The sequence below is a fragment of the Corythoichthys intestinalis genome, unplaced genomic scaffold, assembly GCF_030265065.1.
Source record: "Corythoichthys intestinalis isolate RoL2023-P3 unplaced genomic scaffold, ASM3026506v1 HiC_scaffold_24, whole genome shotgun sequence".
Lineage (NCBI taxonomy): Eukaryota > Metazoa > Chordata > Actinopteri > Syngnathiformes > Syngnathidae > Corythoichthys > Corythoichthys intestinalis.
This window is the reverse complement of record NW_026651593.1, coordinates 3,061,645-3,203,412: the sequence shown is the minus strand read 5'-3', so window position 1 is coordinate 3,203,412 and position 141,768 is coordinate 3,061,645. Positions and strand designations below refer to the sequence as shown.

The 141,768-nt window shown below is 42.2% G+C and overlaps 1 protein-coding gene across 1 annotated transcript; it reads left to right on the top strand.

The window, feature by feature from the left end:
- The first annotated feature begins 36,601 nt into the window (after nucleotides 1-36,601).
- Nucleotides 36,602-73,090, top strand: LOC130911290 (zinc finger protein ZFP2-like). The gene is made up of 3 exons (XM_057829156.1): nucleotides 36,602-37,003; nucleotides 49,749-50,147; nucleotides 65,971-73,090. The coding sequence occupies exons 1-3, from the start codon at nucleotides 36,868-36,870 to the stop codon at nucleotides 67,155-67,157; spliced, it is 1,722 nt and encodes a 573-aa protein (XP_057685139.1). The 5' UTR covers nucleotides 36,602-36,867; the 3' UTR covers nucleotides 67,158-73,090.
- Nucleotides 73,091-141,768: the final 68,678 nt, after the last annotated feature.

The window sequence follows — 141,768 nt, the reverse complement described above, 5'->3', positions numbered from 1 at the left end:
TGTCCCCCGATATACCAACTTGGCCCCGATCTTGCCCTCTTGCACTTATCTTGCCCTGGAAAAGACACACACGGAGATTTATTGGACCATCTTGTTTCCCCCTTTTCCCCCCATGCACCTCACGGACACGTCGTGCATGGTACGACACCCTTTTGGGTGGAACTGGAACCGTGTTGGGCATCTCTAACACAATTGACGTAGATGTCGCGAGGACTATGTTGTCCAATACCGGAAGAGACATTGCGCACGGTCTCTCGACCGTAGGACTGTGGTTGCCCACATCTGTCGTGCCTCATGAGGAGGCTGCGTCCCTATTCCTGGAACAATTCGCGTGGGACAAAACAATGTGAACTGAAACTCAAGAAGTATTAACGAATATTTCTAATGCATTGAATATGACTGCATGTAATTTACGGATTTTAGATATGAAACTACAGAAAGAAAGGTTCCTAAGGGTGGTGACATCGTTATCTGTAGACCAGTGGTGTAAAGTGTGGAACATCTCCACTGATTCATGGGTTAAGGTGTATCGAACATATGTAACGAACGATATGTAACAAGACTGCATGTCAAGGAATGTGGTTACAGATGAAGGTAACTAAACCTTTTATAGTTTGTAGGTATCATGTTTTGCCTGTAACTACGACTAATGCTTACTATTCTGTGAGACCACAAGGGGAATGGTTTAGCCCACAAACCAATCTTATGACTTAAGCGGATGCGATAGTCGGACAAAGGTATTGGATGTATGAAAGAAGTAATGTTTCATGAAGCATGTTTCAACGCGACACGGGCATTATGTGATTGGTATGTGGAAAAACCTTGAGACTTGCTATATCAAATAGGACCCCATTCTATTTGCGTAGCCACTACGACACCACATCCACAGTTGCCTAAAACACTGTTTTCGGGTTGTCTAGATAATGTGAACCTTTTCACTTGGGATAATCAGACCTACAAGTTGACTAATTTTACTTGGAGCCAACGCTTAACGTCGGCACAGTGGAAGGCCTTAAGTCTCCCTTGGACAGTAACGCTGGAGCGCTTTAGCAGCGCACTAAACCGTTCCACGTTGCTTCAAAAGATGATTGAGGACCACAGGTCTGACGTTTCCAAGCTCAAAGTGTCCACAGTGATAGCTCAAAATGAGGTGGTACATGCCGCCAAAGAAATCGTGCAGGAATCTGCTCATCATTGGTGGGATATATTTACTGGTGTGTCGACAACAGCAAGACAATAATTTGTGCCTCCGATGTTTATATTAATCATTGTATTAAGTGGACTTACTGCTCTGAATGTATGTATCTTTTGCTATATCCGAAAGGTGAAACGGTCGTTAGCTAGTAAAATGTATAATCTAAAATTCTGGTTCAAATAAGAAATTCCTGGTATGGTCGATATGTATGTGAATTGGCACTGTATCCAGAGGAGGCGGGGCATGTTTTTGAGTATGAACTTAGGATAAGGTGTGAATATACTCGACGTGAGACGTGCTTTCCTACACGAATTCAAATGTTGACCGCTGTGGTAAATTGTGTTTTACATGATCACCATTGGTTCGAGTTTTCTCGTTATTATGATGTGCCAAGGTTCCACTGGATATGTGAAAATTGGGAACAATGTGTTGAAGGATTAATTAATTAAGGGCATGTGACCCGAAGTGAATTAGCACATTATGCCTTATAATAAATTCAATCCGGGTCAAAGGGCGGAACGATGTGGGAAAATATTACGTGATGCCTTAACATTAGCACATTATGCCTTTATTATGTATGATTGCTTCTGTATGCTAGACTGTATCAACTTCTATTGTTTTTTTTACCTTGAGTCCCACAGTTAGGAGGAAATCTCATGGGATAACTTGTTTTGCCCATAGCTTGGAGAGAATCTCACGGGATAACTTGTTTTGGGGGGAATCTCACGGGATAACTTGTTAAAACGCGCCTGAGTTCCACAGCTAGGAGGGAATCCCACGAGATAACTTGAATAAACTTTACTTTAACCGCTGGGAGCCTCAATTGGGGGGGAATCTCATACCCTTGCAGGGGGGGGGGGGGGGGGCAGTTCGAGTGGTGCGTCTTCGTGGGGGTGGGGAGTGGCCACCCGCGCCCCCGCGTCAGACGTACCAATAAGAGTCGGGAGGTTCCCCCAACTCACTGGAAGTCTGCCAGTGGATTACGTTTCGGGTCGCCTGGTTTTGTTCCTTTTTTTCGCTTCACCGGAGTGTGTGGCTCCCCGCTCGTTTGTCACAGTAAGCGATTTTCATTTCTAAGGGACATTTTGTTTTGCTGTAGCGGTAACGCGGGGATTTTGGGATTGGCAAACTCAAATCTAGCATCATCGTTGCCATTGTTCTTGTTTTTTGATGTGTGTTTGCTTGCTCTTGTGGGATTTTAATCAATAAACATTGTCTATTGAGCAAAAGTGTGCCTGTTACAGATTCACCGCGAACCCGGAAGTTTCGGAAAACAAGGGTAAATATATGAAAATGAGAATCTCGACCACTCCTTGATGTCTGAGATTTCTGCATCACGACCCTTGTTATATTACCATGTTTCACCCATAAAATCCCGCAAAAATCCGGCTGTGGCCATTCACATCTGTGCCTTGACACTCGGTGATTCATGCTACATGGAGTTTTTGGATCGAAAAGAAGTACAGTGCCTTGCAAAAGTATTCGGCCCCCTTGAACCTTGCAACCTTTTGCCACATTTCAGGCTTCAAACATAAATATATAAAATTTTAATTTTTTGTCAAGAATCAACAACAAGTGGGACACAATCGTGAAGTGGAACAAAATGTATTGGATAATTTAAACTTTTTTTAACAAATAAAAAACTGAAAAGTGGGGCGTGCAATATTATTCGGCCCCCTTGCGTTAATACTTTGTAGCGCCACCTTTTGCTCCAATTACAGCTGCAAGTCGCTTGGGGTATGTTTCTATCAGTTTTGCACATCGAGAGACTGACATTCTTTCCCATTCTTCCTTGCAAAACAGCTCGAGCTCAGTGAGGTTGGATGGAGAGTGTTTGTGAACAGCAGTCTTCAGCTCTTTCCACATATTCTCGATTGGATTCAGGTCTGGACTTTGACTTGGCCATTCTAACACCTGGATACGTTTATTTTTGAACCATTCCATTGTAGATTTGGCTTTATGTTTTGGATCATTGTCCTGTTGGAAGATAAATCTCTGTCCCAGTCTCAGGTCTTGTGCAGATACCAACAGGTTTTCTTCCAGAATGTTCCTGTATTTGGCTGCATCCATCTTCCCGTCAATTTTAACCATCTTCCCTGTCCCTGCTGAAGAAAAGCAGGCCCAAACCATGATGCTGCCACCACCATGTTTGACAGTGGGGATGGTGTGTTCAGGGTGATGAGCTGTGTTGCTTTTACGCCAAACATATCGTTTTGCATTGTGGCCAAAAAGTCCAATTTTGGATTCATCTGACCAGAGCACTTTCTTCCACATATTTGGTGTGTCTCCCAGGTGGCTTGTGGCAAACTTTAAACGAGACTTTTTATGGATATCTTTGAGAAATGCCTTTCTTCTTGCCACTCTTCCATGGAGGCCAGATTTGTGCAGCGTACGACTGATTGTTGTCCTATGGACAGACTCTCCCACCTCAGCTGTAGATCTCTGCAGTTCATCCAGAGTGATCACAGGCGTCTTGGCTGCATCTCTGATCAGTTTTCTCCTTCTTTGAGAAGAAAGTTTGGAAGGACGGCCGGGTCTTGGTAGATTTGCAGTGGTCTGATGCTCCTTCCATTTCAATATGATGGCTTGCACAGTGCTCCTTGAGATGTTTAAAGCTTGGGAAATATTTTTGTATCTAAATCCGGCTTTAAACTTCTCAACAACAGTACCTCGGACCTGCCTGGTGTGTTCCTTGGTTTTCATAATGCTCTCTGCACTTTAAACAGAACCCTGAGACTATCACAGAGCAGGTGCATTTATACGGAGACTTGATTACACACAGGTGGATTCTAGTTATCATCATCTGTCATTTAGGACAACATTGGATCATTCAGAGATCCTCACTGAACTTCTGGAGTGAGTTTGCTGCACTGAAAGTAAAGGGGCCGAATAATATTGCACGCCCCACTTTTCAGTTTTTTATTTGTTAAAAAAGTTTAAATTATCCAATAAATGTTGTTTCACTTCACGATTGTGTCCCACTTGTTGTTGATTCTTGACAAAAAAATTAAATTTCATATCTTTATGTTTAAAGCCTGAAATGTGGCGAAAGGTTGCAAGATTCAAGGGGGCCGAATACTTTTGCAAGGCACTGTAAGTAAGCGATAATATCTTGTTAAAATCGTGGCGTCTTTAATTCTGCTCTTGCGTGCTCTCGCCTCCAGTTAGGGTTTTGCTGTTAAAAAAAAAAAAAATTAAATTAAATGCCCCCCTGTTCAAAATTTTTCTTACCCAGAAAATTGAGATTTTAAGCTTTCCAATGATGTATCACACATGCATATCGTAGTGACGGGATATGTCGTTCACTGTAGGAAACCAATCCATTCCAGTTCATTCAGTAAAAAGACTCGTTCAAACAAATCGTTCAGCAAATCGTTTGCCCACCTCATCCACCCACCCAAATGAATCGTTCGATTAGTGAACGGGAAGTGACATTGCCGAACGAATTTTCAAAGACCGCTTAGCAATATAACTGAACGGGAAGTGACATTGCTTGGTCCCTCCCCCTCTTGCACACAGGCTCCTATAGACCCTACTCACCTACGTCACAAAATGGGCGTGTCGCTGTTTCCGGCCGCCATATTGTACCTATTTTTTAGACCTATTCTCATTGTTTTCAATTAGTCGAGCAAGTTATAGAGCAATTCATGGAAGCCCCGGTGTTATCTGACGCTGTAAACTCATTGGATGCGTTGCATAAAAGGTGTTACGTGGAAAAGCTTCAGTTTATCCATTCGCCAGATCTGTATTTGATGCCTAAATCGATGTTTTTCGACCCGCTGGCTTCACCTGACATCTGCTATCCTGATATTTACAACTATCTTGTCCACACAAAATTAGCCTATTCTCACGAAAGTTTGAAAAACTTTAAGAGCTTGGAGGCTTATAAATGCTACGTTGCTGGTTGGGTGAAACAGGTCCTCGTACACGAAAATTCGGCAGGAATCTTGTGCTCGGAAGGTGAGTTACGAAATTTTCAATTCAAAATCTTTTGTTCTTGCTAACATCCACTGTCAAGTCTAATGTATTTCATATCATTTGTCAATGGAGCTAGGGCTTTTAATGTTTATATGGTTTAGCGATAGCACTCTCACTACATACATATATAATATGTAATAAATATGAAGTGCGATAGCACTACTCCAGATTGTCCCTAGTTGAATTTATTTTTTGGCTTTTGACCTCAATAGTGAAATTGTAAATTAATTGTATGACAATTGTCTGATCATCCCCTTATAATTATATATTTTCAGGTAGTTCATTCCCAACGTCTGAGTGTATGTTGTCGGCGATTAGCCTAGCAATGATCTTAATTGTGGTTGTCAGCCCAAAACCCTCTAAATATATATTAAATGCATCTTACCAGATATAAAATGACTACTACATAATCTGTGGTAGTTGTTTGGAGCCCAGTTTTCTCGTCGAATTGCAGCAGTCAATCTCGGTCTCCTCTTCGGGTCTCTCGGAATACGGTAAAAATTCAAGTCTCTCCGTCTATCTTCTCTGTTTTTGCAACCGACCGCCACACACGACTTCACCATTTTGATTATTAATGTTAACGAGCAGAAAAACACGCCATAATAGGAGGAATTTACGAAGCGCTAATGCATTAACATGACGAGTATACGGACACCATGGCGCGGGGGCGTGGCTGTGACGTCACGTGAGTAGGGTCTATTGGCCGCTCGTTGTAGATTCAGAAGTGGGTGACAGACTATATCATTCTGTTTTCGCAGCCTCGTCTCTACCCCGCCGTTGCAATAGCGAGGGAGAACTTTCGCGTCGTCTGTCGTATTTCTATGGAATCAAAGTCATGGCTCGTGCTTGCATTTTGATTTAGGACACTGTTAAACATTTTCCTTTTGTGGATTTGGGCTCGGGGGCGCACGGGCTTTCTCTAGCATGATCTTGATCACATGTACAATATTGCCGCTACCAGCCTACGTGACACGCTTGCTGTCACGCAAATAAAAAGAGAAATCGAAAGTTTAATTTCTAAATATGGAACAGCCAACACATATTTACCTCACGCTCTGTTGTGTTTTTGTTTTTATGCTCCTCACTATTATTTTTTGGTAACTATCGTTAAAACTAAAGCGTAAATACGTACAGTAGATGGTTATCAAATATATTGCTCTGAAATGAAAACAATACTACATTTTGATACAAAACAGTGTCATTGCAAATCATTATTAAGATGATTGTATTGAAATATCATTTTTGCACTGGTATTAATAAATAAATAATCCAGTCAATTCCCCCGTCGTCCCCTCATCTCAGATTGTCAAATGCTGTCGAGAAATAATTTAATAATTGCAACACATCTACTCAGCGAGCTACGAGACTCAACAACATCATCCGCTACAGTTTGCTCTTTACAATGTCGCCTTTCCACTCTCATTAGTCTGTTAAGAAAAATGGAGACATATTGCTACATGTTCCGTGCCTGCGTGTGTTGTTTTTGGGCGCTTGAGTAGCATATGATGGACGGATGGACATTAATTTGTCAAACCAACCAACACGCGACACGCTCTGACACCACAAAAAAAAAAAAAAACTCGGAAAAAAATTGACATGTACTGTATATACTGTTTCATTGCAAATCAGTATTATGGTGATCATACAAAATATTCATTTTTCTGTGCACATATGTGGTAAATATCGCTGCCATGAAGCCTCCAATTAGTGACAGTTCTACCCCCCCCCCCCCTCCCCCTGCACTGCCGTCACGCGACCGTAGCTCACCTTTTGCTTGCCTCGTAGCTACTGGCGAAAGAGTTTAAACTACTGTAAGTTTGATAGTATGCCGTCATATGTAGTCCCGAGTTTTTGGAGAAAAGTAGTACACTAAACCATGTTCACTAGGTTTGTGTGGTGTTTTGTGTGTTTGAGCAGCACATAATAGGCTCCACATTAACAAATATGCGACAAAGTCCTTTCCCTTTCTGACTCGTTCACTGCGTGACTGCAAAGTCAAGTAAGCAGCAAGCTCGGCCAGGAGGACCGAGTCACTGAACGGGAAGTGACATAACTCAGCTGTACCCCCCGCCTGCACGCTGGCTGCTTATTGGCCACACGTGGAAGTGAGTGACGGACGCTCTGATTCTGTTTCCGCTCCCTCCCCTGCCCGCGATGAGGCTGGCGTCTGATTGGTTGTTCGCGATGTCAAGAAACTGCTGCTTGCTCAACGCCCTCCCACGCAGCAAGCAAGCCCAAGCTTCCTAGAACTAATCAGTGCAGAAGGTGATTAGTTCGGTCTCGTTCACCCAAACAATTCATTCAAAAAGAACGAATCGTTCACGACCGATACAACACTAGCATATCGGACAATTCTGAAATCTGTCCAAATTGGGGGTCTCAGAGTGGAACTTCCAGTCACCTGAATGTTTTCCGCCACATACAGTGGGGAGAACAAGTATTTGATACACTACCAATGGGAAAACCCATTGGCAGTGTATCAAATACTTGTTCTCCCCACTGTATATGGCGGACAACATATTATCGCGTACTTAACTTATTTTGATCTAAAAACTCCATGTAGCATGTATCACCAAGTGTCAAGACACAGATGTGAATGGCCACACCTGGATTGTTTGGAGATTTTATGGGTGAAACATGGTAATGTAACAAGGTTCGCGTTGCAGAAATCACAGACATCAAGGAGTGGTCGAGATTTTCTTTTTCATATACAGTTGTGGTCAAAAGTTTACATACACTTGTGAAGAACATAATGTCATGGCTTTCTTGAGTTTCCAGTTATTTCTACAACTCTGATTTTTCTCTGATAGAGTGATTGGAACAGATACTTTTTTGTCACAAAAAACATTCATGAAGTTTGGTTCTTTTATGACTTTATTATGGGTGAACAGAAAAAAGTGATCAAATCTGCTGGGTCAAAAATATACATACAGCAGCGCTAATATTTGGTAACATGTCCCTTGGCCATTTTCACTTCAATTAGGCGCTTTTGGTAGCCATCCACAAGCTTCTGGTTGAATCTGTGACCACTCCTCTTGACAGAATTGGTGCAGTTCAGTTAAATTTGATGGCTTTCTGACATGGACTTGTTTCTTCAGCATTGTCCACAAGTTCTCAATGGGGTTTAAGTCAGGACTTTGGGAAGGCCATTCAAAAACCTTAATTCTAGCTTGATTTAGCCATTCCATTACCACTTTTGATGTGTGTTTGGGGTCATTGTCCTGTTGGAACACCCAACTGCGCCCAAGACCCAATCTTCGGGCTGATGGCGTTAGGTTATCATGAAGAATTTGAAGGTAATCCTCCTTCTTCATTATCCCATTTACTCTCTGTGAAGCACCAGTTCCATTGGCAGCAAAACAGCCCCACAGCATAATACTACCACCACCGTGCTTGATGGTAGGCATGGTGTACTTGGGGTTAAAGGCCTCACCTTTTCTCCTCAAAACATATTGCTGGGCATTGTGGCCAAACAGCTCGATTTTTGTTTCGTCTGACCACAGAACTTTCCTCCAGAAGGTCTTATCTTTGTCCATGTGATCAGCAGCAAACTTCAGTTGAGCCTTAAGGTGCCGCTTTTGGAGCAAGGGCTTCCTTCTTGCACGGCAGCCTCTCAGTCCATGGAGATGCAAAACACGCTTGACTGTGGACACTGACACCTGTGTTCCAGCAGCTTCTAATTCTTGGCAGATCTGCTTTTTGGTGATTCTCGGTTGAATCTTCACCCTCCTGACCAATTTTCTCTCAGCAGCAGGTGATAGCTTGCGTTTTCTTCCTGATCGTGGCAGTGACAAAACAGTGCCATGCACTTTATACTTACAAACAATTGTTTGCACTGTTGCTCTTGGGACCTGCAGCTGCTTTGAAATGGCTCCAAGTGACTTTCCTGACTTGTTCAAGTCAGTGATTCGCTTTTTCAGATCCACGTATGTATATTTTTGACCCAGCAGATTTGATCACTTTTTCTGTTAACCCATAATAAAGTCATAAAAGAACCAAATTTCATGAATGTTTTTTGTGAGAAAGAAGTATCTGTTCCAATCACTCTATCGGAGAAAAATCAGAGTTGTAGAAATAACTGGAAACCCAAGAGAGCCATGACATTATGTTCTTCACAAGTGTATGTAAAGTTTTGACCACAACTGTATTTACCCTTTTAAATGTTTTTTTCTCTCCAATTTCTCTTTGTTAGGATCGATTATTTATCATCTAACATCGGGGAAAATGTGACAGTAACACAAAAAAAAAAATACAATCAAGCGATAGTTATGAGGTAGATATATGTGACTTATTTACAGACACCTTTTTTTTTTTTGTTCATTTTGACGTTATTTGTTTAAAAGTTTAAAATATGTGAATGAATAATTTTTTAAAGTTGTTTTTTTCCCAAACGAAATATTAGACATCAATTAATTATTCAAAGCTAAAAATGACAGCCATTTTGAATAATAACTATAATTACTTACCTTCTTTTTATGACTGTGTTGAAACAAAAGCAGTTGGGCGGTGTCTGTAAACGGGAGTTTCCAGGGTAAAATGGACAAATTAAAAATAGTTCGGAGGCTTAATGCGCCATGAATCTGCTATGGCAGTATATAGCCATATTGTTCTATCGAACACAACAGTTCTTTTGGCTTAAATTACAGCAGTTTATTTTAAATAGGAGTGCAAGAGCAGAAACAGCTTTTTCAGCCTTGTCTGTGTTTTCTACCATTAAGATAAGTATTTTTTTTTGAAATTGTACTGTTGAAATAAATACAGAAGTACCTCGGTAACTTGTCTATACTGACTACAATCGTGCCTCTTCACAGACCCTTCCACTCTTGACGACCAGAAGCGAGAGGCAAGAGGGGAAGCCCCAAAGAAAAGGCAATATAAAGAAAATCATCAATACCAGTGCTAAAAATGTGGAAAGGCAAAAATGCCATAACATAACAATTCGGATGAGAGGCACAGTTTTTTTTTTGTTTTTTTTTTTTTTGGGGGGGGGGGGTGTTATATATTGTGCCCTGCTTTTGACTCGTTACAGGTAGATTTGCTTCAGCTTTTGACACCAATCTTTAGAAAAACAACAACAAAAAATTTCTCAGGATGCAATTTGAATTGGCTCTGGAAAATATGGCCATACTTTACAATAAGGGTCCCCCATCTAACATTAGTTAATGAATTTTTAGACAATAATATTTGAGTAAAATTATAAAAAATAAAAAAAAATTGTCATATTAACCCTTATCTTACAATAATTAATATATTAATTAACATTGGTTAATGCATAACCAGACAGTAGCTAATGGTTAAGTACCAAAGTGCATTTTTTGCATCTAACTGTTGAAGATGTCACATTGAATAATGTTTTGTTTTGAATAATGTTTTGTTTTCAATCAAAAATGCAGAAGTCTCTGGTTGTGATTGCTTCAACTTCATTCATTTGAACAATTAATGGTTCCATTTATTTGCTCCCCAGGGGTTACATGTGGTCCACTTTACAATTTGGGTAGAAAAAGCATTCAGTAATGGTTAATTATGGTTAAGGGGAGGCACATAAGCAAAGCCAAAAAATGGACACAAACGCGATCAGGGGTTCTTAGTAAAGGGACACATGTGACAAAAAGGGTTCAAAAAGTATTCATTAGTAGTTAACTATGGTGAAGCAATACTTATGAGGCACCTGTATGCATATTTTATCCATCCATCCATCCATTATCTTCCGCTTAGTCCGGGGTCGGGTCGCGGGGGCAGCAGCTTTAGCAGGGAAGCCCAGACTTCCCTCTCCCCAGCCACTTCAGCCAGCTCCTATGGCGGGTTTCCAAGGTGTTCCCAGGCCAGCCGAGCGACATAATCTCTCCAGCGTGTCCTGGGTCGACCCCGGGGCCTCCTGCCGGTGGGACATGCCCGGAACACCTCTCCAGGGAGGCGTCCAGGAGGCATCCGAACCAAATGCCCGAGCCACCTCAACTGGCTCCTCCCAACACGGAGGAGTAGCGGCTTGACACCAAGCCCCTCCCGGATGACCGAGCTTCTCACCCTATCTCTAAGGGAGTGCCCCGGACACCCTGCGGAGGAAACTCATTTCGGCCGCTTGTATCCGGGATCTTGTTCTTTCGGTCACAACCCACAGCTCGTGACCATAGGTGAGGGTAGGAACGTAGATCGACCGGTAAATCGAGAGCTTCGCCTTTTGGCTCAGCTCCTTCTTCACCACAACGGACCGGTGCAGAGTCTGCATCACTGCAGACGCTGCACCGATCCGCCTGTCAATCTCCCGCTCCCTCCTACCCTCACTCGTGAACAAGACCCCAAGATACTTGAACTCCTCCACTTGGGGCAGGATCTCATCCCCGACCCGGAGAGGGCACTCCACCCTTTTCCGGCTGAGGACCATGGTCTCGGACTTTGGAGGTGCTGATCTTCATCCCAACCGCTTCACACTCGGCCGCGAACCGCCCCAGTGAGAGTTGGAGGTCACGGCTTGATGAAGCCAACAGCACCACATCATCTGCAAAAAGCAGAGATGCAATGCTGAGGCCACCAAACCGGACACCCTCAACGCTTCAGCTGCGCCTAGAAATTCTGTCCATAAAAATTATGAACAGAATCGGTGACAAAGGGCAGCCTTGGCGGAGTCCAATCCTCACTTGGAACGAATTCGACTTACTGCCGGCAATGCGGACCAGACTCTGACACCGGTCGTACAGGGACCGAACAGCCCTTACCAGGGGCCTCGGTACCCCGTACTCCCGGAGCACCCTCCACAGGACTCCCCTAGGCACACGGTCGAACGCCTTCTCCAAATCCACAAAACACATGTGGACTGGTTGGGCGAACTCCCATGCACCCTCAAGGACCCTGCCGAGGGTGTAGAGCTGGTCCACTGTTCCACGGCCGGGACGAAAACCACACTGCTCCTCCTGAATCCGAGATTCGACTTCCCGACGGACCCTCCTCTCCAGCACCCCTGAATAGACTTTACCGGGGAGGCTGAGGAGTGTGATCCCTCTATAATTGGAACACACCCTCCGGTCCCCCTTTTTGGACCACCACCTCGGTCTGCCAATCCAGAGGCACTGTCACCACGCAATGTTGTAGAGGCGTGTCAGCCATGACAGCCCCACAACATCCAGAGCCTTTAGGAACTCCGGGCGGATCTCATCTACCCCTGGGGCCTTGCCACCGAGGAGCTTACAGACCGCCTCAGTGACTTCAACCCCAGAGATCGAAGAGCCCACCTCAGAGTCCCCAGACTCTGCTCCCTCAAAGGAAGGCGTGTTGGTGGAATTGAGGAGGGCTTCGAAGTATTCTCCCCACCTACTCACGACGTCCCGAGTCTAGGTCAGCAGTATACCATCTTCACTATACACAGTGTAAAATGATGCACTGCTTTCCTCTCCTCAGACGCCGGATGGTGGACCAGAATTTCCTCGAAGCTGTCCGGAAGTCGTTTTCCATGGCCTCGCCGAACTCCTCCCATGTCCGAGTTTTTGCCTCGGCGACCGCCGAAGCCGCAGTCCGCTTGGCCAGCCGGTACCTGTCAGCTGCCTCCGGAGTCCCACAGGCCAAAAAGGCCTGATAGGCCTCCTTCTTCAGCTTGACGGCATCCCTTACCGCTGGTGTCCACCAGCGGGTTCGGGGATTGCGCCACGACAGGCACCAACCACCTTACGGCCACAGCTCCGATCGGCCGCCTCAACAATGGAGGTGCAGAACATGGCCCACTCGGACTCAATGTCCCTCACCTCCCCCGGGACAAGGGAGAAGTTCTGCCGGAGGTGGGTGTTGAAACTCTTTCTGACAGGGGATTCTGCCTGACGTTCCCAGCAGACCCTCACAATACGTTTGGGCCTGCCAGGTCTGGCCAGCAACTTCCCCCACCATCGGAGCCAACACACCACCAGGTGGTGATCAGTTGACAGCTCCGCCCCTCTCTTCACCCGAATGTCCAAAACATGTGGCCGCAAGTCCGATGACACGATTACAAAGTCGATCATTGAACTGCGGCCTAGGGTGTCCTGGTGCCAAGTGCACATGTGGACACCCCTATGTTTGAACATGGTGTTTGTTATGGACAAACTGTGACGAGCACAGAAGTCCAATAACAGAACACCACTCGGGTTCTGATCGGGGGGGCCGTTCCTCCCAATCACGCCCCTCCAGGTCTCACTGTCATTGCCCACGTGAGTGTTGAAGTCCCCCAGTAGAACGAGGGAGTCCCCAGAGGGGGCGCTCTCCAGCACACCCTCCAAGGACTCCAGAAAGGGTGGGTATTCTGAGCTGTTGTTCGGTGCGTAAGCGCAAACAACAGTCAGAACCCGTCCCCCCACCCGAAGGCGGAGGGAGGCTACCCTCTCGTCTAATGGGGTAAACCCCAACGTACAGGCACCAAGCCGGGGGGCAATAAGTATGCCCACACCTGCTCGGCGCCTCTCACCGTGGGCAACTCCAGAATGGAAGAGAGTCCAACCCCTCTCGAGAGGATTGGTACCAGAACCCAAGCTGTGTGTGGAGGAGAGTCCGACTATATCTAGTCGGAACTTCTCTGCCTCACCCACCAGCTCAGGCACCTTCCCTGCCAGAGAGGTGACATTCCATGTCCCAAGAGTTAGCTTCTGCAGCTGGGGGTTGGACCGCCAAGGCCCCCGCCTTTGGCTGCCGCCCAACTCTCTACGCACCCGACCCCTTTGGCCCCTCCCATGGGAAGGGGAACCCATGTTGCCTTTTCGGGCTGTGCCCGGCCGGGCCCCATGGGGACAGGCCCGGCCACCAGACGCTTGCCTTCGAGCCCCACCTCCAGGCCTGGCTCCAGAGGGGGGCCCCGGTAACCCGCGTCCGGGCAAGGGAAACTGGAGTTCATTTCTTTTTCTCATCATAAGGGGTCAGTTTGAGCCATGCTTAGTCTGGCCCCTCACCTAGGACCTGTTTGCCATGGGTGACCCTGCCAGGGGCTTAAACCCCCTGACAACATAGCTCCTAGGATCATTGGGACACGCAAACCCCTCCACCACGATAAGGTGATGACTCACGGAGGAGTATGCATATTTTAAAAAATTAATAATCGGTAACTAACGTTAAATAATACTGTACTTAGTTAGGTTTGCAGCACCCAGTTACTCACAGAGCAATGTTTCCCAATTTGGTAGAACACAGCATATTCACTTACCCGGACCAGTACGCATCAATAATTGTGTATTAATGTACTAAAATACTGTATATGTGAATTATTGTTAAGTATTACATTGTTATCGTTGTTATAATAGTAGTTAACCATTAGTTTAGTTACTCTCTGGTTATGCATGAACTAATGTTCGATAAGGGATTGCATGAACTATTATAATGTTACTTAAACATTAGTTGTTGTGTAAAAATACATGAAGAAATGTTAATTAATGGACCCTGAAGGAGAAACGATATCGTCATCACACACACCATATAATTGTCTGCATTAGTCTAACACATATATAGTCTAACACATACATATGGTACAGGTTTTCGTAGGCACCGTCTAACTGTTTGCATTAGTCTAACACACGTAATATAATTAATCAGGAAATAGTATCATTTTCATATTTACGGTAGGACTACACTACTAATATAAAATAAATAGCACACCATAGTTTAATGAGAAGAAATAGAAGAGATACACAATGCCGTCTTATCACAAGAGTGACGCACCAACTCGGGTAATCTGCTCTCCCAGCAAACTCCAAGGACAAAGCACTTTGTCCTAAAACAAGTACAACCAGCCTGGGCAGCAAAGTTGATAGCGGGCGTCCCAATCCGCGCACGAACCTAAGCCGCCCAAAACCGGCTACAGCGGGAGTGGCCCAAAAGCAACGGCCAGAAACGCCTTCGACAAGACCCGCGTCAGCAAAGACTTCAAAAAGACTGGACACTGAGATAAGACAGATTTCTTCTGCTCGGAAACATGTAGCCTTGTTTTGGATCCAGGATTGTCCCGCCGTCGTCTGTTTTTGCCTTGTTTTTTACCATTGTCGACGAATAAATTGTCAACCTGTTTTCGGCGAGTGTTCTTCAAGCTTTTGAAACATGGTGTTATGTGCCAACGGCACCATAACGGAGAAAAAAACTTGGCCGGGCGTGGTACAAATGATGGCGCTGAGCGGGGGTTGTAGCAAACAGAAAAAAACAATTTTATTTCCAAAAACAAAAATCAAAATGTGCAAAAGCAAGTAGTTACAGAAAAATAATTGGCAACATAACGAACACAAACATAACTGAACCCAAATTGTTTAGCTGGCAGCAGGCAGTATCCAGCGCCCGTCAGGCTGGCCGGCCAGTCTTATATACAGGGCTGATGACAATTAGCAGCAGCTGGGCGACCTGGGGAGAGAAAATGAGGGAGAGTGACAGAACTACGGCCTAGTGCCGTAACACTCCCACCCATAAAACAAACGGTCCCAACACAACCCCATGAGCCCAGAACCCAGGAGCACCCCCTAAAGGCAGCCAAGCAGCCACCAGAGGCCGCAACAGGCACACCTAGGGGAAAAAAAATAAATAAATGAAATAAACCCACTTATCTCCCAAGTGCCAACTAGTCACCAGACCTGGACAAGGCATCGGCCACAACATTGTTCACACCCTTCTTGTGTTTAATCACAAGGTTATAGCCCTGTACTAACAATGCCCAGCGCATCAGCCGTTGGTTATGGTTGGACATCCTCGCCAAAAACACCAGGGGGTTGTGATCTGTATAAACATAAACAGGACAATGAGTAGAACACACATAAACATAGAAGTGCTGGAGGGCCAACAGCATAGCAAGGGTCTCCTTCTCAATGGTGGAATAATTTAGCTGATGCTTATTAAATTTAGCAGAGAAGTAGGACACAGGATGGAGAACTCCAGCACCGTCATCTTGAAGCAAAACCGCTCCAGCCCCGACAGAGCTAGCATCGACCTCGAGGCTAAAAGGTTTAGAAAAATCAGGAGCAGCCAGTACAGGAGCACTGCACAGAAGTGACTTTGCTGCTTGGAAAGAATATTCACAGCCTTCAGACCACAGGAAGGGCACTGACGGGCTACACAGAGCAGTAAGGGGAGCGACCACCACCAAGAAGTTCTTACAGAAACATCGGTAATAGCCCGCAAGCCCAAGGAAACGGCGCAACTCCCGCCGAGTGGTCGGAGTCGGATACGACAAAATTGCCTCCACCTTGGCATTTATGGGCCGAACCGTACCATGACCAACCACTTTCCCCAAGTACGTCACAGAGGCCTTTCCGAATTCACACTTTGCCAGATTTAGCGTGAGGTTCGCCGAGGCTAAATGTTGGAAAACCTCGGACAGTGTAATCAAGTGGTCAGTCCAGGTATCAGAGTAGACCACAACATCATCCAAATAAACACTGCATTTGGCAACATCACCAAGAACCAGCTGCATAAGACGTTGAAAGGTGGCAGGCGCATTCCTCATGCCAAATGCCATAACAGTAAACTGCAAAAAATGATCAGGAGTGACAAAGGCAGAGATATCAGATGCTCGGGGTGTTAAAGGCACCTGCCAGTAGCCCTTTAAGAGATCAAGTTTAGTAATATACACAGCAGGTCCAATGCCATCAATGCAGTCTTCCATACGCGGCAAGGGGAATGAATCCAGCACAGTAACAGCATTCACTTTTCTAAAATCAGTACAAAACCGGGACGTACCATCAGGCTTAGGAACTAAAAGGCACGGAGAGCTCCAGGGACTGCGGCTGGGCTTGGCCAACTCATTTTTTAACAAGTAGGTAGCCTCTTTCTTCATGGCTTCACGCTTCTCGAAAGGGCACCGATAAGCATGTTGTTTAATAGGAGCAGCAGAGCCCACATCAATGTCATGCTCAAGGACATTGGTCTGAGAAGGAGTGTCTTTAAACAGTGACGGGTATGACCGCAGCAGGGCCACAATGCCCTCACGCTGCTCAGCAGGCAGATAAGACAAATGAGACTCAATACTTAGCATATACTCCGAATTAGTTAGCCTGCCACACAGATGAGCAGCACATGGCACCTCCAAGCCCTCCTCCCCCGATGGGCATTCAAGGGTAACCGCTGGTCCAGATGACGCTGTTAAAGCCGCAACCATCGAACACCCTCGCTCACGGAACGGTTTAAGCATGTTAATATGACACATCCTAGTTTTTCTCCTACGCTCAGGAGTCAGGATAAGGTAATTTGTGTCAGAAACCCTTTTACCCACTACATATGGGCCAGAAAAACGGGCAGACAAGGCAGAGCCCGCTGCAGGAAGCAACAGCAAGACCTTATCCCCAGGTTGAAAGTGCCGCACCACAGCTTTGTGGTCAAACCGCGCCTTCATCTTCGCTTGCGTAGAAGCAAGGGCATCCTTAGCGAGTGACGTAGCCTGCTGTAGCCTTTCTTTGCACTTTTCCACAAAATTTGACACCCTAACCTTAGAAGAGGGCGGCGAGAGAAAATGTTCCTTAAGAACTTTTAAAGGACCACGGACGTTATGTCCAAATACCAATTCAGAGGGACTATACCCTAGGGACTCCTGAGTGGCATCCCTGATCGCAAACAGCACAAATGGTACTCCCTCGTCCCAGTCTTTTCCGGTAGCAAAGCAAAACTTGCTTAACATAGACTTTAACGTCTGATGCCAGCGCTCTAGGGCCCCTTGAGACTCCGGATGGTAGGCACTAGAAACAGAATGGGTCACCCCAAGGGACTGCAGTGTCTGCTTAAAAACCCTTGACAAAAAATTGGTGCCTTGATCAGTCTGCACCACTCTGGGAAGCCCAAAGAGAGTAAAGAATTTCAAAAGTGCCTTAGTAATCGCAGGGGCGGTGATTTGGCGCAAGGGCACAGCCTCAGGGAACCTAGTTGAAACACACATAACAGTTAGTAAAAATTGATTTCTGGACTTGGTCTTAGGCAGTGGGCCAACACAATCAACAATAACATGGTCAAAAGGCTCACCAACCGCAGGCACCGGGTGCAGGGGTACTGGTGGTACAACCTGGTTTGGTTTCCCCACAGCCTGGCAGGTTGAACAGGTGTTACAAAAACAGACCACATCCATCTTCAAACCTGGCCAAAAGAAGTGTTGTAAAACCCGATCGTATGTTTTAGCAATGCCAAGGTGCCCAGACCAGAGGTGCTCATGAGCCAGCGATAACACATGTGGTCGATAGTCTACAGGGACCACAATCTGAAAAACGGTCCGCCAGTCCTCTGACCCAGTCCGGTTACCGGCCCTAGGAACCCACTTGCGCATCAAGATGCCATCCTCAAGAAAGAACTGTCCTTTCCCCTCCTTTCCCAAAACGGAAAAACATTGAGACAAGGTTTTATCAGATTCCTGAGCTTTAATAAGGGCATCACTTGTCAGTGGGGGGGGCAGAAAGGAGACAGGCACCACACAAGGCTTCCCCACATTAGCATCCCCAATATGGCTACGAAAGGGGACCCCATCCTCCCTAAACATAGGGGCCAATATAGAATCACCCAAATCCACTTCGCCCCCCTCCGCCAGCTTTTTCGACTGCGCTCTTGTCAAAACACTGACCGTAAACACATCTGGGTGTCGTTCAGCTAACCAGTCGTGGTCAACGTCAATAGGGAAGCTGACCACTTCAGGAGAAACGTACACTTTTCCCCCAGCAACGTCATTTCCCATAATGACGTCTACCCCCCAACAGGAAACTCCTCACGAACAGCTAAGGGAAACACTCCACTCACCAACGGAGACTGAATACAGACCCTGTGTAAAGGAGCTGGCACATATCGCATCCCAATACCCCTCACCACAGCACTGGAATGACAGTCAGTGGCAGGGCCCAGAGGCAACACCCCGGAGAGAATGAAAGACTGAGACCCACCGGTATCACGCAAGACCCTAACACTGCGCCTGGCACCTCCAGGGACTGACACAACAGCCTCAAAAATAAAAGGCTGAAAACACTTGTCAGGCGCGGAACCAGACTGCACCACAGGAGGACTAAGTCCAGAAACTGGACCAGCCTGCATAAGTCCAACGCCCTTCGGACTCAATGATGGCTGCTTTCGTTTCAGCACCTCACAGTCAGCCACCAAGTGACTAGGCTTACGACAATAAAAACAATGATAAGGCCTCTCCGACCTAGAGGCAGAAGGCGAGTATGGCTGCGACGGGGTTTCAACAGGGACAACCTTAGCCCCAGAATCACATTTAAAAACAGCCTTATGTGTAAGAGTAAATTCGTCCGCCAAAACAGCAGCTTGTTGTAACGTGGGCACTTTCTGCTCATTCAAATAAACGTTAACACGTTCAGGAAGACAGTTCTTAAAATCCTCTAACAAGATGAGATCACGCAAAGAAGCTTACTGGCCGAGCACCACCGGTCGAACAGCAAGCCTTTTTCCTGGGCGAAATCCACATAAGTTTGTTCAGCTGCTTTCTTCAGCCCCCTAAAACATTGTCTGTAAGCCTCCGGAACTAGCTCATAGGCCCGCAATATTGCACTTTTCAACGCATCATAACTTAAACTATCAGCCACCGGAAGCGAAGCGCAAGCGTCCAAAGCTTTGCCACTAAGCTTGCACTGCAACAAAATGGCCCAAAAATCCTTTGGCCAATGCAGGGCGGACGCAATGCGCTCAAACGCAACGAAATACGTTTCCACTTCCGCCTCGCGAAAAACAGGCACGAGCTGAACGTGCTTAGTCACATCAAAAGAGTCCGATGACCCCACTGAAGCGGGTCTCCCCGGGCTCAAACTGCCGCGCGCCTGTAGTTCTAATCTACGCATCTGCAACGCCGTATCAGCCTCCAGCTTTTTTAACTCTAACTCGGCCTCCAAATGCACCCGCTTCAGCTCGACCTCACGTCGGAGCTGAAACTCCCTCTCCTTCTCCTCCTTTCGAACCCGTAATTCGAGCTCCGCGTCCAACTGGATCCGTCTCAGCTCAAGGTCACGTCTGAGCTGAAACTCTCTTTCCTTCCCCTCCTCCGGGGAGGAATCCACCGGCCCGGCAAACCTATGAGGCTTATCCTCCATGCTATCCGCAGTCCGATCACCCACAGGAGGTAGCTGCACCTCCGCGCTCGCCCCGCGATGCACCGGAGAAGTCACGGGATCGCCGGACACAACCGAACCCAAAATCCCCTCCCTCAACAACACAGCGCGCAGCGCTTCCCGATACTCGCTAACGCGCAACGCCGGCGAAACAGGAACACCAAAATGCTCAGCGATCGCAACCAAATCGCCCTTCCTACAGCCGTCAAACACCGCCACCGCAGGATCGGCAACAAACGCTTCCAAATCAAAAGAAGCCATCACCCACCACAAAAAAAACGCCGAACCAAGACAGCTGACGCACACCGGAATCAGCCGGCCCACAACTAACCACACAAAAAATACGACACAAAACCCGAACCAATCACACGCGCGAAGCCACGCAACTCGCCCACCCACAAGAAAAACAGCCAACCAACAACCGGCAGACGCACCACGCGGACCCCCCAGCAACCTATCACATCCCCCACTCGCCTATACTATCTTCTGAGGCTTGCCGGGCTCGAGGCGTGCAGCCCCCGCCAGAGAATCCACTCCGCCCAGGATTCGCCCTGAAAAAAACAAACTAAAACAATAAACGGATGCCCGAAGGAATGGCCGAGCAACTCGGCCAAGCAGAGCACCCCCCTACCTACGCTGGGAGACCCAAGCGAGCGTCATCCACACCAGAACAATCACAGCCGCAGCCGCGCACACACAACCCCACTAAAACACCACACCTCACCATACCACGACTCCAAAAAGGACGAGCCCCCAATTGTTATGTGCCAACGGCACCATAACGGAGAAAAAAACTTGGCCGGGCGTGGTACAAATGATGGCGCTGAGCGGGGGTTGTAGCAAACAGAAAAAAACAATTTCATTTCCAAACAAAAATCAAAATGTGCAAAAGCAAGTAGTTACAGAAAAATAATTGGCAACATAACTAACAAAAACATAACTGAACCCAAATTGTTTAGCTGGCAGCAGGCAGTATCCAGCGCCCGTCAGGCTGGCCGGCCAGTCTTATATACAGGGCTGATGACAATTAGAAGCAGCTGGGCGACCTGGGGAGAGAAAATGAGGGAGAGTGACAGAACTACGGCCTAGTGCCGTAACACATGGAGTCAGTGTGCAAAGGGTTAACACAGGAACGCGCAGAGTTTGGCTTCCTCCTGGCCTGGCTCTTCGGGGGCGTCGAGCGGCGGAGCACATTTCCGTTCTGTTGCCGGCCTCCCCGTGGGGTTTGGGCTGGGAGGACTAAATTCCTTCAGTTGGCGACCCTACGTGATGGTTTGACGACGTGATAGGCCCAGACGACGGAGGGGATGGACGAACGGCTGCGGAAGAGTCAACTGGAGCCCTTTTAGGTGCACCGCTAAAAGCCGAAAAGGTAAAAAGACGTTTTGTCATAATTTAAGGCGGGTGAAAGTTGACTTGAAGCGACCTTCGACCATTTTGTGTTTTGTCTAGCGGTGAATGTTGCATTCTGGCATATGGGGAATTAGTTTGGTAACAGTAGTCTTAACACTAGAGGGGTATTTCATAGATTTGTGCATGAAGTACAACATCCATTGCGTAGTTTAGGCTGGGCGAAAGATAGATAAAAAAAAGAAAATAAAAAAAACACACAAAAAAACTTAAAAAAAAAAACAAAAATAATTTTAAAAAAAAAGTAAAATAAAAGGACAAGTTAGGTTAGGAAGCGTGGTGTCCTCTGGAATCCGATTAAATTGCGAGAGACGGCAATAGAGAAGGGGTTGTGAGTCGCCCCCTCCCTCCCCAAACCCCAACCTTCCCTTCCTTATGCTGGTTGGCGTCTGGGCGACACAATCACCGGATTGTTGTTGTTTCCCGATTTGATTTGGTGGGACACACGTAATATAAGTTAGGTTAGGAAGCGTGGTGTCCTCTGGAAGCCGATTAAATTGCGAGAGACGGCAATTGAGAAGGGGTTGTGAGTCGCCCCCTCCCTCCCCAAACCCCAACCTTCCCTTCCTAATGCTGGTTGGCGTCTGGGCGACACAATCACCGGATTGTTGTTGTTTTCCCGATTTGATCTGGTGGGACACACGTAATATATACATGCGCATGTATGCATATACATATAAATATATGTGTATGGGATAGATATGGGCATATATATGGAATTGTAGATTAGATTGTAGATTAGTGCGTGAGAACCCCCTCCGAGTGTTAGTAGGATCGCGAGGGATCGGCAGTTGCAAGCTCATTGTGACTGTTGGTTTCCGATCTGACACGGGGGCTGTGGCCTGCAGTATGTGTATGCATATATATATATGTGATTAATTGCGCAAATATATTTATATGGATAGACATATACTTGTCCAAAGGAAGTGAATTGACTAGCGAGGCAGCGTCAGGCCGGGTCAAATTCGCCGGGACTGGAACGTGGCGGTTCCCCACCTCGCGTCTGACGAGGCGGAGGATTGTGAGCTGGGTGGCGGCGCCCTAGGGAGTGGTCCCTCCTTAAAAGGTGGGTGCAAGACCCGTCGGGAGGCACACTGTGGCATCTTGAGCCACCTTTTGTGGCTCACGAGGGCCCCAGGTTCCTACGACAAAACACGATAGGTTAAGGCCGCGCTTGGAGTGACGCCCAGCAGCAGAGAGAGCCTCGAGAGAATTTGCTGTGGTAGCAAAAACATGGCCATGAGTAGATTCGCCCAGCGGAAATATAGGTTAGGGACCCGGGATGGATGGTTGTACAAAGGCACTAAGATTGACCATGACAAAAAAAATGACAATTAAAATGGGGAAGCCGGGGTGGACTGCCACTGTTGTTGTTTCAATGTTAAGTTGCTATGGTGTCGTGTAGTCTCTTGTTAAAGTAAGTGGACGTTTTGTTTTGCTTAGTGTTGTTCGAAATGAAGCCGAAAAAATAGGAAGCGCCCCTGCTAACGTTCTGGGAGACAGCCGTTGGCATGGCGCCTGGAGTTGGGCAATCTGATTAGAAAAGAACACTGTGTTCAAGATAAGGAGTGCGGGCCGGCGGCGGCCCCTATTTGCAACATGGGGTCCTCGACGGCATCCGCTGGGTTTTTTGCCAAATTGATTTTAAGGGGAGGCTAGAATTGAAGCTGGGAATTTTCCAGTCCTTGTTTAACAATTTAAGATAAAATTGAGAGCCAAAGAGGGACAACATGTAAAAAATTCCCAAAAAAATCAGTAGATCTGATTAGAAAAGGAACACAGTGTTCAAAATGAGGTGCGCGGGCCGATGGGCGGGAGGCCCCTCTTGCTCTTGTTCAGGCCAAGCAGAGCAAGGAGGGCTGAAGTCCCTGGATGTTTGGTAAAGTTATAGATTAAAAAAAAAAAAAAAAAAAAAAAAAAAAAAAGCTTTTCCTAACAAGATGTTTTTTACTCACAAAAGAATGTAGAGAAACAAAAGAATATTAAAGTGATGCGTTCAACCACAAACTTACAATTATTAGAATAACAAACATGCAAACAGAACAAGCAAAGAACACCTTAAAGTTAGTAACGGGGAATTGATATCATGGCTCGCTTCTAGTATAACGAATAGTTTGAAATTTAATTTTTAGGGGATTCGAGCATGATGAATATGGGGAAAGTGTCACTGTTGGATCACATGTTGATAGAATTGGCTGTCGTGATTTCAGCTGGGATCCAAAGAACAACAGGATAACTTTATTGATTTTAGTTTTGATATAAGAAGACAATTAAAATTGAACTAATTTTTGCTGTTATGAAAATAGAGTAGGAAATAAGTGGCCAACTTTGTCGAGACAGGCCATGACCAAAGTTAATTGACAAATTATCAAATAGGGTGCGACTATAAAACCTGTAACAATGCAATATAAGAATTTTAAATATTTGAGCTAATTGACATTCATAACACCCCTTAAAGTAACTAGAACATCTTTGAAAAAAAAAAAAAAAAAAGCAAATGGTTCTTTCATAACACTTATCACGATTCCAAATTTACATCGGAGATAACGTTCCCAGAATGAGATAAATTGTAAGTCTTATTAGTTTTTATTTTTATTTTAACTTGGATATTTGCTTTTCATTGTTGACCCTTGAAGGAAATAATTTCATTTAGTATATTTTCTTTTCCTTTTGCACTTTCGTAAAACTGATTTTTGTGGTGGTCCTAGCCCACACTCCCCTCTACTGGCTTTTATTGTTGTTACACTTCCTGTTTTATGTGGCATGAGTTCAACCTTGGCAGACCTGGGAGCGCACCTGCAGCTCATCACAATCAACACTGCTTTTAAGGAGCGGCATGGGCAGCAAGCAGGACACCCACCCTCCAAGCCCTCACAGCCACAGCCTGAACATCAGCCACAGCCACAGCCTCAGCCACAGCCATTTACCATTCAACCCACCAGCCGCTCAACACCTTGCCCTTGTGCAATAAATATCACTTCACACTTCATGTGTTTCCGGCTCGCATTTTGGTCCACATCAACTTTGCCTACCTTGCCGTAACAGATTTTGGAGTTATTTTGTAGTTCCGTTTCATTTGGAGTCTATAGAAGCTAATTTAAGTTTGAGATGCCTTGCCTAAACGGTTAAAGTTTAGGAAAGAGCAACGTTTTAAAGTGGGTCATCTCAAGCTCAAGTCTCTGGTTGTTTTGGTAAAACAATAGATAAGACAGTCCTTCCCTAGCCACTATTGACTCCCAGAAGAATGCGGAGGGAGAATCTCCTACATGTGTTAATTTTGATATACGGGACAATGGAAAAGTGGATTTAGGTTTTTAAAAAAGACTTGAAAATGCCAGATTTCACGAAAGCATAATCTTTTGGGTCACCTGCGGATAGAATGGGGCTATCCTTGCAAAAAATAAATCAAGACATGAATAAAATAAAAAAGGGGACAAGACATTTTCACCAATTTCATGATCGGAGATGAAAGGACAAGACCCATGTAGGTAAATTTTGTTGCTTTGAAATTATAGGGGAAATTAGCAACCAATTTTTTTTTTTTTTTTTTTTAGGAGAAGGACCACAGTAGAAATCGAATTAACAAATTACATAAGAGGGGAGGAATTAAAAAAGGGAGAACGTAAACAAACACGGGCATTGTGCCAAATGCAATTTATTATGCTGGGGAAATTGCTTATGTTAAAAGTTAAGAATAATACTCGACCGATACAACGATAATTAGATAGAATCTAGAGATGAGTTAATTTAATTTCAGAATACCTAAGTCTACTGCCTATAAATACAATTTCCCCAGTATAAGACAATTTTTATGTTTTCATTTTTGATTTTTGTTTTTGAGCTTTTGATAAATTACGCTCATGTGATATTTTTCCATTCCTTTGGACACCTTTATGGAACTGATTTTTTATTTTTAAGGACTTGAATAATCTTTCAAAAAAAAAAAAAAAAAAAGGAGGAGTGGAGAAAGTGTTGTTTAGTTCCATGTCTTTGCTAACTGTATTTTTTCTTTTCTTTTTTTTTTTTTTAGAATTTTTCTAAAAATTCTATTTATCTATTTCTATTCTTTTTCCATTTTTTATATAAAGTCAAACTGGTTGGCTTGCATTTATTCTATTGATCCTATTCACTGGTTGGTTATTTTGCAATTATTTTCGGGGGACCTAATTGTTTCACAAAAGGCGAGAAAGATACATATTTTGAACGACATAAGAAACAAAGGAAAAGGCATCACTTTCCAAGACATAGATATTGTAATTATTGCTAAGTGGCTTTGTTTTGGATCTGAATTGGACATGAGGGGTTTGTAAACTGGAAATAATAAGACATATAAATGTTTTTGTGTTGATTGTTGCATTGGTAACCATTGAACAGTTTAAACGTGTAGTAGACAACCACACACCGTAGTAATGAATGTTTAACTCCCATCTTTCGACAAAATGATTCCTTGTGACTAGGGTTGTTGACGATCAATATTATTTATTAAGCTTATTGGTAAACAAAAAAAAAAAAAAAAAAAGAAGAGGTAGAATCTCAAATAATGGCATTTAGACCACCATAGGGGATAGTTTTTGATTTGGTCTAGATAATTGGGGTATCACACAAGTTGATGTAAATTGGGAATGATAACATGTACTGGGTATTCATAATGCACTTTGAGTAATAGCTATGAGTGACATAGCCATGCTTACAATTGCAATTGTGGGCATGGGTTAAGTGGGTCAAGATAACACCAACATTATTACTGAAAGTTAATATGGATGCGGACAACTGTAAATTTTTATTGACTTGTACAGTCTGTTCAACTCTAAACATACAGTTCTTAGGCCCAACAAACAGTAAATTATTATAAACATAATACTATTCATAATCTCATCTAGACATATGGAGTTTCACACATTGCTTTAATAGCACGACACATTTTAGGAGCACGCAGAGGCCATTACAACGATCTAAAGTTTTCCCTGACCACATTGTTTCCCAAAAGATTTCAAGGTTTAAGGACAATAATCTGTCACATCACATGTTGGAGTTTTGAGACGGGTGCTGTTGGGACGTTTCAGGCGGTAAGGTTACAAATAGGCCCAGTTATGATAAGTAAGTATGACAAATCGGCTATTCTTAAGTTTATCCTTATTTCTATTTATCGATCCCCTGAAACACCAGATGTGTATGTTGACAGGATGAGAGGACATTCACCCTGAACGCTAGCTGAGCTGGAGCTGGGTGTGACAAGCGGAGCCATCGCACCGGCACACGGACCACCGGTTGCGCGGGTGGGAGAAGGGATCGCCAATGGTTGGAGGATCAAAGGTTTGATTCCAGACCCCACCTATTCGCTCAGGGCTGTGACTGCGGTACCGCACGAGCCGTGAGCTGGTGGTTGTGTGAGAACAGGTGCTCACAAAATAATGGTTCATCGCCAAGGGACAGCCGTCACGACTGTCCCCACGGTTTTATACTCACCCTAGCTGACGATGCTGTGTTTCGTCGAGGTGAAAAAAAAAAAAAAACTAAAACATGTGAGTACGTGACATATTTTAGGTACACCACATAGTCCCAGATGTATTTGATTAAGATTCTTTACTTTTATTATTTTATTTTCACTTTCTAATGATTAACTTTCCTGTAGGTACCGCATTATATTTTAGACACCTTAAACTCATTGTTTGGGTTCTACACAAAGGCAAAGTCGTTCTATGCATTAATTAGGGAGTGTTTTAAAATATGTTGGAGGCTCTGTATTCTTTTGAGTTGAACAGATTACAGCTACACTAGGATCCACTCGGGGGGGGGGGCAACCACGACGGATCCGGACTGGGAGAAAATAAACAAATTCCCATTCGACCCATGTCCTAGGAAGCGACAATTGATTATGGAAATAAATAGGTTTAGTGTCATGGTCCCTGTCGCTATAATGCTCTTGTTTATTTGTTCTTTTTTAATATTATTTTTCGCTAAAAGGTTTGGATTTTCTTTCCTTTTTCCCTTTTATTGATTTCACATGCGGATGTTGCTGTTAGAAATGTGGTGTGGAAAGGTGCCCCTGACGTTGTTGGTAAGTGGTGGGAATACACATTGTTTATGTAGTGGGGTTTATTTTTTCCGTCACATTTTTTCGATCTTTTGCAGTCACATTTGGGTTTTGTAATTCCTCGACACATGTCATATAAGTTCACTGGGTTGTTTTATATTTCCACAATCACCATAGATTCATTTTTGTTCTTGGGATTTTTGTTCAACGACTACTATTTTTTCGTTAGGTTCTAAATCATAGTACTCGGTAGATTTGTGCCATTTTTAAGTCCCAGTTTTTATTCTTTAGCCTTTAGCCATATTTGTCATTTGGGGTGGAGAATATAACTTTTATTATTTTTATATATATACTTTTGATTAGGATATTTATTCATTTTTTGGTGAATGGGGCGGAATAAAGTTTTTCTTTAATTGGGGTGGAATAAAGTTTGCCTACAGGCGTCTGTGTCCATCATTTTCAACAACTGGTAAGGGGTGAAGACGTTTATTTCGAGTTTCAAGTTCATTGTGTCCAAGTTTTTCTGTATTGCAACATTCCGCTTTTGTACAGTTCCGCTTTTTCACCATTCTCTAGTCAATGGGGGAATGTTTTTGCTGTGTTATGTTTTTAGATGTAGTAGTTTGTCAGTGCTGTTCTTTTTCTTCATTTAAAAGCTGTTCTGAGATGTTTGACACACTGTTGCATTCCTTTTTCTTCAGGGCTGCGCACAGTTCCCTCTTACTACAGGTGGTGGTTGACCCTAACGTTACGGAAGTGAAAAGAGGGACACTTAAATTTTAATTTACTGGACCAAATTTAACTCAGCACGGTTCTCACTTTTCCTAATTTAAAGGTTTTTATTCAATGGACCAAATTTAGCTTAGTGTGTCTCTCATTTTTCCTAACTAAAAATTAACTTTATTTTTATTTATGGGGCCAAATTTAACTGAATGTATATCATTTTTCCTAGCGACAGGACTAACTTGATGGGTAGCCCGTCTAATTGATCATGAAAAATCGGTTTCAATGCACCTGTACAAAGAAGGCACTGTGAGCTGATGCCTATAGCCACGGGACCAAAGACAACCAAGGATTAACCCTTTGAGGCGGTATCATATTGTTTTAAAGAGTACTTAACAGGAGTCCTGAGGGTGACAAATTTCGCACATCCCTGTTTAAACTGTTCATCAATTGCTACATTTCTTCCACTACTTGATAAAGCTAAGTTCTAAGGCCACATCCATGTTTTTACGATCCCCTGTCGGGGCTCGTGAGGGGGATTGAAGGAGAAACGATATCGTCATCGCACACACCGTATAATTGTCTGCATTAGTCTAACACATATATAGTCTAACACATATATATGGTACAGGTTTACGTAGGCACCGTCTAACTGTTTGCATTAGTCTAACACACGTAATATAATTAATCAGGAAATAGTATCATTTTCATATTTACGGTAGGACTACACTACTAATATAAAATAAATAGCACACCATAGTTTAATGAGAAGAAATAGAAGAGATACACAATGCCGTCTTATCACAAGAGTGACGCACCAACTCGGGTAATCTGCTCTCCCAGCAAACTCCAAGGACAAAGCACTTTGTCCTAAAACAAGTACAACCAGCCTGGGCAGCAAAGTTGATAGCGGGCGTCCCAATCCGCACACGAACCTAAGCCGCCCAAAACCGGCCACAGCGGGGGCGGCCCAAAAGCAACGGCCAGAAACGCCTTCGACAAGACCCGCGTCAGCAAAGACTTCAAAAAGACTGGACACTGAGATAAGACAGATTTCTTCTGCTCGGAAACATGTAGCCTTGTTTTGGATCCAGAATTGTCCCTCCGTCGTCTGTTTTTGCCTTGTTTTTTACCATTGTCGACGAATAAATTGTCAACCTGTTTTCGGCGAGTGTTCTTCAAGCTTTTGAAACATGGAGTCAGTGTGCAAAGGGTTAACACAGGAACGCGCGGAGTTTGGCTTCCTCCTGGCCTGGCTCTTCGGGGGCGTCGAGCCGCGAAGCACATTTCCGTTCTGTTGCCGGCCTCCCCGTGGGGTTTGGGCTGGGAGGACTAAATTCCTTCAACCCTCATTGTAAAGTGTGACCAAAAATATTGTCTAAGTTGTACTTCTACAGTGATTCGTATTGAAAAACATGTCATTTGTGTGTTTCTTCATGAATAAATAGACTTAAATATGAATTATTGTGTTGCTTAAAATGAAAAGAACACAATTGTTCTATTTCATCCCTGCTGACCGCCAGAGGGCGATGATGAACTACACCTATGATCCTTATAGACCCCAATCACGTGACGTCACAACTCCGCCTCCCTGTCTCGTGCCGCCATATTGTCCGTCAGCTCATCGTGTTTACATATTACCGCTACATACATTCCTCCTACACTCAAAAAAATGGGGTGTTGAACTGACATAAAAAAATCATGGAAAGAATTTGCACCTGACAATATTGCTTTCCTTCAGCATTTAGCAGTTGTGTCCTTTTAACATAAAGCACACAGGTCTAACCAATATTAGGCACTCAGGTTGCGTGAACAAAAAGCACTCTTGTTGAGCCAACATAAGGCACTCATGTTCACCCCAAAATACATGTTGAACCGACATTAAAGAAATACATAATTTGCACCTGATTAAATTGCTTTCCTTCAGTATTTAGCAATTGTGTTCTTTTAACATAAAGCGCACATGTTGAGCCAACATAAGGCACAACTAGGGCTGTCAAATTTTTCGCGTTAACGGGCGGTAATTATTTTTTAAAATTAATCACGTTAAAATATTTAACGGATGTACGGAAAGACCCACTCACGCATTGCCGCAAACAGTGGTACAGAACAATGGTAACGTTCTATGTATATACAGAGCTAAGAGGCAGTGACAGGTGAGTGGAGTGGATACAGGCATTCATTTGGACCGTGCTTTTAATTGCGTAAAGCTTTGACATCTCTTCCACAACAATTATAACTAGTAATGTGCCCAACTGTGCCGAGGCGCCGATGCGTGTGCCGAGTAAACCGGGAAAAAAATCTGCAAAGCACGCATCGAGGCATGTGTTGATCACGCTTGTGGCCACGCCCGAAGCCTCGGAAGGCACGTTGCTACGTCCGAAGCCTCACAAGACGGGCTTCCTATGTCATCACCAACACATGGTTTCGCGGGTGATTCGAAATAAAATGGCGCACCGAGACGACAATGAGCTGACAGGTGACACTGACACACCCAACTCACATCTTCAAACCTCAATTCAATCGGATTCGTTTTGCAATGGACGCACCGTCCACAACGAAAAAGAAGAGAACATCCCCTGTCTGGGATCATTTTGAGCAGTTCTCTCCTAGGTTCAAATTATAATAACCAGTGTGACCAGTATTGTAAATTATTGGGACAACACAGTGTATTGTGCATTGTTTGCGCACATGAACCCTCTGGGGCTCTCCGTGAGTCTGCAACTCTGCATCCTTTCCTTTTCGAATTTCGATATGGATATGATGTTAGTCGAACATCTTTATTATCATTTGTTTCGAGGGCTGCACCTCTTCGTGCAAAGGTGGACATCGTAAAGTTCGTGGTGTTCCTTAAAATGTTCTTATTTTGTTTCAGTGTTCCTTAAGGCAGGTTGTTCTTTTGTGTGTTCTGATCCCAGTCATTGAAATAATGTCATTTAAAAGTATTTTAGTTTATTTTTGTATACGCTGCTGTTCCTCTCCTTTTCAGAGGGGTGCGTCCATGAGAGCACAATATCCCACACAGAAATATATTTAACAAACCTAACCAGCGTTATTTCGTTGTGTACATGCACTTATAATGAACATAAAAGTATGTAGACTATTTAAACATTATGAAAAATTGCGTTTCTGCCAACTCGAAGGAATTAAAATAAATGTCTGTTGCTGCATTTTACCAAGGAAATGAAGCATGAACTATCCACCTGACAGAATAGACACACAAATATAAAAAATATAAGTGTTTATTGAATATGCATTTTACAGTCTTGTTTAACTGGGAGAATTTGTTACAAAACACAGGCTTTAATTTGTTATCATTATGCACATAGGCGTCGTCACAAATGTGATCACACGAAACACAACCATTTTCCAAGCAGTGCTCTGTCCAGGTCTGACTGACGCATTGCATCCCCGCATTTCCTCCTTCTGGGTCCTCATAAATAAAAAAATAAAATTTCGGCTTTTTTTCGGGCTCGGGCATGCAAGTTAAGTTAATTGCTTGGGCTTGGGCTTTAATACACGCGGGCCGGGTCAGGTCGGGCTGGATTTTTTAGGCCCGATCTAGGCTCTACTTTCAAGTAACACACGCACATTCATTCACATCACAACTCCCTGCCCTTTTGACCCCATCAAATCCGCAATAGAACAAATGAAGCCTCATGATTCTTCGGCCCAGGAGCGAACCAGTTTGATGGAAAGCCTCATTGCTTCATGATGCTTCAGTTTGCCATCACTGATTATAACTATTGAGGTGAGCAATGTGGGGAAGAATGACAGGAGTTGATCTTTTTCTTAACACCCTGTATTGTACACAACACAGAGAAGATATATTATTTGCAGCCGCCACACACAGTCATGGTTACCCACTTCCCATCATGCATTTGGGCAGAACAGTTTTGTCACTACATTATCATTTACTGAAAGCTCAACATACACTAGATGGCAATATTTAGTCACAATATACGAACTCACATTTATCCTTTAAGAATCTATCCGTGGATCCCTTTCGCAGAAAGAATGTTAATAATGTTAATGCAATCTTGTGGATTTATTGTTATAATAAACAAATATAGTACCTATGTACAGTATGTTGAATGTATGTATCCGTCTTGTCTTATCTTTCCATTCCAACAATAATTTATAGAAAAATATGGCATATTTTAGAGATGGTTTGAATTGCAATTAATTACGATGAATTAATTTCCAAGCTGTGATTAACTCGATTAAAAATTTTAATCGTTTGACAGCCCTAATTTTAACGTAAATGGCCGTCAATGGCATCAATTTATATATGCCTCAATGGAATCCAGTACATTGGCATCAATAGTAGCGACATTCATGATAGTCAATGGCATGGACGTACATAGCTGTCAGTGGTATAGACTTACTTAGGCGCCACTTCAATGTCAATGGGCTGTAATGGTAAGTGGTCAAAAATCACAACCATCTATGTTTTCCTGTCATTGAAAATGAAGGGAAAATGTTTGCCATTAAAAATGAATGGAATTCCGGTCATTTTGATATTGAAACGGTGCCGGTCGGTCAAACGATTTGGAGTCTCCACTGCGCCGAAAAAATGTGCATAATAAGATTATGAAAGAAAGAAATAAAGTTGAGGAATTTTACGAGCTGGGCCTTTGCCTTTCAAAGTCCCATCTAATAAAAAGTCTCTTTTTTTTTTTGAGTGTATTACTGCGTGTTTTTCTGCTTGTCTAAGGAATCACCGCCTAGTAAACGAACCCAAAAACCTTCCTGACAATCGTTAACATTGATTAATCAAAATGGTGAAGGGATGTGTGGCGGCTGGTTGCAGTAACAGAGAAGATAACAGGCATGAAAATGGGTCAGGGGCTAAGAAGGTGAGAAGGGTGTGGAGGACATATGTTCCGGCGTTCTGCCAAAATGTCTACATCGGCGAAACGTCCTATATGAGGCGAATTTGACACCCAAAGTACTACCGTGCGCTCTCAACTTGTTTTGTTTAGATGCATACAGGCAGAACGTACTAAAAAATGCCTTAATAAAAGACTAAAATGTAGTTATATCAAATAAGGACGGTTTAAATACGCTACGTGACTAATGTGGTCAACTGCTTTAAAGCTACCACAAAAAAACACAATGGTTAAAAGTATGGGAGGGTAATACATGCAAAAAGTATTTTTGAGGGAATGAAAAGGTAATAAAAAACTCAATAAAAACAAAAATAGTGAGTACTCGCCGCTTTTAACTGATGTGCACATGCGTGCGAATGTTTGCGCAAGAGCACTGAGCATTGTGTAGGACGTTTCGCCGCGTAGCAAGGAATTGCCAAACACCGGTACACTGTACAACCCAACAAAATACTGTATTGAGCTCTGTCGAACCACACTGTTTCAGTAATCTGCTGGAGGCACCACAGACACATGCCTTGTGCTGGCCATGTTTTATTTAGAAACAAAGTTTACTTTGAAGCTAAACGAGTTAGGTGTTCAACACTGCACGAATGTCACACTGAAAAAAAGGTGCCACACGTCCCTGAAATACCAATTACAGTGATATTAGAAAGAAGCTTGTGTTTCTTTTTTTAAATTACCGTTAAATACACAAGCTTGACGCTAACTTAACGGGAGCTATTTTTTCACCGGAGATTTGGCTAGCTGTGGCAGTGTTCGACACAAGCTGCAACAAACGGCAGAAACTTTGTTATACCGCAAAATATGAAAAGGATTGAAACAATTACCCACCAAATTCAATATGCTGGCAAATGCATTCATCTAAAAAAAATATTGGGAGTGAGACCTTTCCTCGTCAAGCGAACGTGAATTTGTGCTTAGGGCAAGATCATCTGTAGCAATTAGCGATCTTTGACACTATCCTTTTTTCCACTTCAAGCTTGTTCCTCACTCAGCGGCTGTGAGACTTAAATTAAAACCTCGACTTAGTTGCTCTCCTAGCTAAGCCTAGGCTAACATTCGTCTTTGTAAGTTTTTAGTTTTATATTGAATTTGAAAGGAAAATGTGTTTTGTTTTTGGCGAACTTTTTCATGTTGCTTATCTGTTGAAGCTACTCACACATGGAAAAATACTAGTGGACAACGTTTTAAATGTATTCATTTTGTATATTTCAGTTACCACGATTTGAGAGCTCAATAAATTGAAGAAAAGTACGTCTTTTGTTTTGTTTTTGGATTCGCTGGAATAGCGTCACTGACACACACCGCAACAAACGGGGGAAGGGGTGAGCGCCGCCGCGCCACTTTTGGCTGCATTTTTGACACATGAAAAATAATAGTGGTGGTTTTGAAACCGTGACGTATTCATACCATGGTAAACCGTGACACTGGTAACCGGCAAATGCCTACTCCCGACCCCCCCCCCCCCTTAAAAACTTTCTTCTCGGATCTACACGATTCACGTAGGTCACCCTTTTTTTACTTCAAAACGGCGAATTTTGCCGAAAGGTGAGAGATTTTCATGCCTGAGATAAACTGTCATTTTAGTAGTTGCTGTGTGCCCATTGTTAAAAGGGCAAATCTCGAAAGCAGCACGGTTTGTTTATCTCGTCCATGATGCGTTTGTGTCGACAACCGTTAGACAGTGGCAAAAACATCAATATGATGCCAACACGATCACAGACATCATCAGACGGAGACTACGAAGCTCGTCGCCACGGTCGCGCAGCAAGAAGGTGAGCGCAACAACAGGTGTTGTGCCGAAAAATAGCCGCCCTGAGTGAAATGTCCCCCTGACGGGAGCGCCCACACGGAAACGACTTTCTTGTACCGTGAATATGTAATATTTTACTCTGCTTGAACTAATAAATGTCATACCTGTGTGATTGTCATTGGGATATGGTCGTGAAAACCTGTAGACTAATACATTTCTGTTCAAAGATGGTTATGTGGCCCAGTCCACGAGTTGTTACTAAAATACAGTACTACTATTTTGTGTAATTTAATTATTTAAAACTGATCTTACAGTCGTAAATCCATTACTGTAATGCGTCCATGAAAACATTTGATGTTTTCACGTCAATAAAGCGTTATAAATAAGCGCTCCCGGCAGGGGGAACATTTCACGCGGGGCAGCTATTTTTCGGCACACACCGGCCTGTTGTCGATCAAATTTCATTTTACAATCATGACAACGGTGACCCTCAGCTGACCAAATGTCGGTTTATATTCCGGCCGGTGCCGATTTTGGGTACCCGACTCCTCATCGTGACATAAACTGGAGTATGACTGGAAATTTTGTGGTCTCAGGACGAGCTCTGACGCACGGGACGGGACCGGACGGGAGGAAACATCGGTTTGGGCATCAAATATGGATCTTGCGAATGGATCGACCGAAGCTTTTCCAAATAACGGCTTTTACGCAACTCATCCAATGAGTTTACAGCGTCTGAAAGCGCCGGGGCTCTCATAATTTGCGAGTAAATCCACCTTTACAAACTACGATCATTGACAATACGACACACAATGACGGACAATATGGCGGCACAATACACGTGATTGTGTGACTTTGGTGATTGGGGTCTATAGGAGAAATGATACACGGTTGACCTCCCCCCATCATGTCAAAAAATAGTTTGAATTGTATAAGAGAAACATTTTTACCTTGAAAGGGAAGTTGTAGTTTGGGCTGTTTTTGTTTTTTACGTTTGAACTAGGCCGGTTTTACGGTGTGATTGGGCTTGAGGTTGTCTTTCCCATCACGCAATCCTGGTCGGAAATGAAAGAGATAAAGGCTGGCCAAAGTGGAACATGAGATTAGGGAGAAGCAGGAGGGAGAAGGTAGTTTAAGTCGACTAAGAATAGGGCACACGGGGCTGAATGATTCGATGCATAGGATAGGAGAACACAATGAGGGGAAATGTAAACACTGCGGGGAGCATGAAACAGTTGAACACGTTTTAATGGTGCGTGGGAAATATGGGGAGCAGAGGGATCGGTTGAGTACAGTGCTGGACCAGGCAAAAGAGACATTTGGGATGGGAAATGTTCTACAGGTAAAGACGGCCAATATTCAAAAAGGGATAATGAAGTTTCTCAAGGACACAGAGCTGTTGGAAAGGATATAGGAAGGAATTCATTTTATTTTTTGGTTTGGGTTTTGTCTACACTCTGGGTGTGTTTCACTGGTTGTCAGGAGGGAATGCTTTTAGTCTGGAACTGCCTGGTCTCTAGTACCAAACCGTCAATCCAGTAGGTGGCGGTAATGCCCCACGGTACCGAGGAGTAAACTGCCAAGAAACAAAAAAGGAGAAGAAGAAGACCGTGGAACATTTTTCCCCGTGCGTGGATTTTTTTCTACGTGCGCGCCTATTTCACCTAACTACCGAAGCCACGGCGACGTGTCCAGCACGAGCTACATTCCAGAATCAAACATCAGTCATCTTCAAGTCGGCACTCGTTGTTTTACAGCCTACTTTAGCCTAGCCTAGCTGGCCGGTGTAGGTAAACAATCCGCACTACACCGGCCGCTAACAAAGCTACACGGCACGTCGTCAAGCGTTCAGAAATCAAGTGAGAAAAATGTCCTCAAGTACCACACCGGCTGCAGTAAAGTTCCAGGAGGAACTTTGTAGAGTAAAAGAGGAGCCCCGACGTCAGCAACACTCGACTGTGTGCAAAATAATGCACGCAAAGGCTGTTCTGTACAAACTTCAAGGTTAGTTCACTTTCGATGATAACGTACGTAGACTTTACGTGACAGATCGTGGTTATGATTCATTTTTATTGTTAAAAAGTAGTGCTGTCAAGATATTCCAATTTTTCTTTTCCATTACATCACATATAGCCGTAATGGTGAAAAAATCGTGAAGTAGTGTCACCCCGAATTATTTTTAACATTGGGTTTTGTATATATGTAATTATCAGTTTATATAAATCCCTAGAAATACAAATCTTATCAATAAAACATTAAAGAATGGTCTGAAAGATGTAAATAAAATATTAATAGCATACTCAAAATTGTGGATAGATAATATAATGACGACGTCCCGATCGCATATTTTTCCACCCGAGTCACCCGATTTTGAGAATCTGCCTATAGAGCAGTGGTCTCAAACCGGTCCTCAAAGGGCCGCAGGGGGTACTGGATTTCATTCCAACCAAACGAGACAAATACCTTTTCACCAATCTGGTTTCTTACAAGTGTAATCAGTTGATTGCAATCAGGTGCTGCTTATGTTAGTAGAAACCTCATTGGTTGAACTGTTTTTGCTGGATCTGTTGGAACAAAAACCAGGACCCACTGCGGCCCTTTGTGGAGTCTGTTTGAGACCGCTGCTATAGAGATTCCTGATCCGATACCGAAAAAGTATAAACATGTTATTGTCCCACCAAGCCTCATTCATAATGTCAATAACTTTCAAACAAGAATAACATAAAAGTATGTCTTTAATAAATGCTTCAGTGAGTGAGCACACTCAAATCCACTCATACTGAGATGCTCATGCTGCTTAGAACAGCCTCTCTCAAGTCAATAGATTTATTTTTGCATTGATCATTTAGCCTATCAATTAATTAGGTTCATATGGGTGACAAAATGTAGCCCTGACCCCCGTTCACTCAATCTTTTTGATCTTATTAATGTCCCGTCCCGTGTAGTGTAAAGCGCTTTGAGCGCCTTGAAAGGTGGAAAAGCGCTATATAAGCATAACACCATTTACCAGTTATACCGTGCCTACCATTATTGAGACCAAACCAACGCCCTTGTAATGGACCTGTTTCAAGGAGTAGGGGGAAATTCTAATTGCCTTGTAAAGAGTTTTACATGTTTCGGTGAGAAGGTGAAGAGTTTTTTGTGGTTGAGTACATTTCCACACAAACGCACATCGAGGTACCATTTAGCTTGGCAAGGAGAGGTATGAGAGTCATTTTCGAGTGACCCAGACCTCGCGAATATCGGAAAAAAAAGCACATTTATCAAGGTTTCGTCAGTCGTGATTGCGCATGTCCATCCGCCGAAACAGCCTGATAGCGCAGATTTAAGTACGCCTGGCCCTCTGCTATTGAATGCGTTATTGACGTCAGCGGGGCGGCGCTCTGAAAATAGAGCAATGCTGTATTTCTGGCCCCGTCTCTCGGCGCAACTTCATTCAAACAAGACTGCCATCCACCGCTCACTTTCGCCAAAAATTCCGATCCAAAATACTGTAGTGCCCCGGATGGGGGTCGGTGGGGGGATGTTGGGGGGGGGGTTGCAGAAGTCTGTATTGGCTTACCCACTTTATTGTGGCAACAATAATAAAGAAAAACAATACAAAATAACAGCAGGCTGCCGCGACATGTGACCGTTATCTCTCGCTATCTCGCCCTAGTTGTGCCTTAGTTACGGACATTACAATACACAATAAATAGGTTGCCGCTGAACCCTTTAAACTCGGCTGCTGCTAGTTTGATACGGCCTTAAAAAAAAGAAAACATCTTTTTGACCGTCTCTTACTAATTTTAATGTGATCTACAACACTTTAATCAAATTATTCTCATGTTACAAATCTACTTATTTACTAAGCCTGAACAATATTGGAAAAGACTTGTAATTTTTTTTTTAGGGTTTGCGATATACTGCAATATTGTATTGCGATGTTTAAAAAAAAATTATACATATATACATATACATATATACTGTATATAGATATAAAGAAATTTTCACTAGACTACTTGAATAGCTGTTTGGAAATACTTTGGCTGACACAGCGTGACCACAGTGTATTCATATAATACATTCAATTTTATGAATGATGAAGATTGCTGTATGAAGGGATCCAGGAGGCCATGTAAATAATTTATTGAACACAGTATTTTACACTTCAACAGCAGCAAATACATTAAATGACAAATAAAAGAGCAGGTGCATTAGTCCCCTGAATTGTTCACAAAATATAACAATAAATAAAAACTGATGTAAAATAACAACAAAGTTGTAAATATATTTGAACAAAAATATTAAATATGACAAATAAAGGAGCTGGCACAATCGTCCCGAGTTGTTCACAAACTATAACAATAATAAATAAAAACAACAGTAAAACAGCAACAAAGTTGTTAAAGGGTATGAAAACGCAAAGGGGGTGTGAGACATCAATAGAACCGTTATGTGCCAAGTAGGGCTGCAGCTATCGAATATTTTAGTAATCGAGTAATCGACTGAAAATTCTATCGATTAATCGAGTAATCGGATAAAACAAATATATTTTTAGGTGAAGAGCAATTATAAATATACATGAGAAAACAAGACATTTCATCTAATCTTGAACCATTTTCAGTCAATCAATGTCTTTATTTTCGATGTACAGTGATACCTCGGCTCACGAACGCTTAAGCTCACGAACTTTTCGCCTCAAGAACATTAAATTCGCGAGCATATAGTCTCTGCTGGCGAACTAGTTTTCGGCGGACGAACCAAGCCACGCGGTCGGACAGCGCCACGAGAAGCTGACGCACGCTCACGGCGTCCCAGTTCGTCCCCTCCCTTTCGTTGAGTGCGGACGTGGTTTGTGTTAGATAGACATTTTGGACCATATTGAGTGTACTTTTGCTATTATGGGACCGAAAAAGAGTTACATACAGTCCTTATGGAAGGTGACTCGTGTTACCAATTCGCCCTCGACTGGTAATTGGCGGTGCTTTCAGCTTCCCACCGTCGTGAGAAGTGGACCGGCGAGTCACGTTGGCTCGTTGTCGTCGGTTGTCTTCGGTTCGCCCGATTTCCTCTCCAGAAAGGAGGCGGCGTGCATACAAACACCCAGAGGCGTCGGATGGCTTTTTGTGGGCACTTTTATTAACAACCAAAAGCATGTGGGGGGCACAGCAGTGGAGTCTACGCTAACTGCGCACTTTGCCGGTAACACTCTCCTTCCAAACAGTAACTCCCTCCCTCCTCCTCCCACTCCTCCCACTCCCATACCATCGCAAAGGTAAATAAAACAACTTTATTATACAGTACAGTTTATTTCTTTAATTATAATACAATAGCACACTTATTATACATAAAATAAGGTATATTTTTGTGTAGTTTTAAGGCTTATTTAGTAGAAAATTATGTTTTATGGGGACCTGGGAACGGATTATTCTCATTTTAATGGTTTCTTATGGGAAATAAATGTTCGGAAGACGAACTTTTCGCCTCACGCACACTTTCTGGGAACCAATTATGTTCGTGAGCTGAGGTATCACTGTATATTGTTGAAAACAGCCAACAATTGCATCTCAGATGTAACTAGAATAAAAAAAAAAGACAAATTCACTGCTTTCATTCAAAAAACCTTTAGATCTTATTAAAAATATATATATATATATTTATACTTAAAAATGCCATTACGCTTGATAACACACATCACTTAAAAGTTAGGATTTTTTCCCACGTGTTTCAATTGAATTTCTATTTGTGTCAAGCCATTTTTAAGTTCTAGTTAAGTTTTAAGTTAGTCTAAACTGTAAGTCCTGATAGGATTTTGTGTTTTTGCAGTGTTCAAGATAAATGTATGATACAGGCTGTATTGGAGCACATTAGGGACCAGTGCTACTTGGTGTTTTATCCAGCAATGACTACTAAGCTAAAATTGATAGTTAGCATTATTGAGTTTTTATTTTACACCCTTATCACTCCACAAAGCTATGTTATGTTAAAGCCTGTATGTAAGACACGTTAGCCACGCATCGAAAGTGGTCATAATTAATAGAAACCTAGCCCTCCGCAGGGCTAACGTTGCGTGAGCTAGTGACTCAGACAGTAACGTTAATCTTATTTTTTAGCGCTTAGCGCTCTTTATTACCGCTTAGCGCTCTTTACTAGCGCTTAGCGCTCTTTATTAGCGCTTAGCGCTCTACTGCTTTAAGATGGCCGCTGTTTATTACCTCTGCCCAGACGCGGCCGAGTCTATCATATTGCATCTAGTTCAACATACATGTGATCTCTATGAGACTCCTCAGATGCTACCTGCTACCAACTTAACATCACGCGGGCTAGTTTTTAGCAACGTCGGCGTAGTTTGGAGCGGCTGTCGGCTGCGGAAATGTTTTTTATATTTTTTTATTGCTTCTTCCTCTACGCACGTGACGTCGGCGCGTTGTCCCGCATTAAAAGTAGTCCGAGCGAAACGTGATGCTTAGAGCTGTCAAAATAAACGATTACTCGAGGTGAATAAAATTACTCGGATCAGTTTGTAAACTCGAGTTACTCGAGTTGCTCGAGTATTCGTTTCAGCTCTAGTGCCAAGATAACAAATATTGATAAAATTAAAATAAAATAAAATCTATCACATTAATGAGCAATTATCGAAAATAGATCGAAAATGACGAACATTTCCGAAAGTGTTCCGGAAACAGCCGAATGGGGCAGAGACGTCATAACAAGGAAACAAAAGGTCGAGGCAGGTGCCATCGTTGTTTATCGACGAGAGTTGCGTTCGGGTTTATCAAAAAATCGCTAAAATGGTTCAAACCTGTCATGCTATGTGGTTTACAAATAGCCATTTGTCGCAATGTAGTACCCATGAGTTCCTGAACGCGAGAAAAAGAGCTGGACTACGCAGACAATGAGTAAAGTTCGTCAGTGCTAAGAGGGCTAATTTTGCAATTTTACAGGGAAACGGGAACCTGACGAGCCAGAAGATGTGCCTACAACCTCAAAGAAAACAAAATTATGCTACTTCCCAATCACTTAAGACCCACGAACTGCGAAGGAGTGAATTCGTGACCCGTATGTGAATAAATTGAGTGATTCGAGCATGTCTGTGGAGCAGGAATATCAGCTTGTAGAGATCACAAATCACGGCGATTTAAACGTACATTTGAAACAACAACTCTACCGAAGTTCTGGATTAAAGTCGTTTCGGAATATCCCGACATCGCTAGGAGCGAGCTGAAAACTGTGCTACAATTTCCAACATCGTGTATTCGTGATGCTAGCTTCTCTCACTCTCCCATCTCGTCTCAACGAAACAAACTCAGCCCTCCCACTGATTCAGCGGGTGAGTTGTATTTTTTCCCTGCACTTAACACGACGGGGCTAAAAACAAATGCTATTTTATATTTGCTGTATTTTTCTGCCGCACATTGCCGATGTTCTGACAAAGTTGGCATTCGCGTAATGTTAAAAAGGACCGCGAATGCAGCGATTCCTAAGTACACACTACAAACTTTCTTTAAAGAAAGGAATATTAACTTACTTTGCCATGTTTGGCGCACACAACTGCACGTAGCCCTCTCACGTAACGACTTTGCCGTGTCGTTAAGCGTTAATTTACGCCATTTCCGTGTTGCACATGTATGTTTGTGATGTGAATAGTTTATAGCACCATTGGATAACATTGAGAGTCCAACTGAATATAAAAGTGGGACACCGGTCCGTGAAAAAAAGACCCAAATCACACCGGTCCGTGGTGCAAAAAAGGTTGGGGACTCCTGCTCTAATCCCATTCATATTTGTGTTGGTTGGCAGAGCGAAACCGATGATAGCATATTAAATGATAATTATTCTATACATTACTTTTATTTTGCGGTCACGGTGTATCAGCTTCACAAAAAGAAATGCAAAACATACCATTTGGTGTTTCCCACACGAACTGTTGTCGGGGTTTCATCAGTGTGATTGCTCCCCTCAATGATCCTTTCATTAGGCTGCATTGGCTTTCGTTTGGGCTCAAATTGATAACCCAAAACACTAAAGAAAGGTTCATAACTCTCCTCGTCACCATTAGAAGAATGTTCGTTTCGTTGGATTCGTCGCTTCAAATAGAAACAAAATTGTCCGCCATCATCGCCGCCATTCAGTACTAAGCACTGAGCCGGCTGTTTCCCGAAAGTGATGTCACGCACACAATATGCTAGATTTCCGGCATCTCGGGGGCGGGTCCTTTTAGCTTGACAATCGACCTAATTTCTATCATTTTCTTGGTGTTGCGATGTGTGTAATTACACGAAGTGACATGATATGAATTCAAAAGGCATGCATTGATGGATAAATGATGGAATATTAGCATTTCCCCAGGTGTTGTCATACACTTTAAACATACTTGAACTTAAATATTAAATCTGACAAATTGAAGTGCAAGTGCATTAGTCCCCTGAGTTGTTTACACAAAATGTAACAATATAAAACTGCAAAACAGCAACAGAAAAATACAACCGTTATTATTATTATATTACCGTTCATGTTTTTTTTTTTTTCATTTTTTCTGAAAGGTGGAAAAGCGCTATATAAGTATAACACCAACCAACACCAAAAACAAAAAACAAAGTAACCTTTGCTACGTTTGGAGGTCATTTAATGTTGTGAATCAACCGTTAAAGTTGATAAAATTGCTCTCGTTTTTGCATTAGTTCCCTTCTGTCTACTTTCGACATGTGAAAATTTTAAAACTGTTTCATCCTTTAAAGATAGACTCAAGTCAAGATTTTGCCGATTTAGGAGTATTTTAGCTAAAAAGTTACTCGCTAGGAAGGTTCACTACAACAGAGCCTTTGTGAGAAGTTTACTGCTCTAAAATGGCGGCTGTTTACTAACGCTACAGAGTCTCATTTCGCATGTAGTTCTATATGCATGAGATATCTAGGCGTAGATTGTATGCTGTCGGCTACAGTCAGGAAATATTGGAGCCACCTAGCCTAGCATCGTGTTTGCTACAGCATCACAACAAACACTCTTCCCTCGCCGTGTCTCTGACTTTTCTGGCGTCATTCAACCAACGTATAAACGCACATTGTCTTGTTGCCGAAAAGGGTGAAAAAATCGGTACGGAGGATAAAAAACATAATGCACGAAAAACGTACAGATTTTGAACGTAACGTACGACGTACACAATTAAAAATCAGTGCTCACTTGTACAGATTACGCCAAGACCGTACAACTTGATAGGTATGAATTATAGTTGACCATCACAGTTAGGTAGTGGCACTCTGTAGCACGGGACGTCCAACTAGCTGTGGTCAGGGCGAAACTGTGTGCTTTAGCGAAATCATCTTAGATGGCTTTGCGTGCCATATCATAAATGTCGGGGATTATGTTGTTGGAGAAATATGTCCGCGAGGCAACAATGTAACGCGGGTCAAGCGTTGCAAATAAATTAAGGAATCCCGCCGTGTGTTTTCACTGTTGTCATCTTCGGGGTAGTCTTGCTCTGAGAAAGTGGGTGTGGGTGATGCCGGATGAGGTGCCGGAGTCATGTTATAAATGTTGCCATTAGCATCGGTAACAAGCGCTGAGCAATGCTTGCAAATTGTTTTATTTTTTTTTTTCAATATTTTCTCTCCCTCCGCACTGTAGTCCACGGGGAAACCGAAATGTTGCCACACCGCAGATTTGAAAGAAGCCGGTGCTTCCTCAATAGGCTGTATTGGCTGAGGTAAATTGTGTTGGTTCGTTCCACTGAAGTGGATCTACATGACCTCTGCTTTATAATATACATATGTTGCTAATTAGTACCAAAAAAAAAGTTCTACTCACGGTTTCCAGTAATTTTTTACTAAGTAGCGTTTTTGTGTCGGTCTTTTTTTTCCCCCCGTGGCACAGTGATATTGATACGGCGAAGTCGTATCGTCAGTGTGTGAAGCCATTTTAGATCACGTGCACCAATAGGAGACGAGGATTGTTGCTATGGGTTTGTAAAACAAACAACATGGCGGCGACCGTGTCAAGCTACGACACGAGCGAAGATGAACAAAAGATAAGAAAACCCTATTCGAAATTTAGTCAAAAGGCATCGAAACGATGCTATATGTACCTTTCATCTGTCCAAAGGCGAAAAGGGGCAGGAATTTAGAAAAAAACTTGCAGAGCCTGCGTGGTTGCGTCAGACAATGGCTTTCTCCCCAGGCTCCGTCGAAGAATCTTGCTGAAAATGCGTCAACTGGGATTTTTAACGACATTCACTACAGGTAAGCCACATGCACGCCTTTACCACAAGGTTAATTGTTATTAGCTTATGCTCACAAAATTCTTATTTAAATTAGTGTTGTAACGATACCATTTTTTAGCCCAGATATCAATACCACTTTGTTTTAAAAATGTACAGTGGGGAGAACAAGTATTTGATATTGTATCAAATACTTGTTCTCCCCACTGTAAGTACAGTGTATAGAAAGTGAATCCAGTAGAACTTTTTATTGCATACCTGTTATGGGTGACAATGGTTAAATAAACCTTTTGGCTCAAGAACGTCAAGCTGTAGTCAGTAAAAGCCCTGATACTGACGTGGCAGTGATTGCTGTAAGTCTGCAGAAAGATTTACAGTGTAAATGGCATTTTTTCACAGGAGGAGGCAACAGAACGAGGACTGACGTCTTTAAGGTCTCCGCAACGCCTGGCACTAGTGTGTGTTCAGCACTCATTGGCATCCATATATTCACAGGTTGTGACTCTGCTTGTGCCTTTCATGGCAAAGGCAAAAAAACATTTTCTGTTGCACGTCATAAAAAAGAATACCTGACTGGGTTTGCAAAGCTGGGCTGCAGTTTTAAACTTGACCTACAAACATTTAACACGTTGTGTAAATACGTGTGCCACCTGTCTGGCCAGTCATGTGCCAAAAATGATGCCAAATGCAGATATTTCTGTATGGCCTTGTCAGTCTTGCCAGAACATTCTATTCCCCCCCAAAACTGATGCTCTGTACCAACATTGCAGGACAGCAAACTATCAAGCAGCAATTATGAAACATTGTCTAACAGGTAAAATGTGTGCCCCTTCACCCATTGGGAATGGGTGGGACATTGAGGATGGGCAGTTGGCAGTGACATGGATGACTAAAAATCCTGCCCCTGATACTGTTTTGCAAGTAGTCAACTGTAGTTGAAAGGCAACCAATTTTGACACGGGAAGATGTTCCTGTATGTCTGCAAAACTTTCTTGTACTGTTTTATATTGGTGCCAAGCATGCGAGAATGTTTCCAAAGAAACAGAAGACACTTGGATGGGATGATGACTTTGATGAAAGCGATTTTGAGGAGTAATGTTGTCATGTACAGTTTTACTATTTTTTTATTTCTATATATATATATTTTTAATTCGTTTTTCAATATTTGTATGTGTAATAATGTGTATTTTCATAGTATGAAACACTAGCATGTTTAAATAAATGTTGTGTAACAACAGTACCATACTTGAATGATTCCAACCTTTTGTGTATATACAGTGTGATTAAAAAGGGTTTGCCAAAATCATAATGCCATGTCAAAAACGAAAAACATTAAAAAACAAACAAACAAACAAAAAAACACTACCTTGGACAGATGTAGGAAGTAACTAAGTTCAATTTCATGTTTTCATAGTATTCAAATATGGCCATCACCAGCAGCATGGACAACATCAAGTTGACATGAGAATTCCTCCCTCCCGCATTGATTGTGTCTGTTATTTGATCTTTCATGTCATCAATATTTGCTGGAAGTGGTGGAACATACACTTAGTGTATAACATACGATATGTGCCATGAAGATGGATAATGAACTTTGTCTTTAACATACCAACATGTCCAGCAAGTACTGATGATGAGAAATATCGAACAACAGTTGCAATCAAGACAATGACTGCGACATGCACACGTTTGAGAGGAATTCTCATCGTGGCTTGATTTTGTCCATGCTGCTGGGTGTGCTCACATTTGAGCACTTGTGAAACAAGAAATAAAACTTGGACGTTATCCTTAACACATGTGTCCATCACTTCTTTTGTGATGTCTTTCATTTTTTTAAGTATCACCTGATGATTTTGCCACATTACTTTTTGATCACCCTGTAATTTTTTGTCTTATTCCATTTTTGCCATGATTCAGATTTAGGAGGGTGTGGTAGCAATTCGGTTGATTTTCAGCCATTTATGATCATGGTGTGCATTTTTTATTTTATATATTTCATTGCATAGTAGTTTGTGATATTTTTGATATATGACACATAACCCTTTAGCTTAATTCAATATATATTTCATTGTGCTGGGTGCAAATAATTAATGTTGAAGTTTTTCCTTCAAGAAATTAGCTATATTTCTCATTCTGAATTCACCTATGTGTATACTAAGGCACCAATACTTGTTTCAAATGTTTGGTAGATGTGTTTATGCATTTGATAAAGATTTCGTGTTGCCAGAATTAATATACCACTTAAACCAAGCAAAAACAGCAACACTAGATCTGTATTTTTGTGTATTCACATCAAGAAACATTTCTGGCTGGTGACTGAGTTAGGAGGGTATTAGCTTTGAAAAAAATGCATTGAACGCATAGATCCAGCGTAGTGGAATGAAATCCATTTTCTAAGCACTTTTTCCATGGTCCCAATAATGCCATATTTCCACAAGTTTGTCCATTCGCAGCACTTCCTGGTCAACTCTAATCTTTTAATGGACGACGGTCTCACAGAAGAAGTTGTAGCTGTCAGTGAAGGGTGTTTCAGTTCTGAAAAACACGCACACACACATAAACCATGTGAGAACTGTTTCATTAATATCATATTTACATAATCTTCCGATCCAAATTATCTAGGCTTATCTATTCTGCCATTTTTTCCTGGATAAAATTATCAAATAGGTTTTTGGAACTACAGTTAAACAAACTAAATACTGTGTTGTTTGTCAATCTAAACTTTTTGCTCAAAGATAACAATCTAACATCATAATAATGACCGTACATTGCAAGTCTTAACTTCATATGTGATCTGACCAGAAGCCCCCCAACTCCCATAGTTATTCACAACAAAAGGCGTGTGTGTGGCTTACCTGTAGTCAATGTCGTTAAAAATCCATGTCGAGGCAATGTTTAACATTTTCAGCAATATCCCTCGACGGAGCCTGGAGAGAACGCCATTGTCTGTCGTAGCCACGAAGGCTTAGCAAGTTGCCCACCGTTTCGGCCAAATTCCTGCCCTTTTTCGTCCTTGGACAGATGAGAGATGCATATAGCATCGTTTCGATACCTTTTGACTAAATTTCGAATGCGGTTTTCTTATCTTGTGTTCATCTTCGCTCGTGTCGTAGCTTGACACGGTCGCCGCCATGTTGTTTGTTTTACAAACCCATAGCAACAATCCTCGTCTCCTATTGGTGCACGTGACCTAAAATGGCTTCACACACTGACGATACGACTCCGCTGTATCAATATCACTGCGCCACGGGGAAAAAAAAGAATGACACGAAAACGCTACTTAATAAAAAATGACTGGAAACCGTGAGTAGCACTTTTTTTTTGGTACTAATTAGCAACGTATGTATATTATGAAGCAGAGGTCATGTAGATCCACTTCAGTGGAACGAAATCCATTTTCTAAGCACTTTTTCCATGGTGCCAATACAGCCTACAAAATTCAGTCTCTCCACTCCTCCGCTCGCCATAGCGTTTTTTTTCTTTCTTGTTTCACTTTCACTTTGCTCGTAAGCGAGAAAGGGCGTTTTTTTCTGTTTCTATTACGTGCTTGACAGCGATCGGATATTTACTTGCGGCGGGGCGGGAATTTCTCCAAAGCTGTGCTTCACGTCACACACAGAGCTCGACCAATTAATTCCACAAGCTTTCGGAATAAATTAATTGCAAAACCGAAAAGGCGCGGTTCATAAAGGCGTATTGAAGAGTACAGGGCGAACCGTACAGTTTGGCTTTGAACCGCAAACCGTTGCACTGGTAAGGGCAATGTAATGTAAAGCGCTTTGAGCGCCTTAAAAGCGCTATAAAAGTATAACACCATTTACCATTTATACAAGTATAACACCATAGGTTTTAGGCCAAGACTATTAGTATATCCACCACTGCGGGCTTGACACATGAACATTGGCACGTAACAATGTTCCCACTTGTACTAAAAAGCTTGTCTGATGGGAGCTTTTACCAGGAATGCATAGATACTTGCGTTTTAAATGGTCAAATATGTTCTACGTCTTACTTCTTGTTGAGGCAACCATGGCGAGGCACTGTTGACAGGGCTGTTTTTTGTTCCTTATCATCTTGTTAATAGCCAAAATACTTCCAAGTTTCGGATGTTGAGTTTCTTTTCGGGACTCTTTAATCGCTTTCTTTCCTAAAGCGCTTTCAGTTTGAGAACGGCCCGTCCTCCCTCCGCTCTCTTCCCTCCACTACACTTTAGTACGGAGAGGGGGAGGGGCCGATGACTGCTGAGCTGGAGGGGAAGAGTCGCACAGTCACTCTTCTTCCCCAAAGCAAAAAAATAAAATAAAAATAACCATCGCACGTATGTGCGATGGGACTATTGCGCATGCGCACATCACGATGGCGATGTTTCAACGATATATCGTTCAGGCTTAATATTGACCAATCGAAAATGGAGAAACGACCTTTCAGTAACATCAGATTAGGATGGAATATTAGGAAGGATTATTTCTGAAGCAGTAAATCTTTTGGGGACACAATATTGCAAATGAAGAATTAAAACTTGGCTCATGTGTGATTATGGTTTTGGTCTTGCAGATGTCAGTCAAGTGCATCGTCCTGAACGCCAGGAATGTGCTCGCATGAAAGAAGAAGAGAAGGAAGAGTCGCCATACGTCAAGAACGTGGAGGAAGAATTAGTCCACATTAAGGAGGAGTATTTCATTAGAGTTGCGAACCCCCACATTGAGGAGCAGCAGCAACCTCGTCCCCTCAAAAAGGAGGAGAACAACCCGCGATATGTTAAAGTGGAGGTGGTGAACATCCCCAAGTGGACTGATGAGAGCTTGAAGGGTGAAGATGGGGGTCCGAGTGAAGCCAGCAGGGGGGCGGAGCCTCCGAATGGCAGCAGCAGCAGTTCAAAAGAAGGATTCCAAGCAGACAACCTCATCGCTCGACCATCAGAGAGTGACGACTTCACATCACGCTCGCTGTTCTGTGAGTATCACCTTACTTAAATTGAGGGGAGTGCGGGGCTTGATCTCAAGCAGAAGCCGGAACTGTCATTTGGTGGCATTCGTTCAATCCGTTTTGTCTTTATGCGATAGTGTGTCCAGTCGGTGTTTTGACTTTAGGCCTGAACGATATATCGTTTAAACATCGCCATCGCGATGTGCGCATGCGCAATAGTCCCATCGCAAGGACGTGCGATAATATTTTCATTTCATTTTTTTTAATCCACAAACGTTTGTTTTGAGGAAGGAGAGGGAAGGAGAGCGCACAGCTTCTCTTTCCCTCCAGCAAGTCATCGGCTCCTCCCCCTCCCCCCGCGGCAGCGGAGTGGAGGGAGGAGGGGCCGGACAGCAGAGCGGAGGGAGGAGGGGCCGTTCTCAAAGTGAAAGCAAGAAAGCAACACGTTGAAGCAAGGAAACGAGGCAAGACCGTCTCCAAAAGGAGTTTTGGAAGTATTTTGGCAAGAAAAAGACTATAAGGGACAAAAAACAGCCCTGTCGACAGTGCCTCGCCATGGTTGCATCAACAAGAAGTAATCTGTCGAACATGTGGGACCATTTAAAACGCAGGTATCTATGCATTCCTGCTAAGACCTTCCCATCAGAGGCTTTTTAGTACAGGTGGGAACATTGTTACGTGCCAACGTTCTTGTCTCAAGCCTGCAATAGTGGATAAACTAGTAGTCTTGGCCAAAAACCTATGAGACCCAGTTGAGAATTGCTGAGCAAGAAAGGTGGACGATATGCAGACAAATACATAACACAGCTGGAGGAATGTCTTTTCTTCTTTTTATTCATGTGACCGCTATCAGGGAGGCAGGAAATTTGGTTCTGTTATCCATCAGTTATTTGCAGTTATTCAGGTCAATTATTTACAAGTTCAATTGAGTTTCTGTTTTTTATATTTAAATTTATTGTAAATCGTATTTTTCAAATAACTATATATAGTACTGCTGCACATAAAGTATTGACACTTAATATTTTTGTTTAAATATTTTTACAACTTTGTTGCCGTTTTGCAGTTTTATATTGTAATATTTTGTGTAAACAGCTCAGGGGACTAATGCACTTGCACTTTTATTAGTCAGATTTAATATTTAAGTTCATATATGTTGACAACTTTGTTGTTTTACTGAGGTTTTTATTTATTGTTATAGTTTGTGAACAACTCTTTTATATGTCATATTTAATATTTTTGTTCAAATATGTTTACAACTTTGTTGTTATTTTACAGAAGTTTTTATTTATTGTTATATTTTGTCAAAAACTTAGGGGACTAATGCACCTGCTCTTTTATTTATCATTTAAAGTATTTGCTGCTGTTGAAGTGTAAAATATTGTGTTCAATAAATGATCTATTTTGTGCAGACATGGCTTCCTGGATCCCTTCATAAAGCAATCTTCATCATTCACAAATGAAACGGTATTATATGAATATACTGTGGTCACGGTGTGTCAAGTAAAGTATTTCCAAACAGCTATTCAAGTCATCTAGTGAAAATTTCTTTAAAAAAGATTAAAAAAAATATATATAATATCGCAATATAATATCGCAATATATTGCAAACCTCAAAAAAATTGCAACAATTGTTTTTTCCAATATCGTTCAGGCCTATTACTTACTCATTATGATGTAGTCACATCAGAGCGAGTTTAAGGTGCAATCCATGTGTGTCTAAACTTATAAAACGGATGCGTGTATAGAGTGACAATCTGCAGAACATGCATGTGCACTGTGATTGTGTGAAAGACGAGCACATGGCGGAAAACACTCAGGTGGCTTGAAGTTCCGTTCTGAGACCCCAATTTTGCCAAATTTAAAAAATGTCAACATGCATGTGTGATACATCATTGGAACGTTTAAAATATCGTAACAAAGTTTGGGACGCCCAGACTGGTACATATTAAATAACACTTCAAGTTACATTTTGCAGCAGAAAACTTATTGGGATGATGCTAACGTCTTCATCTTTGCTGTATGCATTGACACTTTTTTGAGGTAACACATGGAGCCATTGTCATCATGGAGCTTGTGGTGACGTCGTTGCGTGTGGGAAAACCCGTGGACAAAAAATGGAAAATTCCTAAAAAATACAATAATTACCAGCTGTAACTCGAGACAGGACATTATGTTAGCATTCGAGTTGCCACATTTAGATGACATATTGAATTACCTTTTATAAACATAAGGAGTACTTACACCCACCAAACTTTAAAAGCCTTCAAATGTCTTGAGGGCTAGACATACTTAGTAGCAGGATTTGCTAAGGAGCTTTCATTGGCAAAAAACACATCAGATGTTTACATCGCCGTCAGTAAGGTGAGTACATTTTTCATGCACACTGCCCACACGTAGATTAATTTCAAGCAGACATGTCACCAGATGGGAAACAAGAAATGCATGCAGACTTGTCACCAGACAGGGAATATGAAATGCATGGGACAGCACAATAAATACTCCCTCTGTCTCGTCTATACAGTCATAAACTTCATAATACTTGACATGACACGGGAAACAGGGCCAATCCGTAGGGGCCTATTTTCAAAAACTCAAAATTCAAATATTTTCAAAACCAAAGCTGCTTCCGACCTCAAACCAAAACAGGCACCTCCCTTAGCCATATTGGTGTCTCCATTAGCAGCGGCACCAAAAATTTCACTTATAAAATCCCGATTATTTTTTATACAACCCCAAGCAAAAAGTATGGAATCACCAGCCTCGTACGAGCGCTCACTCAGACATTTTATTATGTAGAACAAACTCCGATAAAAAGCTTGGAAAAATAAAATAGTTTAAAAGTGCAACTCTTTAGCATTCAGAAACACTAAAAGAAATGAATAAAAAACTTTGTGCTGGTCAGTAAATGTTACTTTTATAGAGCAAGTGCAGGGAAATACAGTGTATCACAAAAGTGAGTACATCGCTCGCATTTCTTCAGATATTTAAAAAGCTTGGGAACGATAAACCGATACGACTGGATATCCGGTTTTACAGGCGAGCGATACGGCTGTATCGATAGCAAACTAAACAATCGACCGTAAATAGCCAGTAAATCTTAAATGTATCGATAGTAGAACAAGGAGAGTAAGAATCGCTTACCAGTGCCCATTCCATTGCTTTGCTAATTTTATGGATCAAACTATCTGTGGAAGAACGACACATACTGTAACTCGCGTTTACTTCAGTCATGCTGCTCTGTACCTTGCACACTGCTCCAATCGTTCGAATCGCCGCACTTATAGTGGAATGGCACACATATAACATGGACAGCCACCACTCACAGTCGTGGTTGCCTCAACTTCCCATCATGCATTTCAATCGTGACGGGCGTGTCATAACTACGCGAAAGCAAACGAAACCGCAGTCGCGCATGCTAAAACAATGGACAAACAGCAAGAGCACCGATGCCAGCTTGCCAGGCGGCAGTAGCGAATGACAGCGATGGATTTTCAACGCACCAGGAAAACAGAAGTCGGACTTTGAAGTGAGGACGGCAGCCAGATTTGTATGGGACAGAGATCATGAGTTTTTAACCCTGAAAAATAATCCACTACAATGATGGAAAGAGCAGCACGACCTGCTGGAGATATTGTTTCCATGAAACGCATTCTACTTAAACGTGAACATGTGGATCAGTTGATCTTCCTCAAGAAAAATCTGCCCTTCCAAAAAGACATGGACAGTGATGAGGAATAAAATGTGGAAGCACAGGCATAAGTGATTGACTTTGCTGTGTATAAGGTTAAAATAATAATTATTGACCTATCTGGCTAAAATGCCATGTTTTTATTCCCCCAGTTATACCAGAGGTAAAGAATAATAGCATTATACTTTATTTATTATTTACAGTGGGGAGAACAAGTATTTGATACACTGCCGATTTGCTGGTTTTCCCACTTGCAAAGCATGTAGAGGTCTGTAATTTGTATCATAAATTCTCTTCAACTGTGAGGGACGGAATCTAATACAAAAAAACAGAAAATCACGTATGATTTTTAAATAATAAATTTGCATTTAATTGCATGAAATAAGTATTTGATACATCACAAAAATCAAACTTAATATTTGGTACAGAAACCTTTGTTTGCTATTACAGATACCAAACGTTTCCTGTAGTCCTTGACAAGGTTTGTACACACTGCAGCAGGGATTTTGGCCCACTCCTCCATGCAGATCTTCTCCAGAGCCTTCAGGTTTCGGGGCTGCTGCCGGGCAACACGGACTTTCAGCTCCCTCCATAGATTTTCTATCTGGTTCAGATCTGGTGACTGGCTAGGCCACTCCAGGACCTTAAGATGCTTCTTACGGAGCCACTCTTTAGTTGCCTTGGCTGTGTGCTTTGGGTCGTTGTCATGCTGGAAGACCCAGCCACAACCCATCTTCAGGGCTCTCACTGAAGGAAGGAGGTTGTCAGCCAAGATCTGGCGATACATAGTCCCATCCATTCTCCCCTCAATACGGTGCAGTCGTCCTGTACCCTTGGCAGAGAAGCAGCCCCAAAAAATGTTTCCTCCTCCATGTTTCACGGTTGGGATGGTGTTCTTGGGGTTGTACTCATCCGCCTTTTTCCTCCAAACACGACGAGCCGAGTTTAGACCAAAAAGTTCAATTTTGGTCTCCTCCGACCACATGACCTTCTCCCATTGCTCCTCTGGATCATCCAGATGGTCAGTGGCAAACTTCAGACGTGTCTGGACATGCACTGGCTTCAGCAGCGGGACCTTGTGTGCGCTGTAGGATTTTAATCCATGACGGCGTAATGTGTTTACGATGGTTTTCTTCGAGACTGTGGTTCCAACTCTCTTCAGGTCATTGACCAGGTCCTGCCGTGTAGTTCTGGGCTGATCCCTCACCTTCCTTGCATGGAGCCCCAGAACAAGGCAGATTGACCATCAACTTGAACTTCTTCCATTTTCTAATAATCGCTCCAACAGTTGTTACCTTCTCACCAAGCTGCTTGCTTATTTTCCTGTAGCTTATCCGAGCCTTGTGCAGGTCTATTATTTTATCCCTGATGTCCTTACACAGCTCTTTGGTCTTGGCCATTGTGGAGAGGTTGGAGTTTGTTTGTTTGAGCATGTGAACAGGTGTCTTTTATACAGGTAACAAGTTCAAACAGGTGCAGTTACTTCCGGTAATGAGCGGAGAACTGGAGGGGTTCTTAAAAAAGAACTAAGAGCCGAAATATTTACTAGTTGGTAATGTATCAAATACTTATTTCATGCAGTTAAATAAAAATTTATTATTTAAAAATTATACAATGTGATTTTCTGGATTAATAATGTATAATTTGTGATTCAATTCTAATTCTAAGATGAATAAACATGGCATTTAAGTTGTATTATGGCAGTGTAAACTTTTTTTTGGGTCACCCTGTACATGGCTTGCAAGTGGGAAAACCAGAAAAATCAGCAGTGTATCAAATACTTGTTCTCCCCACTGTATATATTACGTGTGTCCCACCAAATCAAATCGGGAAACAACAATCTGTTGTTTGTGCCGCCCACGCGCCAACCAGCATGTGCGGGAGAGAAGGGAAGCGCTGTTTCCCAACCTGCGGTTGGGAAGCGCGGGGGGTCGACTTGTTGTCTCTCGCATTTTAATTGGTTTCTGGGGACACCCGCTTCCTAATATAAACTTGTCCGTTTATCGTTTTTTTTTTCTTTTTTTCGCCCAGCCTAAACTACAAAGAAGGATGTTGTATTTCATGCACAAATCTATAATACTACCAAATTAGTGTAAGACTAATGTTACCAAACTATTTCTCTGTATCCCTTCAAAAGAAAGCAACAATCACCGTTAGACAAAACACAAAAATGGTCGAGGGTCGCTTCGAGTCAACCGTTGCCCGCCTTAAATTATGACCAAAAGTCTTTGTACCTTTTGGAGGTGCACCTAAAGGGCTTCAGTTGACGCTTCCACAGCCGCTTGTCCATCCCCTCCGTCGTCTGGGCTTATCACGTCAGGGTCACTAACTGTTGGAATTTAGTCCCCCCCGGCCAAAGCTGCATGGGAACGGCGACAGCCGGACGGAACTGGTGCTCCGCTGTTTACCGCCCCCGTGAGCCAAACCGGGAGGAAACAAAACTCTGCGCGTTCTCTTCTTATTTTAACCCTTTGTACTGACTCAATTAGAGCTGAAACGACTACTCGAGCAACTCGAGCAACTCGAGTAACTCGAGTTTAAAAACTGATCCGAGTAATTTTATTCACCTCGAGTAATCGTTTATTTTGACAGCTCTAAGCATCACGTTTTGCTCTGACTACTTTTAATGCGGGACAACGCGCTGATGTCACGTGCGTAGAGGAAGAAGAAGAAGAAAAAAAAACTTACTGCAGCCAACAGCCGCTACAAACAATGCCGACGTTGCTAAATACTAGCCCGCACGATGCTATGTTGGTAGCAGGTAGCGTCTGATGCGTCTCATAGAGATCACATGTATGTTGAACTAGATGCACATGACAGACTCTGCCGAGTCTGTGCAGCGTTAGTAAACAGCCACCATCTTAAAGCAGTAGAGCGCTAAGTGCTAATAAAGAGCGCTAAGCGCTAATAAATAAGATTAACGTTACTGTCACTACTAGCTCACGTAACGTTAGCCCTGCGGAGGGCTAGGTTTCTATTAATTATGACCACTGTCGATGCGTGGCTAACGTGTCTTACATACAGGGTTTAACATAACATAGCATTGTGGAGTGATGAGGGTGTAAAATAAAAACTTAATAATGCTAACTATCAATTTTAGCTAAGTAGTCATTGCTGGATAAAACACCAAGTAGCACTGGTCCCTAATGTGCTCCAATACAGTCTGTATCATACATTTATTTTGAACACTGCAAAAACTCAAAATCCTATCAGTTTAGACTAACTTAAAACTTAACTAGAACTTAAAAATGGCTCGACACAAATAGAAATTCAATTGAAACACGTGGGGGAAAAATCCTAACTTTTAAGTAATGTGTGTTATCAAGCGTAACTGCATTTTTAGGAAAGATATATATATTTGTATATATATATATATATATATATATATATATATATATATATATATATATACATATATATTAGGGCTGTCAAACGATTACATTTTTTAATCGAGTTAATTACAGCGTAAAAATTAATTAATCGTAATTAATCGCATTTAATCACAATTCAAACCATCTATAAAATATGCCATATTTTTCTGTAAATTATATATATATATTCTGCAAAATAAATTGTTGGAATGGAAAGATAAGACACAAGATGGATATATACATTCAACATACGGTACATAAGGACTGTAGTGGGCATTTCACTCTACTGTCAATTAAATCTGTCTATGCTGTCCTCACTCCGAAGCGTCTACTTTTTCAAAGCTAGACAGCTAGTGAACGACGCCTTAATAATCAGACTTCTTCCTTTTTCGTCTGATTTATTAATAAAATAGCCTCAAACCATTGTCCTCTTTAGACCATTGTAAAACTAGAAAAAAAAAGTACACAAGCATTGCATTAGCAACAACGTTAGCTTAGCACGCTATACAGGTTCACTAAACATAAACAAAAAAAATATAACATTTCGCTTACTAACATAATATGTACATTCTTTACAAAAACCATACTTACGGACAAATCTTGTCCAAGGATCATATAAGCACAACATTACAACGTAGGCGTCAGCCCGAGACGTCGTGCAGCCATATTGAACAGGTAAGAAAACAATAAACCATGTCGCAAAGCGACCACAAGAGTTCGCTGTTAGACAGCACCAAAAGCCTTGCTGTAAAACTTAACCAAAAGGCAGAATACTGTCTGAGTGGGACATGTGCGTTAATTGCGTCAAATATTTTAACGTGATTAATTTAAAAAATTACCGCGCGTTATCGCGATAGTTTTGACAGCCCTAATATATATATATATATATATATATATATATTTTAAAAATAAGATCTAAGTTTTTTGAGTTAAGCAGTGTATGTATTTTTTTTTGTTCTAGTTACATCTGAGATGCAATTGTTGGCTGTTTTAAACAATATACATCGAAAATAAAGACATTGATTGACTGAAAATGGTTCAAGATTAGATGAAATGTCTTGTTTTCTCATGTATATTTATAATTGCTCTTCACCTAAAAATATATTTGTTTTATCCGATTACTCGATTAATCGATAGAATTTTCAGTCGATTACTCGATTACTAAAATATTCGATTGCTGCAGCCCTAGACTCAATGTTTCAAAAGTTTGAAGAAGACTTACTGAAAATAGGTTGACAATTTAGTCGTCGACAATGGTCAAAAACAAGGCAAAAACAGACGACGGAGGGACCATTCTGGATCCAAAGCAAGGCTACATAGAAAATGTTTCTGAGAAGCAAAATCTGTGTTATCTCAGTGTCCAGTGTTTTTAAGTCCGTGATGTAGTGGGCCAGCCAAAGGTGTGTCTGGGCGTTGCTTTGGGATCATCCCTCTCTGGCCGGTTTCGGACTGTTTAGGTTCGTGCGTGGATGGGATTTGGTTGCCACAGCGACCGACGCTGGTCTTGACGTCACAAGCGCCTGCTATCAACTTTGTTATCCGAGCTGGCGCTACTTGTTTAAGGACAAAGCGCTCTGGTCTTTGTGCTTGTTCGTTTGTCGGGAGAACTGATTGACAGAGTTGGTGCGTCAATCTTGCTCGTGGCGCACATGTTGGGCTTCTGTGATAAGATGGCGTTGTGTATCTATTCTGTTTCTTTAAACTATGGTGTGCTATTTATTTTACATTAGGTGTGTTAACGTAGTGCAGTCCTACAGTGAATATGAGAAATTATACTATTCCCTGATTGATTATATTTCGTGTGTTCGAGTAATGCAAACAGCACAGACAGTGCCTACGAGAAACGGTACCATTTTTCCTTTTCCCCCTCATGAGCGCCGATAAGGTGATTCACTTTACTGTGTTCAAGGCCACTGAGTGAAGTCTGCCTAAACTATAGTTAAATGAATGTGTTATACTAATGCAAACAATTATATGGTGTGTGCGAGAACGGTACCTTTTCCCTTCAGTATTAACGAACGGAGGAAAAAAAAACGTAATGCACGAAAAACGTACAGAATTTGAACGTAACTTACGGCGCACACATTTAAAAATCTGTGCTCACTTGTACAAATTACGCCGAGACCGTACAACTTGACATGTATGAATTATAGTGGACCATCAAAGTTAGGTAGTAGCGCTCTGTAGCACGGAACGTCCAACTATCAGTGGTCACGGCAAATCTATGTGCTTTAGTGAAGTCATCTTGATGGCTTTGCGTGCCATTTCATAAATGTCGGGGAATACGTTGTTGGAGAAATATGTCCGCGAGGGAACAATGTAACACGGGTCAAGCGTTGCAAATAAATTAACGAAGCCCGCCGTGAGTTTTCACTGGTGTCATCTTCGGGGTTGTCCTGCTCTGAGAAAGTGATATCTGTGGGTGATGCCAGCTGAGGTGCCGGAGTCATGTTATAAGTGTTGCCATTAGGGGCTTCCGGTTAGGCCAGCGCCATGTAAAGACGTCTTTTGGGACGAGCTCCCACTAGAATCCTTCACTTTTGACTCAAAGGATCAATCTATGATCACCAACATAAACTAGCCCCTCAATCTTGCATAAAATAACTCTTTGAACAATTCTCACCGAATCGTGGGCATAATGGCACCGAAAAAGCCTAACACGAGGAGTTAACAAGACTCGAGAGCCGGCGGCCTTGACGCTAGCTTAGCCAGCCATTCCACTGTGTACCCAACGGAAAGCATTCCAGGGGATCGACAAATCTTGGAGGCAATAAACGAACTCAAGCGAGAGTTACTGGACAAACTGGAGAAGAAAGCAGCCGAAACTCAAGCAGAGGTGCGCAGCGCTATTGCCCTAATCAATCAGAGGCTGGATAAGTCCGAAACCCGCACATCAGTGCTGGAAACCGGTGTCAATGCGCAATCTGATGCGATCGCTGCGCTGGAGTCCAACGTCTCTCTCCTGAAGAAGGAGCTGGCTCTACTGAAAGACAAATGCGATGATTTAGAGGGGCGCTCCCGCCGCTGCAATGTGAGGATTGCCTGAATAAAAGAAGGAAGAGAAAACGGACAACGACCCTCTCAGTATGTGGCTAACATGCTAAAAGACGCGCTGGGTTTGGAGAAGCCGCCATGTTTGGACAGTGCGCATAGGACCCTTCGCTCGAAACCACAAGATGACACGCCACCTCGGGCCTTCGTTGTGAAATGTCATTACTTCACTGAAAAGGAGCAACTGATGAAGAAGGCTGCTGAAGCTGGAACAATTACTACTAACTACGGTGATCACATTCGTATCCTGCCAGACTTCACTCAAGCAACTGATGAAGAAGGCTGCTGAAGCTGGAACAATTACTACTAACTACGGTGATCACATTCGTATCCTGCCAGACTTCACTCAAGCTGTGAGTAAACGGCGCGCGGCATTCACGGAGGTGAGAAATATACTTCGCGGTTGTGGCGGCGTTCGCTACGGGCTGAGATACCCGGCTACACTCAGGATTACCACCACGGGTGGGCAAGAATACACCTTTAATGACGCTAAAGCGGCCAAAGATTTTGTTTTGAGAGAGCTATTGAAGCCCTGACTCTTTAACTGCAGGCGATGCGCCGAAGTGAGTAAACACGATAATCCTGTTACAAGTGTCATTTTGGGCTGCTTCAATCCTCTTAATAACTTGATTTAATTGACACTGTTGAGTTAAGTTTATAGATATTCTGCATAGATTCTGGCTGGGAGCTTACATGGTAAGCAATGAAAACTAGGAGGCAAATGCGTCTCTTTTTGAGACCAGTTTTGGTTTATTTTTTCAGTTGTTCTTTTGTCTTTTTTTGTGGAGTGCGTGAACAGTTTAGGTGCTTTGTTTGTTTTGTCCTTTCTTGTCTGGGTACGATCTATTTAATACTACGGGCTTTACACCCGCCAATACAATCCTTATCATGCTTTAAATATGCCAATTTCTAACAGAGGTGTTAAACCCAATGTATTGGTGAGCTGGAACGTACGGGGGCTTAATAACCCCATTAAGCGTAATAAAATATTTTCACATTTATCTAAATTGCAATGTCATATTGCCTACTTACAAGAAACTGAATTACTCAATAAAGACCACGCAAGACTGCTTAGATGTGGTTTCACACAATGTTTCCATTCAGATTTTAACAGCAAGTGTAGAGGGGTGGCTATTCTTATACACAGAGATGTGCAATTTAAGGAAATTAAAACAATAAGGGACAAAAATGGTCGCTTTGTCATTACTCAAGGCAAACTATTCAATAGACCGGTGGTCCTAGCAAATGTCTACGGCCCTAATTGGGATGATGTCACATTTTTCACATCTTTCTTTTCTGCGCTACCAGATCTTGACTGCTATGATCTGATACTGGCGGGCGACCTGAATTGCACTTTGAATCCTGCTCTTGACCGATCTAGCTCTAAACTTATAACACAGAGTAAATCTGCCATATGTATCAATGCATTTCTTGATGCATATGGAGTATTGGACCCTTGGAGATTCAGGCATCCCACATCTAAACAATTTTCTTTTTTCTCCCCGGTACACCAAAGCTACTCTAGAATTGATTATTTCTTGATCGACCAAAAGATACTACATATGGTCACTCAAATTGAATACGCCAGCATTGTAATATCAGATCATGCCCCTGTCATATTGCAGCTAAGCTTTCCAGAAAACATTCCAAATTACGTCTGGCGCCTAAACTGCAGATACTTATCGGATGAGAAGTTTGTTGAATTTATCAACACACAAATTGACGTTTTCATGGATTTAAATGAAACACCTGGGATTAGCTATTCTTTAATTTGGGAAACCTTAAAAGCCTACTTAAGGGGTCAAATAATATCCTATATCGCTACAGAAAGTAAACTACAAACTAAAAGAGCCTCACAGTTTATAGACCGCATTAAAGAAGTAGACCATTTACATGCAATAAGACCCTCTGATGATTTATATAAGGAAAGAATCTTACTTCAAACGGAATTTGACTTAGTCACCAACGATAAGGCTACTGGCCAGTATTTAAGATCCCGGCTTACTTAATATGAACATGGCGAGCGTGCTGGCAAGTTGTTATCCCACCAGCTAAAACAATCATCTACTGCAGGCTTCATAGCAGCAATTAAAGACGAGCAAGGGCAAATATTAACAGACCAAAAAGACATAAATGCAGAATTTAAATCCTTCTATGAGAGGCTTTACTTCTCTACAGCGTGCGACCAAACTCATATTGAATCATTCTTTAAGGACATTACTCTACCCACGCTACAGGAGGCGGACAAAAAGTCACTCGAATCTGATGTCACACAGTTTGAAATAAGTGATGCTATCAGGAAAATGAAACCTGATACGGCCCCTGGACCAGATGGATTCCCGATAGGCTTCTTCAAAAAATTTAAAACTAAACTAGTTCCGCTTTTGTTCAAGGTCTTTAAAGAGGCTGTCGATAAAAAACTTCTACCGGCAACTATGACCCAAGCCACAATTTCACTCTTATTAAAAAAGGATAGAGACCCATTGCTTTGTGAGTCATACCGCCCAATTAGTCTCCTAAATTGTGACTATAAAATAATATCAAAAGTGCTAGCAAGTAGACTAGAAAATGTACTAGCAAAACTAATACACCCTGACCAGACGGGATTTATGACTGGAAGGCAAATTTCCAATAATCTGCGTCGTGTCCTTAATGTCATTTATCAGCGAAATGATGCCTTACCGGAAGTCGTGATCTCCCTTGACGCACAAAAAGCGTTCGACAGAGTTGAATACAACTTTCTATTCGCTGCACTTAAAAATTTTGGATTTGGCCCAGTATTTCAGTCATGGATTAATATTTTATATGCAACACCACAGGCATCAATACGAACTAATAAAACTACATCAGATTTTTTTCCACTTTCTCGTGGGACAAGACAGGGCTGCCCGTTAAGTCCCCTGCTTTTCAATATCGCCATAGAACCCTTGGCGATCAAGCTGAGAGAAACTGTCCAGTTGACTGGAATACAAAGAGGAGGACAAATAAACAAACTATCCCTATATGCAGACGATCTCCTCCTCTTTCTTTCTGACCCACACAACACTATCCCTGTGGCGTTGGCAGTTATCACTAAATACGGACTTGTGTCCGGCTATAAATTAAATCTGTCTAAAAGCATACTATTCCCAATTAATGAAAAGGCTCAACTGTTGAACTTCCAAGGCTTCCCATTTACAGTGGTTAAAGACCATTTCATCTACTTAGGCGTGGAGATCACTTACAATTATAATAGCCTATTTGAGAGAAATTTCACCAAAGCACTAAATAAGGCTAAACAAGAAATAAAAAGATGGTCAAAGTTGCCTCTGTCCCTTGTGAGAAGGATTAATTCAGTAAAAATGTATATACTGCCCAAATTTCTTTATTTGTTCAAGATGATCCCAGTTTTCATTTCTAAAGCCTATTTCAAAGAATTGGATAAAAACCTGTCAATGTTCATCTGGGACAGAACCACTCCACGAATTAGAAAAGAGTTTCTGGAAAGAAAAAGAGAACATGGGGGCCTTGTGCTACCAAATTTCCGCTACTACTATTGGGCCGCAAACATCCATATGTTACTATTCTGGCTTGATGCCCCGGAGCCTGATTCTCCATCTTGGGTTCTCATGGAAAAATATTCCAGCGAGCCAATCTCTCTTGGCTCCCTAATATGTAGTTCTTTGCCATTGAGCAAAAACCATTGGACAAATAATGAAGTTATACGTGGTTCTTTAAAAATTTGGTTTCAGTTTAGAAAACATTTTCAATTCAGGTCCGCCTTACCTGCAACTCCTATCAATTCCAATGTCCATTTCGCCCCATCACTTATCGATCCATCTTTCCAGCGATGGCAAAGGGGGGGTTTGTCACATGTAAAGGATCTCTTTAGAAATGGGAAATTTGCCTCTTTCAACCAGCTAAAAGAGGATTTTGGCCTGTCGCAATCAGACTTTTTCAAATATGTTCAAGCTCGCAGTTTTGTGAAGAAGAAATTCTCACTTATCTTGCCACCTAAAACTTGGCTTGACGATTGCTTGGAATTAGACCCCACCATCAGAGGCATAGTTTCAACTCTGTATGACAGGATTCAAAGTGCTGCATCTCCCTCTTTAACCCATTTGAAACAAAAATGGGAGGAAGAGCTGGGTGAGGAGCTCACTGATCACACTTGGCAAACTGCTATCATGTCAATCCATTCATCATCTGTTTGTGTAAGACATGGACTAATACAGTTTAAGATTCTCCACAGATTACACTGGCCACCAGGTAAAATTTCGAAACTGTATCCAGGTGCTAACCCAGCATGCCCAAGATGTGGTCTCACCCCGGCCAACTTGAGCCACATGTTTTGGGTGTGCCCAAGGCTGTATGTATTCTGGAGAGAAATTTTCACAACACTGTCATCTCTATGTAAGATGGACATCTCGCCAAACTGTATTGCCGCACTGTTTGGGAATGTCCCATCAAACATATTAGTTTCATCACACCAGGCCAGGGCAATAGCTTTTATTACTCTACTTGCGAGGCACATGATTTTACTTAATTGGAAAAAGACTGAGCCTCCATCTTTTAAGCGCCTGATGGAAGAAGTTATGTCCAATTTAAAACTGGAACACCTAAGACATGTTGTGAACGGCTCTCTCCAGACATACACAAAAACATGGCAACCATTTTTATCCTTTTTTGAGACCCGATTTAAAACATAGCTCCCTATCATTAAATTAACTAAGATGCTACAGCCTAAACCCCCCCCCCCCTTTACCCGTCTGCAATTTAGTCTGATTTCCATATATTGTCGTGTAAACAATGCTGAACATCTCGTAAAATATGCTGTAAGGTGCTGTCCAGCTCTACCTTTCTACATAGCCGATTTGCCCCCTTTGAGTCGCTGGGACTCTGAAATGTCAAGCTAAGTAGCCATCCTGTGTATCCCAGACTACCGGTATGTATTTGTGTTTCGTCTTTTTTTTTTCCTTTCTCCCTCCGTCATTGAATGTGTGCACCAAATGCTGTTTCCATGTCTACTTGTGGATGTCGCTCATATTGTTTGTATGTATTTGTAAATTGTTGTGTTATTATGAAAAAAACAATAAAAAAGATTTGAAATAAGTGTTGCCATTAGCATAGGGAACAAGCGCTGAGCAATGCTTGCAATGCTTTTTTTTTTTCAATATTTTCTCTCCCTCCTATTTTCTCTCCCACCGCAATGTAGTCCACGGGGAAACCGAAATGTTGCCACACCGCAGATTTGAAAGAAGCCAGTGCTTCCTCAAAATTAGGTCTCTCCACTCCTCCGCTCGCCATAGCTTTTTGTTTTCTTTCTTGTTTCACTTACACTTCGCTCGTAAGCGAGAGAGGACATTACTCGGCTTCTATTACACAGGTGCTTGACAGCGATCGGACATTTACTTGCGGCGGGGCGGGAATTTCTCCACAGCTGTGCTTCACTTCGTCAAACTCTTTCCTTTATCCCAGGCAATAGTTGGTGGTTTTATTTACCTGACATGTTTCGGCGGGCACTTCCGCCTTCGTCAGAGGGCTGTGCTTCACGTCGAACGCAGCGCTCGACCAATTCATTCCACAAGCGTTCGGAATAAATTAATTGCAAAGCCGAAAAGGCACGGTTCATAAAGACGTATTGAACCGTACAGGGCGAACCGTACGGTTCGGCTTTGAACCGCAAACCGTTGCACTCCTACTGGTCGTTGGCACGGTTGTGGTCCATAAGATAAATCAGTCGTTTTCTTGTGTCTTGCAGGTTTCAGAAAATATCTTGGTGCTGAGCCAAAATCTCCTGGCGTTAAAGAGCTCCCCCAAATCAAAGAGGAGGAGGAGGCAGAGCCCTGTCAGCAGAAGGAGAGAGAAGAGCAACTTCCAATCAAAAAGGAGGAGGAGGAGGAGCTGCCATATGGTGAAGAGGAGGAGCGTCTCACCAGGTTGACTGGTAAGCCCTTGAAGAGTGAAGATGGTCCGAGTGAGGCCAGCAGAGGGGCGGAGCCTCCAAGCAGGGGGAGTACCAGCAGCTCATCGGAAGGATTGCAAGCAGACATTGACATTGCTCCACCAGACAGAGATGGTGCCACGTCACACTCACCTTACAATGATGATGGTCATACGACATCTCACAATGACGACAAACTCTGCAAATGCTCCCAGTGTGGAAAAACCTTTGCTAATAAGTATACCTGTCGTACGCATATGAGGAGCCACACTGGTGAGAAGCCTTTTGTCTGCTCAGTTTGTGGTCAAAGATTTAGTCACAAGGGATCCTTAAAACGACACACAAGAACCCACACTGGCGAAAAACCTTTTACCTGCTCAATTTGTGGAAAAGGTTTTGTTCAGGCGGGAGACTTGACAAAACACACAAGAATCCACACTGGTGAGAAACCTTTTACCTGCTCAATTTGTGGAAAAGGTTTTGTTCAGACGGGAGACTTAACAAAACACACAAGAACCCACACTGGCGAAAAATCTTTTTCCTGCTTGGTTTGTGATCAAAGATTTGCTGATAAGCAACACTTAAAACAACACACAAGAACCCACACTGGCGAAAAACCTTTTTCCTGCTCCGTTTGTGGTCAAAGATTCCCTCTAAAGCAAAACTTAAAAAGTCACAAAAGAACCCACACTGGTGAAAAACCTTTTTCCTGCTTAGTTTGTGGTCAAAGATTTAGTCACGCGATCACCTTAAAACGACACACAAGAACCCACACTGGCGAAAAACCTTTTTCCTGCTCAATTTGTGGAAAGAGTTTTGTTCATACGGGAGACTTAACAAAACACACAAGAATCCACACTGGCGAAAAACCTTTTGCCTGCTCAATTTGTGACCAAAGATTCAGGGAGAGCAGCCACTTGATATACCACACAAGAACCCACACTGGTGAAAAACCTTTTTCCCGCTCAGTTTGTAGTCAAAGATTCACTCAAAAAATTGCTTGAAAATACATACAAGAACCCACACTGGCGAAAAAACTTTTTTTCCTGTTCTGTTTGTGATCAAAGATTTGCTCACAAGCAAAAATTAAAACAACACACTAGAATCCACACAGGAGAAAAACCTCTTTCCTGCTCAGTTTGTAGAAAGAGTTTTGTTCATACAGGAGACTTAAAGTGATCCTCGATTTTAAAGACATGTAGGCTCTAATAAATCACAATTGTTCTCTTGTATTAAAATATGTCGTTAGAAACACATAAAATGTTAAATCAATGGAAATATTTTATAATATTTAGTGCATATTTTGACCGATAGTTGGCGCCATGTTCTGCGGGCGCGGGGGTGATGACGTAGATGATATTTTTCCAATCGTGTAGCGTGTGTACAACAACTGTGTATTGCTGGCTTAACTCGCGAAGTAAAATGCCACGATGTGCTGCTTATGGATGCAATTTCGAGTCAAATGGAAACAAGGAGAGTGATGAGAGTCTCCACAAATTTCCTGTTGACAAGAAGAGGAGAAAGGTTTGGGGAAATGCCTGTAGACAAGCAAATCTTCCCAAACAACCAAGGCTTTGTTGTCGCCATTTTTCTCCTACTGCGTTTGAGGATTTTAGTAGATGACAACTAATGAAAGATCTCACCGGAGCGGCTAGATATAAGCGCAGACTAAAACCAAATGCTGTTCCAACTATTTTCCCACACAAGAAGCCTCAGCCTGCTCGGATATCGAGTGAAAGGCGCGCAATGAAGCGAGACGGACGAGACACTCTGGCCGCCCTCTTAAGCACCCAAGCCGCTCCTGTCGCTACAGCGGGAGGCGAACCTTTGGGCGTACCGCTAGTCACAGAGGAAGCTAATAATTCACCTCTACTGTCAGTTCATCAGGCAGTGTGTGTTCAGTATTCAGCTAATATGAGTGATGCTGCCACTCAAACTGATCAAAGCACGTCCAATGCAATTCATTCAATGCAACACAAATGTCCCAACCCCATTGATAAAGCAATAAATTCTCATCGCCGGAATGGCATACATGTGAAGTCAAAATCCATTTTAGGGGACTCCCTCTGAAAGCTCATCGCGAGAATGGCAAGAGTGCCAAACAGTAATCAGAGTAAAGGGTGACTACTTTGAAGATACTAGAATATCACACGTTTTTAGTTATTTCACCTTTTTTCTAAGTACACAATACACACGTGTGCATTTGTAGCAAGTTATAACAGAATTCACCGGCGGAAATTATGTTGGCACGTTGTGTGGTTGGGGGGGGGGGTACTTTGTGAAGGGAACAGCTGGAAATAACTGTTACCTTCCGCGGGTCGCATGCCAGACAGACATTGCTATTTCTTGCAGCCTAAATGTCAATAAAACAACGCGGATTAGCTCCGTGGTTTGATACTCCGCATCCTTCCCTAGCTCGCCACACATTCATAGTTTTATTGCCTTCAGTGAGAGTTTATAATGTCAATGGTCAAGAAAATAAAAATGCACGAATGCCAATGTGTTTTGGCCTGTACTGTATGTAAAGCATACGACAGCTCTGGATGCTAACAATCTACACAATTATATTGGAATGAGTTTGATGACGCAATAACTCACCTTGAAGATCTGCTGACAAAAACCTGAGTTCTCGACAACATACGCTCTCTCGCTCCGTTGTCATCGAGATGCACTTGCCGCAAGTACACCAGAAGTTTAGCCCAACTCTTGCCTCATCAGGTATTTCTTGCTCTGCATATCGCCTTTGCTGCTCGTCTTGTGAACGACTGACAGTGCTGTCCTGCTCTTCACTTTTCCGCTCTGGTTCAAATTGGAAGGGACGAACTGACGAGATGTTGCTAATGAATGACACGCTGAAGTCTGGCAGCGGGATTTGTGACGTCACAGCACTGCGACGTCAACAACCATGGCGAACAATCAGTTAAAATAATTTTACAAATTTTATTAAAACGAAAACATTAAGAGGGATTTAATGTCAAATTATTATAACTCATACTAAGATGTATCTTTTAAGAATTACTTGTCTCAAATCTAGAGGATCACTTTAACAAAACACACAAGAATCCACACTGGAAAAAAACCTTTTTCCTGCTCAGTTTGTAGAAAATGTTTTGTTCAGTCGGGAGAACAACACACACAAAAACCCATACTGGTGAAAAACCTTTTTCCTGCTCAGTTTATGATCGAAGATTCGCGCAGAAGCAAAATTTAAAACGACACAAGAATTGATACTGGCGAAAAACCTTTTTTGTGTTGTTTGTGGTCAAAGATTCGCTCATATAGAAACCTTAAAAAGACACATAAGAACCCACACTGGTGAAAAACCTTTTTCCTGCTCAGTTTGTGGTCAAGTATTCACTCTGAAGGATGAGATTAAGAGACACGTGTGTGTTGGTGTGAGAAGCAGTAGCCAATGACTGCTTTGCCTGTTATCGATGCTGGCTTCATCAGATTTTGCATGCACTACAATTGTATTCTATAGCACTTCCTCAAATCCTGTTGAGGGTTGGCACTTTTGGTCCCTTACATGTTCTTTGTCCAATCCTTGTATGATGTGCTTCCACACTATCGCCAAAAATACTGGCTCACCCGATTTAACTCTCAGGTGCCATGATATACAGTCGGGCAAATAAGCATTTAGTCAACCACCAATTGTGCAAGTTCTCCTACTTGAAAAGATGAGAGAGGCCTGTAATTGTCAACATGGGTTACCTCAACCATGAGAGACAGAATGTGGAAAAAAAAAAACAGAAAATCACATGTTTTGATTTTTAAAGAATTTATTTCCAAATTAGGGTGGAAAATAAGTATTTGGTGTCATACAAACAAGCAAGATTTCTGGCTGTCAAAGAGGTCTAACTTCTTCTAACGAGGTCTAACGAGGCTCCACTCGTTACCTGTATTAATAGCACCTGTTTTAACTCATTATCGGTATAAAAGACACCTGTCCACCTCTCAGTCACACTCCAAACTCTACTATGGCCAAGACCAAAGAGCTGTCGAAGGACACCAGAGACAAATTGTAGACCTGCACCAGGCTGGGAAGAGTGAATCTGCAATAGGTAAAAAGCTTGGTGTAAACAAATCAATTCTGGGAGCAATTATTAGAAAATGGAAGACATACAAGACCATTGATAATCTCCCTCGATCTGGGGCTCCATGCAAGATCTCACCCCGGGGCGTCAAAATAATAACAAGAACGGTGAGCAAAAATCCCAGAACCACATGGGGGGACCGAGTGAATGACCTATAGAGAGCTGGGGCCACAGTAACAAAGGCTACTATCAGTAACACAATGCGCCGCCAGGGACTCAAATGCTGCACTGCCAGACCTGGCCCCCTGTTGAAGCCAGTACACGTCCAGGCCCGTCTGCGGTTCGCTAGAGCATTTGGATGATCCAGAGGAGGACTGGGAGAATGTGTTATGGACAGATGAAACCAAAATAGAACTTTTTGGTAGAAACACAGGTTCTCGTGGTTGGAGGAGAAAGAATACTGAATTGCGTCCGAAGAACACCATACCAACTGTGTACTGGGGGTACAAACATCATGCTTTGGGGCTGTTTTTCTGCAAAGGGACCAGGACGACTGATCTCTGTAAAGGAAAGAATGAATGGGGCCATGTATCGAGAGATTTTGAGTGAAAATCTCCTTCTATCAGCAAGGGCATTGAAGATGAGGCGTGGCTGGGTCTTTCAGCATGACAATGATCCCAAACACACAGCCAGGGCAACAAAGGAGTGGCTTCGTAAGAAGCATTTCAAGGTCCTGGAGTGGCTTAACCAGTCTCCAGATCTCAACCCCATAGAAAATCTGTGGAGGGATTTGAAAGTCCGTGTTGCCCAACGACAGCCCCAAAATATCACTGCTCTAGAGGAGATCTGCATGGAGGAATGGGCCAAAATACCAGCAACAGTGTGTGAAAAGCTTGTGAAGAGTTACAGAAAACGTTTGGCCTCCGTTATTGCCAACAAAGGGTACATAACCAAGTATTGAGATGAACTTTTGGTATTGACCAAATACTTATTTTCCACCATGATTTGCAAATACATTCTTTAAAAATCAAACAATGTGATTTTCTTTTTTTTCTTTCCACATTCTGTCTCTCATGGTTGAGGTTTACCAATGTTGAAAATTAGAGGCCTCTCTAATATTTTCCAACTTGGAGAACTTGCACAATTATTGGTTGACTAAATACTTATTTGCCCCACTGTATATATATTTTTTTAATGATTAAATTTATTAGGATAATGGAAGCTTCCACTTGGGGAAAATATATACATACAGTATATCCTGTATATACATAATATAATAAAAATATACAGTACTGTGCAAAAGTTTTAGGCAGGTGTCTATATGTATGTATATCTAGTACTTTCCCGGTTTTAAACCTATGGGAAACAGCAACACGTCTTTACACTATGTATTATTAGACAATCCAAATACTGGTTAAAGTGCGTGCTGCGTCATCAAATATGGCCAAATGTTCTCCTCATAACATGTTAGCAGGCTGCACATTGTTTGCTTTCAAAGGCTTACTATAAATAGCAGCGCAAATAAACTAAAATATTAGCCTAAACTCAGCGCTCCATTTACACCAAAAATGTGGGAAAATACATATTAAAATGATAACGGACCATTTGCTGAATAACACTATAAGTCTGATAACTTTCCTTTTGATAAATATCAGTGTGTCGAACTTTGATGTGTGTCTTCAGATTCATAGTACAGGTATTTTCTCCACCAAGTATGTAGCCACAGCCGCCACACTTGTCTCCCACGGGGACAGTGCATTTGCATGTTTCTTTCGGTTGGAATTATAGTTAAAATGCGACCATGAATCCTCGCGCCTGGAGCCGCCATTAATGTTGATGTTAGATTACTGCTCATCTGGACTGCCTCGGGGGAGGGTGGGGGCGTGCGCAAGTCACGTGAATGACGGCTGGCTTGGAAGCAGGCTGACCGACTACAGCACAAAAAAAAAAAAAACACGTGCACAACTGTCAAATGTCACGAATTGTGAACATATGACTGGTACGATGCACATTTTCATGTCGTTGTCATCTCGTCAGATGTAAATTGGCAATCTTTTCGTCACGTTAAAGTTATCAAAGACGCATTTTCAGCTCGTCATCATGACGTCATCTTCATGAAAAAAATGTCCATTAACAAAATGTTTTCGTTGTCCTCATCGTTGACGAGAACAACACTGTTTGATACCTGAAAATATACTTCCAAACCGCGGTCATGTTGGCTGTGGGCTAGGCGTTTTTGCAAGACTGCGTCAGCCAGCATGTTGCTTCTCGCTTTGTTTTAATGACATCTTCACAAGAGGACTAAGGTTCTTCACACGATTCAATGGTAAACTTTTGGTATTCAAAACATTTCGACCGAGATTGCATTTTTAGCTATTTTTGGGCGAGTTTTCGGCGCCGAATTTTCGGTCGCATCTCTATGTAAAATGTCTCCTGTGTATCAAAATGAAAATATGGGAATTTTTTCACTTTGATGAATATTTTTTGATACCTCGCAATGCACTGAATTTAATTATAGTTTTTGTCTACCTTTCAGACAGAATAACATCATGCGAATGGGTAGTAGTGGAACATATCCTCCTTGGGACCATGTATATTGTAAAAATGCAACTCTGTTTAAAATGGCTGGTAAATGGCTTTGGCTTCATTTTTTAGTTTTTTTTTGTTTTTTGTTTTTTTCTTTGCTGAAATGCAACTGATTGTGCTCAATGTGCCAGAAATATTGCATTAAATCGACTTTAATATCAGAAAGCTATTAGATGGTAGGGTGTCCTAACTTTTTCCTCAGATACAATATGTGTATGTGCAAATATGTATTTGGTTTAATTAGTAAAACAATGTTAATTTTTGTTGTTTACCTGAAATTAAATCACGTTCTTTTCTAGAGATAAAGAAAAACAAGATCAGACATTGATATGTGAACATTTCTTAATAAAGTACTGAATATTTAATGGGGTGCCCTAATTTTTTCACATTATGGCTAATCATTAATCTCTCCATTTGATCTGATATATCATCATTTAATAACTTTATTTAAACTTGTTGAGATATCTCTACGATGGTTGAGAAGTTTAATAAACAATTACATAATTTCAAAGGATTCAATGGCATCCGCTGCAAGGTTAGAAGGCCGTCAACATGACGACTTGGGAGAGGGTGTGAAGCCATCTATATCGGACAAAATTAGCCATTCCACTGACACACTGTGAGGCGTGCATGTTCCGGTGATGTGCTACTCGGAATGCAAACGCAGTATTGTTCACGAGACATCACATCCTCCACCTTTCCAGCAAGGAGCATGGCCAGAGTGGATCCCCTTGGATATGCCATCCAAGAATGGACATTCAGCCACAAGGCGGGTCGGCTCATGACATGTCATCCAAGAGTTGGCGCCTTTTGCAAGTTGGCTCTGCGTCGCCACTCTCAACAGTCCTTTTGGTTCGCTTACTCACGTTGCAGTGAATATGATTTCATCCTGTCAACAAACTCTTCAGGTGTTAAGGGAAACACAATTAAAAAACCGATAGCAATAAAACTTGTTTTAACTTAGTTGGCCTATTCAAATTTTTAATTTTACCATCATGTGGATCCCAACTGCATCAATTCCTGTAACATGACAGCTAATAATTATCTAGGAAAACCATTTCTTTCAAAGATATTGATAACAATAACAAATCCCATAATCACTTATAAAAAGCTATATCGAGGGATAATGTGCTTGCAAAAGACTTTGTCGCAATAGACGAGTTTCCTGAGCGAAACATGAGCGGCGCAATCTTGGAGAACTTCTGCTCCGAACTTCCGGTTTAGAAAGAACAACATGAATTGCCGTTGAAGTAAGCAGTGTGTTTACAAAGTTAAAACTGGAAAATGAAACCAGAGGAACCCACTGAATCTCCAAAAATAGATTAAGCACGCCGTAGATGAGACTCCGAGACTTTCTGTGCTGTGCGTGAACTCCAGGAAGTGCCTATACAGTGTATCACAAAAGTGAGTACACCCCTCGCTTTTCTGCAGATATATCTTTTCATGAGACAACACTGACAAAATGACACTTTGACACAATAAAAAGTAGTCTGTGTGCAGCTTATTTAATAAGAGTTAATTTATTTCCCCTCCAAAATAACTCCAATTATAACAATTATCTAAACCCCTGGCAACAAAAGTGAGTACACCCCTTAGAAACTATATCTCTAAATTTCCAAATTGAGTACTGCTTGTCATTTTCCCTCCAAAATGTCATGTGACTCCTCAAAATAACTCAAAATATAGCCATTAATATCTAAAACCCCTGGAAACAAAAGTGAGTGCACCCCATAGAAACTATATCCCAAAATGTGCAAATTGAGTACTGCCTGTCATTTTCCCTCCAAAATGTCATGTGACTCGTTAGTGTTACTAGGTCCAGGGGTGCACAGGGAGCAGGTGTGTTCAAATTTGTAGTGCAGCTCTCACACTCTCTAATACTGGTCACTGAAACTTCCAACATGGCACCACATGGCAAAGAACTCTCTGAGGATCTTAAAAGACGTATTGTTGCGCTACATGAAGATGGCCAAGGCTACAAGAAGATTGCCAACATCCTGAAACTGAGCAGCAGCACAGTGGCTAAGATCATCCAGCGTTTTAAAAGAGCAGGGTCCACTCAGAACAGGCCTCGGGTTGGTCGTCCAAAGAAGCTGAGCGCACGTACTGAGCGTCACATCCAAATGCTTTCGTTGAAAGAATGCCGCAGGAGTGCTGTCAGCATTGCTGCAGAGATTGAAGAGGTGGGAGGTCAGCCTGTTCATGCGCAGACCATACGCCGCACTCTACATCAAATTGAGGTGCATGGCTGTCACACCAGGAGGAAGCCTCTTCTGAAGCTGGTACACAAGAAAGCCCACAAACAGTTTGCTGAAGACATGTCAACAAAGCACATGAATTACTGGAACCATGTCCTATGGTCTAATGAGACAAAGATTAATTTGTATGGTTCCGATGGTCTCAAACGTGTGGTGGCGACCAGGTGAGGGGTACAAAGATGAGTGTGTCATGCCTACAGTCAAGCATGGTGGTGGGAATGTCATGGTCTGGGGTTGCATGAGTGCTGCAGGTGTTGGAGAGTTACATTCCATTGAGGGAAAAATGAACTCCAACATGTACTGTGAAATACTGCAGCAGAGCATGATCCCCTCCCTCCAGAAACTGGGTCGCAGGGCAGTGTCCCAGCATGACAATGACCCCAAACACACCTCCAAGATGACCACTGCTTTACTGAAGAGGCTGAGGGTAAAGGTAATGGACTGGCCAAACATGTCTCCAGACTTGAACCTAATAGAACATCTTTGGGGGATCCTCAAGCGGAAGGTGGAGGTGCGCAAAGTCAAATATCTGGCAGCTCCGCAACGTCGTCATGGAGGAGTAGAAGAGCATTCCAGTGGCAACCTGTGAAGCTCTGGTCAACTCCATGCCCAGGAGAGTAAAGGCAGTTCTGGATAATAGTGGGGCCATACAAAATATTGACAGTTGTATGTTAATATTGACAACTTTCACTAAGGGGTGTACTCACTTTTGATGCTAGGGGTTTAGATATTAATGGCTATATTTTGAGGGGAAAATAAATTAACTCTATCATATAAGCTGGACACGGACTACTTTTCATGTTCTCAAAGTGTCATTTTGCTATTGTTGTCCCGTGAAAAGATGTACTTAAATATCTGCAAAAATGGTACTCACTTTTGTGATACACTGTATATATCGTTTTAAGTGGACTGATTTGAACAGCGTCCAGCTTCAAAGCGCCAGTGTGGATCTACCTCGCCATACGCCTTAAACGAAACCAGCTTTAGACAAGAAGTTAAGGATGTGATTTAAACCTAAGGATATACCTAAAAGATTGTATGATTGTTCTTATCACTTCGTTGATCATTCTTGGACAAAATTATAACAAACTGTCAGCATGTGTTGACGGGAAGTGTAGATTGATACGCCGGCCACATGATCGATCAAAATGAGGTGGAATTACAAATAATGTTACATTTGCCAAATGCAGAAGGGCTGACACGGATTTTATTGTTACAAGGAAATACTACAAGATATGTACATCTAAACAAAAATTGTATGTCAGTCTTTTTAATTGGAGATATTATTCGCAATGAAACATGGACAACATGATTGCATTTCTTGTATTATTTAAAACTATTGGTGCATGTGCAAAACAGGTCAATAAATCACAATTTATAAAATTATTAGAAAAATAGCGGACGACAACGTGATATCAGACAGCAGAACAATAGCGTATCTTAAAGTTGCTGCAGTTAAAAAGCAAGTAGTTGGATCTCGGGATCGAGCTGACGGTTCGCCACGAGGCGAGCCCTCATCTCCCAGCCTCAGCCTCTCGGCACCCCCCCGGCTAGAACGCACGTAGTCTGGATACTGTTATATTTTGCCCTTTGGCTTAAAGATGTTTAATTCAAATAAAGAAAGACAGTGGAACGTGGATGGAGCTTGGTCTGTTTACTCGGCCATAATGGATCTCGCAAGTACGTCACACAGATCTCGCGATGTGACAAGTAATCCCTATGACATGGTGTGATGGCGCTCTCTAGCGTCTGGATGTTACATCTCCCTTCTTTTAGAAAAATAAATCACATAATTGTATGTCTATAACCATGTGAACATGCAGCTTCATTCAACACGTGAAATCCCATTTGGTGGTATTGCTAACAAGTTTAAACAACATAGTTATCATTGACCTATAGACCCCACTCACATGACGTCACAACCACGCCTTCGCGCCATATTGTCCGTCAGCTTGTCGTGTTTACGCATTACCGCTACGTAAATTCCTCCTCTTATGGCGTGTTTTTCTGCTCGTTAACATTAATAATCAAAATGGTGAAGGCGTGTGTGGCGGTTGGTTGCAGTAACAGAGAAGATAGGTGGAGAGACTTGAAGTTCTACCATATTCCGAGAGACCCGGAGAGGAAAGCGAGATGGACTGCTGCAATTCGACGAGAAAACTGGGCACTAAACGATCACCACTGATTATGTAGTAGTCATTTTATATCTGGTAAGATGCATTTAATATATATTTAGAGGGTTTTGGGCTGACAACCACAATTAAGATCATTGCGAGGCTAATCGCCGACAACATACAGTTTCAAATTAAAGATGCTTATTTCTTCCGCCATCATTATTTTTTGAATAATATTTAGCTGGTAACAAGTGAAAGAAGCTGGCCTCGTCTACGGATCATCAGTTAAACAGGGGTGTCCAAACTTTTTGCAAAGGGGGCCAGATTTGGTGTGGTAAAAATGTGGAGGGCTACCTTGGCTGATTTACGTAGAACAATATATTTAAACAAATTTTAGCAAGCCTTTCTGTGTGTCACATTTGCTTTATTATTATTTTTTTTTAATTCATAGTTTCAACAATCTCGCCTTTGTGGCGTTCTCTTTCGACACTCGGGCTCTTGCGAAATACTGCTGCTGTGAAATTGAACTAGCTTCAAGTTGCTATAATTTGTCGCTGCGTATCTTCGCTGTAATGTTGTCGTGCATGTCAGCGTGTCTTGTTTGGTAATATTGCGTCACATCGAATTCTTTGAAAACAGCGACTGTCTCTTTGCAAATGAGGCAGACACAGTTGTTGCGTATTTTAATGAAGAAATAGTCCAATATCCACCTATCCTTGAAGCGTCGGCCATCGCAGTCAACTTTTATTTTTTTATTGATTGTCGCCATTTTAGAAAATTGGAACTAAAGGGTCACACGGGGTAATGTTGCTTAGAGTGCTGCTCTTAAAGTTTTTCAAACTTTCATGAGAATAGGCTGATTTTGTGTGGACAAGATAGTTGTAGATATCAGGGTAGCAGATGTCAGGCAGAGACTGCGAAGACAGCAGGTCGAAAAATACCGATTTAGGCATCAAATATGGATCTGGCGAAAGGATAGACTGAAGCTTTTCCACATAACGCCTTTTATGCAACGCATCCAATGAGTTTACAGCGTCTGAAAGCACCGGGGCTTCTATGAATTGCACTATAAATTGCACGACAAACTGAAACCATTGAAGATAAACAATGACGGACAATATGGCGGCCGGATACAGCGACACGTCATTGTGTGACGTTGGTGAGGGGGGTCCATAGTACTAAATAAGCATAACCAAAGTGCTAGCAGAACAATCACCAATATAGTGAAAATAATATTGCAATAACAAGAGTAAAATAAAATTTGTGCAAGTGACTCAAATGTTTTTTTGTTTTTTTTTGTGTTATTTGTGTTATGTTATAAGTGCTATTAACTTTAGCTTATTACCTGAACAGTAGAACACACTTTGCTATTATTTTATAGGTCTAACACTTGTCTTGGCTTGATGGCTCTACCCGATCTGGTAGTGTACTCAGATTGAGTCGAGGGCGGGCTGGTTTCGACGGGTGTCGGCATTGCTGGGTCTTGGCTCGCTTGTGGCAAGGATTCGGTTTCCTCAGCTTTGCTCGGATTGTCTTTGGTCTCACGCAAATGCCGTTGGTTACGTCGAAGCCTCTGTCCTTCCTCGGTCTCGATGTGATAGCTCCGGTCGGTGTGAGCTGGTTCTATCACTCTTGCGGGTTGCCATGAACCATCGTGGTGGTGAAAGCGGATGTGCTCTCCTGCGGTGAGTGGTGGTAATTCTCTGCTCGATCGGTTGTAGTAGAACTGCTGACGCCGTTGGCACGATGATCTGCGCTCTTTTACTGCGCGCTGCTGTGTGTTTCGGCTGTAGCTGTTTGGCTGTTGCAGGGAGGATAGAGCGTAGTCTGCGACTCATCAACAGTTGTGCTGGGCACTTAAGATTGTCAACAGGTGTGTTTCTGTACTCTAAAAGTCCAATAAAGTAGTCTTTACCATCGGCTTTTGCTTTGCTCAGGATGCGTTTGGCTGTTTGTACAGTTTTCCCTGCAAGGCCGTTGCTCTGGGGGTATTTGGGACTGCTGGTGGTGTGAGTGAAGTCCCAAACCTCGGCAAAGCGTTTGAACTCATCTGCGCTGTAGTATGGGCCGTTGTCGCTGATGACGCGCTCAGGGATGCCATGCCGAGCAAATGCTGGTGACAGCCTGTGCAGTGCAGCTGTTCAGTTGTTCCATTTCGAAAAATCGACTGTAATAGTCCACTATTATGACATAGTCTTTTCCGTTCCATGTAAATAGGTCCGTTCCAACTACCTGCCATGGGCGTTCGAGAATAGCGTGTGACAGTAGTGGTTCTTTGGCGTTGGCATTTTGTCGTTCTTGGCAGATACTGCATTGTCCGATTATGGTTTCGATTTGTTGACCCATGAGTGGCCAAAACAGTAGGTCATGTGCCCTGTTTTTGGACTTCTCAACGTTCATGAATGCGGTTTAGCATTTCTTTTCTGAGACTCTGGGGGACAATGATTTTCTCACCTTTGAACATTATGCCGTCACCTTCACAGATTTCGTCTCGATGGTTCCAAAATTCCTGGATCAGCTGTGGGCATTGCTTGCGTTGGTTAGGCCATCCTGTTTTAGTGACCTGTTTGAGCGCTGTGAGTTGTATGTCAAGTGCAGTGGCCATTTTGATTTCTTCGATTTTATTGTCGCTTACTGGAATACTTTTCATGAGCATGTGAACTTGTGCATCCAGGCCTTCTTGTATGTTGTCGTCATTGTGCTCGATCGACTTCCTGGACAACGTGTCCGCCACGGGTATTTCCTTACCGGGCTTGTGAGTGAGGTGGATGTTGTACTTTTGCAGTTGCAGTATCATCCTTTGAAGCCGAGGTGGAGCAGCTGAGAGGGTTTTTTTCAGTATTGCCTCCAGTGGTTTGTGGTCAGATTCTACAAGAACCTTTCTGCCATACACGTATTTGTGGAAACGCTTACATCCGAACAACATGGCGTATAGTTCCTTTTCGATTTGGGCGTAGTTTTGCTCTGTGCTGTTTAGCGATTTGGATGCATAAGCGACTGGCTTTTCGTCTTGGAGTAGCACAGCACCTAAGCCGCACTTTGAAGCGTCCACTTGGAGTGTGAGCTCTTTCTTGGGGTTGAAGTATGACAGGACGGGATGTTTTGTGATCAGTTCTTTGATTTGGTTGAATGCCCTGTCGTGGACCGTGTCCCACGTGAACTCGCTGTCCTGCTTCAAAAGTTGTCTTAGTGGTGCGTTTACTTCAGAGATCCGAGGTGTGAACCTGGCCAGATAGTTGATCATTCCAAGGATGGTCTCGAGCTCGGGTTTGGATTGAGGTGGTGCCATTCCTCGGATTGCCTCGATCCGGGCTGATCCCCTTGTCTGGGAGGGTGTGCCCGAAGTAGCTGACTTGCTGGACACCGATTTTGCACTTGTCCGGATTTAGTTTAAGTCATCTTTCTCGAGTGCGCTTTAACATTGCCCGTAGGTTTTCATCGTGTTCCGTTTTATTTTTTTCGAACACCAGAATGTCGTCTACAATGGCGGTGACACCAGTAAGTCCTTCATAGGTTTCGTCAACGCGCCTTTGAAATTCGTCCTGCGCTGAAACGATCCCAAACGGCAGCCTTAGAAACCTGTACCTGCCGAAGGGTGTGTTGAATGTAGTCAGCAATGACGACTCCTCGCTCAGTTTTATCGCCCAGTAGCCTGACCTAGCGTCGAGTACACTGAAGTACTGCGCTCCAGCTAGCTTGGTCGTAACGTTCTCAAGTGTTGGCAGAGGATAGTGGGGCCTTTGAATCGCTTTGTTTAGGTCTCTGGGGTCTAAACATAGCTTGTTCTTCTGTTGTTTTTCTACAATTACCAGTGCGTTGACCCAGTCAGTAGGTTCAGTTACCTTTGTGATGACCTTCTCGTTCTCCATTTTGTCGAGTTCCTCTTTCAGTCGTTCCCGTAACGCGATGGGGACTCTGCGTGGAGGGTAGACCACCGGTGATGCATTTGGGTCGAGCCGAAATGTGCATTCCCCTTGGAACTCTCCAATGCCCAGAAATACATCTGTGTATTCTTTTAATATTTCTTTTGAGTCACAGAGTGTTTTTTCAGTTTTTGTTTCACTCACTCCCATTACTAGTCCGATGAGGTTTAGTTCCAGGCTAGCGCTCAGTCTTACAATGGGTGGTGCTTTAGCATCAACGATGTGGAAGTCAAGTTTGCGTTTGTGATCGTTATGTTCACACATGAGACTGCAGACGCCACATACCTTCAGTGCTTTACCCCCATATGCTGTGACGGACTGGATCGGTGGAGTGAGAGTTGTCGTTTTAAACAGTTTGTTTTACAGGCTGCTTGGAATAGCGTTGATTTCTTCACCTGTGTCGATTTTGAACCGCACTGTTTCTTTATTTGGACCCACTTGTATGTCTCCATAAGCCTGAACATTGTTTTTCTCTTTGTTCAAGGTTGTAATACTGTCAATAAATAGCTCGCACGGATCTTCATCGCCTTGCTCTAAGGCGTGACAAGGGTCTTCTGAATGGCTTTGTTGTTGTAATGCTTTTAGTTCGACAAGCTTTAGCAAAATGATTGTATTTCTTGCAATTCATGCATTGTTTCCCTTTGGCTGGACATGCCTCTTGTGGACTGTGCATGCCTCCACTTCTGTAGCATTCTTTGTTTGTCGTTTTTGGACTTGTGGATTTCACATACTTTGTTTTCCTTTGTTTTACTGTGTGAACATCAGCTTTGTCCTTGGTCCCTGTCATTTCCTTCAGTTGTGATTGTGCTAACTCATGTGCGCGCGCAATGTCAATGGCCTTTTCCAATGTGAGATTAGCACCTTCGTTTAGCAACTTTTCTCTGACACGTGGTGAGTTTATTGCGAAGACGATGCGATCGCGGACCATTTCGTCACCATTTGGGTATCCGCAGTCTTTGACCAGCAGCTTAAGCTCAGTCACAAAATGATCAAATGGTTCGCCCGGGGCTTGTACTTTCTCATGCAAACGATATCTGGCGTATATGGGGTTGGACTGGCGTGATGTAGGCCGCATACTTATCGTAGTGTGTCTGGAGCAGCTTCGCCTCATCTGCCGTGAGTGTCCACGTGCTGTACACATCTCGACCCTTTTTCCCGATCCACAAAAACAGGTAGCTACATTTGTCCGCCTCCTCTTTTTCACGGAGCGGGCCAGAAAATATAAGGTTGAAGCGCCGCCATGCCTCCGGTAAATTGGCTGAATCCCAATCCATCCGTGGCACTGGGATGCCGTACGCGTCCATCTTGAGCTCTTCAGGTGAGTATGCGAACCTCTACTCTGACACCATGTTATATTTTGCCCTTTGGCTTAAAGATGTTTAATTCAAATAAAGAAAGACAGTGGAACGTGGATGGAGCTTGGTCTGTTTACTCGGCCATGATGGATCACGCAAGTACGTCACACAGATCTCGCGATATGACAAGTAATCCCTATGACATGGTGTGATGGCGCTCTCTAGCGTCTGGATGTTACAGATACATGTCCATCAACATACAGCAAGTTGTTGTTGTGAGGCACATCAACTTGTCTTCCCTTGCCTAACAGTGTTTTCCACCTGTAAACAACTGAACAAAAAACTTGTAACACTTGCATTTATGTGCCATCTACACATACTGAATAGCAACAGGCTAGCAGCTATAACAGTACAGTAGTTATAGGAAATAAAGATAATGATAATTACAATCATCGTTGTAATAAGAACGTCAAAAGCAACAAGTCGTTTCATGCGTAAGATTTTTTCTTTCGTATTTTTTGAGCACTGGACACATGAAAATGCAGGGATAGGAAGAACATACCTTCCATAACACAGCGGCAAACATGGCTACAAAAACACCCGGTCTTTGTGGTGGCGTGAGCTTGGTTCCACACCTGCCTTCATGAACATATTGTCCTTCCCTGTCGAGATGATGGCATATGGATGCGTCATTTCCAAATTGTCCTTTTTAGGGGATTTTGATGAGTAATGTTACCCCAGCTCCACTGTTGTTTTGGATGGAGAAATTGTAAAACGGAAGTTGCGAGTATAAATGTGGAAGTAAAGCGGAAGTACCTTGGAAGCTTGTCTATAACCACATTTGTCTATTTCTAAATTTATAGTGTCTGAATAATGTGTGAATCCACACAAAATCATATATGCCTATATCACTCTTTTCAATATTTTGGTTGTACAACATCTATATCTAAAATAAAAATAATAAAGCCCATTTCCATTTGTAAAAAAAAAAAAAAAAGATGTACTGTTTTTACCAATAATTGACCTCTTGTTTGACTAAAAAATTGTACTTATGAGTTGAACTGATTACACAAGTCACCAAAGATTAACAATAAAAACTATCATTACACAGTTGAGACAACATTCATTAAGTCATTAAACTTATTTTTTCATAATTAAAAAAACAATATTATTATTATTACATATTGATAATTTGACCCACCTGTCCCCCCGATGATTTAGCCATGTTAAACATAGCATGTCAAAATCACCACATACCGGTAATATGTTTTTACATTATTAGTTCTTTATTTCTTTCAGCAGAAAAAAAGTAAGTTTATATCTTTTTCCATTCTTTAGAAATCAGCATTAGAAAATAGCTTAGTTTGAGCAATTTTCCAATTTCTGATGAAAAAACGGGACAAAATGAGCTTTTTGTAAACGTATACATTTCAAACATAACTTTGACTTTAACACAGCTATTTTTTGCATTAGTTACAACCCAAACATCTGAATAATGTTTTCCTTTTACAAAATATCATAAATAGCAAAGTAACAATTTATTTACAGATGACTAAATGTGAGATGACGCTGTTGATGTTGTCGCCGCATCAGCCAGGTAAACTTTTCCCTCATCGTTAGCTGTCTCTGCGGGGTCTGCTCGGCGAGCTCGCTGCAGTGGTGGTCCCAGTCGTTTTGCTCAGTCATCCAACGCCTGGCATCCTGGGCGTCCTCTCAGTTGTTTTGCTCGGTCGTCCGCCGTCTGGCATCATTACGCCAGCGCTGCGACCGTGCTGCCCGGCCTTTCATTGCTGTTGAATCAGGTTGCGGGTCTTACCAAATGCGCTACTGCCCTCCAGTGGCCAGTTTTAATGCTCTAAAATGGGTTTCGGGCTTTGTTCTTTGTTTCTTAGATAGATCGGAAGCTATAGATGCTTCTTGTAAAGAAAAAACAAAAACACAAAAGATGTATAATGAAGCTTCCCCGATGAAATTTGAGGAGTCGATACATTGTCCAGGACCGCTTCAAAAAGTCTGCAGCACCCATATTCCAAACCCAACAGGAAATCGGGTATTTTGGAGTGAATGTTGAAAAACATGCCATTTTAGTGGAAAACCAGCATGTACGTTTCAGACCCTTGCGCCGATCCAGTACGTTGGATCTTCCTCAAAATTGGTGTAAGTCTTCATGAGACATACGAGATATTAAGTTGTGAAAATGGTGAGTTTTCATCCACAGGCCTGACCTGGGTTGTGTACCAAAGTCGGGTGTTTTTTTGGCAACGCGCCAAATTCAGTAAATTAACTAATTAATAACTATTATATATATATATTATATATATATATATATATATATATATATATATATATATATATATATATATATATACAGGGGTGCACATAATTTTTTTGCCCAGGTTCTCAGAGGAGTACCTGGAGATGTGACTTGGTCCTCATTGAGCTTGAGAGCCAACCCGCCTGATGCGATAAATTTATGACAAGCTTTAGTTAGAGCCAATTAACTTTAATTAATTATATTAACAATTAATGCTTGATTAACATCAACTGGCACAACAAAATTGCCATTACTTTGAAATGTAAAGAAATAAAAAGCACCAATTCAAAATAAAGGGCATTATGCGGCTCCCACATTAACTCCAAGCCTTTTTAAAAGTGGGATGTCCTCCTCATAAGACCTTATTGAACGTGCATGTTTAGCTTTGTAAAATGCGAGCAAAAACACGTTTGTCAGTGCATGTCGCTGTTCATTACCTTTATTCCGCCACTTGTCCATAGGGCGAGCGGGGTCCTGTTTGACATCGATAGTTTGCTTAATTGCCACATGCTCTCTGTTTTTTTAGTGCTTTTCAAAGTTTGGATGGCTGAAATTCTTTGACCCTACATAAAATGCGCTGCTCTTATCGGCGACATTGGGATTCTCACAGCACATTTTGTACCGCATTTCCGTGCGAGCATCATTTGCTTCTAGCCATGGTACCTCCTACTTTTCAGCAAAACTCCTTTTTTTCGGTAGCTCTGGTGACGTCTGTCGTCTGTCTGTGTTTTGACGGGGGTGGGGGAACACGGAAGTAATTACTCAGTGTGGCCTGCCTTTTTGACATTTTGAGAAGTTTTTTTCTCGTGTCCGCCGCAAATACGGTGGTCAGCCATCGGTACGCAAAAGCGTATGGAAGTCGTTGAGGGCCAGCGCGTTTGTGTACGTCCGGTACGCATGCGCGCATGCGGACCACTTATGTGCACCCCTGTATATATATATAATATATATATATATATATAATAATTAATAACTAATTAACTAATAACTTGATACAAGGTGCAATCTTTTTCATATTTGGAATGCGTGTAAGGTGTCTTAACCTGAACACGACTGCATTGAAATATTACCCATTCAGCCTGGCGCCCCCTACTGGGAAAAGGAAACTGCCTTTTTTACGAGAATGGCTCCTCCTCCTTGGGAAAAAAATCAATTGCACTCAAACCTGCATCAGGAAAGCCTTAAGACATGTGTTCAGGTATCTGATGAAAAATATTGAGTTTTCGTTGACGCGGCGGGCTCCAAACAGGAAAGTAAAAAGACCCTCGGCATTGTGTCTTAAGACGGCGAATAACTTCCTTATACAAGGTGCAATCTTTCTCATATCTGGCATGCGTGTGAGGTAATTGAGCCTGAACACAACTGCATTGAAATATTTTTCATTTGGCCTGGCGCCCCCTAGAGGGAACAGGAAACACCCTTTTTTAAGAGAAAAGCTCCTCCTCCTGTTGAAAAACATCATTTGACCTCAAACCTGTATCAGGGGAGCCTTAAGACATGTCTTTAGGTATCTGATGAAAAATACCCAAAAAGTACCCAAACAGGGAAGTGAAAAGACCCTCTGCATTTTGTCTCAAAATGGCCAATTTGAAGGTCTGAACATGCTCGAAAACTCATCAAAATTGCACATACATAAATTTCATGAATTTAGCAACATTGCGAAAAGATGTAATAAAATGGCTCAGTGGCGCCCCCTTGAATTTTTAAAAAGGGCCTCTCCTATTAGTTTTTTTCAACATAGAGTGATGAAATTTGGGGAGTGGATACGTTGTGCAAAACTACTCCAAAAAGTCTCTTGAACCCATATTCCAAACCCAACAGGAAATCGGGTATTTTAGATTAAATGTTGCAAAACATGCCATTTTAGTCAAAAACCAGCATGCACATTTGAGACCATTACGCCGAGGCAGTAAGTTGAATGCTCCTCAAAATTGATCAGACTGTTCATGACACATATGAAATGTTAGGTTGTCTAAATGGTGACTTTTCATTCACGGGCCTGACCTGGGCAGGTGAGCAAATTCGGCGTTTTTTGACAACACGCCAATTCAGTAAATGACTAATAACTTCCTGATTCAAGGTGCAATCTTTTTCATATCTGGCATGCATGTGAGGTATTTCAGCCTGAACATGACCTTATTGAAATATTACCCATTACGCCTGGCGCCCCCTAGTGGGAACAGGAAACACCCCCTTTTTTTTTTTCTTTCTTTCTTTTTTACGAGAAAGGCTCCTGCTTCTCGGGGAAACAAATCAATTGACCTCAAACCTGAATCAGGGAAGCCTGAAGCCTTAAGACATGTGTTCAGGTATCTGATGAAAAATATTGAGGTTTCGTTGAAGCGGAGGGGTCCAAACAGGAAAGTGAAAATGACCGTCAACAATTTGTCACGCAAAAAACAGTCATAACTCGGCAGCTATACAACATATCTGCGCCAAACTTCCCGTGCTTGTTGAGAGTCATACCCTGAAGGGTCTTGTAGGGGTCATTTGCATCAACTCTACAGTGCCAACTAGTGGCGACAGAAAGGAGTTTTTAAAAAGGCCTTTCCTATTGGGATTTTTCAACGTAGAGCAATGAAATTTAGGGAGTCCATACCTTATGCAAAACTGTTCCAAAAAGTCTCTTGCACCCATTTTCCAAATCCAACAGAAAATCGTGTATTTTTGATCGAATATGAAACTTTTATCCATTTGTAGTATAGTTTACATTTGGAAGCCTGAACATGCACGAAAACTCACCAAATTTTGCACATACATGTGGCTTTGCATGGATTTCGATAATCTTGCGAGGTTAAAAAAAATGTAACAAAATGGCTCAGTGGCGCCCCCTCTAATTTTTCAAAAAAGCGTTTCCTATTAGTTTTTTTTAATGTAGAGCAATGAAATTTGGGGAGTCGATACCTTGTGCTAAACTGCTCCAAAAAGTCTCTTGAACCCATATTCCAAACCCAACAGGAAATCGGGTATTTTGGATCGAATGTGAAATTTTTATCAATTAACAGGGTGCACATTTGAGACCTTGTTACAGGAGTTAGTTGGATCATCTTCAAAATCGGTGAGACTATTCAGGAGACATAAGAGATCTAAAATTTTCAAAATGGTGCATTTTTATTCATGGGTCTGACCTGGGCGTGGTGCCAAATTTCGGCCATTTTTTGGGCAAAATGACAAATTCAGTAAATGACTAATAGCTCCTTGACACAACGTTCAATCTTTTTCATATCTGGCATGTATGTGCGGGATTCCACCCTTAACAAGAGTGCATTGAAATATTACCCATTTGGCCTAGCGCCCGCTAGTGGGAACAAGAAATGCCTTTTTTTAAGAAACAGGCTCCTCCTCCAAGGAAAATAAATCTATTCACCTGAAACCTGCATCAGGGGAGCCATAAGACATGTGTTCAGGTGCCTGATGAAAAATACTGAGGTTTGGTTGAAGCAGAAGGGTCCAACAGGAGAAGTGAACATGACTGAAGCCATTTCGTCTTACCACAAGTTTTGAACAGTCATAAAACTTGGAAGATCTACAACATATCTGCGCCAAACATCTTGTGCTTGTTGAGTCATACTCTGAAGGGTCCTGTAGGGGTCATTTGCATCAACCCTACAGCGCCAACTAGTGGCAATAGAAAGTCACTCGTTTTTCCAATACATGTCCAGTTCTTTTCAGGTTGGTCATTGTAGTTTCAACACCTTTTGAAATACTTATTTTACGGCCCATGTCCACATGTTTCTGTCTGTTGCCGTTACGACCCTTTGTTCGCTCCTTTTTTGTAGTACTCTTTCCAATAGGGGTTTTTATCTCTTAGGTGTGTGAATGTAAAGAGGTGACTTTCGAGCATGTTAGGTTCTAATGAGATGATTAGAGAGGACGATCTGCCACCACCCTGACCTGCACACTGTCCGAGTTGCGCTAGATTGCGAGGGCCCGTTCAGTCCTGCTTGCAGGCCTAGTTAGGGCCCGAGCACTTCGTGTGCGAAGGCCCTATTGTTCTTCGAAGGATTATTAGGGCTCGAGCACTTCGCGTGCGAAAGCCCTATTGTTCTTCGAAGGATTATTATTAAGAACCGAGCACTTCGCGTGCGAAGGCCCTATTGTTTTGCAAAGGATTATTAGGGCCCGAGAACTAGGCGTGCGAAGGCCCTATTGTTTTGCAAAGGATTATTATTATTTTTATTTTTTTTTCCAGGACAAATGAAAATGGCCAATTTGGAGGCCTGAACATGCACGAAAAGTCACCAAAATTTGCACATACGTGCGGCTTTGCGTAAATTTCGATAATCTTGCGTAGTTTTGAAAAAATGTCAAAAAATGGCTCAGTGGCGCCCCCTTGACCCTTTAAATTTTCAAAAAGGCCTCTCCTCTCAGGTTTTCAACGTAGAGCAATGAAATTTGGGGACTAGATACCTTATGCCTAACTGTTCAAAAAAGCCTCTTGCACCCATATTCCAAACCCAACAGGAAATCGGGTATTTTGGATCGAATGTGAAATTTTTATCGGTTCACAGTTGGAGTTTACGTTTGGAAGCTTGAACATGCACGAAAACTCACCAAAATGTGCACATATGTTCAACTTTGCGTAAATTTTGATAATCTTTGAAAAAAATTAACAAAAAGGCTCAGTGGCGCCCCCTTGAAATTTTCAAAAAGGCCTGTCCTATTAGGTTTTTTCAACGTAGAATGATGAAATTTGGTGAGTCGATACATTGTGTAAAACTGCTCCAAAAAGTCTCTTGCACCTATATTCCAAATCCAACAGGAAGTCGGAAATTTTGGATCAAATGCGAAATTTTATCGATTTACATTTGAGACCTTGTCGCTGAAGAAAATAGTTGGATCGTCTTCAAAATTGGTCAGACTATTGAGGAGACATATGAGATCTTAAGTTTTCAAAATGGTGAGTTTTCATCCAAGGGTCTGGCCTGGGCGTAGTCCCAAAGTTGGCCATTTTTAGGCAAAATACCAAATTCAAAAAATGATTAAAAACTCCGTGATACAACGTTCAATCTTTTTCATTTCTAGCATGTATATGAGATATCCCAGCCTGAACACGACTGCATTGAAATATTACTCATTAGGCCTGGCGCCCCCTAGTGGGAACAGGAAATGGCATTCTTTACGAGACAGGCTCCTCCTCCAAGGGAAAAAAATCTATTGACCTCAAACCTGTTTCAGGGGAGCCTCAAGACATGTGTTCAGGTGCCTGATGAAAAATATTGAGGTTTCGTTGAAGCGGAGAGGTCCAAACTGGAAGTGAAAATGACCGTCAACAATTTGTCTCGCCAAAAACTTTGAACAATCATAACTTGGCAGATATGCAACATATCTGCGCCAAACTTTCCGTGTTTGTTGAGAGTCATACCCTGAAGGTTCTTGTAGGGGTCATTTGCATCAACTCTACAGTGCCAACTAGTGGCGACAGAAAGAAGTTTTAAAAAAGGCCTTTCCTATTAGGTTTTTTCAACATAGAGCAAGGAAATTTGGGGAGTAGATACCTTATGCAAAACTGCTCCAAAAAGTCTCTTGCACCCATATTCCAAATCCAACAGGAAATCGGGTATTTTGGATCGAATGTGAAATTTTCATGGGTTCACAGTAAGAGTTTACATTTGGAGGCTTGAATATGCATAAAAACTCACCAAAATTTGCACATACATGCGGCTTTGGATAACGTTCGATAATCTTGCAATGTTACAAAAAAATGTAACAAAATGGCTCACTGGCGCCCCCTTGAAATTTTCAAAAAGGCCTCTCCATTTAGGTTTTTTCAACGTAGAGGGATGAAATTCGGAGAGTCGATACCTTGTACAAAACTGCTCCAAAAAGTCTCTTGCATGCGTATTCCAAACCCAACAGGAAATCGGGTATTTTGGATTGAATGCGAATTTTTTATCGATTTACAGTGTGCACATTTTACACCTTGGCACCTAGGGAATTAGTTTGATCATTCTCAAAATTGGCGAGACTGTTCAGGAGGCATATGAAATCTTAAGTTATCAAAATGGTGTGTTTTCATTCACGGGCCTGACATGGGTGGGGTGCCAAAGTCGGCCATTTTTTCGTCAAAACACCGAATTCGGAAAATGACTGATAACTCCCTCATACAACGTTCAATCTATTTTAAATCTGGCATGTGTGTGAGGTATACCAGCCTGAGCAGGACTGGATTGAAAATTTACCATTTGTGCCTGGCGCCTCCTAGTGGGAACAGGAAATGCCCTTTTTTACGGGACACACTCCTCCTCTAAAAGGAAAAAATCAATCTACCTCAAACCTGCATAAGGGAAGCCTTAAGACCTGTCTTCAGGTGCCTGATGAAAAATATTGAAGTTTCGTTGAAGCGGAAGGGTCCAAACAGGAAAGTGAAAATGACTGTTAACAATTTTTCTCTCCAAAAACTTTGAACAGTCATAACTTGGCAGATATACAACATATCTGCGCCAAACTTCCCGTGCTTGTTGAGAGTCATACCCTGAAGGGCCTTGTAGGGGTCATTTGCATCAACCCTACAGCGCCAACTAGTGGCAATAGAAAGTCACTCGTTTTTCCAATACATGTCCAGCTCTTTTCAGGTTGGTCATTGTAGTTTCAAGACCTATTAAAAGACTTATTTACGGCCAATGTCCACGTGTCTCTGTCTGTTGCCGTGACGACCCTTTGTTCGCCATTTAAAGGAAATATTTTTTTTCAGAGACTCAGGCAGCTTATAGAGCCACAATATTTGGCACACTTGGTCGAATTGGCCCAGTTAGAAGATTAATTTTGGTTTTGAATAAGGGCTTGGCTGCACAGCTCAGTAGTGGCTCCTTTTTTGTAGTACTCTCTCCAATAGGAGTTTTTATCTCTTGGGTGTGGGAATGTAAATAGGCGACTTTCGAGCATGTTAGGTTCTAATGAGATGATTAGAGAGGAGGATCTGCCACCACCCTGACCTGCACACAGTCCGAGTTGCGTGACGTCCGAGTTGCGCTAGATTGCGAGGGCCCGTTCAGTCCTGCTTGCAGGCCTAGTATATGTTTATTAGGGCCCGAGCACTCTCAGCGTGCGAGGCCCTATTGTTCTTCGAAGGATTATTAGGGCCCGAGCACTCTCAGCGTGCGAGGCCCTATTGTTCTTCGAAGGATTATTATTATTAGGGCCCGAGCACTCTCAGCGTGCGAGGCCCTATTGTTCTTCGAAGGATTATTAGGGCCCGAGCACTCTCAGCGTGCGAGGCCCTATTGTTCTTCGAAGGATTATTATTATTATTATTTTTTCATGGCAAATGAAAATGGCCAATTTGAAGGCCTGAACATGCTCAAAAACTCACCAAAATTTGCACATACATCCGGCTTCGCGAAAATTTCGACAATTTGGCAATGTTTTTTTTAAAAATAAAAAAATGGCTCAGTGGCGCCCCCTTGCAATTTTCAAAATGCCCTTTGCTTTGATGTATTTCAACGTAGGGCGATGAAATTTGGGGAGTGGATACGTTGTCCAGAACCGCTTCAAAAAGTCTAAAGCACCCATATTCCAAACCCAACAGGAAATGGGATATTCTGGATTGAATGTTGAAAAACATAGCATTTTGGGCGAAAACCAGCATGCACGTTTCAGACCGTTGCGCCGAGCCAGTACGTTGGATCTTCCTCAAAATTGGTGTAAGTGTTCATGAGACATATGAGATACTAAGTTGTGAAAATGGTGAGTTTTCGTCCACGGGCCTGACCTGGGCGGGGTACCAAAGTCGGGTGTTTTTTTGGCAACGCGCCAATTTCAGTAAATGATTAATAACTTCCTGATACAAGGTCCAATCTTTTTCATATTTGGCATGCATGTAAGGTGTCTTAACCTGAACACGACTGCATTGAAATATTTTCCATTAGGCCTGGCGCCCCCTTGTGGGAAGAGGAAACACCCTTTTTTACGAAAAAGGCTCCTCCTCCTGGTGAAAAACATCAATTGATCTCAAACCTGCATCAGGGGAGCCTTAAGACATGTCTTTAGGTATCTGATGAAAAATATTGAGTTTTCGTTGATGTTGCAGTATCCAAACAGGAACGTGAAAAGACCCTCGGCATTTTCTCTCAAAATGGCAAATTTCAAGGTCTGAACATGCTCGAAAACTCACCAAAATGTGCACATACATGTGGCTTCATGTAGATTTCATGAATTTAGCAACATTGCCAAAAGATGTAATAAAATGGCTCAGTGGCGCCCCCTTCAATTTTTAAAAAAGGCCTGTCCTATTAGTTTTTTTCGACGTAGAGTGATGAAATTTGGGGAGTGGATACGTTGTGCAAAACTGCTCCAAAAAGTCTCTTGCACCCATATTCCAAACCCAACAGGAAATCGGGTATTATGGATTGAATCTTGCATTTTTGTCAAAAACCTGCATGCACGTTTGAGACCATTACGCCGAAGCAGTAAGTTGAATGCTTCTCAAAATTGGTCAGACATCCCAAAAACATGCATGGTAGGCTGATTGAGCACTCTAAATTGTCCGTAGGTATGAGTGTGCGCGTGAATGGTTGTATGTCTCCTTGTGCCCTGCAATTGGCTGGCAACCAGTTCAGGGTGTCCCCTGCCTACTGCCCCGAGTTAGCTGGGATAGGCTCCAGCACCTCCGCGACCCTCGTGAGGAAAAGCGGCATGGAAAATGAATGAATGAATGAATGTTCATGACACATATGAGATGTTAGGTTATCAAAATGGTGACATTTCATTCACGGCCCTTTCCTGGGCAGGGGAGCAAATGTGTCTTATTTTTGACAATACAATTCAGTAAAAGACTACTGTATTTTTCCGACTATAAGTTGTGTTTTTTTTTCTTCATATTTTGGTTTGGGGTGCGACTTATACTCAGCAGTGACTTATGTGTGAAATTATTAACACATTATGATAACATTTCCCATGTTATTTAGGTGTTTTGGACTAATGGTTTTGTAAACTTGTTAGCATGCTATAGTTATCTGAATAACTCTTAATAGCTATGGCCATTTTCATTTGCCATGAAAAAATAATAATGAGTGCGCTCCCAGTTGGGCGTGAAAGCGCCACAAACTAAATGCATCCATTTCAATATAAAAAAGTCAATTATACAATTGAACATACATTGCCAAAGGCAGAACGCGAACGTGGCCATAGCTATTAACAGTTATTCAGATTACTATAGCATGCTAACAGGTTTACAAAACCATTAGGCCTGGTGCCCCCTGGTGAGTGAAATTATTAACACATTATGATATAATTTCCCGTGTTATTTTGGTGTTTTGGACTGATGGTTTTGTAAACTTGTTAGCATGCGATAGTTATCTGAATAACTGTTAATAGCTATGGCCACGTTCGCGTTCTGCCTTTGGCAATGTATGTTCAATTGTATAATTGACTTTTTTATATTGAAATGGATGCATTTAGTTTGTGGCGCTTTCACGCCCACCTGGGAGCGCACTCGCACTTGTTTACGTGAATAAGCGCTCGCACACCAGAAGAAGACAGACAGCCACGTAGCTCTGAGTGAGTGAGTGAGTGAGTGAGTGAGTGAGTGAGTGAGTGAGTGAGTGAGTGAGTGAGTGAGTGAGTGAGTGAGTGAGTGAGTGAGTGAGTGAGTGAGTGAGTGAGTGAGAGTGAGTGAGTGAGTGAGTGGACTAGTTAGCGAGAGAGAAAGACGGCTGCGAACCTACGTTCATTGTTTATGCCTTTAAAATATCTCTACAGAGGCAACGCCTGTGTGTATCATCTTTTCTGTTGTTGTGTGTTTTCCACCCGCGAGCGGACACTTACAGCCAGTTGTGTGGTTGTTTGAATGGTGTGCTAATGCTAGCGAACGCATGCTAATCTGTTACATTTTTGCTGTAATAGTACGTAATTATCATTTATTTACGGTGATGTGAACCTGTTTGCTATCGAGGACCAAATTGATTCAACAAATTATGCGGACATCCAGAATTGTCTTTTTGGAGTTCGCTGTCTATAGCCAGGACTGAGCGGTAGCGTCCTGGTGAGGACAGTATATTCGCATTTCGTTGTTTATGCACTGTACACTGTACATTTATTCAGCATGTTGTTCTCTATTGTATCTTTATATTAAATTGCCTTTCAAGATGACATATCTGTTCTACGTGTTGGATTTTATCAAGTAAATTTCACCCACAAATGCGACTTATACTCGGGTAAGACTTTTGTTTCCTTAAAGCAGAGGGGTCCAATAGGAAAGTCATAATGACCGTGTTCAGGTGCCTAATAAACACTTTTGTTTTGTTAAAGCAGAGGGGTCCGATAAGAAAGTCATAATGACCGTCGCCATTTTCTCTCCCCACTAATTCTGAACATTCAGACATGCAATATATCTGCCTGGATATCTGTCTGTTGTCGACTGCCACCGCCCCGACCTGCCTGCCCTCCGACTTTGTTTGACGTCCGAGTTGCGCCATACGCGAGGGCCCGTCAGTCCTGCTTGCAGGGCTAGTTAGGGCCCGAGCACTCTCAGCGTGCGAGGCCCTATTGTTCTTCGAAGGATTATTATTAGGGCCCGAGCACTCTCAGCGTGCGAGGCCCTATTGTTCTTCGAAGGATTATTAGGGCCCGAGCACTCTCAGCGTGCGAGGCCCTATTGTTCTTCGAAGGATTATTATTATTATTTTTTTTTTTTCATGGCAAATGAAAATGGCCAATTTGAAGGCCTGAACATGCTCAAAAACTCACCAAAATTTGCACATACATCCGGCTTCGCGAAAATTTCGACAATTTGGCAACGTTTACAAAAAAAATAAAAAAATGGCTCAGTGGCGCCCCCTTGCAATTTTCAAAATGCCCTTTGCTTTGATGTATTTCAACGTAGGGCGATGAAATTTGGGGAGTGGATACGTTGTCCAGAACCGCTTCAAAAAGTCTAAAGCACCCATATTCCAAACCCAACAGGAAATGGGATATTCTGGATTGAATGTTGAAAAACATAGCATTTTGGGCGAAAACCAGCATGCACGTTTCAGACCGTTGCGCCGAGCCAGTACGTTGGATCTTCCTCAAAATTGGTGTAAGTGTTCATGAGACATATGAGATACTAAGTTGTGAAAATGGTGAGTTTTCGTCCACGGGCCTGACCTGGGCGGGGTACCAAAGTCGGGTGTTTTTTTGGCAACGCGCCAATTTCAGTAAATGATTAATAACTTCCTGATACAAGGTCCAATCTTTTTCATATTTGGCATGCATGTAAGGTGTCTTAACCTGAACACGACTGCATTGAAATATTTTCCATTAGGCCTGGCGCCCCCTTGTGGGAAGAGGAAACACCCTTTTTTACGAAAAAGGCTCCTCCTCCTGGTGAAAAACATCAATTGATCTCAAACCTGCATCAGGAGAGCCTTAAGACATGTCTTTAGGTATCTGATGAAAAATATTGAGTTTTCGTTGATGTTGCAGTATCCAAACAGGAAAGTGAAAAGACCCTCGGCATTTTCTCTCAAAATGGCAAATTTCAAGGTCTGAACATGCTCGAAAACTCACCAAAATGTGCACATACATGTGGCTTCATGTAGATTTCATGAATTTAGCAACATTGCCAAAAGATGTAATAAAATGGCTCAGTGGCGCCCCCTTCAATTTTTAAAAAAGGCCTGTCCTATTAGTTTTTTTCGACGTAGAGTGATGAAATTTGGGGAGTGGATACGTTGTGCAAAACTGCTCCAAAAAGTCTCTTGCACCCATATTCCAAACCCAACAGGAAATCGGGTATTATGGATTGAATCTTGCATTTTTGTCAAAAACCTGCATGCACGTTTGAGACCATTACGCCGAAGCAGTAAGTTGAATGCTTCTCAAAATTGGTCAGACATCCCAAAAACATGCATGGTAGGCTGATTGAGCACTCTAAATTGTCCGTAGGTATGAGTGTGCGCGTGAATGGTTGTATGTCTCCTTGTGCCCTGCAATTGGCTGGCAACCAGTTCAGGGTGTCCCCTGCCTACTGCCCCGAGTTAGCTGGGATAGGCTCCAGCACCTCCGCGACCCTCGTGAGGAAAAGCGGCATGGAAAATGAATGAATGAATGAATGTTCATGACACATATGAGATGTTAGGTTATCAAAATGGTGACATTTCATTCACGGCCCTTTCCTGGGCAGGGGAGCAAATGTGTCTTATTTTTGACAATACAATTCAGTAAAAGACTACTGTATTTTTCCGACTATAAGTCGTGTTTTTTTTTCTTCATATTTTGGTTTGGGGTGCGACTTATACTCAGCAGTGACTTATGTGTGAAATTATTAACACATTATGATAACATTTCCCATGTTATTTAGGTGTTTTGGACTAATGGTTTTGTAAACTTGTTAGCATGCTATAGTTATCTGAATAACTCTTAATAGCTATGGCCATTTTCATTTGCCATGAAAAAATAATAATAACGAGTGCGCTCCCAGTTGGGCGTGAAAGCGCCACAAACTAAATGCATCCATTTCAATATAAAAAAGTCAATTATACAATTGAACATACATTGCCAAAGGCAGAACGCGAACGTGGCCATAGCTATTAACAGTTATTCAGATTACTATAGCATGCTAACAGGTTTACAAAACCATTAGGCCTGGTGCCCCCTGGTGAGTGAAATTATTAACACATTATGATATAATTTCCCGTGTTATTTTGGTGTTTTGGACTGATGGTTTTGTAAACTTGTTAGCATGCTATAGTTATCTGAATAACTGTTAATAGCTATGGCCACGTTCGCGTTCTGCCTTTGGCAATGTATGTTCAATTGTATAATTGACTTTTTTATATTGAAATGGATGCATTTAGTTTGTGGCGCTTTCACGCCCACCTGGGAGCGCACTCGCACTTGTTTACGTGAATAAGCGCTCGCACACCAGAAGAAGACTGACAGCCACATAGCTCTGAGTGAGTGAGTGAGTGAGTGAGTGAGTGAGTGAGTGAGTGAGTGAGTGAGTGAGTGAGTGAGTGAGTGAGTGAGTGAGTGAGTGAGTGAGTGGGCGAGTTAGCAAGAGAGAAAGACGGCTGCGAACCTACGTTCATTGTTTATGCCTTTAAAATATCTCTACAGAGGCAACGCCTGCGTGTATCATCTTTTCTGTTGTTGTGTGTTTTCCACCCGCGAGCGGACACTTACAGCCAGTTGTGTGGTTGTTTGAATGGTGTGCTAATGCTAGCGAACGCATGCTAATCTGTTACATTATTGCTGTAATAGTACGTAATTATCATTTATTTACGGTGATGTGAACCTGTTTGCTATCGAGGACCAAATTGATTCAACAAATTATGCGGACATCCAGAATTGTCTTTTTGGAGTTCGCTGTCTATAGCCAGGACCGAGCGGTAGCGTCCTGGTGAGGACAGTATATTCGCATTTCGTTGTTTATGCACTGTACACTGTACATTTATTCAGCATGTTGTTCTCTATTGTATCTTTATATTAAATTGCCTTTCAAGATGACATATCTGTTCTATGTGTTGGATTTTATCAAGTAAATTTCACCCACAAATGCGACTTATACTCCGGTAAGACTTTTTTTTCCTTAAAGCAGAGGGGTCCAATAGGAAAGTCATAATGACCGCGTTCAGGTGCCTAATAAATAATTTTGTTTTGTTAAAGCAGAGGGGTCCGATACGAAAGTCATAATGACCGTCGCCATTTTCTCTCCCCACTAATTCTGAACATTCAGACATGCAATATATGTGCCTGGATATCTGTCTGTTGTCGACTGCCACCGCCCCGACCTGCGTGCCCTCCGACTTTCTTTGACGTCCGACTTGCGCCATACGCGAGGGCCCGTTCAGTCCTGCTTGCAGGGCTAGTTATTATTATTATTTTTTTTTTTTCATGGCAAATGAAAATGGCCAATTTGAAGGCCTGAACATGCTCAAAAACTCACCAAAATTTGCACATACATCCGGCTTCGCGAAAATTTCGACAATTTGGCAACGTTTACAAAAAAAATAAAAAAATGGCTCAGTGGCGCCCCCTTGCAATTTTCAAAATGCCCTTTGCTTTGATGTATTTCAACGTAGGGCGATGAAATTTGGGGAGTGGATACGTTGTCCAGAACCGCTTCAAAAAGTCTAAGCACCCATATTCCAAACCCAACAGGAAATGGGATATTCTGGATTGAATGTTGAAAAACATAGCATTTTGGGCGAAAACCAGCATGCACGTTTCAGACCGTTGCGCCGAGCCAGTACGTTGGATCTTCCTCAAAATTGGTGTAAGTGTTCATGAGACATATGAGATACTAAGTTGTGAAAATGGTGAGTTTTCGTCCACGGGCCTGACCTGGGCGGGGTACCAAAGTCGGGTGTTTTTTTGGCAACGCGCCAATTTCAGTAAATGATTAATAACTTCCTGATACAAGGTCCAATCTTTTTCATATTTGGCATGCATGTAAGGTGTCTTAACCTGAACACGACTGCATTGAAATATTTTCCATTAGGCCTGGCGCCCCCTTGTGGGAAGAGGAAACACCCTTTTTTACGAAAAAGGCTCCTCCTCCTGGTGAAAAACATCAATTGATCTCAAACCTGCATCAGGGGAGCCTTAAGACATGTCTTTAGGTATCTGATGAAAAATATTGAGTTTTCGTTGATGTTGCAGTATCCAAACAGGAAAGTGAAAAGACCCTCGGCATTTTCTCTCAAAATGGCAAATTTCAAGGTCTGAACATGCTCGAAAACTCACCAAAATGTGCACATACATGTGGCTTCATGTAGATTTCATGAATTTAGCAACATTGCCAAAAGATGTAATAAAATGGCTCAGTGGCGCCCCCTTCAATTTTTAAAAAAGGCCTGTCCTATTAGTTTTTTTCGACGTAGAGTGATGAAATTTGGGGAGTGGATACGTTGTGCAAAACTGCTCCAAAAAGTCTCTTGCACCCATATTCCAAACCCAACAGGAAATCGGGTATTATGGATTGAATCTTGCATTTTTGTCAAAAACCTGCATGCACGTTTGAGACCATTACGCCGAAGCAGTAAGTTGAATGCTTCTCAAAATTGGTCAGACATCCCAAAAACATGCATGGTAGGCTGATTGAGCACTCTAAATTGTCCGTAGCTATGAGTGTGCGCGTGAATGGTTGTATGTCTCCTTGTGCCCTGCAATTGGCTGGCAACCAGTTCAGGGTGTCCCCTGCCTACTGCCCCGAGTTAGCTGGGATAGGCTCCAGCACCTCCGCGACCCTCGTGAGGAAAAGCGGCATGGAAAATGAATGAATGAATGAATGTTCATGACACATATGAGATGTTAGGTTATCAAAATGGTGACATTTCATTCACGGCCCTTTCCTGGGCAGGGGAGCAAATGTGTCTTATTTTTGACAATACAATTCAGTAAAAGACTACTGTATTTTTCCGACTATAAGTCGTGTTTTTTTTTCTTCATATTTTGGTTTGGGGTGCGACTTATACTCAGCAGTGACTTATGTGTGAAATTATTAACACATTATGATAACATTTCCCATGTTATTTAGGTGTTTTGGACTAATGGTTTTGTAAACTTGTTAGCATGCTATAGTTATCTGAATAACTCTTAATAGCTATGGCCATTTTCATTTGCCATGAAAAAATAATAATAACGAGTGCGCTCCCAGTAGGGCGTGAAAGCGCCACAAACTAAATGCATCCATTTCAATATAAAAAAGTCAATTATACAATTGAACATACATTGCCAAAGGCAGAACGCGAACGTGGCCATAGCTATTAACAGTTATTCAGATTACTATAGCATGCTAACAGGTTTACAAAACCATTAGGCCTGGTGCCCCCTGGTGAGTGAAATTATTAACACATTATGATATAATTTCCCGTGTTATTTTGGTGTTTTGGACTGATGGTTTTGTAAACTTGTTAGCATGCTATAGTTATCTGAATAACTGTTAATAGCTATGGCCACGTTCGCGTTCTGCCTTTGGCAATGTATGTTCAATTGTATAATTGACTTTTTTATATTGAAATGGATGCATTTAGTTTGTGGCGCTTTCACGCCCACCTGGGAGCGCACTCGCACTTGTTTACGTGAATAAGCGCTCGCACACCAGAAGAAGACTGACAGCCACGTAGCTCTGATTGAGTGAGTGAGTGAGTGAGTGAGTGAGTGAGTGAGTGAGTGAGTGAGTGAGTGAGTGAGTGAGTGAGTGAGTGAGTGAGTGAGTGAGTGAGCGAGCGAGTGAGTGGGCGAGTTAGCGAGAGAGAAAGACGGCTGCGAACCTACGTTCATTGTTTATGCCTTTAAAATATCTCTACAGAGGCAACGCCTGCGTGTATCATCTTTTCTGTTGTTGTGTGTTTTCCACCCGCGAGCGGACACTTACAGCCAGTTGTGTGGTTGTTTGAATGGTGTGCTAATGCTAGCGAACGCATGCTAATCTGTTACGTTATTGCTGTAATAGTACGTAATTATCATTTATTTACGTTGATGTGAACCTGTTTGCTATCGAGGACCAAATTGATTCAACAAATTATGCGGACGTCCAGCATTGTCTTTTTGGAGTTCGCTGTATATAGCCAGGACCGAGCGGTAGCGTCCTGGTGAGGACAGTATATTCGCATTTCGTTGTTTATGCACTGTACACTGTACATTTATTCAGCATGTTGTTCTCTATTGTATCTTTATATTAAATTGCCTTTCAAGATCACATATCTGTTCTATGTGTTGGATTTTATCAAGTAAATTTCACCCACAAATGCGACTTATACTCCGGTAAGACTTTTGTTTCCTTAAAGCAGAGGGGTCCAATAGGAAAGTCATAATGACCGTGTTCAGGTGCCTAATAAACACTTTTGTTTTGTTAAAGCAGAGGGGTCCGATAAGAAAGTCATCATGACCGTCGCCATTTTCTCTCCCCACTAATTCTGAACATTCAGACATGCAATATATCTGCCTGGATATCTGTCTGTTGTCGACTGCCACCGCCCCGACCTGCCTGCCCTCCGACTTTGTTTGACGTCCGAGTTGCGCCATACGCGAGGGCCCGTCAGTCCTGCTTGCAGGGCTAGTTATTATTATTAGGGCCCGAGCACTCTCAGCGTGCGAGGCCCTATTGTTCTTCGAAGGATTATTATTATTATTTTTTTTTTTTCATGGCAAATGAAAATGGCCAATTTGAAGGCCTGAACATGCTCAAAAACTCACCAAAATTTGCACATACATCCGGCTTCGCGAAAATTTCGACAATTTGGCAACGTTTACAAAAAAAATAAAAAAATGGCTCAGTGGCGCCCCCTTGCAATTTTCAAAATGCCCTTTGCTTTGATGTATTTCAACGTAGGGCGATGAAATTTGGGGAGTGGATACGTTGTCCAGAACCGCTTCAAAAAGTCTAAAGCACCCATATTCCAAACCCAACAGGAAATGGGATATTCTGGATTGAATGTTGAAAAACATAGCATTTTGGGCGAAAACCAGCATGCACGTTTCAGACCGTTGCGCCGAGCCAGTACGTTGGATCTTCCTCAAAATTGGTGTAAGTGTTCATGAGACATATGAGATACTAAGTTGTGAAAATGGTGAGTTTTCGTCCACGGGCCTGACCTGGGCGGGGTACCAAAGTCGGGTGTTTTTTTGGCAACGCGCCAATTTCAGTAAATGATTAATAACTTCCTGATACAAGGTCCAATCTTTTTCATATTTGGCATGCATGTAAGGTGTCTTAACCTGAACACGACTGCATTGAAATATTTTCCATTAGGCCTGGCGCCCCCTTGTGGGAAGAGGAAACACCCTTTTTTACGAAAAAGGCTCCTCCTCCTGGTGAAAAACATCAATTGATCTCAAACCTGCATCAGGAGAGCCTTAAGACATGTCTTTAGGTATCTGATGAAAAATATTGAGTTTTCGTTGATGTTGCAGTATCCAAACAGGAAAGTGAAAAGACCCTCGGCATTTTCTCTCAAAATGGCAAATTTCAAGGTCTGAACATGCTCGAAAACTCACCAAAATGTGCACATACATGTGGCTTCATGTAGATTTCATGAATTTAGCAACATTGCCAAAAGATGTAATAAAATGGCTCAGTGGCGCCCCCTTCAATTTTTAAAAAAGGCCTGTCCTATTAGTTTTTTTCGACGTAGAGTGATGAAATTTGGGGAGTGGATACGTTGTGCAAAACTGCTCCAAAAAGTCTCTTGCACCCATATTCCAAACCCAACAGGAAATCGGGTATTATGGATTGAATCTTGCATTTTTGTCAAAAACCTGCATGCACGTTTGAGACCATTACGCCGAAGCAGTAAGTTGAATGCTTCTCAAAATTGGTCAGACATCCCAAAAACATGCATGGTAGGCTGATTGAGCACTCTAAATTGTCCGTAGGTATGAGTGTGCGCGTGAATGGTTGTATGTCTCCTTGTGCCCTGCAATTGGCTGGCAACCAGTTCAGGGTGTCCCCTGCCTACTGCCCCGAGTTAGCTGGGATAGGCTCCAGCACCTCCGCGACCCTCGTGAGGAAAAGCGGCATGGAAAATGAATGAATGAATGAATGTTCATGACACATATGAGATGTTAGGTTATCAAAATGGTGACATTTCATTCACGGCCCTTTCCTGGGCAGGGGAGCAAATGTGTCTTATTTTTGACAATACAATTCAGTAAAAGACTACTGTATTTTTCCGACTATAAGTCGTGTTTTTTTTTCTTCATATTTTGGTTTGGGGTGCGACTTATACTCAGCAGTGACTTATGTGTGAAATTATTAACACATTATGATAACATTTCCCATGTTATTTAGGTGTTTTGGACTAATGGTTTTGTAAACTTGTTAGCATGCTATAGTTATCTGAATAACTCTTAATAGCTATGGCCATTTTCATTTGCCATGAAAAAATAATAATAACGAGTGCGCTCCCAGTTGGGCGTGAAAGCGCCACAAACTAAATGCATCCATTTCAATATAAAAAAGTCAATTATACAATTGAACATACATTGCCAAAGGCAGAACGCGAACGTGGCCATAGCTATTAACAGTTATTCAGATTACTATAGCATGCTAACAGGTTTACAAAACCATTAGGCCTGGTGCCCCCTGGTGAGTGAAATTATTAACACATTATGATATAATTTCCCGTGTTATTTTGGTGTTTTGGACTGATGGTTTTGTAAACTTGTTAGCATGCTATAGTTATCTGAATAACTGTTAATAGCTATGGCCACGTTCGCGTTCTGCCTTTGGCAATGTATGTTCAATTGTATAATTGACTTTTTTATATTGAAATGGATGCATTTAGTTTGTGGCGCTTTCACGCCCACCTGGGAGCGCACTCGCACTTGTTTACGTGAATAAGCGCTCGCACACCAGAAGAAGACTGACAGCCACATAGCTCTGAGTGAGTGAGTGAGTGAGTGAGTGAGTGAGTGAGTGAGTGAGTGAGTGAGTGAGTGAGTGAGTGAGTGAGTGAGTGAGTGAGTGAGTGAGTGAGTGAGTGAGTGAGTGAGTGAGTGGGCGAGTTAGCAAGAGAGAAAGACGGCTGCGAACCTACGTTCATTGTTTATGCCTTTAAAATATCTCTACAGAGGCAACGCCTGCGTGTATCATCTTTTCTGTTGTTGTGTGTTTTCCACCCGCGAGCGGACACTTACAGCCAGTTGTGTGGTTGTTTGAATGGTGTGCTAATGCTAGCGAACGCATGCTAATCTGTTACATTATTGCTGTAATAGTACGTAATTATCATTTATTTACGGTGATGTGAACCTGTTTGCTATCGAGGACCAAATTGATTCAACAAATTATGCGGACATCCAGAATTGTCTTTTTGGAGTTCGCTGTCTATAGCCAGGACCGAGCGGTAGCGTCCTGGTGAGGACAGTATATTCGCATTTCGTTGTTTATGCACTGTACACTGTACATTTATTCAGCATGTTGTTCTCTATTGTATCTTTATATTAAATTGCCTTTCAAGATCACATATCTGTTCTATGTGTTGGATTTTATCAAGTAAATTTCACCCACAAATGCGACTTATACTCCGGTAAGACTTTTTTTTCCTTAAAGCAGAGGGGTCCAATAGGAAAGTCATAATGACCGCGTTCAGGTGCCTAATAAATAATTTTGTTTTGTTAAAGCAGAGGGGTCCGATACGAAAGTCATAATGACCGTCGCCATTTTCTCTCCCCACTAATTCTGAACATTCAGACATGCAATATATGTGCCTGGATATCTGTCTGTTGTCGACTGCCACCGCCCCGACCTGCGTGCCCTCCGACTTTCTTTGACGTCCGACTTGCGCCATACGCGAGGGCCCGTTCAGTCCTGCTTGCAGGGCTAGTTATTATTATTATTTTTTCATGGCAAATGAAAATGGCCAATTTGAAGGCCTGAACATGCTCAAAAACTCACCAAATTTTGCATATACATCCGGCTTCGCGAAAATTTCGAAAATTTAGCAACGTTTTTTAAAAAAATCAAAAAATGGCTCAGTGGCGCCCCCTTGAAATTTTAAAAATGCCCTTTGCTTTGATGTTTTTCAACGTAGAGCGATGAAATTTGGGGAGTGGATACGTTGTCCAGAGACGCTTCAAAAAGTCTGCAGCACCCATATTCCAAACCCAACAGGAAATCGGATATTTTGGATTGAATGTTGAAAAACATAGCATTTTGGGCGAAAACCAGCATGCACGTTTCAGACCATTGCGCCGAGCCAGTACGTTGGATCTTCCTCAAAATTGGTGTACGTCTTCATGAGACATATGAGATATTAAGTTGTGAAAATGGTGAGTTTTCGTCCACGGGCCTAACCTGGGCGGGGTACCAAAGTCGGGTGTTTTTTTGGCAACGCGCCAATTTCAGTAAATGATTAATAACTTCCTGATACAAGGTCCAATCTTTTTCATATTTGGCATGCGTGTAAGGTGTCTTAACCTGAACACGACTGCATTGAAATATTTTCCATTAGGCCTGGCGCCCCCTTGTGGGAAGAGGAAACACCCATTTTTACGAGAAAGGCTCCTCCTCCTGGTGAAAAACATCAATTGACCTCAAACCTGCATCAGGGGAGCCTTAAGACATGTCTTTAGGTATATGATGAAAAATATTGAGTTTTCGTTGATGTAGCAGTACCCAAACAGGAAAGTGAAAAGACCCTCGGCATTTTGTCACAAAATGGCCAATTTCCAGGTCTGAACATGCTCGAAAACTCACCTAAATTTGCACATACATGCGGCTTCATGTAAATTTCATGAATTTAGCAACATTGCCAAAAGATGTAATAAAATGGCTCAGTGGCGCCCCCTTCAATTTTTAAAAAAGGCCTGTCCTATTAGTTTTTTTCGACGTAGAGTGATGAAATTTGGGGAGTGGATACGTTGTGCAAAACTGCTCCAAAAAGTCTCTTGCACCCATATTCCAAACCCAACAGGAAATCGGGTATTAGGGATTGAATCTTGCACAACATGGCATTTTTGTCTAAAACCAGCATGCACGTTTGACACCATTACGCCGAGGCAGTAAGTTGAATGCTCCTCAAAATTGGTCAGACTATTATTGACACATATGAGATGTTAGGTTATCAAAATGGTGACATTTCATTCACGGCCCTTTCCTGGCCAGGGGAGCAAATGTGTCTTATTTTTGACAATACAATTCAGTAAATGACTATAAGTCGCGGTTTTTTTCATATTTTGCTTTGGGGTGCGACTTATACTCAGCAGCGACTTATGTGTGAAATTATTAACACATTATGATAAAATTTCCCATGTTATTTTGGTGTTTTGGACTAATGGTTTTGTAAACTTGTTAGCATGCTATAGTTATCTGAATAACTCTTAATAGCTATGGCCACGTTCGCGTTCTGCCTTTGGCAATGTATGTTCAATTGTATAATTGACTTTTTTAAATTGAAATGGATGCATTTAGTTTGTGGCGCTTTCACGCCCACCTGGGAGCGCACTCGCACTTGTTTACGTGAAGAAGAGCGCTCGCACACCAGAAGAAGACAGACAGCTACGTAGCTCTGAGTGAGTGAGTGAGTGAGTGAGTGAGTGAGTGAGTGAGTGAGTGAGTGAGTGAGTGAGTGAGTGAGTGAGTGAGTGAGTGAGTGAGTGAGTGAGTGAGTGAGTGAGTGAGTGAGTGAGTGGGCGAGTTAGCCAGAGGGAAAGACGGCTGCGAAGCTACGTTCATTGTTTATGCTTTTAAAATATCTCTACAGAGGCAACGCCTGCGTGTATCATCTTTTCTGTTGTTGTTGTGTGTTTTCCACCCGCGAGCGGACACTTACAGCCAGTTGTGTGGTTGTTTGAATGGTGTGCTAATGCTAGCGAACGCATGCTAATCTGTTATGTTATTGCTGCAATAGTACCTAATTATCATTTATTTACGTTGATGTGAACCTGTTTGCTATCGAGGACCAAATTGATTCAACAAATTATGCGGACGTCCAGCATTGTCTTTTTGGAGTTCGCTGTATATAGCCAGGACCGAGCGGTAGCGTCCTGGTGAGGACAGTATATTCGCATTTCGTTGTTTATGCACTGTACACTGTAGATTTATTCAGCATGTTGTTCTCTATTGTATTTTTATATTAAACTGCCTTTCAAGATGACATATCTGTTCTATGTGTTGGATTTTATCAAGTAAATTTCCCCCAAAATTGCGACTTATACTCCGGTAAGACTTATATATGTTTTTTTTCTCTTTGTTGGGCATTTTCTGGCTTGTGCGACTTATACTCAGGTGCGACTTGTAGTCCGAAAAATACGGTAATAACTTCCTGATTGAAGGTGCAATCTTTTTCATATTTGGCATGAATGTGAAGTATTTCAGCCTGCACATGACTTTATTGAAATATTACTCATTACGCCTGGCGCCCCCTAGTGGGAACAGGAAACACACTTTTAATTAAATAGAAAGGCTCCTGCTTCTCAGGGTCAAAAATCAATTGACCTCAAACCTGAATCAGCGGAGCCTTAAGACATGTGTTCAGGTGCCTGATCAACAATTTTGTTTCGTTAAAGCAGAGGGGTCCAAAAGGAAAGTCATAATGACCGTGTTCAGGTGCCTAATAAACAATTTTGTTTTGTTAAAGCAGAGGGGTCCCATAGGAAAGTCATAATGACCGTCGCCATTTTCTCTCCCCACTAATTCTGAACATTCAGACATGCAATATATCTGCCTGGATATCTGTCTGTTGTCGACTGCCACCGCCCCGACCTGCCTGCCCTTCGACTTTGTTTGACGTCCGAGTTGCGCCATACGCGAGGGCCCGTTCAGTCCTGCTTGCAGGGCTAGTTATTATTATTATTTTTTCATGGCAAATGAAAATGGCCAATTTGAAGGCCTGAACATGCTCAAAAACTCACCAAATTTTGCATATACATCCGGCTTCGCGAAAATTTCGAAAATTTAGCAACGTTTTTTAAAAAAATCAAAAAATGGCTCAGTGGCGCCCCCTTGAAATTTTAAAAATGCCCTTTGCTTTGATGTTTTTCAACGTAGAGCGATGAAATTTGGGGAGTGGATACGTTGTCCTGAGACGCTTCAAAAAGTCTGCAGCACCCATATTCCAAACCCAACAGGAAATCGGATATTTTGGATTGAATGTTGAAAAACATAGCATTTTGGGCGAAAACCAGCATGCACGTTTCAGACCATTGCGCCGAGCCAGTACGTTGGATCTTCCTCAAAATTGGTGTACGTCTTCATGAGACATATGAGATATTAAGTTGTGAAAATGGTGAGTTTTCGTCCACGGACCTAACCTGGGCGGGGTACCAAAGTCGGGTGTTTTTTTGGCAACGCGCCAATTTCAGTAAATGATTAATAACTTCCTGATACAAGGTCCAATCTTTTTCATATTTGGCATGCGTGTAAGGTGTCTTAACCTGAACACGACTGCATTGAAATATTTTCCATTAGGCCTGGCGCCCCCTTGTGGGAAGAGGAAACACCCATTTTTACGAGAAAGGCTCCTCCTCCTGGTGAAAAACATCAATTGACCTCAAACCTGCATCAGGGGAGCCTTAAGACATGTCTTTAGGTATATGATGAAAAATATTGAGTTTTCGTTGATGTAGCAGTACCCAAACAGGAAAGTGAAAAGACCCTCGGCATTTTGTCACAAAATGGCCAATTTCCAGGTCTGAACATGCTCGAAAACTCACCTAAATTTGCACATACATGCGGCTTCATGTAAATTTCATGAATTTAGCAACATTGCCAAAAGATGTAATAAAATGGCTCAGTGGCGCCCCCTTCAATTTTTAAAAAAGGCCTGTCCTATTAGTTTTTTTCGACGTAGAGTGATGAAATTTGGGGAGTGGATACGTTGTGCAAAACTGCTCCAAAAAGTCTCTTGCACCCATATTCCAAACCCAACAGGAAATCGGGTATTAGGGATTGAATCTTGCACAACATGGCATTTTTGTCTAAAACCAGCATGCACGTTTGACACCATTACGCCGAGGCAGTAAGTTGAATGCTCCTCAAAATTGGTCAGACTATTCATGACACATATGAGATGTTAGGTTATCAAAATGGTGACATTTCATTCACGGCCCTTTCCTGGCCAGGGGAGCAAATGTGTCTTATTTTTGACAATACAATTCAGTCAATGACTATAAGTCGCGTTTTTTTTCATATTTTGCTTTGGGGTGCGACTTATACTCAGCAGCGACTTATGTGTGAAATTATTAACACATTATGATAAAATTTCCCATTTTATTTTGGTGTTTTGGACTAATGGTTTTGTGAACTTGTTAGCATGCTATAGTTATCTGAATAACTCTTAATAGCTATGGCCACGTTCGCGTTCTGCCTTTGGCAATGTATGTTCAAATGTATAATTGACTTTTTTTATATTGAAATGGATGCATTTAGTTTGTGGCGCTTTCACGCCCACCTGGGAGCGCACTCGCACTTGTTTACGTGAAGAAGAGCGCTCGCACACCAGAAGAAGACAGACAGCTACGTAGCTCTGAGTGAGTGAGTGAGTGAGTGAGTGAGTGAGTGAGTGAGTGAGTGAGTGAGTGAGTGAGTGAGTGAGTGAGTGAGTGAGTGAGTGAGTGGGCGAGTTAGCGAGAGGGAAAGACGGCTGCGAACCTACGTTCATTGTTTATGCTTTTAAAATATCTCTACAGAGGCAACGCCTGCGTGTATCATCTTTTCTGTTGTTGTTGTGTGTTTTCCACCCGCGAGCGGACACTTACAGCCAGTTGTGTGGTTGTTTGAATGGTGTGCTAATGCTAGCGAACGCATGCTAATCTGTTATGTTATTGCTGCAATAGTACCTAATTATCATTTATTTACGTTGATGTGAACCTGTTTGCTATCGAGGACCAAATTGATTCAACAAATTATGCGGACGTCCAGCATTGTCTTTTTGGAGTTCGCTGTATATAGCCAGGACCGAGCGGTAGCGTCCTGGTGAGGACAGTATATTCGCATTTCGTTGTTTATGCACTGTACACTGTACATTTATTCAGCATGTTGTTCTCTATTGTATTTTTATATTAAACTGCCTTTCAAGATGACATATCTGTTCTATGTGTTGGATTTTATCAAGTAAATTTCCCCCAAAATTGCGACTTATACTCCGGTAAGACTTATATATGTTTTTTTTCTCTTTGTTGGGCATTTTCTGGCTTGTGCGACTTATACTCAGGTGCGACTTGTAGTCCGAAAAATACGGTAATAACTTCCTGATTGAAGGTGCAATCTTTTTCATATTTGGCATGAATGTGAAGTATTTCAGCCTGCACATGACTTTATTGAAATATTACTCATTACGCCTGGCGCCCCCTAGTGGTAACAGGAAACACACTTTTAGTTAAAGAGAAAGGCTCCTGCTTCTCAGGGACAAAAATCAATTGACCTCAAACCTGAATCAGGGGAGCCTTAAGACATGTGTTCAGGTGCCTGATCAACAATTTTGTTTCGTTAAAGCAGAGGGGTCCAAAAGGAAAGTCATAATGACCGTGTTCAGGTGCCTAATAAACAATTTTGTTTTGTTAAAGCAGAGGGGTCCCATAGGAAAGTCATAATGACCGTCGCCATTTTCTCTCCCCACTAATTCTGAACATTCAGACATGCAATATATCTGCCTGGATATCTGTCTGTTGTCGACTGCCACTGCCCCGACCTGCCTGCCCTTCGACTTTGTTTGACGTCCGAGTTGCGCCATACGCGAGGGCCCGTTCAGTCCTGCTTGCAGGGCTAGTTATTAGGGCCCGAGCACTCTCAGCGTGCGAGGCCCTATTGTTCTTCGAAGGATTATTATTATTATTATTATTATTATTTTTTTTTCATGGCAAATGAAAATGGCCAATTTGAAGGCCTGAACATGCTCAAAAACTCACCAAAATTTGCATATACATCCGGCTTCGCGAAAATTTCGAAAATTTAGCAACGTTTTTTAAAAAAATCAAAAAATGGCTCAGTGGCGCCCCCTTGAAATTTTAAAAATGCCCTTTGCTTTGATGTTTTTCAACGTAGAGCGATGAAATTTGGGGAGTGGATACGTTGTCCAGAGATGCTTCAAAAAGTCTGCAGCACCCATATTCCAAACCCAACAGGAAATCGGATATTTTGGATTGAATGTTGAAAAACATAGCATTTTGGGCGAAAACCAGCATGCACGTTTCAGACCATTGCGCCGAGCCAGTACGTTGGATCTTCCTCAAAATTGGTGTACGTCTTCATGAGACATATGAGATATTAAGTTGTGAAAATGGTGAGTTTTCGTCCACGGGCCTAACCTGGGCGGGGTACCAAAGTCGGGTGTTTTTTTGGCAACGCGCCAATTTCAGTAAATGATTAATAACTTCCTGATACAAGGTCCAATCTTTTTCATATTTGGCATGCGTGTAAGGTGTCTTAACCTGAACACGACTGCATTGAAATATTTTCCATTAGGCCTGGCGCCCCCTTGTGGGAAGAGGAAACACCCATTTTTACGAGAAAGGCTCCTCCTCCTGGTGAAAAACATCAATTGACCTCAAACCTGCATCAGGGGAGCCTTAAGACATGTCTTTAGGTATATGATGAAAAATATTGAGTTTTCGTTGATGTAGCAGTACCCAAACAGGAAAGTGAAAAGACCCTCGGCATTTTGTCACAAAATGGCCAATTTCCAGGTCTGAACATGCTCGAAAACTCACCTAAATTTGCACATACATGCGGCTTCATGTAAATTTCATGAATTTAGCAACATTGCCAAAAGATGTAATAAAATGGCTCAGTGGCGCCCCCTTCAATTTTTAAAAAAGGCCTGTCCTATTAGTTTTTTTCGACGTAGAGTGATGAAATTTGGGGAGTGGATACGTTGTGCAAAACTGCTCCAAAAAGTCTCTTGCACCCATATTCCAAACCCAACAGGAAATCGGGTATTAGGGATTGAATCTTGCACAACATGGCATTTTTGTCTAAAACCAGCATGCACGTTTGACACCATTACGCCGAGGCAGTAAGTTGAATGCTCCTCAAAATTGGTCAGACTATTCATGACACATATGAGATGTTAGGTTATCAAAATGGTGACATTTCATTCACGGCCCTTTCCTGGCCAGGGGAGCAAATGTGTCTTATTTTTGACAATACAATTCAGTCAATGACTATAAGTCGCGGTTTTTTTCATATTTTGCTTTGGGGTGCGACTTATACTCAGCAGCGACTTATGTGTGAAATTATTAACACATTATGATAAAATTTCCCATTTTATTTTGGTGTTTTGGACTAATGGTTTTGTGAACTTGTTAGCATGCTATAGTTATCTGAATAACTCTTAATAGCTATGGCCACGTTCGCGTTCTGCCTTTGGCAATGTATGTTCAAATGTATAATTGACTTTTTTTATATTGAAATGGATGCATTTAGTTTGTGGCGCTTTCACGCCCACCTGGGAGCGCACTCGCACTTGTTTACGTGAAGAAGAGCGCTCGCACACCAGAAGAAGACAGACAGCTACGTAGCTCTGAGTGAGTGAGTGAGTGAGTGAGTGAGTGAGTGAGTGAGTGAGTGAGTGAGTGAGTGAGTGAGTGAGTGAGTGAGTGAGTGAGTGAGTGGGCGAGTTAGCGAGAGGGAAAGACGGCTGCGAAGCTACGTTCATTGTTTATGCTTTTAAAATATCTCTACAGAGGCAACGCCTGCGTGTATCATCTTTTCTGTTGTTGTTGTGTGTTTTCCACCCGCGAGCGGACACTTACAGCCAGTTGTGTGGTTGTTTGAATGGTGTGCTAATGCTAGCGAACGCATGCTAATCTGTCACGTTATTGCTGCAATAGTACCTAATTATCATTTATTTACGTTGATGTGAACCTGTTTGCTATCGAGGACCAAATCGATTCAACAAATTATGCGGACGTCCAGCATTGTCTTTTTGGAGTTCGCTGTATATAGCCAGGACCGAGCGGTACCGTCCTGGTGAGGACAGTATATTCGCATTTCGTTGTTTATGCACTGTACACTGTAGATTTATTCAGCATGTTGTTCTCTATTGTATTTTTATATTAAACTGCCTTTCAAGATGACATATCTGTTCTATGTGTTGGATTTTATCAAGTAAATTTCCCCCAAAATTGCGACTTATACTCCGGTAAGACTTCTATATGTTTTTTTTCTCTTTGTTGGGCATTTTCTGGCTTGTGCGACTTATACTCAGGTGCGACTTGTAGTCCGAAAAATACGGTAATAACTTCCTGATTGAAGGTGCAATCTTTTTCATATTTGGCATGAATGTGAAGTATTTCAGCCTGCACATGACTTTATTGAAATATTACTCATTACGCCTGGCGCCCCCTAGTGGGAACAGGAAACACACTTTTAATTAAATAGAAAGGCTCCTGCTTCTCAGGGTCAAAAATCAATTGAACTCAAACCTGAATCAGCGGATCCTTAAGACATGTGTTCAGGTGCCTGATCAACAATTTTGTTTCGTTAAAGCAGAGGGGTCCCATAGGAAAGTCATAATGACCGTCGCCATTTTCTCTCCCCACTAATTCTGAACATTCAGACATGCAATATATCTGCCTGGATATCTGTCTGTTGTCGACTGCCACCGCCCCGACCTGCCTGCCCTTCGACTTTGTTTGACGTCCGAGTTGCGCCATACGCGAGGGCCCGTTCAGTCCTGCTTGCAGGGCTAGTTAGGGCCCGAGCACTCTCAGCGTGCGAGGCCCTATTGTTCTTCGAAGGATTATTATTAGGGCCCGAGCACTCTCAGCGTGCGAGGCCCTATTGTTCTTCGAAGGATTATTATTATTATTTTTTCATGGCAAATGAAAATGGCCAATTTGAAGGCCTGAACATGCTCAAAAACTCACCAAAATTTGCACATACATCCGGCTTCGCGAAAATTTCGACAATTTGGCAACGTTTACAAAAAAAATAAAAAAATGGCTCAGTGGCGCCCCCTTGCAATTTTCAAAATGCCCTTTGCTTTGATGTATTTCAACGTAGGGCGATGAAATTTGGGGAGTGGATACGTTGTCCAGAACCGCTTCAAAAAGTCTAAAGCACCCATATTCCAAACCCAACAGGAAATGGGATATTCTGGATTGAATGTTGAAAAACATAGCATTTTGGGCGAAAACCAGCATGCACGTTTCAGACCGTTGCGCCGAGCCAGTACGTTGGATCTTCCTCAAAATTGGTGTAAGTGTTCATGAGACATATGAGATACTAAGTTGTGAAAATGGTGAGTTTTCGTCCACGGGCCTGACCTGGGCGGGGTACCAAAGTCGGGTGTTTTTTTGGCAACGCGCCAATTTCAGTAAATGATTAATAACTTCCTGATACAAGGTCCAATCTTTTTCATATTTGGCATGCATGTAAGGTGTCTTAACCTGAACACGACTGCATTGAAATATTTTCCATTAGGCCTGGCGCCCCCTTGTGGGAAGAGGAAACACCCTTTTTTACGAAAAAGGCTCCTCCTCCTGGTGAAAAACATCAATTGATCTCAAACCTGCATCAGGGGAGCCTTAAGACATGTCTTTAGGTATCTGATGAAAAATATTGAGTTTTCGTTGATGTTGCAGTATCCAAACAGGAACGTGAAAAGACCCTCGGCATTTTCTCTCAAAATGGCAAATTTCAAGGTCTGAACATGCTCGAAAACTCACCAAAATGTGCACATACATGTGGCTTCATGTAGATTTCATGAATTTAGCAACATTGCCAAAAGATGTAATAAAATGGCTCAGTGGCGCCCCCTTCAATTTTTAAAAAAGGCCTGTCCTATTAGTTTTTTTCGACGTAGAGTGATGAAATTTGGGGAGTGGATACGTTGTGCAAAACTGCTCCAAAAAGTCTCTTGCACCCATATTCCAAACCCAACAGGAAATCGGGTATTATGGATTGAATCTTGCATTTTTGTCAAAAACCTGCATGCACGTTTGAGACCATTACGCCGAAGCAGTAAGTTGAATGCTTCTCAAAATTGGTCAGACATCCCAAAAACATGCATGGTAGGCTGATTGAGCACTCTAAATTGTCCGTAGGTATGAGTGTGCGCGTGAATGGTTGTATGTCTCCTTGTGCCCTGCAATTGGCTGGCAACCAGTTCAGGGTGTCCCCTGCCTACTGCCCCGAGTTAGCTGGGATAGGCTCCAGCACCTCCGCGACCCTCGTGAGGAAAAGCGGCATGGAAAATGAATGAATGAATGAATGTTCATGACACATATGAGATGTTAGGTTATCAAAATGGTGACATTTCATTCACGGCCCTTTCCTGGGCAGGGGAGCAAATGTGTCTTATTTTTGACAATACAATTCAGTAAAAGACTACTGTATTTTTCCGACTATAAGTTGTGTTTTTTTTTCTTCATATTTTGGTTTGGGGTGCGACTTATACTCAGCAGTGACTTATGTGTGAAATTATTAACACATTATGATAACATTTCCCATGTTATTTAGGTGTTTTGGACTAATGGTTTTGTAAACTTGTTAGCATGCTATAGTTATCTGAATAACTCTTAATAGCTATGGCCATTTTCATTTGCCATGAAAAAATAATAATGAGTGCGCTCCCAGTTGGGCGTGAAAGCGCCACAAACTAAATGCATCCATTTCAATATAAAAAAGTCAATTATACAATTGAACATACATTGCCAAAGGCAGAACGCGAACGTGGCCATAGCTATTAACAGTTATTCAGATTACTATAGCATGCTAACAGGTTTACAAAACCATTAGGCCTGGTGCCCCCTGGTGAGTGAAATTATTAACACATTATGATATAATTTCCCGTGTTATTTTGGTGTTTTGGACTGATGGTTTTGTAAACTTGTTAGCATGCGATAGTTATCTGAATAACTGTTAATAGCTATGGCCACGTTCGCGTTCTGCCTTTGGCAATGTATGTTCAATTGTATAATTGACTTTTTTATATTGAAATGGATGCATTTAGTTTGTGGCGCTTTCACGCCCACCTGGGAGCGCACTCGCACTTGTTTACGTGAATAAGCGCTCGCACACCAGAAGAAGACAGACAGCCACGTAGCTCTGAGTGAGTGAGTGAGTGAGTGAGTGAGTGAGTGAGTGAGTGAGTGAGTGAGTGAGTGAGTGAGTGAGTGAGTGAGTGAGTGAGTGAGTGAGAGTGAGTGAGTGAGTGAGTGGACTAGTTAGCGAGAGAGAAAGACGGCTGCGAACCTACGTTCATTGTTTATGCCTTTAAAATATCTCTACAGAGGCAACGCCTGTGTGTATCATCTTTTCTGTTGTTGTGTGTTTTCCACCCGCGAGCGGACACTTACAGCCAGTTGTGTGGTTGTTTGAATGGTGTGCTAATGCTAGCGAACGCATGCTAATCTGTTACATTTTTGCTGTAATAGTACGTAATTATCATTTATTTACGGTGATGTGAACCTGTTTGCTATCGAGGACCAAATTGATTCAACAAATTATGCGGACATCCAGAATTGTCTTTTTGGAGTTCGCTGTCTATAGCCAGGACTGAGCGGTAGCGTCCTGGTGAGGACAGTATATTCGCATTTCGTTGTTTATGCACTGTACACTGTACATTTATTCAGCATGTTGTTCTCTATTGTATCTTTATATTAAATTGCCTTTCAAGATGACATATCTGTTCTACGTGTTGGATTTTATCAAGTAAATTTCACCCACAAATGCGACTTATACTCGGGTAAGACTTTTGTTTCCTTAAAGCAGAGGGGTCCAATAGGAAAGTCATAATGACCGTGTTCAGGTGCCTAATAAACACTTTTGTTTTGTTAAAGCAGAGGGGTCCGATAAGAAAGTCATAATGACCGTCGCCATTTTCTCTCCCCACTAATTCTGAACATTCAGACATGCAATATATCTGCCTGGATATCTGTCTGTTGTCGACTGCCACCGCCCCGACCTGCCTGCCCTCCGACTTTGTTTGACGTCCGAGTTGCGCCATACGCGAGGGCCCGTCAGTCCTGCTTGCAGGGCTAGTTAGGGCCCGAGCACTCTCAGCGTGCGAGGCCCTATTGTTCTTCGAAGGATTATTATTAGGGCCCGAGCACTCTCAGCGTGCGAGGCCCTATTGTTCTTCGAAGGATTATTAGGGCCCGAGCACTCTCAGCGTGCGAGGCCCTATTGTTCTTCGAAGGATTATTATTATTTTTTTTTTTTTTTCATGGCAAATGAAAATGGCCAATTTGAAGGCCTGAACATGCTCAAAAACTCACCAAAATTTGCACATACATCCGGCTTCGCGAAAATTTCGACAATTTGGCAACGTTTACAAAAAAAATAAAAAAATGGCTCAGTGGCGCCCCCTTGCAATTTTCAAAATGCCCTTTGCTTTGATGTATTTCAACGTAGGGCGATGAAATTTGGGGAGTGGATACGTTGTCCAGAACCGCTTCAAAAAGTCTAAAGCACCCATATTCCAAACCCAACAGGAAATGGGATATTCTGGATTGAATGTTGAAAAACATAGCATTTTGGGCGAAAACCAGCATGCACGTTTCAGACCGTTGCGCCGAGCCAGTACGTTGGATCTTCCTCAAAATTGGTGTAAGTGTTCATGAGACATATGAGATACTAAGTTGTGAAAATGGTGAGTTTTCGTCCACGGGCCTGACCTGGGCGGGGTACCAAAGTCGGGTGTTTTTTTGGCAACGCGCCAATTTCAGTAAATGATTAATAACTTCCTGATACAAGGTCCAATCTTTTTCATATTTGGCATGCATGTAAGGTGTCTTAACCTGAACACGACTGCATTGAAATATTTTCCATTAGGCCTGGCGCCCCCTTGTGGGAAGAGGAAACACCCTTTTTTACGAAAAAGGCTCCTCCTCCTGGTGAAAAACATCAATTGATCTCAAACCTGCATCAGGAGAGCCTTAAGACATGTCTTTAGGTATCTGATGAAAAATATTGAGTTTTCGTTGATGTTGCAGTATCCAAACAGGAAAGTGAAAAGACCCTCGGCATTTTCTCTCAAAATGGCAAATTTCAAGGTCTGAACATGCTCGAAAACTCACCAAAATGTGCACATACATGTGGCTTCATGTAGATTTCATGAATTTAGCAACATTGCCAAAAGATGTAATAAAATGGCTCAGTGGCGCCCCCTTCAATTTTTAAAAAAGGCCTGTCCTATTAGTTTTTTTCGACGTAGAGTGATGAAATTTGGGGAGTGGATACGTTGTGCAAAACTGCTCCAAAAAGTCTCTTGCACCCATATTCCAAACCCAACAGGAAATCGGGTATTATGGATTGAATCTTGCATTTTTGTCAAAAACCTGCATGCACGTTTGAGACCATTACGCCGAAGCAGTAAGTTGAATGCTTCTCAAAATTGGTCAGACATCCCAAAAACATGCATGGTAGGCTGATTGAGCACTCTAAATTGTCCGTAGGTATGAGTGTGCGCGTGAATGGTTGTATGTCTCCTTGTGCCCTGCAATTGGCTGGCAACCAGTTCAGGGTGTCCCCTGCCTACTGCCCCGAGTTAGCTGGGATAGGCTCCAGCACCTCCGCGACCCTCGTGAGGAAAAGCGGCATGGAAAATGAATGAATGAATGAATGTTCATGACACATATGAGATGTTAGGTTATCAAAATGGTGACATTTCATTCACGGCCCTTTCCTGGGCAGGGGAGCAAATGTGTCTTATTTTTGACAATACAATTCAGTAAAAGACTACTGTATTTTTCCGACTATAAGTCGTGTTTTTTTTTCTTCATATTTTGGTTTGGGGTGCGACTTATACTCAGCAGTGACTTATGTGTGAAATTATTAACACATTATGATAACATTTCCCATGTTATTTAGGTGTTTTGGACTAATGGTTTTGTAAACTTGTTAGCATGCTATAGTTATCTGAATAACTCTTAATAGCTATGGCCATTTTCATTTGCCATGAAAAAATAATAATAACGAGTGCGCTCCCAGTTGGGCGTGAAAGCGCCACAAACTAAATGCATCCATTTCAATATAAAAAAGTCAATTATACAATTGAACATACATTGCCAAAGGCAGAACGCGAACGTGGCCATAGCTATTAACAGTTATTCAGATTACTATAGCATGCTAACAGGTTTACAAAACCATTAGGCCTGGTGCCCCCTGGTGAGTGAAATTATTAACACATTATGATATAATTTCCCGTGTTATTTTGGTGTTTTGGACTGATGGTTTTGTAAACTTGTTAGCATGCTATAGTTATCTGAATAACTGTTAATAGCTATGGCCACGTTCGCGTTCTGCCTTTGGCAATGTATGTTCAATTGTATAATTGACTTTTTTATATTGAAATGGATGCATTTAGTTTGTGGCGCTTTCACGCCCACCTGGGAGCGCACTCGCACTTGTTTACGTGAATAAGCGCTCGCACACCAGAAGAAGACTGACAGCCACATAGCTCTGAGTGAGTGAGTGAGTGAGTGAGTGAGTGAGTGAGTGAGTGAGTGAGTGAGTGAGTGAGTGAGTGAGTGAGTGAGTGAGTGAGTGAGTGAGTGAGTGAGTGGGCGAGTTAGCAAGAGAGAAAGACGGCTGCGAACCTACGTTCATTGTTTATGCCTTTAAAATATCTCTACAGAGGCAACGCCTGCGTGTATCATCTTTTCTGTTGTTGTGTGTTTTCCACCCGCGAGCGGACACTTACAGCCAGTTGTGTGGTTGTTTGAATGGTGTGCTAATGCTAGCGAACGCATGCTAATCTGTTACATTATTGCTGTAATAGTACGTAATTATCATTTATTTACGGTGATGTGAACCTGTTTGCTATCGAGGACCAAATTGATTCAACAAATTATGCGGACATCCAGAATTGTCTTTTTGGAGTTCGCTGTCTATAGCCAGGACCGAGCGGTAGCGTCCTGGTGAGGACAGTATATTCGCATTTCGTTGTTTATGCACTGTACACTGTACATTTATTCAGCATGTTGTTCTCTATTGTATCTTTATATTAAATTGCCTTTCAAGATGACATATCTGTTCTATGTGTTGGATTTTATCAAGTAAATTTCACCCACAAATGCGACTTATACTCCGGTAAGACTTTTTTTTCCTTAAAGCAGAGGGGTCCAATAGGAAAGTCATAATGACCGCGTTCAGGTGCCTAATAAATAATTTTGTTTTGTTAAAGCAGAGGGGTCCGATACGAAAGTCATAATGACCGTCGCCATTTTCTCTCCCCACTAATTCTGAACATTCAGACATGCAATATATGTGCCTGGATATCTGTCTGTTGTCGACTGCCACCGCCCCGACCTGCGTGCCCTCCGACTTTCTTTGACGTCCGACTTGCGCCATACGCGAGGGCCCGTTCAGTCCTGCTTGCAGGGCTAGTTATTATTATTATTTTTTTTTTTTCATGGCAAATGAAAATGGCCAATTTGAAGGCCTGAACATGCTCAAAAACTCACCAAAATTTGCACATACATCCGGCTTCGCGAAAATTTCGACAATTTGGCAACGTTTACAAAAAAAATAAAAAAATGGCTCAGTGGCGCCCCCTTGCAATTTTCAAAATGCCCTTTGCTTTGATGTATTTCAACGTAGGGCGATGAAATTTGGGGAGTGGATACGTTGTCCAGAACCGCTTCAAAAAGTCTAAGCACCCATATTCCAAACCCAACAGGAAATGGGATATTCTGGATTGAATGTTGAAAAACATAGCATTTTGGGCGAAAACCAGCATGCACGTTTCAGACCGTTGCGCCGAGCCAGTACGTTGGATCTTCCTCAAAATTGGTGTAAGTGTTCATGAGACATATGAGATACTAAGTTGTGAAAATGGTGAGTTTTCGTCCACGGGCCTGACCTGGGCGGGGTACCAAAGTCGGGTGTTTTTTTGGCAACGCGCCAATTTCAGTAAATGATTAATAACTTCCTGATACAAGGTCCAATCTTTTTCATATTTGGCATGCATGTAAGGTGTCTTAACCTGAACACGACTGCATTGAAATATTTTCCATTAGGCCTGGCGCCCCCTTGTGGGAAGAGGAAACACCCTTTTTTACGAAAAAGGCTCCTCCTCCTGGTGAAAAACATCAATTGATCTCAAACCTGCATCAGGGGAGCCTTAAGACATGTCTTTAGGTATCTGATGAAAAATATTGAGTTTTCGTTGATGTTGCAGTATCCAAACAGGAAAGTGAAAAGACCCTCGGCATTTTCTCTCAAAATGGCAAATTTCAAGGTCTGAACATGCTCGAAAACTCACCAAAATGTGCACATACATGTGGCTTCATGTAGATTTCATGAATTTAGCAACATTGCCAAAAGATGTAATAAAATGGCTCAGTGGCGCCCCCTTCAATTTTTAAAAAAGGCCTGTCCTATTAGTTTTTTTCGACGTAGAGTGATGAAATTTGGGGAGTGGATACGTTGTGCAAAACTGCTCCAAAAAGTCTCTTGCACCCATATTCCAAACCCAACAGGAAATCGGGTATTATGGATTGAATCTTGCATTTTTGTCAAAAACCTGCATGCACGTTTGAGACCATTACGCCGAAGCAGTAAGTTGAATGCTTCTCAAAATTGGTCAGACATCCCAAAAACATGCATGGTAGGCTGATTGAGCACTCTAAATTGTCCGTAGCTATGAGTGTGCGCGTGAATGGTTGTATGTCTCCTTGTGCCCTGCAATTGGCTGGCAACCAGTTCAGGGTGTCCCCTGCCTACTGCCCCGAGTTAGCTGGGATAGGCTCCAGCACCTCCGCGACCCTCGTGAGGAAAAGCGGCATGGAAAATGAATGAATGAATGAATGTTCATGACACATATGAGATGTTAGGTTATCAAAATGGTGACATTTCATTCACGGCCCTTTCCTGGGCAGGGGAGCAAATGTGTCTTATTTTTGACAATACAATTCAGTAAAAGACTACTGTATTTTTCCGACTATAAGTCGTGTTTTTTTTTCTTCATATTTTGGTTTGGGGTGCGACTTATACTCAGCAGTGACTTATGTGTGAAATTATTAACACATTATGATAACATTTCCCATGTTATTTAGGTGTTTTGGACTAATGGTTTTGTAAACTTGTTAGCATGCTATAGTTATCTGAATAACTCTTAATAGCTATGGCCATTTTCATTTGCCATGAAAAAATAATAATAACGAGTGCGCTCCCAGTAGGGCGTGAAAGCGCCACAAACTAAATGCATCCATTTCAATATAAAAAAGTCAATTATACAATTGAACATACATTGCCAAAGGCAGAACGCGAACGTGGCCATAGCTATTAACAGTTATTCAGATTACTATAGCATGCTAACAGGTTTACAAAACCATTAGGCCTGGTGCCCCCTGGTGAGTGAAATTATTAACACATTATGATATAATTTCCCGTGTTATTTTGGTGTTTTGGACTGATGGTTTTGTAAACTTGTTAGCATGCTATAGTTATCTGAATAACTGTTAATAGCTATGGCCACGTTCGCGTTCTGCCTTTGGCAATGTATGTTCAATTGTATAATTGACTTTTTTATATTGAAATGGATGCATTTAGTTTGTGGCGCTTTCACGCCCACCTGGGAGCGCACTCGCACTTGTTTACGTGAATAAGCGCTCGCACACCAGAAGAAGACTGACAGCCACGTAGCTCTGATTGAGTGAGTGAGTGAGTGAGTGAGTGAGTGAGTGAGTGAGTGAGTGAGTGAGTGAGTGAGTGAGTGAGTGAGTGAGTGAGTGAGTGAGTGAGTGAGCGAGCGAGTGAGTGGGCGAGTTAGCGAGAGAGAAAGACGGCTGCGAACCTACGTTCATTGTTTATGCCTTTAAAATATCTCTACAGAGGCAACGCCTGCGTGTATCATCTTTTCTGTTGTTGTGTGTTTTCCACCCGCGAGCGGACACTTACAGCCAGTTGTGTGGTTGTTTGAATGGTGTGCTAATGCTAGCGAACGCATGCTAATCTGTTACGTTATTGCTGTAATAGTACGTAATTATCATTTATTTACGTTGATGTGAACCTGTTTGCTATCGAGGACCAAATTGATTCAACAAATTATGCGGACGTCCAGCATTGTCTTTTTGGAGTTCGCTGTATATAGCCAGGACCGAGCGGTAGCGTCCTGGTGAGGACAGTATATTCGCATTTCGTTGTTTATGCACTGTACACTGTACATTTATTCAGCATGTTGTTCTCTATTGTATCTTTATATTAAATTGCCTTTCAAGATCACATATCTGTTCTATGTGTTGGATTTTATCAAGTAAATTTCACCCACAAATGCGACTTATACTCCGGTAAGACTTTTGTTTCCTTAAAGCAGAGGGGTCCAATAGGAAAGTCATAATGACCGTGTTCAGGTGCCTAATAAACACTTTTGTTTTGTTAAAGCAGAGGGGTCCGATAAGAAAGTCATCATGACCGTCGCCATTTTCTCTCCCCACTAATTCTGAACATTCAGACATGCAATATATCTGCCTGGATATCTGTCTGTTGTCGACTGCCACCGCCCCGACCTGCCTGCCCTCCGACTTTGTTTGACGTCCGAGTTGCGCCATACGCGAGGGCCCGTCAGTCCTGCTTGCAGGGCTAGTTATTATTATTAGGGCCCGAGCACTCTCAGCGTGCGAGGCCCTATTGTTCTTCGAAGGATTATTATTATTATTATTTTTTTTTCATGGCAAATGAAAATGGCCAATTTGAAGGCCTGAACATGCTCAAAAACTCACCAAAATTTGCACATACATCCGGCTTCGCGAAAATTTCGACAATTTGGCAACGTTTACAAAAAAAATAAAAAAATGGCTCAGTGGCGCCCCCTTGCAATTTTCAAAATGCCCTTTGCTTTGATGTATTTCAACGTAGGGCGATGAAATTTGGGGAGTGGATACGTTGTCCAGAACCGCTTCAAAAAGTCTAAAGCACCCATATTCCAAACCCAACAGGAAATGGGATATTCTGGATTGAATGTTGAAAAACATAGCATTTTGGGCGAAAACCAGCATGCACGTTTCAGACCGTTGCGCCGAGCCAGTACGTTGGATCTTCCTCAAAATTGGTGTAAGTGTTCATGAGACATATGAGATACTAAGTTGTGAAAATGGTGAGTTTTCGTCCACGGGCCTGACCTGGGCGGGGTACCAAAGTCGGGTGTTTTTTTGGCAACGCGCCAATTTCAGTAAATGATTAATAACTTCCTGATACAAGGTCCAATCTTTTTCATATTTGGCATGCATGTAAGGTGTCTTAACCTGAACACGACTGCATTGAAATATTTTCCATTAGGCCTGGCGCCCCCTTGTGGGAAGAGGAAACACCCTTTTTTACGAAAAAGGCTCCTCCTCCTGGTGAAAAACATCAATTGATCTCAAACCTGCATCAGGAGAGCCTTAAGACATGTCTTTAGGTATCTGATGAAAAATATTGAGTTTTCGTTGATGTTGCAGTATCCAAACAGGAAAGTGAAAAGACCCTCGGCATTTTCTCTCAAAATGGCAAATTTCAAGGTCTGAACATGCTCGAAAACTCACCAAAATGTGCACATACATGTGGCTTCATGTAGATTTCATGAATTTAGCAACATTGCCAAAAGATGTAATAAAATGGCTCAGTGGCGCCCCCTTCAATTTTTAAAAAAGGCCTGTCCTATTAGTTTTTTTCGACGTAGAGTGATGAAATTTGGGGAGTGGATACGTTGTGCAAAACTGCTCCAAAAAGTCTCTTGCACCCATATTCCAAACCCAACAGGAAATCGGGTATTATGGATTGAATCTTGCATTTTTGTCAAAAACCTGCATGCACGTTTGAGACCATTACGCCGAAGCAGTAAGTTGAATGCTTCTCAAAATTGGTCAGACATCCCAAAAACATGCATGGTAGGCTGATTGAGCACTCTAAATTGTCCGTAGGTATGAGTGTGCGCGTGAATGGTTGTATGTCTCCTTGTGCCCTGCAATTGGCTGGCAACCAGTTCAGGGTGTCCCCTGCCTACTGCCCCGAGTTAGCTGGGATAGGCTCCAGCACCTCCGCGACCCTCGTGAGGAAAAGCGGCATGGAAAATGAATGAATGAATGAATGTTCATGACACATATGAGATGTTAGGTTATCAAAATGGTGACATTTCATTCACGGCCCTTTCCTGGGCAGGGGAGCAAATGTGTCTTATTTTTGACAATACAATTCAGTAAAAGACTACTGTATTTTTCCGACTATAAGTCGTGTTTTTTTTTCTTCATATTTTGGTTTGGGGTGCGACTTATACTCAGCAGTGACTTATGTGTGAAATTATTAACACATTATGATAACATTTCCCATGTTATTTAGGTGTTTTGGACTAATGGTTTTGTAAACTTGTTAGCATGCTATAGTTATCTGAATAACTCTTAATAGCTATGGCCATTTTCATTTGCCATGAAAAAATAATAATAACGAGTGCGCTCCCAGTTGGGCGTGAAAGCGCCACAAACTAAATGCATCCATTTCAATATAAAAAAGTCAATTATACAATTGAACATACATTGCCAAAGGCAGAACGCGAACGTGGCCATAGCTATTAACAGTTATTCAGATTACTATAGCATGCTAACAGGTTTACAAAACCATTAGGCCTGGTGCCCCCTGGTGAGTGAAATTATTAACACATTATGATATAATTTCCCGTGTTATTTTGGTGTTTTGGACTGATGGTTTTGTAAACTTGTTAGCATGCTATAGTTATCTGAATAACTGTTAATAGCTATGGCCACGTTCGCGTTCTGCCTTTGGCAATGTATGTTCAATTGTATAATTGACTTTTTTATATTGAAATGGATGCATTTAGTTTGTGGCGCTTTCACGCCCACCTGGGAGCGCACTCGCACTTGTTTACGTGAATAAGCGCTCGCACACCAGAAGAAGACTGACAGCCACATAGCTCTGAGTGAGTGAGTGAGTGAGTGAGTGAGTGAGTGAGTGAGTGAGTGAGTGAGTGAGTGAGTGAGTGAGTGAGTGAGTGAGTGAGTGAGTGAGTGAGTGAGTGAGTGAGTGAGTGAGTGGGCGAGTTAGCAAGAGAGAAAGACGGCTGCGAACCTACGTTCATTGTTTATGCCTTTAAAATATCTCTACAGAGGCAACGCCTGCGTGTATCATCTTTTCTGTTGTTGTGTGTTTTCCACCCGCGAGCGGACACTTACAGCCAGTTGTGTGGTTGTTTGAATGGTGTGCTAATGCTAGCGAACGCATGCTAATCTGTTACATTATTGCTGTAATAGTACGTAATTATCATTTATTTACGGTGATGTGAACCTGTTTGCTATCGAGGACCAAATTGATTCAACAAATTATGCGGACATCCAGAATTGTCTTTTTGGAGTTCGCTGTCTATAGCCAGGACCGAGCGGTAGCGTCCTGGTGAGGACAGTATATTCGCATTTCGTTGTTTATGCACTGTACACTGTACATTTATTCAGCATGTTGTTCTCTATTGTATCTTTATATTAAATTGCCTTTCAAGATCACATATCTGTTCTATGTGTTGGATTTTATCAAGTAAATTTCACCCACAAATGCGACTTATACTCCGGTAAGACTTTTTTTTCCTTAAAGCAGAGGGGTCCAATAGGAAAGTCATAATGACCGCGTTCAGGTGCCTAATAAATAATTTTGTTTTGTTAAAGCAGAGGGGTCCGATACGAAAGTCATAATGACCGTCGCCATTTTCTCTCCCCACTAATTCTGAACATTCAGACATGCAATATATGTGCCTGGATATCTGTCTGTTGTCGACTGCCACCGCCCCGACCTGCGTGCCCTCCGACTTTCTTTGACGTCCGACTTGCGCCATACGCGAGGGCCCGTTCAGTCCTGCTTGCAGGGCTAGTTATTATTATTATTTTTTCATGGCAAATGAAAATGGCCAATTTGAAGGCCTGAACATGCTCAAAAACTCACCAAATTTTGCATATACATCCGGCTTCGCGAAAATTTCGAAAATTTAGCAACGTTTTTTAAAAAAATCAAAAAATGGCTCAGTGGCGCCCCCTTGAAATTTTAAAAATGCCCTTTGCTTTGATGTTTTTCAACGTAGAGCGATGAAATTTGGGGAGTGGATACGTTGTCCAGAGACGCTTCAAAAAGTCTGCAGCACCCATATTCCAAACCCAACAGGAAATCGGATATTTTGGATTGAATGTTGAAAAACATAGCATTTTGGGCGAAAACCAGCATGCACGTTTCAGACCATTGCGCCGAGCCAGTACGTTGGATCTTCCTCAAAATTGGTGTACGTCTTCATGAGACATATGAGATATTAAGTTGTGAAAATGGTGAGTTTTCGTCCACGGGCCTAACCTGGGCGGGGTACCAAAGTCGGGTGTTTTTTTGGCAACGCGCCAATTTCAGTAAATGATTAATAACTTCCTGATACAAGGTCCAATCTTTTTCATATTTGGCATGCGTGTAAGGTGTCTTAACCTGAACACGACTGCATTGAAATATTTTCCATTAGGCCTGGCGCCCCCTTGTGGGAAGAGGAAACACCCATTTTTACGAGAAAGGCTCCTCCTCCTGGTGAAAAACATCAATTGACCTCAAACCTGCATCAGGGGAGCCTTAAGACATGTCTTTAGGTATATGATGAAAAATATTGAGTTTTCGTTGATGTAGCAGTACCCAAACAGGAAAGTGAAAAGACCCTCGGCATTTTGTCACAAAATGGCCAATTTCCAGGTCTGAACATGCTCGAAAACTCACCTAAATTTGCACATACATGCGGCTTCATGTAAATTTCATGAATTTAGCAACATTGCCAAAAGATGTAATAAAATGGCTCAGTGGCGCCCCCTTCAATTTTTAAAAAAGGCCTGTCCTATTAGTTTTTTTCGACGTAGAGTGATGAAATTTGGGGAGTGGATACGTTGTGCAAAACTGCTCCAAAAAGTCTCTTGCACCCATATTCCAAACCCAACAGGAAATCGGGTATTAGGGATTGAATCTTGCACAACATGGCATTTTTGTCTAAAACCAGCATGCACGTTTGACACCATTACGCCGAGGCAGTAAGTTGAATGCTCCTCAAAATTGGTCAGACTATTATTGACACATATGAGATGTTAGGTTATCAAAATGGTGACATTTCATTCACGGCCCTTTCCTGGCCAGGGGAGCAAATGTGTCTTATTTTTGACAATACAATTCAGTAAATGACTATAAGTCGCGGTTTTTTTCATATTTTGCTTTGGGGTGCGACTTATACTCAGCAGCGACTTATGTGTGAAATTATTAACACATTATGATAAAATTTCCCATGTTATTTTGGTGTTTTGGACTAATGGTTTTGTAAACTTGTTAGCATGCTATAGTTATCTGAATAACTCTTAATAGCTATGGCCACGTTCGCGTTCTGCCTTTGGCAATGTATGTTCAATTGTATAATTGACTTTTTTAAATTGAAATGGATGCATTTAGTTTGTGGCGCTTTCACGCCCACCTGGGAGCGCACTCGCACTTGTTTACGTGAAGAAGAGCGCTCGCACACCAGAAGAAGACAGACAGCTACGTAGCTCTGAGTGAGTGAGTGAGTGAGTGAGTGAGTGAGTGAGTGAGTGAGTGAGTGAGTGAGTGAGTGAGTGAGTGAGTGAGTGAGTGAGTGAGTGAGTGAGTGAGTGAGTGAGTGAGTGAGTGAGTGAGTGAGTGAGTGAGTGAGTGAGTGGGCGAGTTAGCCAGAGGGAAAGACGGCTGCGAAGCTACGTTCATTGTTTATGCTTTTAAAATATCTCTACAGAGGCAACGCCTGCGTGTATCATCTTTTCTGTTGTTGTTGTGTGTTTTCCACCCGCGAGCGGACACTTACAGCCAGTTGTGTGGTTGTTTGAATGGTGTGCTAATGCTAGCGAACGCATGCTAATCTGTTATGTTATTGCTGCAATAGTACCTAATTATCATTTATTTACGTTGATGTGAACCTGTTTGCTATCGAGGACCAAATTGATTCAACAAATTATGCGGACGTCCAGCATTGTCTTTTTGGAGTTCGCTGTATATAGCCAGGACCGAGCGGTAGCGTCCTGGTGAGGACAGTATATTCGCATTTCGTTGTTTATGCACTGTACACTGTAGATTTATTCAGCATGTTGTTCTCTATTGTATTTTTATATTAAACTGCCTTTCAAGATGACATATCTGTTCTATGTGTTGGATTTTATCAAGTAAATTTCCCCCAAAATTGCGACTTATACTCCGGTAAGACTTATATATGTTTTTTTTCTCTTTGTTGGGCATTTTCTGGCTTGTGCGACTTATACTCAGGTGCGACTTGTAGTCCGAAAAATACGGTAATAACTTCCTGATTGAAGGTGCAATCTTTTTCATATTTGGCATGAATGTGAAGTATTTCAGCCTGCACATGACTTTATTGAAATATTACTCATTACGCCTGGCGCCCCCTAGTGGGAACAGGAAACACACTTTTAATTAAATAGAAAGGCTCCTGCTTCTCAGAGTCAAAAATCAATTGACCTCAAACCTGAATCAGCGGAGCCTTAAGACATGTGTTCAGGTGCCTGATCAACAATTTTGTTTCGTTAAAGCAGAGGGGTCCAAAAGGAAAGTCATAATGACCGTGTTCAGGTGCCTAATAAACAATTTTGTTTTGTTAAAGCAGAGGGGTCCCATAGGAAAGTCATAATGACCGTCGCCATTTTCTCTCCCCACTAATTCTGAACATTCAGACATGCAATATATCTGCCTGGATATCTGTCTGTTGTCGACTGCCACCGCCCCGACCTGCCTGCCCTTCGACTTTGTTTGACGTCCGAGTTGCGCCATACGCGAGGGCCCGTTCAGTCCTGCTTGCAGGGCTAGTTATTATTATTATTTTTTCATGGCAAATGAAAATGGCCAATTTGAAGGCCTGAACATGCTCAAAAACTCACCAAATTTTGCATATACATCCGGCTTCGCGAAAATTTCGAAAATTTAGCAACGTTTTTTAAAAAAATCAAAAAATGGCTCAGTGGCGCCCCCTTGAAATTTTAAAAATGCTCTTTGCTTTGATGTTTTTCAACGTAGAGCGATGAAATTTGGGGAGTGGATACGTTGTCCTGAGACGCTTCAAAAAGTCTGCAGCACCCATATTCCAAACCCAACAGGAAATCGGATATTTTGGATTGAATGTTGAAAAACATAGCATTTTGGGCGAAAACCAGCATGCACGTTTCAGACCATTGCGCCGAGCCAGTACGTTGGATCTTCCTCAAAATTGGTGTACGTCTTCATGAGACATATGAGATATTAAGTTGTGAAAATGGTGAGTTTTCGTCCACGGACCTAACCTGGGCGGGGTACCAAAGTCGGGTGTTTTTTTGGCAACGCGCCAATTTCAGTAAATGATTAATAACTTCCTGATACAAGGTCCAATCTTTTTCATATTTGGCATGCGTGTAAGGTGTCTTAACCTGAACACGACTGCATTGAAATATTTTCCATTAGGCCTGGCGCCCCCTTGTGGGAAGAGGAAACACCCATTTTTACGAGAAAGGCTCCTCCTCCTGGTGAAAAACATCAATTGACCTCAAACCTGCATCAGGGGAGCCTTAAGACATGTCTTTAGGTATATGATGAAAAATATTGAGTTTTCGTTGATGTAGCAGTACCCAAACAGGAAAGTGAAAAGACCCTCGGCATTTTGTCACAAAATGGCCAATTTCCAGGTCTGAACATGCTCGAAAACTCACCTAAATTTGCACATACATGCGGCTTCATGTAAATTTCATGAATTTAGCAACATTGCCAAAAGATGTAATAAAATGGCTCAGTGGCGCCCCCTTCAATTTTTAAAAAAGGCCTGTCCTATTAGTTTTTTTCGACGTAGAGTGATGAAATTTGGGGAGTGGATACGTTGTGCAAAACTGCTCCAAAAAGTCTCTTGCACCCATATTCCAAACCCAACAGGAAATCGGGTATTAGGGATTGAATCTTGCACAACATGGCATTTTTGTCTAAAACCAGCATGCACGTTTGACACCATTACGCCGAGGCAGTAAGTTGAATGCTCCTCAAAATTGGTCAGACTATTCATGACACATATGAGATGTTAGGTTATCAAAATGGTGACATTTCATTCACGGCCCTTTCCTGGCCAGGGGAGCAAATGTGTCTTATTTTTGACAATACAATTCAGTCAATGACTATAAGTCGCGTTTTTTTTCATATTTTGCTTTGGGGTGCGACTTATACTCAGCAGCGACTTATGTGTGAAATTATTAACACATTATGATAAAATTTCCCATTTTATTTTGGTGTTTTGGACTAATGGTTTTGTGAACTTGTTAGCATGCTATAGTTATCTGAATAACTCTTAATAGCTATGGCCACGTTCGCGTTCTGCCTTTGGCAATGTATGTTCAAATGTATAATTGACTTTTTTTATATTGAAATGGATGCATTTAGTTTGTGGCGCTTTCACGCCCACCTGGGAGCGCACTCGCACTTGTTTACGTGAAGAAGAGCGCTCGCACACCAGAAGAAGACAGACAGCTACGTAGCTCTGAGTGAGTGAGTGAGTGAGTGAGTGAGTGAGTGAGTGAGTGAGTGAGTGAGTGAGTGAGTGAGTGAGTGAGTGAGTGAGTGAGTGAGTGAGTGAGTGGGCGAGTTAGCGAGAGGGAAAGACGGCTGCGAACCTACGTTCATTGTTTATGCTTTTAAAATATCTCTACAGAGGCAACGCCTGCGTGTATCATCTTTTCTGTTGTTGTTGTGTGTTTTCCACCCGCGAGCGGACACTTACAGCCAGTTGTGTGGTTGTTTGAATGGTGTGCTAATGCTAGCGAACGCATGCTAATCTGTTATGTTATTGCTGCAATAGTACCTAATTATCATTTATTTACGTTGATGTGAACCTGTTTGCTATCGAGGACCAAATTGATTCAACAAATTATGCGGACGTCCAGCATTGTCTTTTTGGAGTTCGCTGTATATAGCCAGGACCGAGCGGTAGCGTCCTGGTGAGGACAGTATATTCGCATTTCGTTGTTTATGCACTGTACACTGTACATTTATTCAGCATGTTGTTCTCTATTGTATTTTTATATTAAACTGCCTTTCAAGATGACATATCTGTTCTATGTGTTGGATTTTATCAAGTAAATTTCCCCCAAAATTGCGACTTATACTCCGGTAAGACTTATATATGTTTTTTTTCTCTTTGTTGGGCATTTTCTGGCTTGTGCGACTTATACTCAGGTGCGACTTGTAGTCCGAAAAATACGGTAATAACTTCCTGATTGAAGGTGCAATCTTTTTCATATTTGGCATGAATGTGAAGTATTTCAGCCTGCACATGACTTTATTGAAATATTACTCATTACGCCTGGCGCCCCCTAGTGGTAACAGGAAACACACTTTTAGTTAAAGAGAAAGGCTCCTGCTTCTCAGGGACAAAAATCAATTGACCTCAAACCTGAATCAGGGGAGCCTTAAGACATGTGTTCAGGTGCCTGATCAACAATTTTGTTTCGTTAAAGCAGAGGGGTCCAAAAGGAAAGTCATAATGACCGTGTTCAGGTGCCTAATAAACAATTTTGTTTTGTTAAAGCAGAGGGGTCCCATAGGAAAGTCATAATGACCGTCGCCATTTTCTCTCCCCACTAATTCTGAACATTCAGACATGCAATATATCTGCCTGGATATCTGTCTGTTGTCGACTGCCACTGCCCCGACCTGCCTGCCCTTCGACTTTGTTTGACGTCCGAGTTGCGCCATACGCGAGGGCCCGTTCAGTCCTGCTTGCAGGGCTAGTTATTAGGGCCCGAGCACTCTCAGCGTGCGAGGCCCTATTGTTCTTCGAAGGATTATTATTATTATTATTATTATTATTTTTTTTTCATGGCAAATGAAAATGGCCAATTTGAAGGCCTGAACATGCTCAAAAACTCACCAAAATTTGCATATACATCCGGCTTCGCGAAAATTTCGAAAATTTAGCAACGTTTTTTAAAAAAATCAAAAAATGGCTCAGTGGCGCCCCCTTGAAATTTTAAAAATGCCCTTTGCTTTGATGTTTTTCAACGTAGAGCGATGAAATTTGGGGAGTGGATACGTTGTCCAGAGATGCTTCAAAAAGTCTGCAGCACCCATATTCCAAACCCAACAGGAAATCGGATATTTTGGATTGAATGTTGAAAAACATAGCATTTTGGGCGAAAACCAGCATGCACGTTTCAGACCATTGCGCCGAGCCAGTACGTTGGATCTTCCTCAAAATTGGTGTACGTCTTCATGAGACATATGAGATATTAAGTTGTGAAAATGGTGAGTTTTCGTCCACGGGCCTAACCTGGGCGGGGTACCAAAGTCGGGTGTTTTTTTGGCAACGCGCCAATTTCAGTAAATGATTAATAACTTCCTGATACAAGGTCCAATCTTTTTCATATTTGGCATGCGTGTAAGGTGTCTTAACCTGAACACGACTGCATTGAAATATTTTCCATTAGGCCTGGCGCCCCCTTGTGGGAAGAGGAAACACCCATTTTTACGAGAAAGGCTCCTCCTCCTGGTGAAAAACATCAATTGACCTCAAACCTGCATCAGGGGAGCCTTAAGACATGTCTTTAGGTATATGATGAAAAATATTGAGTTTTCGTTGATGTAGCAGTACCCAAACAGGAAAGTGAAAAGACCCTCGGCATTTTGTCACAAAATGGCCAATTTCCAGGTCTGAACATGCTCGAAAACTCACCTAAATTTGCACATACATGCGGCTTCATGTAAATTTCATGAATTTAGCAACATTGCCAAAAGATGTAATAAAATGGCTCAGTGGCGCCCCCTTCAATTTTTAAAAAAGGCCTGTCCTATTAGTTTTTTTCGACGTAGAGTGATGAAATTTGGGGAGTGGATACGTTGTGCAAAACTGCTCCAAAAAGTCTCTTGCACCCATATTCCAAACCCAACAGGAAATCGGGTATTAGGGATTGAATCTTGCACAACATGGCATTTTTGTCTAAAACCAGCATGCACGTTTGACACCATTACGCCGAGGCAGTAAGTTGAATGCTCCTCAAAATTGGTCAGACTATTCATGACACATATGAGATGTTAGGTTATCAAAATGGTGACATTTCATTCACGGCCCTTTCCTGGCCAGGGGAGCAAATGTGTCTTATTTTTGACAATACAATTCAGTCAATGACTATAAGTCGCGGTTTTTTTCATATTTTGCTTTGGGGTGCGACTTATACTCAGCAGCGACTTATGTGTGAAATTATTAACACATTATGATAAAATTTCCCATTTTATTTTGGTGTTTTGGACTAATGGTTTTGTGAACTTGTTAGCATGCTATAGTTATCTGAATAACTCTTAATAGCTATGGCCACGTTCGCGTTCTGCCTTTGGCAATGTATGTTCAAATGTATAATTGACTTTTTTTATATTGAAATGGATGCATTTAGTTTGTGGCGCTTTCACGCCCACCTGGGAGCGCACTCGCACTTGTTTACGTGAAGAAGAGCGCTCGCACACCAGAAGAAGACAGACAGCTACGTAGCTCTGAGTGAGTGAGTGAGTGAGTGAGTGAGTGAGTGAGTGAGTGAGTGAGTGAGTGAGTGAGTGAGTGAGTGAGTGAGTGAGTGAGTGAGTGAGTGAGTGAGTGAGTGAGTGAGTGGGCGAGTTAGCGAGAGGGAAAGACGGCTGCGAAGCTACGTTCATTGTTTATGCTTTTAAAATATCTCTACAGAGGCAACGCCTGCGTGTATCATCTTTTCTGTTGTTGTTGTGTGTTTTCCACCCGCGAGCGGACACTTACAGCCAGTTGTGTGGTTGTTTGAATGGTGTGCTAATGCTAGCGAACGCATGCTAATCTGTCACGTTATTGCTGCAATAGTACCTAATTATCATTTATTTACGTTGATGTGAACCTGTTTGCTATCGAGGACCAAATCGATTCAACAAATTATGCGGACGTCCAGCATTGTCTTTTTGGAGTTCGCTGTATATAGCCAGGACCGAGCGGTACCGTCCTGGTGAGGACAGTATATTCGCATTTCGTTGTTTATGCACTGTACACTGTAGATTTATTCAGCATGTTGTTCTCTATTGTATTTTTATATTAAACTGCCTTTCAAGATGACATATCTGTTCTATGTGTTGGATTTTATCAAGTAAATTTCCCCCAAAATTGCGACTTATACTCCGGTAAGACTTCTATATGTTTTTTTTCTCTTTGTTGGGCATTTTCTGGCTTGTGCGACTTATACTCAGGTGCGACTTGTAGTCCGAAAAATACGGTAATAACTTCCTGATTGAAGGTGCAATCTTTTTCATATTTGGCATGAATGTGAAGTATTTCAGCCTGCACATGACTTTATTGAAATATTACTCATTACGCCTGGCGCCCCCTAGTGGGAACAGGAAACACACTTTTAATTAAATAGAAAGGCTCCTGCTTCTCAGGGTCAAAAATCAATTGAACTCAAACCTGAATCAGCGGATCCTTAAGACATGTGTTCAGGTGCCTGATCAACAATTTTGTTTCGTTAAAGCAGAGGGGTCCCATAGGAAAGTCATAATGACCGTCGCCATTTTCTCTCCCCACTAATTCTGAACATTCAGACATGCAATATATCTGCCTGGATATCTGTCTGTTGTCGACTGCCACCGCCCCGACCTGCCTGCCCTTCGACTTTGTTTGACGTCCGAGTTGCGCCATACGCGAGGGCCCGTTCAGTCCTGCTTGCAGGGCTAGTTAGGGCCCGAGCACTCTCAGCGTGCGAGGCCCTATTGTTCTTCGAAGGATTATTATTAGGGCCCGAGCACTCTCAGCGTGCGAGGCCCTATTGTTCTTCGAAGGATTATTATTATTATTTTTTCATGGCAAATGAAAATGGCCAATTTGAAGGCCTGAACATGCTCAAAAACTCACCAAAATTTGCACATACATCCGGCTTCGCGAAAATTTCGACAATTTGGCAACGTTTACAAAAAAAATAAAAAAATGGCTCAGTGGCGCCCCCTTGCAATTTTCAAAATGCCCTTTGCTTTGATGTATTTCAACGTAGGGCGATGAAATTTGGGGAGTGGATACGTTGTCCAGAACCGCTTCAAAAAGTCTAAAGCACCCATATTCCAAACCCAACAGGAAATGGGATATTCTGGATTGAATGTTGAAAAACATAGCATTTTGGGCGAAAACCAGCATGCACGTTTCAGACCGTTGCGCCGAGCCAGTACGTTGGATCTTCCTCAAAATTGGTGTAAGTGTTCATGAGACATATGAGATACTAAGTTGTGAAAATGGTGAGTTTTCGTCCACGGGCCTGACCTGGGCGGGGTACCAAAGTCGGGTGTTTTTTTGGCAACGCGCCAATTTCAGTAAATGATTAATAACTTCCTGATACAAGGTCCAATCTTTTTCATATTTGGCATGCATGTAAGGTGTCTTAACCTGAACACGACTGCATTGAAATATTTTCCATTAGGCCTGGCGCCCCCTTGTGGGAAGAGGAAACACCCTTTTTTACGAAAAAGGCTCCTCCTCCTGGTGAAAAACATCAATTGATCTCAAACCTGCATCAGGGGAGCCTTAAGACATGTCTTTAGGTATCTGATGAAAAATATTGAGTTTTCGTTGATGTTGCAGTATCCAAACAGGAAAGTGAAAAGACCCTCGGCATTTTCTCTCAAAATGGCAAATTTCAAGGTCTGAACATGCTCGAAAACTCACCAAAATGTGCACATACATGTGGCTTCATGTAGATTTCATGAATTTAGCAACATTGCCAAAAGATGTAATAAAATGGCTCAGTGGCGCCCCCTTCAATTTTTAAAAAAGGCCTGTCCTATTAGTTTTTTTCGACGTAGAGTGATGAAATTTGGGGAGTGGATACGTTGTGCAAAACTGCTCCAAAAAGTCTCTTGCACCCATATTCCAAACCCAACAGGAAATCGGGTATTATGGATTGAATCTTGCATTTTTGTCAAAAACCTGCATGCACGTTTGAGACCATTACGCCGAAGCAGTAAGTTGAATGCTTCTCAAAATTGGTCAGACATCCCAAAAACATGCATGGTAGGCTGATTGAGCACTCTAAATTGTCCGTAGGTATGAGTGTGCGCGTGAATGGTTGTATGTCTCCTTGTGCCCTGCAATTGGCTGGCAACCAGTTCAGGGTGTCCCCTGCCTACTGCCCCGAGTTAGCTGGGATAGGCTTCAGCACCTCCGCGACCCTCGTGAGGAAAAGCGGCATGGAAAATGAACGAATGAATGAATGTTCATGACACATATGAGATGTTAGGTTATCAAAATGGTGACATTTCATTCACGGCCCTTTCCTGGGCAGGGCAGCAAATGTGTCTTATTTTTGACAATACAATTCAGTAAAAGACTACTGTATTTTTCCGACTATAAGTCGTGTTTTTTTTTCTTCATATTTTGGTTTGGGGTGCGACTTATACTCAGCAGTGACTTATGTGTGAAATTATTAACACATTATGATAACATTTCCCATGTTATTTAGGTGTTTTGGACTAATGGTTTTGTAAACTTGTTAGCATGCTATAGTTATCTGAATAACTCTTAATAGCTATGGCCATTTTCATTTGCCATGAAAAAATAATAATAACGAGTGCGCTCCCAGTTGGGCGTGAAAGCGCCACAAACTAAATGCATGCATTTCAATATAAAAAAGTCAATTATACAATTGAACATACATTGCCAAAGGCAGAACGCGAACGTGACCATAGCTATTAACAGTTATTCAGATTACTATAGCATGCTAACAGGTTTACAAAACCATTAGGCCTGGTGCCCCCTGGTGAGTGAAATTATTAACACATTATGATATAATTTCCCGTGTTATTATGGTGTTTTGGACTGATGGTTTTGTAAACTTGTTAGCATGCTATAGTTATCTGAATAACTGTTAATAGCTATGGCCACGTTCGCGTTCTGCCTTTGGCAATGTATGTTCAATTGTATAATTGACTTTTTTATATTGAAATGGATGCATTTAGTTTGTGGCGCTTTCACGCCCACCTGGGAGCGCACTCGCACTTGTTTACGTGAATAAGCGCTCGCACACCAGAAGAAGACAGACAGCTACGTAGCTCTGAGTGAGTGAGTGAGTGAGTGAGTGAGTGAGTGAGTGAGTGAGTGAGTGAGTGAGTGAGTGAGTGAGTGAGTGAGTGAGTGAGTGAGTGAGTGAGTGAGTGAGTGAGTGAGTGAGTGAGTGAGTGGACTAGTTAGCGAGAGAGAAAGACGGCTGCGAACCTACGTTCATTGTTTATGCCTTTAAAATATCTCTACAGAGGCAACGCCTGCGTGTATCATCTTTTCTGTTGTTGTGTGTTTTCCACCCGCGAGCGGACACTTACAGCCAGTTGTGTGGTTGTTTGAATGGTGTGCTAATGCTAGCGAACGCATGCTAATCTGTTACATTATTGCTGTAATAGTACGTAATTATCATTTATTTACGGTGATGTGAACCTGTTTGCTATCGAGGACCAAATTGATTCAACAAATTATGCGGACATCCAGAATTGTCTTTTTGGAGATCGCTGTCTATAGCCAGGACCAAGCGGTAGCGTCCTGGTGAGGACAGTATATTCGCATTTCGTTGTTTATGCACTGTACACTGTACATTTATTCAGCATGTTGTTCTCTATTGTATTTTTATATTAAATTGCCTTTCAAGATGACATATCTGTTCTATGTGTTGGATTTTATCAAGCAAATTTCACCCACAAATGCGACTTATACTCCGGTAAGACTTTTGTTTCCTTAAAGCAGAGGGGTCCAATAGGAAAGTCATAACGACCGTGTTCAGGTGCCTAATAAACACTTTTGTTTTGTTAAAGCAGAGGGGTCCGATAAGAAAGTCATAATGACAGTCGCCATTTTCTCTCCCCACTAATTCTGAACATTCAGACATGCAATATATCTTTATTATTATTATTTTTTCATGGCAAATGAAAATGGCCAATTTGAAGGCCTGAACATGCTCAAAAACTCACCAAAATTTGCACATACATCTGGCTTGGCGAAAATTTCGAAAATTTAGCAACGTTTTTAAAAAAAATCAAAAAATGGCTCAGTGGCGCCCCCTTGAAATTTTAAAAATGCCCTTTGCTTTGATGTTTTTCAACGTAGAGCAATGAAATTTGGGGAGTGGATACGTTGTCCAGAAACGCTTCAAAAAGTCTGCAGCACCCATATTCCAAACCTAACAGGAAATGGGATATTTTGGATTGAATGTTGAAAAACATTGCATTTTGGGCGAAAACCAGCATGCACGTTTCAGACCATTGCGTCGAGCCAGTACGTTGGATCTTTCTGAAAATTGGTGTACGTCTTCATGAGACATATGAGATACTAAGTTGTGAAAATGGTGAGTTTTCGTCCACGGGCCTGACCTGGGCGGGGTACCAAAGTCGGGTGTTTTTTTGGCAACGCGCCAATTTCAGTAAATGATTAATAACTTCCTGATACAAGGTCCAATCTTTTTCATATTTGGCATGCATGTAAGGTGTCTTAACCTGAACACGACTGAATTGAAATATTTTCCATTAGGCCTGGCGCCCCCTTGTGGGAAGAGGAAACACCCTTTTTTACGAGAAAGGCTCCTCCTCCTGGTGAAAAACATCAATTGACCTCAAACCTGCATCAGGGGAGCCTTAAGACATGTCTTTAGGTATCTGATGAAAAATATTGAGTTTTCGTTGATGTAGCACTACCCAAACAGGAAAGTGAAAAGACCCTTGGCATTTTGTCTCAAAATGGCCAATTTCAAGGTCTGAACATGCTCAAAAACTCACCAAAATGTGCACATACATGCGGCTTCTTGTAAATTTCATGAATTTAGCAACATTGCCAAAAGATGTAATAAAATGGCTCAGTGGCGCCCCCTTCAATTTTTAAAAAAGGCCTGTCCTATTAGTTTTTTTCGACGTAGAGTGATGAAATTTGGGGAGTGGATATGTTGTGCAAAACTGCTCCAAAAAGTCTCTTGCACCCATATTCCAAACCCAACAGGAAATCAGGTATTATGGATTGAATCTTGCAGAACATGGCATTTTTTGTCAAAAACCTGCGTGCACGTTTGAGACCATTACGCCGAGGCAGTAAGTTGAATGCTCCTCAAAATTGGTCAGACTGTTCATGACACATATGTGATGTTAGGTTATCAAAATGGTGACATTTCATTCACGACCCTTTCCTGGGCAGGGGAGCAAATGTGTCTTATTTTTGACAATACAATTCAGTAAATGACTACTGTATTTTTCGGACTATAAGTCGCGGTTGTTTTCATATTTTGGTTTGGGGTGCCACTTATACTCAGCAGCGACTTATGTGTGAAATTATTAACACATTATGATAAAATTTCCCATGTTATTTTGGTGTTTTGGACTAATGCTTTTGTAAACTTGTTAGCATGCTATAGTTATCTGAATAACTCTTAATAGCTATGGCCACGTTCGCGTTCTGCCTTTGGCAATGTATGTTCAATTGTATAATTGACTTTTTTATATTGAAATGGATGCATTTGGTTTGTGGCGCTTTTACGCCCACCTGGGAGCGCACTCGCACTTGTTTACGTGAAGAAGAGCGCTCGCACACCAGAAGAAGACAGACAGCTACGTAGCTCTGAGTGAGTGAGTGAGTGAGTGAGTGAGTGAGTGAGTGAGTGAGTGAGTGAGTGAGTGAGTGAGTGAGTGAGTGAGTGAGTGAGTGAGTGAGTGAGTGAGTGAGTGAGTGAGTGAGTGAGTGAGTGAGTGAGTGAGTGGGCGAGTTAGCGAGAGGGAAAGACGGCTGCGAACCTACGTTCATTGTTTATGCTTTTAAAATATCTCTACAGAGGCAACGCCTGCGTGTATCATCTTTTCTGTTGTTGTTGTGTGTTTTCCACCCGCGAGCGGACACTTACAGCCAGTTGTGTGGTTGTTTGAATGGTGTGCTAATGCGAGCGAACGCATGCTAATCTGTTACGTTATTGCTGTAATAGTACCTAATTATCATTTATTTAAGTTGATGTGAACCTGTTTGCTATCGAGGACCAAATCGATTCAACAAATTATGCGGACGTCCAGCATTGTCTTTTTGGAGTTCGCTGTATATCGCCAGGACCGAGCGGTAGCGTCCTGGTGAGGACAGTATATTCGCATTTCGTTGTTTATGCACTGTACACTGTACATTTATTCAGCATGTTGTTCTCTATTGTATTTTTATATTCAATTGCCTTTCAAGATGACATAGCTGTTCTATGTGTTGGATTTTATCTGGTAAATTTCCCCCAAAAATGCGACTTATACTCCGGTAAGACTTATATGTTTTTTTTCTCTTTGTTGGGCATTTTACGGCTTGTGCGACTTATACCCAGGTGCGACTTGTAGTCCCAAAAATACGGTAATAACTTCCTGATTGAAGGTGCAATCTTTTTCATATTTGGCATGAATGTGAAGTATTTCAGCCTGCACATGACTTTATTGAAATATTACCCATTACGCCTGGCGCCCCCTAGTGGGAACAGGAAACACCCTTTTAATTAAAGAGAAAGGCTCCTGCTTCTCAGGGACAAAAATCAATTGACCTCAAACCTGAATCAGGCAAGCCTTAAGACATGTGTTCAGGTGCCTGATCAACAATTTTGTTTCGTTAAAGCAGAGGGGTCCATAAGGAAAGTCATAATGACCGTGTTCAGGTGCCTAATAAACAATTTTGTTTTGTTAAAGCAGAGGGGTCCAATAGGAAACTCATAATGACCGTCGCCATTTTCTCTCCCCACTAATTCTGAACATTCAGACATGCAATATATCTGC

Bases quoted from the DNA above. Each gene is read 5' to 3' on its own strand.
- LOC130911290 (XM_057829156.1), top strand. From the start codon at position 36,868: ATGTCCTCAAGTACCACACCGGCTGCAGTAAAGTTCCAGGAGGAACTT. The intron at 37,004-49,748 runs GTTAGTTCACTT...TTGGTCTTGCAG, and splicing joins TGTTCTGTACAAACTTCAAG to ATGTCAGTCAAGTGCATCGT. The intron at 50,148-65,970 runs GTGAGTATCACC...TGTGTCTTGCAG, and splicing joins CACATCACGCTCGCTGTTCT to GTTTCAGAAAATATCTTGGT.